The sequence below is a fragment of the Leiobunum rupestre genome, chromosome 8, assembly GCF_980474605.1.
Source record: "Leiobunum rupestre chromosome 8, qqLeiRupe1.1.hap1, whole genome shotgun sequence".
Taxonomy (NCBI): domain Eukaryota; kingdom Metazoa; phylum Arthropoda; class Arachnida; order Opiliones; family Sclerosomatidae; genus Leiobunum; species Leiobunum rupestre.
Genome location: NC_143391.1, coordinates 29,650,176 through 29,794,354, shown reverse-complemented (window position 1 = coordinate 29,794,354; position 144,179 = coordinate 29,650,176). Strand labels below are relative to the sequence as shown.

The window sequence follows — 144,179 nt, the reverse complement described above, 5'->3', positions numbered from 1 at the left end:
AAAAACGTTTTTACACGTTTTGACTAGTAAGAAGCACACCATTATATCCGCACCGGGTGCCACCCATATTTAGCTACGCCAATGCGTTCAATAGATGGTGCTCTAGACCTAAAACAACGTAACACGAGAGCTATAAGCTGCTTTCCTAGGTTCTTCATTGCGTAAATCTGTTCTTGGTTTCGCCATTAAAACACATTCCGCAATTAGCCTTTCACCCATGATTTAAAGCATCCACCGTTTGGACTACACCGAAGCATTCCCCACCATAAACGTTTCCAAACTAACAAGGAGACTACCCGAGGTGGTTATCACCGATTTTATTGAAACTCAGGGGTTAGGTAGACCTTATGGTAGTATGAAAATTGCCAAAGGGAAAAGTTGCAATGGGCTTTAGTTTTCCCTTGGCAAACGAAAATGTTTAAGATCTCACAAAACCAAAAAATCTCCATTTAAAAAAGCATGGGATTTTCTCGGTTTCACAGGGTACTTAATTACTTAAAAATTTTAAAAAATTAAATTTTAAAAAATTTCCCAAAAAGATGAATTTGACCTATTTTGGGTAAAATTGATCAAGGATTTTGGGTAAAATTGATAAATTTTGGTTAAATTTTAACAAAATTTGGGTAACCGAGAAAATCCCATGCTTTTTTAAATGGAGAGTTCAAAAACATTTTCGGTTGCCATGGGAAAACTAAAGCCCATTGCAACTTTTCCCTTTGGCAATTTTCATACTACCATAAGTTCTTCCTAACCCCTGAGTTTCAACAAAATCGGTGATAACCACCTCGGGTAGTCTCCTTGTAAATGCCATAGTTCACAACAGAATGCTCAAGTTAGCAAAATAAATTTGATGGCAAAAACGCGTTCAGGTCTCGAATTTGAAAATAACTACATTCAGAAATGAAACGAATGTCAATTTTATTTTCCCATTAATCATTATTTCACCCAAGTAAACGATGTTTTAACTTTTGAAAGCGTTTCAATTTTCTATAAGCCTTGGTTAATCTATCAAAATGTCTGGCTGCGGAGAGTTGTCGATCATTATATCAGGGTAGCGCTAACAAAATTTCGGGCCCTAGGTAAAACCCTACAAATAGGCCCTAAAAATCAATCAAGTTATACATTTCTCACACGCATTCTCTTAAAAAAAGGTAAACACAAACCCGATTCCGGGCCTTTTGACTATTTGGGCCCAAGGCAATTGACTATCTTGCAGAGTCAGTAACGCGGTCCAAGTTTTCAGCCTCGTAATGAATTCTATAGACTATCATCAAACAAGTAAGCGTTCTGAGGAAGGCTTACGTCTGTTACTTACGACGTTAGTGTACATAGGGAGCTGTTTCCTCACGTGGCTTGAAGGGATTGCCACCACCCTCCTACGCATTGCAACCCGGCCACCTGAATTATTGGTTTTAAAAGTCACTTGGGTATTAGCCTAGTTGATTATTTTTATTGTTATTTACTTATGTTTTAGGAATTTTTTTGCTTTTGCAGCTTGCAAGCAGCAAACCCTAGGCTGATTCATACAAAGACTAATAATTACTTTCGGTGAGTTTTCACTACTTAGCCATGTAATATAGGTCACTTGCGAAACAGACCCTTAGTAAAAAATCAGTTTACGTAGTTTTATGGACAGTGCCTAAATGGTGTGAACCAGATTTTTTTTCTAATGGTATCAATGAGATATCGTGCTGATTTTGTTTTTTAGTGGGAAGATAGCTTAATTTTCAACATAGTCATTCCTTCTACTAAAGGCGGGGATTTTTTGGCCTTAGCCTGAAATATAGTCCGCTAAATATAGTGATCTATGTAAAATATTATTAGATTAGAGTTAGATGAAATTTATTGTCCGCCACTAATATGAAGTAAGAGCTTGAAAGGTTTTGTAATTTTTTTTAATTTTCTTTATTAACACGATGATTTTTCCGCACTAGCTTGAGTGCAAAGTTGTAATTTTTAATGTTACATGCCAACCGCTTTAGATGTCTCAGGTAACATTGATTTCTAGTATAAGTATAAATAACTGCATTCTTTGTGCGAGCCATACTTTATTGAAAAATGTATTGTACATTTCTTTATTTAAATTGAGTTAATTTATCAATGAGCTTAATATATGTTATAGCCAAGGTTTAACACTTAACCGTAAGAGGGTTTTTCTAAGCTGCGTGGTGGCATTGACGGAACTACTAAATTAGCCTCTTTCTCTTTACCCTCTATAACGGCATCACGCGTCTGCATTTACTTCTGTGCACGTGTAGAGATCTTGAAGCGGTAAATTCGCTCGGCCAAGGATGGGCATTTTTTCAAAATCTATTCACAGCTCCCAAGCCGCTCTTGGGTTAATCGGACTTATTTGTGTCAATAGTGGTTCAGATTATTAAACGTTTCATAAAAAACTGATACTTCATGGAGTTAAAAATACTTTATTTACAAATATAGGAGCTTTCGGACCGCGGTCCTTTCTCAGCTGGTCAATATTACAATCTGAAATTGTATTACATTTTTTACAATGCTACCAGATTAAAACATTGTAATCTTGTAGCATTGTAAAAAAAAATAATAAAATTTCAGATTGTAAAGTCTTTTATAAAACTTTTAATCATTTCAAAATAACCAGGAAACGTGTTTACTTATAACTCCCCTCTTCAAATTGATTTCAGCTTTAGCTCTCTATCTCGCGCGCGCTGAGCTCAATAAAACAATAATAGAGTCCGCTCGTCTCATCAAACAACTCACCGAACATAGAAAACTAATGAGGGTCGTTTAAAATACTGTAAACATTAACTAATTTTATCGCACTACCTATTTCAGCAATAAAATAGGTTGGAGAACAACAAACTTACTAGGAAATGTGAAAAAATCTACGAAGAAACGAAGATTTTAGAGCCTAGAAAACTCTAATCTTCTTTTGCTCAATATAATGAAGCGCTCATCTCTAAGTTCCGCTCACCTTCAGACCTAAAGAGCCACTCTCACTTCCAATCTAATATTTGCATTCTCGATCATTTCGCTCATTAATAGCTAAATACAGAGATAGTTACGCGCTTAATCGACTTCCCTTGAAAATTTAGCGCTCATTCCGGCTCCAAATGCTCCGACCCGCGCCTAAATGAGCGGAGCGTGCCCATAGAGAGGGGGGGGGATAAAAGCTACAATTTCTAGGCTAGACACACGTACAAAAAGTATAAGCGCGCACACGACCTGTTCCCAAAGTTATTTTCATCGTTCTGTTTATAATTCGGAGCGCGCGTGTCTTCCATCTATAAGTCGCCGTCGCCGAGACCAAGAAAACCGAGAAAGGTCACTCGCTGTAGAAGGGCCGCTGTTTCTTTGCCGTGGGAAGTCGGCACATGACGCCTTTTTACACACACACACGTTTCCCGAAATAACACGGAGCACACTCGAGGGCATGTTTCCGAGCGCCGTAATGGCGTTATACGCCGCGCGCAAATAGACTCTCTCTCTCTCACTCTCTCTCTCTCACTCTCACTCTCTCTCTCTCTCTCTCTCTCTCTCTCTCTCTCTCTCTCTCTCTCTTCGATTCCTGGCCGCGTTCTTTCCCACAAGATGTGTACACACATACGACCAAGGATCGGAATAACCTCGACAGACCGGAGAGATTCGCCTTTCATACCTCGTTTTTTTCCACAACCTTACATCAAAGAGCGCTATATATACAATCTCCTCCGATCTCCGCTCAACAGTTGTAATATTCTAGCCCATTTTTCTAAGCGCTAGTTAAAAATTGAGGTAAATACGATTACAAAAAGGTTTTCTATTTCGTTTAAACAGTATAACTGAAAGTGGTTTATTCAGCCAGAGACGCATGTATATAACAATAATAATTAATAATTAGTTAGGTTAATACCCAAGACATCATCTTTGGCCCAAAAAGGTTTTATGGAACTTGAGGGAAGAACCTTGCAATGTTTCTACTCTACGCGGTAACTGGGCTTGATTGGTAATGATGACAAAGACACTTAATATAACTTGACTATGTTCTTGGCGCCGCAAATAACTCTGACCGACTTTAAGGTTACAGCTATAAGGAAATCGTCATCACTCCCGGTTTCTCGTTGTACCTCGTCGATTTTAGTTCTTGAACAGCTCGCGGTGAAATTATTTTTCCCTTTTCAGTTCCGACAGATCTTCCCATACGCTGGACATTGGCTTCGCTCACGTGACCTTGCACAGCGACTGCAGTCTTTAGTGTTGGATTGTTGACGAGAGTTGTTAACCAGCGGGCTGGACTAGCGCTGTCTCCTTCGGCCGGTTTTTCCCCTTTAGCGCTGTAGCCTTGACTCATAACGGCATCAATACTGTCTGTCTTCGTAGTGTAATCGGACGAGACAGATTCCGTTGCTTGACACAGTTGCCTGGCTCGTTTCAGAGTTATATTTTCTTCCGCTAGGAGAGTTCGTCGTACCTTTAGGTCCAATATCCCGTAGACAATCTGATCCCGGATACGCGAATCTTCCAGATCTCCAAAGCTGCCGGACTTAGCTTTAAGTCTCAAGTCAACGACATATTTCTCGGCACCTTCCCTTCGAAAAATGAACTCCTCGTTGATTTAATTCTTTTTTTGGCGTGCAATAGGCCTCAAATTTGGCCACCGTATTGTCATAAGACTTGGGATCCGTTTCCATGAAAGTGGAAGTATTGAACACGTCTATCGCCTCCTGCCCAGCAGCGTGAAGTAGCAATGAGAGTTTCTGGGCGTCTGCTCTACCTTCCCCCGGTGCAGATCTGCCGGGGCTTTAAGCCATCCATCGTTGGTAAAGATAAAATTGGGGAACAGGTTCACTATTCTGACACCATCTAATGTTTCTATTCTACGTGCTAACTGGGCTTGGTTTATAATGATGACAAAAACACTCGGTACCTGGGCTTTGTTTATAATTATGACAAAGACACTCGGTAACTGGGCTTGGTTTATAATGATGACAAAGGCACTCGGTAACTGGGCTTGGTTTATAATGATGAAAAAGGCACTCGGTAACTGGGCTTGGTTTATAATGTTGACAAAGACACTCGGTAACTGGGCTTGGTTTATAATGATGACAAAGGCACTCGGTAACTGGGCTTGGTTTATAATGATGACAAAGGCACTCGGTACCTGGGCTTTGTTTATAATGATGCCAAAGACACTCGGTAACTGGGCTTGGTTTATAATGTTGACAAAGACACTCAATAACTGGGCTTGGTTTATAATGTTGACAAAGACACTCGGTAACTGGGCTTGGTTTATAATGCTGAAAAAGGTACTCTGTAACTGGGCTTGGTTTATAATTTTGACAAAGGCACTCGGTACCTGGGCTTTGTTTATAATGATGACAAAGGCACTCGGTAACTGGGCTTGGTTTATAATGATGACAAAGGCACTCCTGGGCTCGGTTTATAATGATGACAAAGGCACTCGGTAACTGGGCTTGGTTTATAATGATGACAAAGGCACTCGGTAACTGGGCTTGGTTTATAATGATGACAAAGGCACTCGGTAACTGGGCTCGGTTTATAATGATGACAAAGGCACTCGGTAACTGGGCTTGGTTTATAATGATGACAAAGGCACTCGGTAACTGGGCTCGGTTTATAATGATGACAAAGGCACTCGGTAACTGGGCTTGGTTTATAATGATGACAAAGGCACTCCTGGGCTCGGTTTATAATGATGACAAAGGCACTCGGTAACTGGGCTTGGTTTATAATGATGACAAAGGCACTCGGTAACTGGGCTTGGATTATACACCGAGTTCGCAGAGTGTCTTACCCCTCGGCCACAAGCTGGGATCGAAACCAACTCCTCTTACTATCTTTTCCAATTTCTTACCCTTAAGGCTTGTTCACACGAGCAAACATCTTGCGAGCCATCCGCGTTGCTCAGTGTGAATAGAGGAGATATTTCGACAACTCGTTAGCCGTACAAACGCTTCCGTTGGTCAAATATTTAAATCTATTCATTTTCTTATACACCGTTTTAATTAAATGATAATTTAATAAATGTAGAATATATTTTCTTAGGATATCTCCCTAATCTGCTAATGTTATTGGCTGGAAACATGTACCTGGTGATTTTTCAAAATGGTTTTTGTAAGAAAACATGTAGTGAGGGGCGAAATTATAGAAAACTATTACGGAAGGGAAATGATTTATTAATTAGTATATATTCCTATGCAGTGTAGTTTCAAAATTTTACATGGTTGGGAAAATTAAGACGCGCGGTGAAATTTGAGCCGCGAGGCGTTGTTCACATCCGCGGTTTGACGGGAAATTCGCGTTTAATGGAATCTGTGCCGAACTTCCGAAGGTACGTGTTTCATTTTTATAACCAAAATGAAATATATTATAAACGTCTAATAATATTAACGTAAATTGACATTATTAATTAGCTGGTCCTAGCAAAGATATTTCTTTTAAGAATTACAATTACCAGTAATGAGGGATTTTTTAAGAGCATCCACCAATTAGATGGCGCCACTAACAAGGAGACGACCCGAGGTGATAATCACCGATTTTGTTCGAAGTCGGGTATAATGTACACATCTATGTAACTTGAAAAACCTGCAAGGGAAAAGTTGCGACGGGATTTCGTTTTGCCATGGCAAGCGAAAACGTTTTTGACAACATGATTTGGAATTATTTCCATTGAAAATAACATGGTAATCTGAAGGTATTTAAGGGTCCCCCAATTGATCAAATTGCATTTAAACTTGATTAAATTAAATTTTTAAAATCAATTTATTTTTTTATTAACGTTTTGGAAATTTTCTAAATTTTTCAATTTTTAAAAGGTTTCACAGGGGGGACCTTTAAAATCCTTCAGATTCCCATGTTATTTTCAATGGAAAAATCCCAAATCATGTTGTCAAAAACGTTTTCAGTTGCCATGGCAAAACGAAAGCCCGTCGCAACTTTTCCCTTGCAGGTTTTTTAAGGTACATGGAGGTGTGCACTATACCCGAGTTTGAACAAAATCGGTAAATTATCACCTCGGGTCGTCTCCTTGTAAGTACTGGGGGTTTAAGCTATTTCCATCAATGGGAAAGCGGATGGAAGATCACGCTTTTTCATTGCCCAATAGAAAAGAAACGGAAAGGGTAATAACCTTACACCCGCTTTCCCATTGGTGGAAATAGCTTAAACCCACCAGCACTTAGTGGCGCCATCTAATTGGTGGATGCTCTTAAAAAATCCCTCATTACTCGTAATTCTTACAATTGTTAGTAGCGCCATCTACTCGGTGGTTTCTCTTAAAATAATTATTCCGCGTTATATTAATCTGTTGTAAAATTGCGCTTCCTTATTATCAATTGACAACACTTTTGTATGTTGATTATGGCGTGGCCATACATACCAAAAAGTCCTTTTATTACTATAGTCAGTTGCAGGCTAAGAAAGACAAAATATATAGTACAGTCGGCTCAAGGATACCTCAGACCATTTCCGGCCAGTCGACCGCGCGAAATTTGAATTTGACCACTTTACGGTCAATTTAAAATTTCGTGATTTTCATCGTCTTTTCGCGCCATCTACGAACCGAAATTGGAATCAATTTTTAATATCATGTTGTCATGAGTTTAATTACTGAATACAGACGAATTATTTTGCTAAAGAAAGTTTGATATTGGAAGCTCCAAATATTTTAAATAGCCCAAGACGTTACTATAAAAAGCACGATAAAGGTTTATTGTTAACAAGTAAAGAATAAAACATAATTTTAAACGTTTTTAGCTCATTAAGACAACGTTAGCCCCAAGAAAGCGTGGTAACTATTTTAAAAGAAACTGCCAATTTAACTGGTAAGACGTAGAAATAAATTTACAAAACTATATAATTATACATACGGCATTCCTATCATTCTTAAATTTAAAATAGTATATTTTAAATTTGCTCGCCACCACAATTATGAAATTTAAAAATAAGGATTCCAATTTTGGTTTCTAGACGGCGCTAAAAGACGACGAAAAGAGCAAAATTCGAATTTGACGGTAAAATGGCCAAATTCAAATTTCGCGCGGTGGAAAGACCGGAAACGATCTGCGGTATCCTTGCGCCGATTGTACTATATATTTTTGTCTTTCTTAGCCTGCAACTCACTATATTAAAAAAATGATGATATCATTTCCTTCGCCGGTTAACGCTGAACTCTCGGCAACTTATAGTTGATCGTGTGAACGAAAAATGCAACGTCTTAAGGCTCAGCAAAAGATGAATTCTCGCGCGCGCGAATAGGGCTTTCGTTGTATGTGGGTCACTGAAGGCCTGGAATGAATATTCCGTTCTTCGGTCATCGGCAAGAAAATTGGCTAAAGGCGTTTGGACGTAGGCGGACAGCGACTTAAGCCTCTCTTTCTTTTATCTTCTAGAAAATTGAACAATATTTTGGAATGGAAAGGGAAAAAGAGAAGTGTTTCTTCTACTCTAGTTGTTTTTCTCTTTCTCGAAATCGTGGCGAATGGCGATAAAACAATGCGCAAAAACGCTTTTCTCCTTCTAAAGAGATTGAAGATCCCGAGTTCCGCGTCCAAGATAAACAATCAATTTTTCGCTACTTTTTTATTTTTTTCTCCGGATTGTTTTTAGGGGAACTTGTAATTTTAAAATATTTTATTCTTGTCGCCCTACCCTCGTACTTTTTCGTTTACGATCGATTCGACGGATATGTAGGTTTCATCTCATCATATCCCGTTTTATTTCGAACGTCCGTGTATGGTTTCAATTATAATTTTTCTTCTTATTCGCACTCCGGGGCTACAAATTTAAAAAAAAATCTTTCCAATATCTTGTTTGGATGAGGCAAATTTTAAAAATGAGGTGAAACTATAACTATAACTTTTCTTGTTAACTATAACAGCTTAGTTTCTTGGCTTAAACTTTATATTGAAGTTATGACGTCATGTGTCGTTAAAAGTAACAAAATTCCAGAAATAATTTCAAAATAGTTATTTTTAAAACCAAGAGATGGCGTTTCCAAAATCGAAATTCTACCTAGTCAACTTTGTTCTTCGTGATAATTTTTTTTAAAATAAATTAAGGGTACTATAAAATGAGTTATCTACTTCCATTTACACCCAGAAGCTAGTTTTCTATTTATAGATTTATCTAATGCTTGAAATAATAATTATAATTATATAATTATAATTATAATTATATACAATGTCAGGACAAACCTTTCACGCTAATTCAACTTCTTTATCTATTGTAATTTCCATTAATACGTTATAACTAATTAAATTTTGAATTGAAAGTGTAAACTATAAGTTAAAACAGACTTTTCGAATATATTTGTTTACGAGAGAAAACTTCATCTAGACCATTAAAATAAAGCACGAATTTTACATTCCGTAGAGATATTTACATAAATAAATCTAAAGTAAATTGCCGCTCCAATATGGCCTACTTCCAAAATCTCTTTTTGCGCTCGTGATCATTTTCAAAACTGAGTCACTGGCTTATAATTTTAAAAGATAAATTAGCTTCCTAAAGATTAGTCACTCTATTGAAAGAGGCGACAGTTAATCTTTAATTAAATAGCTAGACGAATCATCGAGCCTCTAAAGAGCCCTCGGAGTGTGTGTGAAATGAAATAAAACGCGGACGTGCCTGTGACGATCCTCAACCGAGATTAGTCAGACTTCGGCGCAGTTCCCGACAAGAGCCGATAATTATCTCGCGACTTCCTTTCCGTTTTTACGATGAAGCGATAATAAATAATACAAATTATAGGTAAAAACCGTTTAATAGTATTTCTTTCTCGGGAAAAAATTTCGATTCGCGGAAAACGGAAAATTCAGTCCTCGCAATTTTCTTTTTCTCGAAGCTGTCCCGTACTCTCTCTCCTCTCTCTATACCGGGTGTTGCTTTGCCCCTTGAACTAGCCTGCGCCTCTCCGTCACACGCCCGTCTTGTAAGTACGCACTAACAAGGAGACATCCCGAAGTGTAACCCACCGATTTTGTTCAAACTCGGGGAATTGGTAGACCTTCGTGTAACTTGAAAAATCCTAAAGGGAATTTATTCAATTGGCAACCCTTTTGCCATGGCAACGAAAAATGTTTTTGTCAACAAGAAATGGAAATTTTCCCATTGAAAATAACATTGGATTCTGACCGATTCCTAGGACCCCCCTGTGAAAAATTTTAACAAATTTCAAAATTTCAAAAATGCCAAAAATAGATAAAAATTTACAAAAAAAACATCAAAACTGATCAACTTTTGATCAAAATCCCATGCTATTTTCAACGGGAAAATTTAATATTTTGTGTTGTCAAAAACATTTTTCGTTGCCATGGCAAAACGGTTGCCCATTGAATAAATTCCCTTTAGGATTTTTCAAGTTACATGAAGGTCTACCAATTCCCCGGGTTTGAACAAACGAACGAAAAGGCGCCGAGAGGAAATACTGTATTCCCTCAAAAGTTAAGTAGGCGAAGACTAAATATTCAATATAAAGGCTCGATTTCCCCTTCGTTCGTCCGGAAATACTGCATTCTCTCAAAATTGCGATGGAAGGATTAAGCCCCTGCTAGAAAACGAGTAATGATAACTTGTAGGCTAAACAGTCTTAGCGCAATAAAGCTACGTCTACACTCCTACACGTTTCCTTTACGCGTTTTTATAGCGTGGGCTTAACCTGTTACCTAAAAACACGGGCTGATCCAAACTTGGAAAAATAAAGGAAATTGGAGTAGCAAACGGGTGGAAATTGGGGTTTCATCATTGGCAACCAGGTGGCTTGAGCCACACCCCCAAAAGAGGGGGTTTTAACGCCCACAGCGCCCTCTTTATGCTTATTTAGGCTTACAAGGAAACATCCCGAGGTGTTTCTCCCCATTTTTTTCAAACTCGGGGGTTCGGTAGACCTTCATGAAAATCACGGATTGTAAACCCTTACGATTTTACCAAAATGTTATTGATTTTACCCATTTTTATTGATTTTACCCAATTGTTTGGCCAAAATTTAAATTTTTTGGAAATTTAAAAGGGGGGGACCCTTACAATCGGTAATTTTCCCATGCTATTTTACGTAGATAATGTTTAAACTTGAGTTGTGGAAAACATTTTTGGTTGCCATGACAAAACGAATGGCCATAGAACATTTTCCCTTTTGGAGCTTTCAAGGTTGATGAAGGTCTATACGCAACCCTGAGTTTGGAAAAAAGGGGGGTAGAAACACCTCGGGATGTCTCCTTGTAAGTAGTCTGAACCGCGTAGGGAATAGCGCTAAGACAGTTTGACCTTCTCTTTGAGGACGAGGTTGCCACTGACGAAAGCGAACTCGCTGCCCCAGTTTGTGGGAATCAAGGGACCCCATGGCAAAGCAGCACCCTGTATGTAGCCCTGCATTTTAATAGTCTTCGGTTTGGTGGTGCTGGCTGCGTTGGAACGTGGCGGCCCGCGACTAAGGTGGATTAGTTTCGCTAGAAAACCCGAGACCGCGTTTCTTATCCGGTAAAGGACCACGCTCTCGACAAATTTCGCGTGCCATTTAGCGACGATTTTATTTTGTTTTTCCTAACACTCTTCTTTCGAATAAGAAAGCTTATGAAATCGCGCCGTAACCTTCACATTCTGTTGCTAACACATTTAAATAATTCCCGGATTTTGTTTTTCATATATTTATGGGATTCATGGATATTTATTAAAAATAGGGACCGAGAATCTGTTGTTAAATATTTTCTCAATATATTTAAATCTAAAATTAAAATCAAATTCTATTTAAATAATTCAATCATAAAATGTTAGAAATAAACAATCTTAAAAATTTTATATCCGTAAAATAACTCAAAATTAAAAATGCTCTTAAATTTATTAATTATGAACATCCTAGTAAACCCTTTTACTGTATGTTTTTTATTTCAATATAACCGCTTCTATGATAAACATTTAATAATAATCAGCTAGGCTAATATCCAAGGCACCACCTTAGGCCTAAGTCATCAAGCGACTTTTGAAGCCTTTAATTCGGGTGGCCGGGTTACATTGCGTAGGAGGGTGGTGGCAAGCCCTGCATGCCACGCGATCGAGCCAACAGCTCCCTACACTCACTATTACCGTTACCCTCAATACGTGTTTGAGGATTTGTGAGTTGGCAAGTGAAAGCGATGAACTCGGGGGAAAACTCCTTAAAATCCTGCATCGGATATCGAACACCATCCTTTCTTGTTAACCTAGCTTTCTTCGGAGGTTCAGGAGTAAAGATGCGAAGAGCAACCAAAATTTGCGACTATTATGTTCAAAAATACAAATTAAAAACTTCGTCTTCATTTTAGGACTGAAACTTAGAAACGTAATGGAGGCCTACACGAATTAATTACCTTGTTTAATACACTTATCTAAAATTAGATCTACCTTAAGAAATCCTCTTTCTCTTCAATCTGACTCTAAATCATTTCAACCCATTGAAAGAATTGTTCACAAATATCTCGAAAATATAAAAGCTATCAAGTTTCCAAAACATTTAATTTTTGGCTTTGCACGAAGAAACGACCCACAGTTACCAAGGATATTTTCCCAGGGGTCTTACCAGATGGCGCCATCATTCTGAAACGTAGAAATATTTTAACAATCCAAACCACGAAAAGGTTTATTTATAGTTGTTACACAAATATCCTGGGTAAGTATGCTTCCCATCAAAAAGTTGGAAATTGGCGCCATCTAGTATATATAAATACATAAAAATCTAACCTATAATGGCTTCGCTATAAATGTTTGTTTCCGTGTAAGCATTTTTTCAATCGGTCTATCTTGTAAATAAGCTTAAGCTATCCAAGAAATAGTTTAAAATAACATATTTTTATTGTGATTTGTGATGAGATTGTTAACTTTAAATTCTTTAGTCCGTCTTTTTGTTTTAAGGGCATTTATCTTTAAAACATTCAATTTTAAATATAATAAAACGGCATGAAAAAACGCATCTACAATAACCCATTTCGGTTAATTGCAAAAAAAGAGTAATAACAGAATTCCACCTTAGAGGACGAGAACTGATTTCTTAAGCACTGTAACCTTACGCGACGGTCAATTCGTACTCTTTGGTCGATTGAAAATCGCGGGTTCAATTCACGGATCAGCCTTAGCCGCAAATTTATTATTTTCATTTTTAAAAGTTTTATTAAAATTAATATAAAAACCTGATTATAATTATATTTGATTAAAACTAACGAACGACTGAAGAAGAGCCTCGGCTCGAAACGTCTTGTATAAAATAAGTTTTATCTTCTAATACCATGCCGTTTTCTCTGAATTAAACATAATTTCTACTATATTTGATTAATTTTCACTCGGGTGAAGCGAAACCGCGGTAGTGTAGGCGTGTGCCATCTTGTTTCTTTCCTTTGGCGTTTGAGCCGGGGATTTCTCTGGAATTGAGCTGGAAAATAGGCTACTGGGCTGTATACTGGAGGAGGCGAAAGTAACGACCCGGGACGAGTTTGATTATTAATGCTTGTCGATTCTCTGTAAGGGATTTCTCTCGCTTTCTCTGGCTGGCATCCTCCTTTGCTTCGATTGTTTTTCTTCGGCGGATGAGCGGTGTGGGATGGGGCTTCGGACCTATTTTACAAATTGCCCGTGGCCGAGTACCGATGGCAGCCTCTTTTCCCTAAAGTCTCTAAGCCCGATTTAGTCGAAACCCAAACCCATTCCAAACGCGCGGTGTTTTATTACCGGGATTTTTCTAGGAATTTACTTCTCCCCGCCGAGCCCTGCCCTGCCCTGCCTCGCGTCTTCTCCTTACACGGCGTAACAACGAGTGACCATCTTTGGTGTAAAGGATTGAGTTTCCTTTTATTGAAATTGAAACATTTGATTCGTCCGTTCAGTCGCGACGAAGGAGATACTCTAGTCTACTAGCTGGAAAACGAGAGTTGGAAAAGTAATCGACTGATAAGTTGCGCTTTTTGATACTGTCCACTTTTCGCGGTAAGTGCTCCCCTACTCTCCGACGGAAGTTATTTGATTCTCGTTTATAATAACTCCATGACCAGACTTTTAACATAATTGTTTATTCATTATCCACAAATTTTCCGATTTATTTAATAAACGTTGGTAAAAGGAATATAACTTATTTAACTATGTTTTTTACACAACCAAGCATTTATTTGAATAAAAGGGTTGTATACTATTGGACCGAATTCCGTTTGACCGAATCCCATTGAACCGAAAAGTATTTTCGTTTATAGCAAAACATGGCGGGATTCAGTTGAATGGGAAATTTAAATCTGGTTCGTTTTCACTTCGGGTAGGTTAGTTCAGGTTGGGTTAGGTCAGGTTGGGTTGGGTTAAGTTAGGTTAGGTTAGGTTAGGTTAGGTTAGGTTGGGTTAGGTTAGATATGGTAGGCAACTATTTCACGTCGGGTCTTATCAAGGTTATTTTCCAAAATTAAACCCGGAAAATATCAAATTTCGAAAAAAAGGAAAATATAGGAACATTTTCAAATTATAGGACGTTATAGAGGGTAAGCCAATTGAAATATAGGAAAATTTATAAAATATAGAAGTGTGGTCACCCTGTTGATTTTTCAAAATGATTTTTGGAAGAAAACATAGTGCCGGTAGAAATTCACCATGTTTCTAAAATTATTAAATCGGGAAAATTATTTATTATTTGGTACTATGCAGTTTAATTTGAACATTTGACATGTTTAGGCAAAGGACAAAGCCGTGATGAGAAATTCGCGCATTATACACGTTTGTTAATACGTATTTAGATTTTATTTACTATTAATTTTAATAACGATTTCGTCACGTTTAATTTTTCTAGTTAAGCCCTTAATGTAACGTATACTTACATCAGTTCTTATTCTTAGAACTACTCAGATGTAACGTTAATTAGGTAATAAATGAGTTTGAATAACTACACCACCGTCTATCGGCTTTAAAAATAACTAGTGTTGTTAATTTTCCGAAAAAAGAAAATGCGGAAAATTTTCCGAATTGCGGAAAAAAAAATTCTAACATATACTACTTTTTAAGGGTTTTTAATGTTTTTAACATTTTATCGACATAAAATGTCTAATATCAGTAAACATACTACAAAACATTAATAGCGTTACATAATTAATCAGTTTAAACTTGTCTAGAAGTTTAGTTTTACTTTCAGATTCGATAAAATGAGGCGAAAATGCCGCTTTATTTAAATTTGCAAACAATATATTAGACTAATCATGGAATGACAACTTTTTTTTATTTTTTTCGGAAAAATACGGAAAATGTTCCGGAAAAAAAGTCTCGGTCATTTTCCGGAAAATTTTCCGAGCTTAAAATTTTCCGACTTACAACATTAAAAACTATTATGATGTTACTTGTCACAACAAAGGGAAGCCTAAACTGAAGTCATAGGTCATGGAGATCACGGTGATATGTCAGATATTATGATGTCACTTTTACAAAAGTTTTGTTGTCAAAATTCATTTCACCATTACCCAAAATGACTTCCGGATTGAACATTTTTGGGTAGTACTCAATTTTAGAGCGGAACTACCGACTAAAATACTTTCTTTTATACAGTCTAACAAAAAACTAATTATTTTTTACATTTCCCTTTGTCGGTATTCGAAACAGCCAAGACTTTGAATAAAGTAACCGATGTCTCGTATCAATTTCGAATCAATTAAAGCGAGCCGGTGATCTAAGTCTCTTTAGTCATCGCTCAATCGGGGTCGTTCCATTTCGTATAATCGGCCATCACGAACATCCGCGATTCCCTTCGAGGGAACTTCTCATTTGGGTTGACCCCCCCCCCCCCCCCCGCAATTTGTTTCTGACCAAGTTTACGGGCATTTCTTTTGTTTCCCCCTCACTTTGTCGGACGTCTTAATTTGGTTTTTTTCGATCAAGAGTTATCTCCGAGGTTGGCCGATCGGGATGGGACGAGAGACAAACATTCTTCTTTTGGGAGCTCGTCGATAATTCGCCGTCAACTCGTGGAATAGAGTGAGAGAGAGACTGCGGGGTGGCGTGGGGGGAGGAAGTGCTTGACCAGGCGGCGAACGCCCGCTAACCTTTGACCCCAGGACCGAAAGGCGCCGAATTGCGGAAGCTGGCTGGCGAAGAGCAAAGGGACGCTGTACAGAGTGTGTGCCTGCCTGCGGGGGCGGCGAGAGAGATGAGCCTCCAGGATGAAAACGGGCGAGAGAGAAAGTTTACGAGGATGGGGGAGGGTGACGTTGTCTCCCTCCCCCCAGTGCTAACCCAGTTTGTATCGATTGAAGACGCTCCGACTCGAAACAGGGCCAGAAATTAGACTTTTCTCTCCGTCTCGATTTTTCGAACAGTCCGGGAAAGCGACACTAGGTCTATATACGAGATGCACCGCGGTTACAGGCCCGTAACCAGCCGACAAAACTCGGGGGCATTAAAATTTTTTTGGGGGGTGACAATGCCTTGATACCAAAAATCTTAATTTTTAACTCCCACTCCTGAAATTAGTAAATATACCGAAATTGGCTTTATTTCGTTATGTATTAAATTATGAAGTGCGATTTCGTTGTAAACAGAATATTTTATTAAAAATACAGTTAACCGCTGTCATATGATATTAGTTGGTAGTTGAGCAATCGAGTTTGTTTTGGGGGGTCGGTCGGGTTGGGGATGCTCCAGTATTCATTTGGGGGCGCTTAGCAGTGGCGTATCTAGGGGGGGGGGGGGGTCCGCTCCGGGTGCCACCCGTTTTTTGCGTGATTTGGGGGTGACAAAATCAAAACTTACACAAACTAGAGACTAGTAAGTAGCACACCATGATATCCGCCCCGGGTGTCACCCACGCTAGCTACGCCACTGGCGCTGAGCATCCCCAGCCCCCCCCCCCCCTCCCCCCATATACGGGCCTGCGCGATTATCTCTAGAATAATTTAAAATTTCAAAGCCCGCTTCGCACGGACAACCTTTGCGTGTTTTACTGTTTTATATGAAAACTGGAAATCAACAAAAAAATAAAAAATTCCGCTGGAATGAAATGTTTAAATTTTTGGTCGTCGACAAGAGGTACGATTGTATAACTTTCACCATCTACAAAAAAATTCCGAGGCTTGTTGTTTAAAAGGTCTTAATTCATTCGGATGAGATTGAAGCACTGGCCGGTGTACATTTTTCATTCGGTTTTCAGCGGCATCTATACTTCGCTGTGGGCCTGGAGGCTGGATCCCCGTTACTATAGTCACAAAAATCATCTCGTGGCGTTGCGCGGCGGGACGAGAAAGGCCCAAAACAAAGGAGATCAAAGAAAACCAACCGCTTTCCAAAAATAGCGCTATTGTTCCCCGTTTGAAAAGGGTGACATTTTTGGCACACTCCCCTGGCTATTAGCCGTAATTGTCCACCTTCTCGCCTCCACGGCCCACTTGCAAAAATTTGCCCAATCTAATTTGTCCCATGTAAATGGCGAACCCTAAATAGTCGCTTTCCGAGTATGCATTCCTTTTATAACATTGCTATTTATACTTCCTGGGAAGCCAACGAGAGTATCAGATTTGACTATATTTAGCTTCAATTAGTAGTTACTGTTTTTGGGCCGACGGAAGAGAATTGGCGCTTTGGAGAGTAGGAGCGCGGTCTTATTAGAAGAATTTATTTTTAAAGAAAATCTTTATAAAAGGACCGCCCACTCGCAGCGTGCTAATTTAGCTCGAAACGAAGTTAAATTTTACCCCGCATACTGAGAGGAAACCTAAATTAGCCCAAAGTAATAATTAAAGTCCCTAATAAGTCATTATGTAATTAAGAGCCCTCGCTTTTTCCCGCGAATAGACTAGCGGGAATACTGGCTAAAAAATTGCTTTTTTTCAGGAGATATACATTTTAGTATTGAATTATTTTCCAAAACGTTTTGGGAATTAAACGAAACTGAATTAATTTAGTAGGAAATAACGTCGCTGGCTTCATTACCAAGATAATGTATCTTTTTAACTTTAATTACTAAATTATATTCTTTGCGATATCAAAAAGGTAACCTTTCGTTAATTAAATAATATTCTTTTTTGAAACGACCAAATGACGTAAATTTTAAATAAAATTGTGCAAGAAGTTTTTCTAGATTCTTTAAAACGTAAGGTAGATTTGTTTATAAATTATATTGAACGTAACGGGCCCTATCCGCGGGGGTTTCCAGAAGCACTCGAAGAAAGTGATACCGAATCCATCGTTGAAATTTGAATTTAATATTTAACTAATACACGTCATTACTTTCGAATGACGATATGGAAACGTGCAGTTATTAGGAAAGCGAACGTAATGGGTTTCACGATGAAATCTAAATGGAAGATTCGAGAGCTATCTGAGCGAAGAGTCTCAACCCGCTTTCCCGAACTCTCCGAGAGGATCCAATTTCTGTCCCCTATATTCTTGAAGCGTAAAGAACACGTTGACAACCCCGACGACCCGGAGGTCATAGGCGCGTAAAATTTGGCGTGGGTGCCTCAAAATTCGGAATGATCGCGATGACGTGTCCCGAAACTTTCCATCCTCTTTACCGGGTATAAACAAACAAACACTCTATCCCCGAAATAGCGCGGCGTCCCCCTCTCAAGAACTCCCCTCCCTTCGTTCTATTATTTATAAAAAACCGGAAGATTGGGAACGAGGTGGACTGCCTCGTCGACGAAATAGAATTTTCAGTCCGAGATGGCCGCTTCCGAAGATGAGGCGCTTCTTCGCCGGCGGGCGGCCTCAATCTCGGACTCATCCTAGGATATACCAAATGGATAAAATGTAAAATATGAAAAATGCGAAGGCTAGATGGTGAAATGGGTGGAAGACACGGGGGGGGGGTCGCCTAGCTATTTGGAGTCGCAAGGGGGGCTAGAGATACGCTTTTATCCGGTGGATGACATCACGATCCCATTCATCATCTGGATCTCGAGCCGACTCTCGGTCTGCCCTTTTACAATACTCGTGCCACCCCCGATGCCAGCCTCCCGTCGTTAACGAGACAACGAGGCCGACGTCGCCATGAAAATTGTTTTTGGTCTCCGCGTTTTTGAATGGGACGTCGTTGGAGGGAAATTTAGCGAGCGCCCGTACTCACTCACTCCCGATATACTTTTCATATCGACGCCCTTCGTCCTACGCTTCTTTCAACTTCTTTTACAACTCTTTCGCGTTACCACTTTCTCCCGTTTTAAGCGATGTCGTCGGATGTGGGGGGATGCGCGAGCAGTTTCGAAATGTACGGGGAGGCCCGGGAGGGGGTTCGAACGGGGAGACGACTCTTCGTCCGTGTCCACCAAGAATTCGTTATTTCCGTTGTGTTTTATAAGCGTGCATTCGCGTTGGCGGGATTATGTTACGCCAGTTTTTACCCTCGCTCCATCTCCCTCCATTTCTCTTTGTCAAAACCGCGACAGACTCACTCGGCGCATCCCGTCTGCTCGCGCGCTGAGGATTCGTCATTTCGAACGAATTGAATATTTATGTTAATGCGATAATTCTTCCGAGGAATTGGAAGCCGGGATTAACTGTGCCGCTTATGATTATGACAAGTCACTCCAAATGTTGCCCTTATTTGGATGGATGGATGAACTATAATTTAACCTGATTTTATTTCCATAGTTGATCTCGTTTTATAAAAACAATTTATAAAATTGGGCGGATTTTAAAATTGTATTACATTTTATTACGCGCATTTCACCAGACTTATATAAGTATTTATCGTCCTGTATTGATAATATTATCCTCTCGTAACACGGGTAATTCTGATTTTTCAAAATACATTTGGGAAGATAAAAATATTTTAAAAAGAAGTTCGTTATCACGGTGATTTTTCTAAAAATATTTCATTGGTAAAATATGGTTTATATTATAAATTAATATCCTTACACAGTTTAATTTTTACGTTTTACATCGTTAAGCGGAGTAATAAGAACGAAAATTCGCTCGTTTTGAAATGCGCCTCGAGCCTGCGAATGTACGCGTTTCATTTTTTACATCCTAAATGGATATACTTCTCTCGCGAGAGAAGTATTATCTACTTCTGATTTCACCTAAAATATAAAATTAATCGCTAATTACGTATTATTTTTTATAGACTACGAAAGCAACCTAGTTGAAAGGAATTAAAATACCTATACTCGAAGTCATTGTTACCTTCGACCACTACCAAAGGCGGGGATCTATGTGAAATATTATTAGATTAGAGTTGGATGAAATTTATTGTCCGCCACGAGCTTGAAGTTAGTATTTTCATAAAAATATTTTTCCACTTAAAATTTAATTTAAAGTGTACCTCAACCACCGTTATTCGTAATAACTTCCGCTTCTACATTTAAAATATAATGGCAACTTTGTTATAAAAGATTTTTCAAGGACTAGTGAACGGTACGTCAATTATAAGATCGTTGTTAATGCAAAAAATTGCAATTAGCAGAAACTAACGGGGATTTTATTTGTGATAAAAAAGCCTTCGCAAAAAAAAAGAAACAACAAAAAAGCGATAAGTCATTTTTTGCTGTTTCTTTTAAGGAGATAACTCAAAAATCTATTTAGAGAAAAGGATTCACGTCTAGAGATCAAGATTATCAGTCTGATAATCACCAGATTATATTTGGTTCCCCATTTGTTTCCTCCATTCCCCAGAATTTTCTGGCTTTCGCCATCTACCCAAACTCCATAATTTGTTATCGCCATATTTTCCAAACCCCATAATTTCTAATCGCTATAATATTTTCCCCTCTGCTTTCTTAATTCTCCAGAATTTATTTTCCCCTCGCAACTTTTTGGAGGATGGATTTTTCCCCCTACTTTCCTCATTCTCCCAAGCCCCATAATTTGAAAGAATCATGTTCCTCATTCGAGTAAAACAAGTCTTTCAGGGATTCTCAATGGAGATTTAACATTACGTGGAAGCTGTTTGGTCCTGCATTTGGGTGCTATGGTTTAAAATAGGTTAATCTGTGTTAAAATAATAATACTGATATTTTGGTTTTGGGAGAGCTTTATAATATTTTTCTAGCCTACTGAACAGACTAGGCTCAACACCGGTTTTTTAAACGTTACGAATACCCTTTTTTATTAAAACGAGAATTTTAACAAACCGAACGAGATCAAATTCAAATCTCCAAATAATTCGCTTGTTTTTATTTACGCGCTCAAACAGCAAAAAAAATAATAATTTCGCGCGAGAAATCAAATTCGTTTTAAAACAATGCGCATACGGTTACGTAAATAACAAACCTTCATATAATACAATATAAAACATTAACGCAATTTTCTATTTATACATTTTAACCAATATAATATTTTAACAATCTGGTTCAAAATACACCCTTAAAAAAAGGGTGTATTTTCAAACCTTTAAGGGTGTTTTCTTGTCCCATATTTAACACCTTAACAGGTTTATAAAGGATGTTATTCTACACCTTAAGAAGCAGTTTACCTGCTAGGGTGTTTATTTACACTGTTTGGGGTGCTTATGTCCTCCGTTTTGGTTCTTTTGTTAACAGATTGTGGTATAAAACTCTTCCCTTCAGGGTTATTATCTACTCCCTCTAGGGTACAAGACCACTCCTTTTAGGGTACCAAACGACTCCCTTCAGGGTGTTACACTACCCCCTTCAGGGTTCTACAATACTCCCTTAAGGGTTCTATAATACTCCCTTTAAAGTTTTATAACTACTCCCTTTAAGGTACTAAACTACTGCCTTAAGGGTGCTACAATACTCCCTTTAAAGTGTTAAAATACTCCTTTTAGGGTACTAAACTACTGCCTTAAGGGAGCTACACCCTTACCAGGTGTTAAATCACTCAATTTACGGGGTAATATAACACCCTTTATACACCTTTTCAGGTTTTTAATTTGGGACAGTAAAAATCCCTTTAGGGCGTTTAAATTAACATTAAAGAGTGTTTTTTTACAGATATTACACCCTTAATATACCATTAAAACACCCTTTTTTAAGAGTGTAGGGTAATTTGGTCAGAAACGTGGTACATAGGGTACAAAGGTGGGTACACCAGAAATCAGGTGGATTCCAGCCATTCCCCAAAATTTGTATTCCCACAAACTCCATAATTTCTAATCTCTAGAATATGAGCAATAAGAACAATTTATTTAAATTTAATTTCTTTATTTATGAACTTTGTTTACATGATTACGTAAAATTGGTTCTACGACTAGTCCGACATTACAATCTGCTTTATCAGTATAATAGTAATTAATTCGATCTTCGTAAGGGATATAAACAATTTCATTTAAAGGATTGAAACTATCTTCGGTATTTGTAGCGTCTAACGGCAGTATCGTCTGACAGGAGAGATGCAGTCACAATCGTTCTTAGGTACAGGTGCGATGCAGTCGCAGTCGTCCTCGGCTGCAGGTGAGATGCAATCGTTAACGACGACAACAGTTGCCCTTGGCGTAGGTGGAATGTCACATTCTTGTGACGGGTATTTTTCCGTGTGTGTACTATCCCTCGAAATAATCAATTTCTGGTACGTCTCCTGATTCCCAATCTCCTAGTATCCCGTGGCACTTGTAACATCGAACATCATCACCACGTTGAATATAGTAAAATTGGTGACGTGTGCGTTTTTCCAATGACCAAAGGTTTCTAGTCGATATGCTCCAATATTCATGGTAGCTGTAGACAAAATTTTTCTATAGTTTCAAGTGATACATTCTCTACCAAGTTTCCCAAAATGTTTTAACTGGTTAGGTCTATTTTTCTCAATATTGCTTCAATAATTTAGGCATAAATTTCAATACGTTTTTAAATCTCTCGATATAATGTTCAATACGCTAAAATTTCTCAATATACGCTTTTGCAATATGCAAATTGTTTGAAAATGTCTACAATAGCGTAAAATAATAGAAACAAAATCCAAGAACGAATAGTAACTTATTTTTATGGTCGGATTCTTAAGCCTTTAAAATTAATTTATTCCGAATGATAAGATTTATCTGTTATCTCTGAGACAACAGCCAAAGAAGATGCGCGTAAGTTATTGTTTGGATTTTAATCTCGAGAGGCTAGGAACTGATTAATAACCCCCGTAGACGTGCTGTTGCTTTGCTCTTGTCTTCGACTTTATTTACCGGCAAATGCTTAAGTTCTTAAATAAAGAAATTAAATGTAAAAAACTTGTTTTTATTACTCATATTCTAGAGATTAAAAATTATGGGGTTTGTGGGAAAAAATTCTGGAGAATGACTGAAATCCAACTGATTTATGGTGTACCCACTTTTGTACCCTCAGTACCCCGTTTCTGACCAAATTACCCTATTTTGGACCAGATTACCCTATTTTGGACCAGATTACCCTATTTTAAACCAAAGTACAGGACCAACTATAGCTTCGACGTAATATTAAATCCCCATTGAGAATCCCTGAAAGACTTGTTCTACTCGAATGGGGAACATGATTCTTTCAAATTATGGGGCTTGGGAGAATGAGGAAAGTAGGGGGAAAAAGCGTATTCTGGCAATTAGGGAAAGCCTTGGGGAAAACAAATTAGGGAGTTTGGAAGAAACCAAATTCTGGGAATCGAATTCTGGAGAATGGGGAAAGCATGGGGAGGGAAATCCATCGTCCAAAAAGATTCGAGTTAAAAGCCAATTCTGGAGAATGGGGTAAACAATATAGCGATTAGAAATTATGGGGTTTGGAAAATATGGCGATAACAAATTATGGAGTTTGGGGAGGGGGAGAAAGCCAGAAAATTCTGGGGAATGGGGTAAATAAGAGGGGAGAAATTATAATCTGGTGATTACCGTCCGGAGGACGAGATAACAGATAGATAATCTCGTCCTCCAGATGGTAATCCTTAGCTGAAAACTATTCGTGAGTTCTGAACTGTTCAACCAGTCCCCATGCGCACTATTCGGCAAAATAAATTCTAGAACTACCCAAATCCAAACTATTCGCAGACAAGAACCTCTTGTTGAACCGTTCTAAATGGTACCTGCTCAAGAGCAAGTACTGGTCGGAACTCAAGGTTGAAATCTCTAAAATTCGCCTGCACATCGGGCTGCGTACGTCAAATCGTACGAATCACAACTATTCGTACAAAAGTTCTGAACTATCCAGAACTTTTGCGTGACGTTACAGCTCAGTCCTAGGCCGTTCTCTTAACGGTTCAGAACTCACGAATAGTTTTCAGCTATTCTCTCTCTATTCTTATATATTCTTCTTATTTTAAATAAACTTAGACTTCCTCGAGGGAATGGTCGGCTCGATACTTTTGTCTCTTTCGAAACGAACGAGTTCTTTCTGGAATACTTCAATAGAATCGTAAACCAACGGAAATGACGAAAGTAGAAACGAGATTCCGGAGTCCGATAAGAAAGCGAGCGAAATGGTTTTGTTCGACGTTCGATACTGTAAAAACAAAAGGGTAAAAACGCCCCCGAAGTTAGTGTATCGAGGATTCGCTCTAATGACCTCTTAGTCAAGATCATTAGAGATCCGACCTTCTTAGAAATGGAGCGAAAAACAATGGCAGTAAAAAACCAGCGTAAAAAGAGAGCTTTTTCGGAGCTTTCGTAAAAACGCGTTTTCCCGCCGCCGAAGCATTTTGGACTCGGACTTTCCGTTCTTACGGAGCGTGCGCGTCGTCGCCCGAAACGGAAACGGACTTTCGCGATCAGCTGACAATCGCGTGGAAGCCAGGAGCCGCTTTTAAAGGAACAGTATCTCTCAGCGCGTCTCCTCGACTTTGATTCGACTGTCCGATAACTAACGTACGATTGTCGGTTCTTCCGGAGATCGCGGTAGATCCGCATTTTTCCTCTCTTTTTCTGTCGCTTTCTCGCAGCGGAGAAACGAAATCGCGAGAGCGTGGCTGGAAGAGGGGATTTCTCTCTGGCGTGGCAGTCTCCGCCAGGGCGAACGGGGCTAGAGCGGGGGGGCAAAAGGGGGGCGCTGGCCGGAGCGAGCCCTTTACTCAGCCGCATCGGCAGTGGCTGGCGACGCCGAGTGTGTGGGCGGAAATGTAATAAATCGAAGCGTATTGCACGGCGAGGCGCACGGTGTCGGGCCACAGGTGAGAGCGAGCTCGCGGTGAGAGAAGCCCGCAAAAGTAGTCCCGCACCGAAACTAACTCTGGCAGCGGCATACAGCAGCGGCGGACGATATAAAAAGCGCTCGTCTTTCCAGCCAGCCTTCGAGTCAGCGCGCGAAAACAGTGGCTAGCCTTTCTCGACATTCCGCCACTAATATACTCGAGCTCTTCGATTACGTTGCCGTATTAGCGGCGCGTGGACACCCTAAAGAGCATATTACTTTCCCCCCAGCGAAGAACCTTTTTCGGACTCTCGTACAATTATCTATCTCTCTCTGTTCATTCAGTCTTTCGAATCCATCGCGCGGAGTCGGTGTCTCTCTCTCTCTCTCTCGCTCTTCTCTCAAACTCCGCTCTCCCGTTACTACTAGTAGCTCTCCGCCAAAGGAAAAGTGTTAGTCGTTTAAATCGCGTCCACTTTTTAAATCGGTTCTTTTCGATTTGTTATTCGGAAATTTGCGTGGAAGTTTTCTAACTCGTAATATCCCTCTATCTCTCGCGGATTTGGATTTTTGAAGATTTTTTGGAAAACAATTTCGAACTAGACTGTTTTTCTGGTTGAGGACATTGACATTCGTTCCGCTCTCGCGGAAACTACAGCGTGTTTAAAAGAAGGCGTACCTTCGCTACATCCGGCGACCTATTCCGGGTGAGAGCAGTTCGCGTCGTCTCTAGTCGAAGTCGAATCGAGCCAGTCGTTCTCTCGGATTGATCTTCGTTCTAGTTTTCCGAGTCACGATGCTCTACGCCAGGGTCTTGGCCACCTTGGCCTTCTTTCTCTGCACCCTCTTGACCTTGGTGGCGTCCGGCTTGGCCGTCGAGACGCCCCGCACCAGGGCGTTCCTGGCCCTGTTGGCCGCTTCGGCTCCGCAACGCGCCGAGCGACCAGCGGGCAATCCCTTCCGATCCTCGGCACGCTCTCCATCTTCTCGAGTCCTCGGCGCTTCCTCCGTCGGCCTGCCGCCGTCGCCGCTGATGGGGCACTCGCCCTCCGTCGGCCTCGCTCTCCAGGGAAGCCCGCCCGCTCTGATGCAGCGTCGAGCCCTCCGAGCAGGCACCAGTTCCGACGCCGGCCAAAGGACGAGGCAGAGCCCCGCTGGTAACGAGACGCCATCCCCGCCGAGTCTGCCCGCTGGCAACCCCGCGGGAGTCCGCGAACCCAGGAGAAGACGGAATTACGATGTCCCTCTTATCGGTGAGTCACGATCTCTTCACCATTCGCTCCTCGTTTATTCTCCTCCCAACACCACGATCCCTATTGAGAATTTTTTCTCCGCGGTTTTCCAAATTGAAACTAGTACCTTTCTCGCGAAGTTTATTTTAAACTTTCTAAATTGAGAAGAATTTCCAACTTTTTTACACTCGTATGACGAAAGTATCAGTATTATATCAAAATATAAGATAAAGTAATAAAACGAAATCTATCCGATTCGCGAAGCGCTCCTTCGTCACAAAGGACAAAATCGGCTCTCACAATCTATTTTTCGGAGCACGCAACCGATCTATTTTTAAATCCGCGTAATTCTTTTGTTTACGTATTTAGAATCGTCCCGCCAACAGCCCCCGCCCGCGCCACGCTATTCGCTTGCCCCATTGCCTTTTTTTTTGTTTCTTAAGTAAGTCCGATGGCTACTTGTCGCGCGGCTACAGGTTGGTTGGTGTCCATTTCGGACGGTTCATTTTTCCCGATTCTAACCTCGTGCGATTTTTTAGATCGTAGTGAATGTCTACTTAACCGCGTACCGAAGGGCCTATCGTCTTTAGAAAAAATACCCCGTACACTTACTCGGAAGCTAAAATCATTATTGGAACCCGGAAACTGCCAACTTCTCCGAGGAAGGCGTCTGTCGCGATAATGGCGACGGAGTTGGCCCATTTTGCAATTTTTCCACTTTCCGTTTCTTTTTCGTGTAACTGTGCCCGGTTCTCGTCTATGTGGAAATCTTCGTAAAAAAAGATTCTTTTGGGAATAATCCTTACGCCATTTAATTATACCGAAAAATGTTCCCGCTCATTAGGTAACTCCATCTCGCGGATAACTTAATCCTAATTTTATCTCAACATACCCGTAGATTTAAGTTTTAACTTATTTACTAGTTACATTTTCATATAAATAGGCAAATTTGTTACGCTTCAGTCGCTTACGTTTACTTTTTAACACCAAATACACGGTTACAAATATAAATATTAAAATTTGACTTATGGGAAAAAAAACATTAGAATCAAATTTTATTTGAAGAAACCGGTGCCTCCGATATTTTTAAAAATATCGGAGGCACCGAAGAAACACGTGTAAAATTAGATAAAATTTATTTTAAAAATATAGTGAGCTTTCGACCCGTAGGTCTATGTCAAACAAGGTTACCTTTTTACTACCAACTAGAGGTCGGTGTTTGAATAAGAAATTATACGATTGTTTATATTTATCCATAACCGAGAATTATTCAGAAATATTCGAAAAAAATGATCAATTTTGCATGTTAAATCGTTGTTTAATCGTATAATTTATTCGTATAAAACAAATAATACTAATTTTAATGATTAATTGAAATTTTTGCGGTTAATTTATTTGTTCCGCCGACCTCTACACGGTACCAACAAATGAAATTATATATAAAAAATTTATATTATTTTTTTTAAAACATTACTAAAAAAAGTTTAATTTTAAGAAGTTATAATTTTAAGTTATGCAATATAAATCAATTATCATATATATTAAAATTCGTTACCGTGGTCAAAATCTAATAATTAAATGAAGTCTTGAAATCACGACTTTATTTAATTATTAAATACATTAATGTTAATAGAAATGAAATAAATAAATTCCATGAAATTATTATTTCAACGAACGCGATCGAGAAACGCGGTCAAGATAGGGGCGGGGCAAAAGAGATAGCGACGTTGCTCTTCCAGTACGCCAATGATGACGTCAACCGTATTTATTAATCGTATTTATATTTCATTAATGATAACTCCAAAAAGACGAAACTGTATAAATAAATGTATATTAATGAAATGAAAAAGATCGGCGGGTTCGTGTTCCGTCGACTCTTGGCTGTCGTTCTGGGAGGTTTGGGTGGCTTCAGTTGACGTCATAGCTGGCCTTGTTTACGTAAGAGGAGCGTTTTAAAGTCGGCGTGACGACGGCCGAACAGAGTGCGTGCTTCTCCGTCATTGCGTTGAGGAGGCCTTGAACTACAATACACTCTCCTCAACTTGATCTATAGTTGGGGCGCGGATCAGTCGCCGACGCTTAACGAAGCCTCCTCCTGGGCCGCCCAAACGCTCAACGCGTAAACAACGTCACCAACAACGAGCCGAATTATTCGTTAATTGATCTCCTAGCTGGACACTGAACACGTCAGCTAAGAGATATACTTTCCTCCCGTCGTAAATAGCTCTATAGATAGCTTTCACGTGACGTCATCAGTCATTTAGTGGAAGGCTAGCGGCTCGGCACTGTCCCCCGCTTTCGGACCCTGGTCGCCATCTCGACTGAATTTCTCTCGTCGCTGGAGCGCGAAATATTTCGTAAAACGTTTTAAACTTCCCCAACACTCCCCCTCTCTAGCTAAACTCGCTCGCCTTAAGGCTAAAATCAAGTAACTTTCGTTAAGTTTTAGTTACGCTAAGAGCTTTAACCTTTATCTCATGTTGATAATTTAAATAAAATAGCCAAAAACGCCGCGAGAGACGATAAATAACGAGGGCAATGAAATTAAAAGGTAGTGAACCACAGCGCTAGTGTAACGGGTTTTCACGAAAGCACCCGCAGTAAATGTAAATCGAGTCTAAACCTTCTATACGCGTTCAAAAACCCAGTAACTTTATTCGGTATATGAGATTACGTCATAACGTTGTTCAGAAGCCTTGATTCGCGAAGTTACGTCGTTTTTGCAATAAACGGTATCTCTGTTTCCCTCGCGGAGGGGTTATCGTATTAGAGATACGAGAGAGGTTAAGCGTAGTGCTCTTGAAGGTCGAACGACAACGCCGAGAGTCACGTCACCTTTCGCGTTTAAACTTCGAATTTTTGAGAACACGGAAGACAACGTGATATTTCTGTGTATAAGTGTTTAAATAAAAATTCTAAATATACTTCAAATCGATAGATAATTATTCAAAATTCTTCTTTTCCTAGCGCTGTTCGTGTTGAAAAGCGAACATTGTGGTTTAAATTGAATTACACCTTCGACTCGTATTATTAAAGCATTTTTGGTAAAATAAGATACACCAAGATAAAATGCGTGTTTAGACAATACTCGCGGTATTAATATTATTATTATTACAGGGTTCTTACGAAATTTTCGGATTTCAAATCCCTGACTTATCCAGGTTATCCCTGATCGTTTTTTTTGGCAATATCCCTGACCGTTTTGGTAATATTCCTGGTAATTTTCATGATTTCATAGGTAAAAGTACAAAGTGAAATTTTTTAAATATTATACATAGGAACTTATTTCTTACTTATATCACAAACTTAATTATATTTTTAATAATTCCTCTCTCGGGAAAAGGTGCCAGACATGAGCGCCCAAGATAAGTTACCCAATTTTTCTCCGCGATTCAGAGTTTGTTGATTAATAAAATCCCTTATTTATCAATGACTTTTTACGATATTATTTAAATCCCTGACTTATCCCTGACTTTTTCCCCAATTTGAAAATCCCTGACATCTCCAGGTTATCCAGGATATCCAGGTTCCGTACGAACCCTGTGTTAGGATCGTTTGAACGCGAAACGACGAAATAATGACGATGAAATCATTGTAGAAGTAAAAGTGGTCACGCACGCGAACGCGGCTTAATCTCGCTGTTATCCAATCTACAAGAGTGAGTGTATTCGGGCGACCAAATTATATATAGCCAGCGTATCGTGTTAGAGCAACATTAAGCGATACGGATCGTATAAAAATAGCATTCCAACTCTACGCGATTGTACGGGGAGCCGCTGCCGGGGGAACGTATCTTGAGCCCTTCCTTTCGCAATCAGCCTGACTCCCTCCCGCTTATTTAGTTTGGCATGCCACGCGAACCTCTTGGTCTTTGAGCGATTACCTCGGACGGGTTTCGCGGTGACGTCATTTCGAGCCTATGACCGAGTTAAGGAACGTAATAAATTTGGTCCGTTTGCGTCGCTTTCAGAAGGAAAAAATTACGATCGCCCGGTGACACTTCCTACTCGACCGTGCTCGATGGTCATTCACTTGGAAGGCAAACTCGAGTTTACCCGTTTGCGGCGTCAAGTACAGCGGTAATGATTGAAAAGGAGTTTAAATATCTATTTAAAAGTACGAAACAAATACGCTAAATCTATACCCCCTGGTTTATTTTTAGAACTGATTATGAATAAATTATTATCCTATTAATTTTCGATTTTTTGTATGTCTAAAAAATTGGAATGTTTTATTAATACGTAACCGAAATTGAGTTTCTTTTGTTATTCATTTTCAATCGATTTCTACTCTTTTCTAAATATATCTCATTTTGCCCCCACGTGACACATTTTGTCGTTTTAAATAAATATAGAAGAAGCCAAAAGGTTTATAACTTTTCTATTTGACATTCGTAAAATTCAGAATTAGTCGCAACGTGATTACAAAACAAAAATAAGAACTTTCAACTTGCTCCAGCATTTTATCCCCAGGGTGACTGCTGCACGTTTTAATGGAATAAATTATGGCAATCGTTCTTTTATCCAATCCCCGCTAGATTTGCTATCTTTGTATTACCAAATCGAGTTCTATTACAAGCGGGTTTTTTAATTTAATTCCCTTAAGATTGATTGCGTGTTTCCAGATGTGACGTAATAGAAGTTCAATTTCCTTACTGTCGATATAAATCTTTTAAACTTTAACTTTTAATATTATGCAATATTACGCAAAATATGAAATATTAATCAAAACATTGTTGTTTATAATCATACTTTGTTCTTCGAAATATATTTAATAGGAAACATAATATCAATAAGGTATTTATTTATTTATATTGTCGGGATCTGAACCGATGTAATTGACCCATAGAAAATAAACGCCAGGTCATAAATCAAAATGTCTAAGAGATCATGCTCGGGTGTTAATAATTTATAAAGTACTTGCGCTACGGCATCGAAATTTTCAGGGCCAATTTACTCTGGTAAGATATCTTAGGCTATTAAAATTCGGTTGACCTTGAACCATGGCTTTATGGTCATTCGAAATGTATCTCGAGAACCGTTAGATTTGGCAGGTCGATTCCAATTCGTAAGTGTGCGCCATCACATTTTAGATTCCTCTTGCGATGGCACACATCTTTCTATTTGGAACCGAATCACTAATCCCAACGGTTTTAAATAACCTTGAGGACATGGCTCAAGGTCATTGAGTCTGGTATAATCTAATTCCCCCCGCGCGTGCTATGCGATTGGAAGATACGAAATATCTATCAAAAATAGCTTTTCAATTATTAGCACTGTATCATTTTTATTGGACACCCTGTGTAAATAAATACGTTCTTACAAAGTAAATGATAATTATGGACTGAGTTTCGAGCCAGGAAATAAAATAGGTAGCTAGCTAGCTATCTCTTATAATTAGGTGTCGCTATCTATCGGCATTCTCTCGAAATTGCCATGTTTATAGAGGTTATTATATTTTTTATAGTAACATTTGGAAAATCAAAATCATCATTTCAGTGATGGGTAATTAGGTTAAAGAACCGCTCAGCTCGTGCACCGCTCCTCTCATTTCCGATTTGCGCTCTTTTAAAAAATATATTTTACCCCTCAATTTTGCTTTAAATAAGATTCATTCTGAGCTTTCCACGCATAGTTTGATAGATTTCGTTTATAAAACTGGTACGCCACAATGATATTCGTGTCTGCACACTAGTCAACAGAATGGCCGAATAATTTACGCATGATGTAATGAATAAATGTATGGCATCAGACTCTAGAGGTTCTTAAATCATTTCACCCCACGCGAGTTACTAGTCTAGTAAGCGAGGCTTTATGTGCTGAATGGTCCTACCGTAGCTAACCACTAGCAGCCCTACACCGGGGCCGTGCCTTCTCACTTCCGCTAGTTTTTATGGAAAGGGGTTCCGAAGTACTCTGTGAAAAAGCATTTTAGCGGAAGGGAAAACTATTCCGTCCAACTGGTAATACCCTTCTTCACAGATGGCGCCATGTACATTTGTGAGGCCCACTTCGATCCTGCCAGGCTGCATTGATGAAGTTGAGCTCCCTTCCCACTCCATTGCTCTATTATTCATACAGCTTTAGTCGTGATACGAATCTTGGGAAACTACCCCGATCTACAACCTACCATAAGTAACATAATTCCCTTAAGTATGACGCTGAACGATTTCGGTTTGTTGGTAAACTTTCTGCCTTGCTAGTTTGATGGCGATAAATAAGAGAGAAAACGTGTTTAAGTCTCAAACTCAAAAACACTTGCAGAAATAATAGTAAATTTTATATTTTGATTCAATAATTCTTAATAAGTAAGCGGACTTATTTTACTTTTGAAATTGTTTCAATTTTCAATAAGCCTTGGTGGCAGTTCCAAAAACTAGAAATGACTAGCGGATAGTTGACAGTCCTTATTAACGCAATTAATTTTATTATCATTGTCGAAACAGACTACCTTTAAACAAGTTAGCTTTGTGAGAATAGGAATTGTAATGCTTATGTTTGTTACGTTACTTCTGGTGTTATTAATAATTGTCAATTCTTGTTTCGTTATTTTCAAAATTTTAGAATATTAAAAAAAGTCAACACTTCTGACTATTAGAAAACATACTTTTAAATACGTAAACCAATAAGAATATTTCCAGTATTCAAAAAGACGTTAAAATCATCAATGTCTGACTACAGTGCCAATTATGGTGATAAATTAGCCACTTAAGTTTGTATAGAGCCACGTAGCGGTCAACGTGGGAAATTCATAAACTTTATTATTTTTGTCTGCAAGGCAGCTGATAAATCTCAAAGCGTCTGCTTAGCAGACGAAAATCTAGCAGTTAATAAGCTTCTCTCGTTGGCCGCTACGTCGCTCTATGCAAATCTGAAGCGGCTAATTTCACGCCCTTCCCAACTCAATCCTCGTGAGCTCCCGCGTTCGGCGCCACTGATGTTACGTATGAGTTTAAACTAGGATGAATCCGTCACTAATATTTCGGTGATAATTACAATTTTTAAAATTTGCTAGGGCGATTTAATATTTAATGAACTCTTATTTTGTGAAATCTCAAAAATATCTTCCGGAGATTATAATAAATTCAACGCTTTGAATTTTCTTCTAAATGAATAAAGTAATAAAAATTCTTTAAAACCTGGAAAGCGTCTTTCTTAAGTACGTATTAATTGGGTACATCTTCCCCGTTTCGAAAGCTACCTTGTTAACAAACCCTCTCAAATTTCTTTCCGCGCAATATTTGCCCCGCGGAAGTTAACCGCAGCCAAGCGCTTCTAAATCAAATTCGCTAGTAACCTTAGGAAAATATTCTCATTAAAAGGGAAAACACGTATTAAAAGGTAATACGGCGTAGTAAATCCCTATCAACTCCTTTTCGAAGTTTTCTCGAAATTAAACTGCACCGATTTTGTTGGTCTACCGCGTATTACGCCTGTAGAAGTGTTGGACACGCGTTACATTCAAGCTCGGGGAAAAGTTAATTTACAGGGTTCAGCTTATTAGCGCCATCTCCCGGGAGCTCGTTGACGCGAAACACCGGTTTTTCGAAACGAATTCTCTAGAGATGTAAGGACGTAGGGCGTAACTTTTCGGCTGTCCCATGGCAAAACCTTTTAACCAACACGATCGTAATTTTGAGATATTTGACTTTTTCAAAACCTAAGTTATAAAATTTTAACGTGGTTTTTAATGCGAAAATTATGAAATCCAAAACCATTTTTTAATTCATAAATAGTTAAATATATATGACTTTTACCTGAAACCTCTACAGTACTTTTGTACATGCCTTAGTAAAACTGATGCGTAAAAATCTAATTTTTCAAAAATTTGTTGGTTATAAGGTTTTGCCATGGGACAGCCGTTTTATTCGATGCAGTGTCCGCGAAATATATTCGCTTAGATATTAAAATCGTCGCGAATGTCCTTCTTATCGCGGGCAAGGTCAAGATTGCAATGAGACCCCATTATGAAGAGAAGTATGCGTGGGAGAAATGTAGTGTAAGTCTTCTAATCGCGGGTGTTAATCGCCGGCTTAGCCCCTCTTAAGGGGGGGGTGCGGAGGGGGACAAGAAGGAAACGGATTATAGCCGCGGTTGCTCCCATCGGGGCGTGGCTCGTAGCTCCTTTACCATTTCGAGGAGCGAGCCGATCTGATGCTACGTCTAGAACGTAGCTGACTGGGTAAAGTTTTCGCCCCTCACTGCCGTTGTTAAGCGGTCAATCAGACGCGCCCGGTTGAAAACGGTAATGGGAAATGGGTGGACATTTAAATGACGTAATTGGCGATGCCACCACTCCCCGGCCGGCGGCGCGCTCTTCCTTTATACGTGTATTAAAGGGCTTGTTAGCGGCCAAGATGGATGACGGTTGAACGTTTTAAACGATCGTCTATTAGCAAACCAGCCCATCATTGAAGACTCATTTTATCCTTTTTTTCGGACCGAATCTCGCCCGCGAATCTTAGCCGTCCTTTTTGAAGAAACCTTAATCGCTGACTTGTAAATTAAATTTCACGGTCATGACACCTCTTTTTTTTTCACTCTCATCGTCAATTTTTTTTCAATTTTGCTTTTTACGCGGGGTGTCTCTTCTTCCGTCCGCGGACGGATCTTGATGACCTTTTTCGTTTTTTCTCTTCTCAATCGTCGCCGTTTTTTCACTCCCAAATTTTTAGCCTTTTTTTTTAAAGCTGTCAGTCGTTAAGTGGCCGAATCCAGTGATATATTCTAACCACTGGATGCTTTAATGGGAATATACAGGGTGATTCCGTCTACGTACTCGCTGACGAGGTCTTAGTGGAGTGGATAGCGCTTTCACCTCGCAGCAAGAGGAGCCGGGTTTGATCCCAGCTTGTGGCACGTGGTGAAATCTCGGAACAATGCCTTCCGCGTAGAGTTTGCAAGTTCTCTTCCCACTGGTTAAAGGGGTTTTCCTCCTAGTTCTTCGGTTTCGCCTTTCTATAAAAACTCGTAGAGGTGAACGGTAATAGCGAGTGTAGGGATCAGTGGGCTTGCAATTAAAAAGTTTAATTGACTTTGGTATTAGACTAGCTGATTATTATTATTAAGATTTAAATAATAAATTAATAATTTTTTGCGAATATAATTTAAATTATTTAATGTAATTATAATAATAATAATAATAATAATAATCAGCTAGGATAATACCCACGGCACCACCTTAGGCCTAAGTCATCAAGCGACTTTTGAAGCCATTAATTCAGGTGGCCGGGTTACAATGCGTAGGAGGGTGGTGGCAACGAGACGATCGTTCTAAAAAATTTCTGTATCAAATCAAATACTTTATCTTTATATTTTAGATTTCTACATTTATTAACTTGAATAATTTATTATGTATTTGTTTCTTTACCATAAAATCTAATTTAAAATGCAAAATTTTCAATTCTCAGAAAAAACGTTTTTAGAATTGATAAAGTCTAAATAAATATTCCTGGAAAATACAGTCTTCTTATAATGACATCTTTTATTCTATTTAAATTATTATTGAAATGCTATTAAATAGTTGCAAATTGTTCTAGCTAACGATGTGATTTCGAACTTATATTGCCGTGATTAACTTTGAGAATTAATTTTCAAATTGCGTTCGAGTCTTTCGTAGGAGAATAGCGAGCCGGGGGGCCTTTATCGAAAGCTGAATGCATAGGGATACGCGACCATCGCCTAAAACAAATACAGAATAATTTCGTTAAAATCTATAAGAGTTTTATTTGTTGATTAAGCTCGTAAAAAACGCGATACTCGACCGTAATTGCGAATTGATCCGAGCTTATCAGTTTTGACGCAATAAACGGCAGGTTTCGAATGGCCACCGCGAAAGAGCAAACGGTAAACCGGTAATTAATTCGAGCCCAAAAATACTCGAATTGCCTTTGTTTGGTGGGGAGCCCAAAACAAGGAGAGAGAGAGCGAAACTTTTATCTGCTGGAAGAGGCTCTTTCGGACTTTTAATGGCAATGGCGACTCGCAATGTTTGCCCGCCCTTTGCCTTTTATTTCCTTTTCCTTACCTTTCCAGAGAATTACAAAGTTAGCGCCCTAACGGTTAATTAAAGCAAGTGCTAACCATTAGTTTATCTCCACTCTCGTGCCGTCTTTATTCGAGGCTTCGGTAGGGTGGCGGAGTGGTTACCATTTTCGCCTCGCAGCAAGAGGAGCCGGGTTCGATCCCAGCTTGTAGCAGTGGGTGGAAACTAGGAACAACTCCCTCCGCGTAGAGTTTGCAAGTTCTCTCCCACAAAACAGTTTATTACGTAAAGTGTATATGGTATTACCGTAAGTAACATAATTACTCTAAGTATGACGCAATTATTTATCTAAAAAGTGCCCCTCAGTAACGGCGACATAAACTAATCTAACCAAACTTCCATGATATTCAATTTGGCGCGATTTTGAATACCGCTATTTTTAGGCTTAATGCGTATTTATCCGCACTATGGTTACGCAACAGACGAATTTTTTTGGAGTACTATATGATTGGCTGAATTTGAACTCTGACTTCTTATGGATGACCAATAGAAAAATCCAAATCACAAAGAGTTGCTAGTCGTTTTACTGATTTATCTTTGTTGAAGAAAGAATGAAGTAAGAAAAAATTAGTGAGCAGTCTACAAGTGTCATACTTAAAGTTAATATGTTACTTATGGTATTACGTGTGTTTTATATCGGGTTTAACGGGTTTTCCATCGAGTTCTTCGATTTCCCCTTCCATAAAAACTTGTAGAGGTTAACGGTATTAGTTAGTGTAGGGAGCTGTTGGCCCGCGTGGCGTGAAAGGCTTGCCACCACCGTCCTACGCATTGTAACCCGGCCACCTGAATTAATGGCTTTAAAAGTCGCTTGATGACTTAGGCCTAAGGTGGTGCCTTGGGTATTAGCCTAGCTGATTATTATTATTATTATTCTTTACTTTTATGATTCGATCCTTTTCCATTAACAAATATTCAAAGTAGTATTTATACAGGGTATTTCAAAAGGTTATGCAACATTTTTAAGGAGTTGTTAGGGGGTGAGTTGAGAAGTATGCCTGTTTTTAAGTCCCATTTTCCTACGATGAGTGAAAAGAGCGCCAGAGAGCTTTAAAGTGTGGCTTACTAGGCCCTGGAAGTAGGCTGCAACAAGCGCAAAACCAAGCAGCAGAGAAACGCGAACATTAAAGTTTCGGTACGTGTGATAGGTAAAAAAAGACTTTGTAAACAAATCGAGGTAACCAGCGTAAAAAAGTAAACTTAAACCGCTTCTTGGTAAAATTAAAGACGGTGTCGTATAGAACTAGAGGAAATAAATAAATTTTGGGTTTAAGGAATTCCCTTTTGTAAGTATTTAAACCCTCCGATGGCTCTGCCAATGCGGGAGGAGTTTCGCTTGGCGTTATCATTTGGATAGTGAAAGTCTACGCTGTCATTTGCCCCTTTTCAAGACTGATCTTCGAATCAAAGCGTCCTCAATCTTCAATGAATGAGGCTCTCTCGAAACCTTACGAAGGACCCGATTTGAAATTGGAACAAAGCTGAAGAGCCCAAAGACTCGTTTATTATCTAATAACTCCGCTTTTAATTACCGTTAAAATGAATAATTATTAATTTGCCAATATCCCCGCTCTTCTGAAGTGATTGTCCTTTGTCTAGGCACGGCCAACTTTGATCACGCGCTGTTCGCGCTACTACGGCCAACACATTCGTCGAAATTCCGCGAGCAATGATTTTACCCCTATAAACTGTACTATAATGTGTAGGAGTTCAGCGCCACGCTCGGTGGTTATATTGTCCCCAAAGTAAAAACTATACTAAAAATAATAATCCGCTAGGGGCGCTGACGTCATACACATCTTTTGCTCATAGGTTAACACAGGAACGTCAACGAATGAGATGGCCGCTGTAGCGCGAGAGATGCGCGAGAAATCAAAGTTGGCCGTGGTCTAGGTCAACCAACGGATTGGTTACGTTTTTAAATTTTGGATGATTGTATAGAAGGGTTTCTCTGATTCAACAATAGTAACAATGAAACTGTGATAAGTGAGTTTGAGTAATAATAAGGCCATTTATCAGTTTTGAAAAAAACTATTCGGATGATTCCCTTAACGACGAGCCGGAAGCGTACGATGACGTCATCGGTGACGATAGCGACGAAGTTTATTCGCCTTAAGTACGGGCGCGTCAAACATTATTTAAACTAGTTTTTTGAAAGACAAACCGCGGACTCTGTTTAGAGTTCTAACGTTATTTCATTGAATGAATTAAAATCTAGCGAAGCGAATCGATTGCCGTAATCTACTTTTCTAAAGGGAAAAATCGTTTTCGGGTGGGGACTGGTAGGCGCTCGTTTACGACTCGTTAAGCCTAAGGTCCACGAGAAGGCACCCGGCGCATCCGAGAGGAAACGGCCCAACTCGACGATTCCTCTATACTCTATATTCCCCAAATCTTGGCGTCTCCCTTATTATAAAGGCGGCTTCTATAGCTTTTGGCGAACTCCCGGAAGAAAGGCCAAGAGCCATTTCCGGTTCTCCCTCCGATCCACTCGAAGAAGATTATTTTGTTCGCTTTCTCACGCGCTTCAATTTTGGTAGATTTCCCTCTTCCAGGCGAGAATCTCCATCAGCCTTCGGGGCTTCATCCGCCCCCCCCCTCTCTATCTCTGCACTGTGGCTCTCCCGTATCGCGGCTCGCGTGACTCACTATCCCCCATTTAAAAAAAGGGAGAAGAGAAAAGCAGAGATAGGGGTCTGATAAAAGCCCCGGGCAGACTGATAGCCGTCTCCCCGCGGTTCGCGCAATCAGCCGACACTCGCTTATCGTGTCGGAAGACCGTCACTTTACCCTCCGTTTCAGTCGCCACGCGGTGCCAGTCGAGGTCGTTTTTGAGCCGTGGCAGAAATCGGGGAATGCCCCTCCTCGACGGTTTTTGTTTTTGTAGGCTTCGGGTCCGGGGAGCTTTCTTCCGCTTTGCTCGATTAGGCTTTCCGAAGGCGTTAGATCGTTACCGAAAATAGGAGACAATTACCGCGGGTGGTTCTTAAATGTTTTCTTTTGTATCGCTATTTCGGGCAAGGATCGGAGTCAACTAAAATTTCTACCGTTCTATGGCCTTTGACATTTATTTAAGCCGAACCAACTTGGCAATTTTTTTCCCGCGTTTGCTTACTTTCCTTAGTTTAGGTTGCTCTCTATTAAGACTTATATAAAATCTTCCGATTGAAACTTGATAAATAAACCATGAACTCGTACGAAGTCTTACTGACTTTTCATTTTGTTATATGAGACTTACCCAAAATTTCTATTTCACACGATGAACTCTTTCTGGGAAATAGAAATATACTTTTATTTTAGGAAAGTTGCGGGATATAAACGTCCCTAAGCCAGTTCTTTCTCTCAGTAGTTCCCGAAAGGAATACACTTCCCCCTTAATCCTCTCTCGGAACCTATTTTCTCCATTTTCATTTCTCTTTGACGTCGTCACGTGTTTTAAATTTTTTGTCATCCGGTCACAATACGCGTGTCCCGCATTAGCGCCGCGTTCTCGATAAACCATCCTTATATAAGTATCTCAATAAAACCATCAGTTCATATTGTTCCATAATTATGTCATTTCATAGAGGTCGGTAACGGTTAATCATTATGAATGATTAAATTGATTTTTTTTGGGAAAAAATGTAAACAAAGAAATTTACCGGTTAATATTTCGGAAAATGATTAAAAAATATGTATTATTCGTAAAATTTGAGCTTTTTATCGAAAAAAACGTCGTTTTCCGATTAATTTTACAAATTTATCAAAAAATTAATCGGATAAAACAGAAATATAAATTACTTGATCAAAACGTTTTACGAATAATTTTGAGAGCTTTATCTATTGAATAAAAGTTAACAATCCCCGACCTCTATCATTTCATTATTTACCGTGGTAAATGTGTGGCCCTTTAATCCCTTTGCCACACATCAATGACTCCCTCCCAACATTTTCCTTAGATGATTTTCTTTGGAATCTACTGATGAATATAAATAAACGATTTAAAATCCGTTTTAATTAATGAAAAAAGTGTTTTTGGTTCTCAAATTTTCCACCCCCTAGGAAAAACCGACTCAAATGTTTCACGAAAACGTTTGCCAACATGGCCCAAAATATATATTTAGAAAATGTACCAAAATCTTATACTAAAAATAACAACTATAATTAGGGTGATATTTACGTTCTTTTAGATTATAAACTTGCGGTGCATCAAATGGAAAAAAAAACATTTTCTTATTTGAATAATAAGGTCTTGTAAGAAAAAATCTTAAAGCCAGAACACCTAATTTAAAAAAGAACTTATGTTTAATAGAAATTTCGTTAATATTCCCATAAACGTTTATAAGGTGCAATTTTCATTACTTTTAAATAGTAATTTTTAACTTGAATGTTCTAAGGGAGCTGCCATCTTGAATTCTTGTTGTAAACTACCTCCAAAGAAATCTTACGAATCTCGAGGGAACGATGACGTCAATAGTTGTTACTTCCGGTTTGAATAACTGTCAAGTTGACGAGATACCAAGAAATCTTACAAATCTTCCAAGATTTCCTATTTACTTGACCGAAACTTCCGCTTTAGAGAAGATGAGGTCACGTGAAAGCTAAGGGCCCTTCGTAACGAAAGTTTACTCTTAATTAATTTCCTAAAATTAATTAATCGGTAAATAAAGGATCTATAATAAAAAAAACGTTCGTGGAATTGTGCTTTGACAAAACAGTTTATTACGTGAAGTATATATGGTATTACCATAAATAACATAATTACTCTAAGTATGACACAATGTTGTTTTTTTTCAAATAGCGCCCCACGGTAGCAGCGCCATGAACTAATCTAACCCAACTTCCGTTAACGTGATATTCCGGGAATTTGGCGTGATTTTGAATACCGCCATTTTTAGGTGTAATGCGTATTTATCCGCACTATGGTTACTCAATATTTGGAGAACTATATGATTGGCTGAATTTGAACTCTGACTCTTTTTGGATGCCCAATAGAAAAATCCAAATCACAAAGGGTTGCTAGTCGTTTTACTGATTTATCTTTGTTGAAGAAAGGATGAAGTAAGAAAAAATGAGTGAGTAATCTACAAGTGTCATACTTAGAGTTATTATGTTACTTATGGTAGTACGTGTGTTTTATATCGGGTTTGGTCTTCTTACGTGGAAGGGTCCCGCGCTTTGTAGACGCTCTTTTAGCGACGCTGGAGAAGCTCGGTAATAACTTGTTTCGTATGAAAGTTATTACGTAAAAAAAAGCAGTTTCTCATTATATTAATGCAAGATGTAGAGACTCTGGTAGAAGGTAACGCCCTAAATAGACGATATTAAAGTCACGACGAGTCCCAGCCGATGTTTCCCTCAATGCCGCGCGGAGGGGTACGTGTTGCTCCTTGATCCGTTGACCGCTTCCTCGGGGTTACTCGAGAATAAATCTCGCGTACACGCTGGGGGGACACATATCCGGCTTTACGCAACTTCTCTCCACTAGGACCACCCTAAGTTTGCTCATTTTTTTAATATTCCTGTCACTGTGTTATAGTTTAACATTTCTCCGCGATTTTAAATATATAAAAAGCATAGCTAAATATATAATATAGTAATTTTCTAAGATTATTAATTATAAATAAATAAACACAAATTTGTATATTTTACAAATGTAGTGGGAGTAGTACACGTGGAATGAGTGAAGTTTGTTTGTATCATTAGTATGCCTAGATAGATGCTTCCGAGATATATTAAGTACTTCAGCTTGAAATATAGAAAGTGCGTGAATCTGAAATAGTGTTGTCAGTCGGAAAAAGTTTCCGCGGAAAATGACCGAGGCCTTTTTCCGGAAAATTTTCCGTATTTTTCCGAAAAAAATAAAAAAAAGTTTTCATTCCATGATTAGTCTAATATATTATTTGCAAATTTAAATAAAGCGGAATTTCCGCCTCATTTTTTCGAATCTAAAAGTAAAACTAAACCTCTAGACTTGTTTAAACTGATTAACAATTTAACACTATTAATGTTTTGTAGTATGTTTACTGTAAGTAATTTATGTTTTTTTTTCGATTTGCGGAAAATTTTCTCGAACTTTTTCCGCATTTAATTTTTCCGGAAAATTAACAACTCTAATCTCAAATAATTCTTGTCTATTTCTCACCTATTTACGCCTGTAGAAGTGTTCCAACAACGATACAATTACGTATTGCGGGCTAGCCCACATCTCTTCCTTCCTTTTACGATTACGTCCGTAACTCTCGCTTCTCGACGACAATATTTTAAATTAGTTACCTAATTATGATTGCGGATATAACGTTGGCCAGGCGATATTTTTGAGCAATGGCTTCGTAGGAAACGCTCGTAAAAATATATTTTTTTATTTTCTTCGTCGTAAAAAATACGCTTTTTAGAGTTTCCACTTTTACGAGCTGCAGCGATAATCCGGGCATATATGGGAGCTTTCTTCCACCGAAAGAATAATTTCCGTAAGCTAAGTTCCACCTCTCAGAAATATTATGGCTGAAATGTAATTCGCGTAAAAGGCTTTAGCTGAATTTAAAATAAATAAAATTTATTTTGTTAAGGATTCGAGGGAAGAATCCAAAATTACCTTTTCTAATAACACGTTTTTAACATAATTGCAAGCCAGCTCCTTCTTTAGCGAAACTGTTTATCATAGACTGTCAGGCCAAATGTAATACTTTACATATATACCAAACTTACAAGCCTAGAGCTGTGTCCTGATTTGCGAAATGTCACCTGAAATATTTGAGGTCCAAAATCATTATATCATTAAATCTACGAGACTGTACCTCTAAGTGTATTAACAAAAGCTTAACAAGCTTTTGGGTAAGGTCAAAGTGTAGTATCTGCTAGTAGGTAAAGATACAGGATAATACGGTTGGAATGCACGCGGACGAAATTAGAATTTGGCCATTTTCAAAAATAGACCGTCTTCGATGACCTATAATGTATGTTTAGGTAAAATATTAAATAAATTAGACACACAACGTTATACTTTTAATTTAATTTAATTTAATTAACTATTTATGTCGAATTATATTTATCAAAACGATAATATTTTCTTACTATGAATACATTCTTTCCGTTAACCAGAATCTTCTTGGTATTTATTCTATAAAGATATTTCAACTACATTCCTTCAGTGTGTAATCCTTAATGTAGCAACATTATTTTTTCTCCGGTTCTATTTTAGAGAACGGTATTTAGTTTTAGTTCACTTTTCTCCTTCAAAATTATTCGCTTTGTCAAAACTAGTCACGTCGTTTTTCCAGAAGATACCCGGAAATAAAGAGAGCTCCATTTATATATATTTTTGTATATTTCGTTCGTTTTGAAGTTTATTTTTAATATATTTTGAAATGTGATGCTCAAAATCCTACTTTTCCCCGCATCTTTATAAATAAATTATCGATAAAATTCTTATAGATTGTACGAAAGTGTTTGGCAATTTAACCGACACTTAATTATTATTAAATATTAAAATTTACGTTAATTACGGGCAATACTTCGCGCGGAGGTTCGCGTTTAAGTAAGTACTGCCCTTAATTCAAAGTTTCTCATTTACGAATCTTCATTTTGCCCTGATTAATCTATCTTGCCCGCGCCGAGCGCCTACCGCAGCCCCGACCAGCTGGCCAAATGGTCTAAATGACTGCAGCCAGCTCTAATGGAAGGGCCTAATAGGCTTCGACAAGTCAGTCTGGTCGGGACGACTCGGGAGAGGGATCGAAGCTGCTCGTCGTTCATTTATTTGCCCTCTGTCGAATTAAAAGCTTTTCGATTACGCTCGCCCGAGATGTATGCCGCCGTGCTCGCGCTGATCACTATTTTCTCTTCTATATTTAATGAAGCTAACGACACGTTTACGTGTGGGACGTGCTCTCATTCATTGGATTTCATTCGATTTGTATCGCTGAAATTGTATTCAGATAAAACGCCTAAATTATAGGTTCGATCTAATTGGAAGTTCGTATTCGTATTTTTCTTAAAATTGATACAAAATGCTTTTGTAGATATTATGTCGTGATAGTTTTGTAAAATAATTTACATATTACTAAAAAATATTTGTTATTAACCGATACTAAATATTAATTATGATCATACCCACGAACTAAGGAAAACGTTTTTAAAAATATGGCCACTTTCTAAGAATATATTATATGTTTCTGATGTCATCACTTAATACATCTAATGGTATTATCTGGTAACACGCGCTTTCACGGGTCCTCTCAAATTTGCGAAATACATTGAATTCCATCGGGAAAATTGTATTTATAAAAAAAAATGTTTCAACGCGGGTTATATTACAATTTAAATTCATTCGTTTATTTGTGGGAATTGGAACCCATTAGAATTTGCCTGGAGGTACATATTTATTTTTTATTGTTTTTGATCCCTTATGAAAAAGCTATATAGAATCTATAGAGCTGTAAAGGGGCTGAAGGTGGTCCTATATAGTCTATATATTTCTAAAGATATTACGCATCTACGTAAACATCAATATTATGATAAATAAATTGAAATTGATATATTTCTAGGTCTCCTTACCTAGATTTTTCTAAAGAACGAATTTTGCGTTATAATACGTAGAATTTTGTAGAATTCTAAAGAATATTCTAGGTTATAGAATATCATAGAAATCAACATAAGATGATTGGGCCAATACATTTTTATTATGTGTATCTATAGACATTTTGAAGAAATAACTGCCTTTTGGTTTATAGAATGTTCTGACTTTTTTACACACTTCTCGAGTAATTTAACTTTCGCGAAGTTTTGTCAAAAGACGTACCGAATTAAGATCCAATATTTTAGCGAGTCTCTATAAGGGTCGCCCTTGAGTTTCCAGAAATTAGTTTATATCTGCGGGCTTAAGATTGAGAAGATTCCCATCGGAGAGAAAACGACTTTCAAGAAGGGCCAATTCAGCCCCTTTATTCATTAGTCGAGACGATTTGTTTCGTGAAACGCGAAGGGCCTAATTATCGGGAAGGCGGCGCTTCAACTTACGAAACTCGGAAATGACGCGATTTCTCCGTTTTCATTGAACGAACTCCGGACTTTTATTCTCGCGCGTTTTCATTCTAAAAGGTTGACAAAATTCTAAATTTCGTCGTCGTCCCGATGGCGCGCGTTAATTTGTTCCCCAAATTCCCGCGACGAAACCATTTCCTCCACACCCACCGAAAGGTCTTTGATTTAATTTGTCCTATCTCAAGCAGCTGTCCTTTTCCAATACCACAGTTGACCGCGCTTCGCGGGGTACGTTTATTTACCCATTCCGCCTATAGAGGGAGCGTAACAAATTAAAGCCGCTTATGTATACATCAAATCAAGTATAATCCTCTTTTAACCGTTTTCTCTCGGTCCATTTTTGCACTATAAATGTACTCTTTAGTCCTTCCGACGAATCAAAATGGCGGCCGCCTTAGATTATTCCGGAGGGGTAGTGAGGGGGATTGTTTCCCTGCCAATTATCACGGTTTGGCCGCCCATTACGACAGCGAGGTGGCCGTCACGGAGAAGGGGCGGGGGAGGTAATGAGGGAAAATGGCCAGCGACTCGAGTGGGATTTATTTTACAGCTGTCAAGTTCCGGACGAATTTCGTGAACTAGGTGCCCCTTTTAGGAGCGTAACCCGACACTAAGTGGGAAGGCGGCTGACTGGGGAAGGTATCCTGCCGAGATTGAGCGAAGAAAGCTAATCTCTCGATGCGAACTTTTAACGCTTCCGATTGCGGAAAATCCTAAATTGGCTGATGCCTGCCGCGAGTAGGTAACGCCTTCCTAATTGAAGAGCGCCATTTTCAGTCTCCATGGTAACCATTATCCGCAGTCTATATCGGAAGTTTGCTCACGTGTAAGACGCGGTCAGCTGCTTCGGGTCAAATCCGGAACCATCTCTCGTCTTTGGTTTCCACCGTGTGCCACCTATTTTGGCTCCTGTACGCCCCTTACTCTGCTGCGCTATACTCTTACGTTTATACGTTATCCCTCTATATATATATATATATATACGTTAGTGGAAGTTGAAAGTGGTCGTGGGTCGGAGGCTTCTCTGGGGACTCGCTAAGCAACAAAACGGGAGCCCAGGCCCGCTGTTTTACGACAAAACGTCGACGCAGTCCACGCGCCTTAGTCGTGTAGATCGTTCGAGGTAATTTCATTCGGGACTCCTTCGAAGGCGGAAAAGGCGAGTACTCGGATGGAGTCGTGCCCCGCGTCGCTACTGCCACGAACGAGCACCGATGAAATTCACTTTGCCCATTTCGAAACGTACCTCGCCCTCCATCAAATAAGGCGCCCGTTCGCGTTTAGACCGGAATGACTCTCCCTTTTCCCCCAACTTCGGCTATTCCCAGCGAAAGGCGAAACCTTGGCCGTGACGTTGTCTTAAAGCGATTGAGATATATGTAAAATAACGGCCCTTTTCGAGAAAGTACCCTTTGATTTCGGACTTAATTGAAACTTAATTGGAGCGGATCTAGCGAAACTCTCCCTCGCGAGGGACTCAAATGGCAATTATAGTCCAACGCTGTTTGTCAAAATCTACCCAACCAAATGTAATGAAATTTGGAAAACAAAATCAGCCATCCTCCGAAAGAAGACCGAATTTCAATTTAGTAAACCCTGACCTGAATGAACAATCGTTTTTATAACCCCAAAATTCAACTTTATTTAGAATTACATTTCTTAAAGTTAGTATATATTAGGGATGCACCGATATGGGTACAGCCGATATATCGGCCGATTTTATCGGCCTAGGATAGCCGATATATCGGCCGATATTAACAAAGTTACCTATCACAATATTATGCTTTTTTGTTTACTCTCGTAACCACCTGTTAAAAAATGATATGATCTATGGCTTTTGGAGTCTAAAAACCACTTATGATTCCTGGCCGTTTTGGACGCGAATAATTATTTCCTACAACAGCGATCAACTGGCCTTTTTAAAAGGAAATGTAAGGTTGTGGCAATAAATGTTTTCCATTAATTAGTTAGTTGAGTATCGCCTTTTTTTAAAGTTTTTCCTGAAAATATTTTTCTAATACCAGAAGTATCGGCTAATATCGGCCTCGCTTAAGCCGATATTGGCCGATACCGATATTTGAAAAATTAGCCGATATATCGGTGCATCCCTAGTATATATTGAGTTTTGCTTAAAATACATTTCAATAACAAAGCTAAGTTATACGCGTTGTTACTATTTTGTTAAGCGTTCGGTATTTCTTCTAAAGTAATTTTAACTAGATTTCTTAAGTGAATTAATAAGGAAAAAATGTAGAGTATTGATCAATCTCCGATCTAATTTAGGGGACGTTGTTCCGACGTAGTGAAACATAAATACTCGATCTAAAGGTTTTCGTTAATTCGCGTACATCGTTGGTAAATTACTGCAGCTATAATTCCCACGCAGTCAACAACCGCTAGATACCTTACACTCTTAAAAAAAGGTTTTTTTAATGGTATATTAAGGGTCTAAAATATATTAATATATACACCCTTAAAGGTTTTATCTTGTCCCAAATTTAAAACCGAAAAGGTGTATAATCGGTGTTATATTACACCATAAACCGAGTGATTTAACACCCGGTATTGTGTTGTTCTCTTAAGGCAGTAGTTTAACACTTTATAGGGATAAGTTTAACACTTTAAAGGGAGTATTGTAGAACCCTTAAGGGAGTAGTGTAACACTTTAAAGGGAGTATTGTAGAACCCTTAAGGGAGTAGTGTAACACTTGAAACGGAGTATTGTAGAACCCTTAAGGCAGTAGTTTAACACTTTAAAGGGAGTATTGTAGAACACTTAAGAGAGTAGTGTAACACTTTAATAGGAGTATTGTAGAACCCTTAAGTAACACCCTGAAGGGAGTCGTTTAGTACCTTAAAAGAATTAGTCTTGTATACCTTAAAGGGAGTAGCTAAGAACCCTGAGGGGAGTAGTTTTATACCAGAAACGGTGTAGTAAAGGAAGCAAAAACGAAGGACAAAACTACCCCAGACAGTGTAAATAAACACCCTTAAAGAAAAAATGCTGTTTAAGGTGTAGAATAACATCCTTTTTAAACCTGTGAAGGTGTTAAATATGAGACAAGAAAAAACACTTAAAGGTTTGAAAATAAACCTTTGTTTTAAGAGTGTATAAGTATCACTCCGGAACGCAAACTAATGAACTATAATCGGAAGAGAAGGTTGATAGACAATCGTTCCTTTTATCTTTTGGGAAATTCAAAGTTTGAAAAGCAATTTTAAATTTGTAGCGATATCGCGAATGTTATCGAATTATCGGGTCCCATCGTCGGATTTCCCCCGTGAATGGGCACCTCAGCCCTCCCTCGATGTTTACGGCGCCTCGCTCTTCCCGTCCCTCTCACCCTCTCTTCGCGTTTCCCAGCAGCGCTCCGGCAGAAACTGCCTTTTTCTCTACGGCCATCTGGCCACTCTTATATACCCGCCGTAATTTCGGTAATGCGAAGCCAGCTCCGACGAGGGGAGATATTCTCTAGTAGACCCTGGGCGATAGTTTAGATCCGAGACCTCCTGAAAAAGTTATTTGCCGAGATGAGCCCCCTAATATAAGATCCACCTCTATACCCCGCGAATCGAATTTATTTATCAGGTGTTCTTATAATACAATGCTAGGAACCCAGCTTCGTAATCGAATCAAATTTACGTTCCAAAAAATCATCATTCATTAATAAACGAAAATGTATTTATTGGGGATCAAATCAAATCAGAACGGTATCTAATTGGTTCCTTTAAACTTAAGTTTTCCGAGGTGATCAAAGCGCACGCCGCTGACTAGCATACGTGATCATTCTCCCTAAGTATTAAAAATACCTTTTTGAATTAACATTATTTTCTTATAGTTGTTATAATTTTAAGGCTTCTTTGCTCTCGGTTAGGTTAATAGTATTTTGACTACGTTTATTTTGTAATTCGAGCAATTTTATTCAACTTGTTTCGTTATTCTGCAATAGTACGAGCGTATAGGAGAAGTAAGGGGATAGGGGGGAAAGGGGGGTCGAAGCGTGCGAAACATTGTAGTATTCGAAATTCATTCAAGTCAACTAAGGCTATTTTTATCATGGGTGGTCTCAGCGCGCCCTCCCTCCTCTCTTACTCTCTTCTGATGTAGAAAATTTATTTTTGCTTCCTCTTTATCGCCGATGGAGCCGAAACGTATTGTCTTTCGGACCGCGTACGACAGAACTGGCTCGCCATTTCTTTTGGCTGGCCCCATTCGGAAGAAAAGCGCGCCCCCCCCCCTCCCCCGAAACGGCGAAAAGTGAACGTTGCGAGACGCTGGAAATAGGCGGCCCTCCGCAGAAACGTATCCCCGGCACACTCTGTGGAAGGCGGCCTCGTCGGGATGTTTGCCCAAAATATCGAAGCGGGGGCTGGCGCCGACGCGGACCGCCGAGAAGCCGAAAGGCAACGATTGGGGAGGGCAGAAACGACGGGGGTTTCGGGAGGGGGAAGGCTCGAAACCCCAACTTCGTAGTATTACGTTAATGGCGGATCGCCGTCGACGCGATCCCCAAAAATAGCCGTCCGAAATTTTGGCAACGCCACGACCATAGTGAGCGCGGAGGTCTAAAAGGGGTCGCTTTGACGGGACCTTGAGACGAGCGAACGGTCACGTGACAGCGGGGCGGAGGCGGACGAAGATGGAAGACGCGGGCCGCGCGCTGTCAGCTCGGCGGAGGAGCGCGGAGAGGGGCCGGAGAACTCCCAAAAGTACGGGGATGGCGCGTGATTAGGCGCTCGCCGGGCGCATGCGCTTACGAGAGACGTTAGGCCACACCCCGTCATCTTTCGACTTTCATCCGCAGTGAAAAGTGCGGGGGGGGGCGAAATACGCGTTATTCCGAAGGGGAACTCCGGGACCAGATGGGAGGGTTTAGTGAGCCAAATGTTCTGGGAGTACGGAGCCAGGACCTATATTTAGATCTAAAAGAGGGAACATAAATGGGGGGAGTTTGAGTTAGACGAATCCTATGTCTAGGGACCCCATGAATGAACCAAATTATCGATTGTCCGATTGACGTAGGTTCTCTCTCTCTTTTTCTTCGTCGGGACCCTTTTGGCGCCCTGCCTGCCCCCCCCCCCCCCCCTACGCGTCACCCCCTTCTCGGCTCCCGTCCCGCGGCGCCGTTGCCTATTTTAGCTCCATCCTCGTAGACGCGTAGATTTTATATCTCATTGACGGTGCTGGCGGATTTGGGGAGCGCTCAACCGGGTGCGAATGGACCTTATTTTTTTCTACATTTGCCTACGCGGTAGGCTTTAAGAAAAAGAAATCTGGACGGAGGATGCGGAATCGATCCGCTACGGGTAAAGTTATTACTTTTTTCGGACGCGCTGACGGATTGTACGTTGCGATTTCAACTGGTTTTATGGATTAGAATCGGGACTCCGTGGCGCCTCCCCCCCCCCCTTATCTTTTTTTAATATAATTTATTTACGAATATTTCCCCTCCCAATTTTAATCAGGTTTTGAAAACGTATCATATATTTCCGATTTGATTTAATTATCTCGAAGCTTTGGTCGTTTGCTATATTAATTAATTCCGTAAATATTTTGAACGCGCTATATTTCGTGAAACCAAAAGTAAATAAACCGACGATATCAGACCGCTTTATTGGCCATGTTGGAGACGTTTTCCTTATGGAACCCTAGGAGCAACAAACACAAGGAGAACGCAGCTAGCCTTTAAACACGCTAACGAAGGGTTGTGTACGAATTTCATTGGACGAGCGTCACGAGCCTTTACACTGAACGTTTTACGGGCGGGGGGGGGGGAGAAAATTTCCGAATTTTCCCCTTCCGACGGCAGCACGCGCTAAAGCGTCTAGCCAATGAAAAACGTACACAAGAAATTCCACGACTTTTGACGGGTTGCGTTCTCCTTGTGTGGGGTGTTGTGTTTGTTGTTCCTAGATGGAACCATAGTTTAAAGCGTCCGTTAAGATTTCACGCGCTAAGTGGCCTACTTCCAGTGAACGACAGAGTAAACCGAAAATTTATGTAGTCGGCCTTTAACTAGATTTCAATAGGGAAAATGCCTCCCAGTTTACAGGTCAATTCCAATAACTTCGGTTCATTTACTTCTGGTGAAACTTAGTTATAGGGCACTCTGGATGTTTATTATATATCCAAATTGGCATACCACTTTGAGGGTACCAGGGCACGAAGATTCGTATCAGTTTCGCCGTCCAAGATGCACTTTAGTCTTCATCCACGTCAGAGGACATATCGCTCCATCTGGCGGCGATGTTTGTTTCTCTCCCCATCCCTGACTCGATAAAGTTTTCATCTCGCTGGCGACGCAACATTCTTATATATTTACTCAAAAGCCAATTCCGCCGAGTCAGGACTCGCCCGGCCCCCAATGACGCCAACGAATAAATATATCTCATATATTTAGAATGCAAAAGAGTGTCTCATCAATCTTAGGGCAAAGTGGCGTTTCCCCATCTCCATCCACATCCCGCGACTCTTCCTTTGACTCGACGTCGCCATCCTGACTTCCACGAGACTTTGGGGCTTTGTCGCCTACGAGGTCGAACTCGAGGCCAGTTACGACTGACTGGCGAGTCAACCCCGTCCAAAATCTTCGTCGGATGTCCTTCGTCACAATATACAAGAGCGAAATTCTGAAATTGTCTGTTTCAATTTGAGATATTTGAGGTTTTCTATATTATTAGATAATTTATCAAAATAATTCAAGTAAATACTTTCTAAGTAATATCTGGCGCTATTAACAAATAATACGATAATTAAGTAATTAACGTCTTTCTGAAATCTGTTTACCATGGGGAACGCGCAGATTAAATCCCGTATTTTTCTGGTAAAAGCTATTACGTGGGAATTTTGTTTTGTCAGTCCCATAGCATTGAGATTTCCATCGGTTTTCCGTTTCAATATTCCCGTGGCAAAACCAATTAAGTGGAAAAAACATTGTTTTAACAAAATTAAAAAAAAATACTTTTATTTTGGTAAAACCATGTATGTTAATTAAATTTGATTCGGTATTTTGATTAGTTAGCAAACGAAAGTTTGGTGAACTAAATAATTATTTAACTGAGCCATTAAACTTTTTAAATAATTTAACCACGTATTAAAAACATTTGATAATATTCGAAATATATGGATCTTCCCTTCGGTAGGCGCCTCGGTGAAACTCGCAATGAGCTATTGTCATTGACCCATAAGACTTTTATTGCCTTTATTATAATTATATTATTTTGACTACAAATACAGCCGTGGTCCAGCCTCGGTACTTCTCCTAGTACACCAGAGTGCTGCGGGTCGAACACTTCTACAGGCGCTGGTATTACCAAAATAGACCAATGGGATAATTAGAAGCGCATCTTTATCCAATCACCCGAAAAAGCATTTGGAAGATTATCCCATTGGTCTATTTTTAGACTAGGAAAAGTACCGAGGCTGGACCACGGCTGAGGCTTCCAATTCTCCCATTGGTCTATTTTTGACCTACCAACGCCTGTAGAAGTGTTCCACCCGCAGCACTCTGGTGTACTAGGAGAAGTACCGAGGCTGGACCACGGCTGAGGCTTCCACCCTGTATGAGGTCACAGATCTGCTTTAATATTTTTCAAAAGGGCAAAATTTTATTTTCGGTATGTTTAAAACGATTTGACTACGGCGTGCCGACTGCGTCATTTCATCAAAACAGATATTACACTTTGAGAGGCTATTGCTAGTTCACCTAGAGGTATATTCCCGTAAACCTAACATTTTGGACCTTCCGCTCTAAAGTTCAAAGATGGTAGATAGCGTGTAAAGTACGATAGATAGGAAGGGGAAATTATTGAGTAGACTGAAAGAAAAACTTTATTCGGTTTTGGCGTGTCATTCCGCTTCATCTTTTTTCTAATTTATTGCCATCTTTGAAAGATAAAGTGGATTTGGGAGACATTCGTGAGGCTGTTTCGAGAAAGGGAAGATCGCATTCATCTTGGACGTTTTGATATTCCAAGCCCAAACATCAACCTTGTAAATTTGTTACGATGGTGCCAATTGGAACTGTGTTGCTATATTTTAAGGGCCTTAGAATAGTTTGAATTCCGGAATAGGGCTGGAAATATTCCAAATTTTGATTGGTCTTATCTGTTCTAAATATCGAGGTATGGAATGGGAGAATGAATTTTTCAAACGATTCCGTGTCTCTTTACAAACGAAATAAAGTGGAGCTTATAAGCACCGCCGATCCAACGCCGCCTTCGCCGATATTTTCTCTCTGGCGGTGAACCACCGCCACCGAGCCATTTACTTTTCAGCGCGCCACCGATGCCGCCGCCGATACATTTTGATCAAGCCACCGACGTTTTTTTGAGTTACTTTATTTTTTTTCCTTCAAAATCATTCTGAAATTTCATTTCTAAATTTTCCAAAAAGGGAAGTTGTAAGGGCCACTAAATTCATAGGGGCCACAAAATAATTAGCCCACCTGTGAAAAAACCTTAGCACCGCTACTGGTCTCAGGCTGCTTACCTTTGATCCATGACCCCTCTCACGATTGGAGCCTTCTTATGTAATGAATATTTGATTGGTTGTCCCCCCATAAGTGGTCTTCCCTGGTCGTGGTGAGGAGCTGAGGATGTTCTTGATCTCACTTTCTTATTTCCTGCATACGTAATTTAGGTCATTGTACAGAGAGTTCTGGTGACGCAGTTGCTGACCATTACTGATCCAACATTTTCGTAGGTAAAACCGAGAAAATCCCATGCTTTTTTAAAATGGAGATTTTTTTTGTTTTAAGTGGTCAAAATTATTTTCGGTTGCCATGGCAACGTCTCTTTTTGGGAAATTTCATATCTCATTTAGGTCTACATTACGCCCGACTTTGAACAAAATCGGCAATAAACACCTCGGGTACTCTCCTTGAGTAGTATATACTATCTTCCTTGGTATTAGTGTATTTCTATTTCGTCATATTATTGCGTCATAACTCTGAAAATTACGTTACGAATGGTATAAAATATAGCAATAACAGTGACTTGCGACTTGTTTTCCATGTTTTAACGCGACTGACAACTAGCAACTACGACTAATCTTTGAATTGCCATTATTTTAAAATCTTCCGTAGAGTGGAGGCTGAATTACGTTCAACACTCTCTTTCTAAACGCCGTGAAAACTCGATAATAGGTCAACACGGGGGGGGGGTATTCTATTTCTTAGAAACGTGGCCAAAAATAACTCATAATAACGTCGGTATTTCATTAGGACGTATCGGTTGTTCGTTTTTTCAACAAAGAAAGGAAAAAAAGTTGGGAGCAGAGTAAACTCTGTAGGAAGGAAGAACGGACAGCGAGAACTATACGTAAATACTGAGAAGGAAAGGCTTCGACTGTCGGCTCGGAGCGCGACTTAGAGGAGGCGAAAAGGCACGCTTCCCGCGAGCTGACTTCGAAGGCGCGAAGGAGCGGGAACGGGCGGTGGTCGTTATAGCGTGCGGCCCTAAGTAAACGATCTCAATGTAGCCGACAATATACGCGGAGGCGATAAAAAGACGAACGTCATCGTGACGTCATTAGACGAGAAGTGAACGGGGGCGAGGAGAAGGGGAAGAGCTCCGTTAAATATATCTCGTTAAATATAATAGCCGTACCGAAGAAAATAATGTTTACCAGCGGCGGCGCTCTAATCTTATCGCCGGATCTAAAAATAGAGCATCATTTGTTTGTTGAAATGAATAAAAAGCGTATCGACTTCGGGGAGTCGCGGCGGACGACAATACGCCGATAGCCGCGGTCGCGGGTGAAGTCGAGATGGCTACTCTTCGGCCCCAGATGTCCGGTGGTCGAGGCCAATAAAGAATGGACGGGGGGAAAGGCCGTACACCATTTCAAAAAATTAACGACCTTTTTCTTTCGGCGCGCCTCTTAGCGTCGCGGGGACGCGCTACTGTCCGCAGCCAGGGTTAATCTTTTTTTCGCTTCTATCTTCATCGATTCTTTTTTGCTTACAGCGAAGTATCCAAAAATAGACTATTAATGGAAAACTCCGCGGCAGGTTGTAACTTTCGGTGGCCTCCCCACCTCCACCACGCGACAAAAAACTACGCGGTAATCGAAAATATTCGAATTGCGCACGCGGAGTTCCGATCATTTTGAAAACATGCCAAGGTTTATAATTTGGCGGAAGCCACCGTTACAGCCAAGTATCGAATTTTGAAACAACGACTTAGACGCAACCCGGGCCGATATATTACGTTAATTAAATAGTAATAGCTATTGTTTTCCGCTTTCGCGCGATGCTGGGAAGCTACTCCCCCGTTCTATTTTTATATTTTAGACGAAATTTTGCTTTCAAGTATTTTCCGTTCAGCTAGAAGTTTTTTTTCGGAGCGCTCCAATCGAAGATTGCCCTTATCGAGGTATATAAGGCGCAACCCTGTCGGACTTCATCCTGGAACTGAAACGAACCGAATCAAAGCGGCTTCCGCTTTCCGCTCGCCTATTGACTTTTTGCTCCCGCGTTCGCGATAGTAACGTATAGAAAAATACGTTTCTAAAAATAGAACGCGGGCTACAGGCAACGCCTATTGTAGCGGGTAAGGCCCTCTCTCCGGGGTGAGCGCGAGGCTTATACGTATATTCTTAGTGGTCATCTTCAATCGAGCACTCCAGCTCGGAAATCGGACGTGAGTTTCCGCGGAATACGAAGGGCGGAGCGGACAAGGGGCCGGACGGCAATGCGACGCGAAAATGGGACCGCGTCCAGCCACCTGTTGCAGCAGCGGACGCGTTTTGACGAGCCTAAGGACCTATTTATAGTCGGCCGCTGTTATACGTCGCTCGAACGTCCAAGGAGAATTCACTTCTTTCGTGCCGTTGTCGTCGTACTTTTCACGCGCGTCTCGGATAAGATTGTATCAGCGGATTTTTCGCCTAGGGCACCGTGTCTTGTCTTATTTACGTCAAACGGATGTTATACTATATATGATAGATACGATGTTCGATATGTGCGATATATAATAGATTTATGATATAGATAATATATCATTTATTGCATATATGATGTAAAATTTATGGCATGTATGATTTATGATAAATGATATATATTATATATAATATGTTATATATGATTTTTGACTTATTGCATATATGATGTAAAATTTATGGCATATATGATGTAAAATTTATGGCATATATGATGTAAAATTTATGGCATGTATGATTTATGATACATGATATATATTATATATGATTTATGGCATATATGATATATGATTTCTGATAAATGATATATGATTTCTGATAAATGATATACATGATATATAATAATTATATATGATTTATGATATATTATTTATTATTTATGACATATATAATATATGATTTATGGTATATATGATATATGATATATATGATATATTATTTATGATTTATGGGATATATGATATATATGATATATTATTTATGATTTATGGGATATATATTATATCTGATATTTGATTTATGGTATATGATATTTATGATTTATGATGTATATGTGATATATTTCTTATATAATACATAACAAATATGATATATGTATGATATATATTTATTATATAATACATAACAAATATGATATATGTATGATATATATTTATTATATAAAACAAAACAAATATGATATATATTTATTATATAATACATAACAAATATGATATATATTTATGATATAATACATAACAAATATGATATATATTTATGATATAATACATAACAAATATGATATATATTTATGATATAATACATAACAAATATGATATATATTTATGATATAATACATAACAAATATGATATAATACATAAAGAATATGATATAATACATAACAAATATGATATGTATTTATGATATAATACATAACAAATATGATATATATTTATGATATAATACATAACAAATATGATATATATTTAATATATAATACACAACAAATATGATATATATTTATTATATAATACATAACAAATATGATATATATTTATGATATAATACATAACAAATATGATATATATTTATGATATAATACATAACAAATATGATATATATTTATTATATAATACACAACAAATATGATATATATATATATTATATAATACATAACAAATATGATGTATACCATTAATATATGATATATATTTATTATATAATACATAACAAATATGATGTATACCATTAATATATGAAATATATTTATTATATAATACATAACAAATATGATGTATACCATTAATATATGATATATATTTATTATATAATACATAACAAATATTATATATACCATTATGATATATATTTCTTATATAATTCATAACAAATATGATATATACCATTAATATATGATATATTTCTTACATATAACAGAACAAATATGATATATACCATTAATATATGAAATATATTACTTATATATAACATAACAAATATGATATATACCATTAATATATGATATATTTCTTACATATAACAGAACAAATATGATATATACCATTAATATATGAAATATATTACTTATATATAACATAACAAATATGATATATGTATGATATATATTTATTATATAATACATAACATATATGATATATATTTATGATCTAATACATAACAAATATGATATATATTTATGATAAAATACATAACAAATATGATATATATTTATTATATAATACATAACAAATATGATATATATATGATATAATACATAACAAATATGATATATATTTACGATATATTACATAACAAATATGATATATATTTATGATATAATACATAACAAATATGATATATATTTATTATATAATATACAACAAATATGATATATATTTATTATATAATACATAACAAATATGATGTATACCATTAATATATGATATATATTTATTATATAATACATAACAAAAATGATATATACCATTAATATATGATATATATGTCTTATATAATACATAGCAAATATGATATATACCATTAATATATGATATATATTTCTTATATAAAACAGAACAAATGTGATATATACCATTAATATATGATATAAATTTCTTATATAAAACAGAACAAATATGATATATACCATTAATATATGATATAAATTTCTTATATAAAACAGAACAAATATGATATATACCATTAATATATGATATATATTTCTTATATAAAACAGAACAAATATGATATATACCATTAAGATATGATATATATTTCTTATATAAAACAGAACAAATATGATATATACCATTAATATATGATATATATTTCTTATATAAAACAGAACAAATATGATATATACCATTAATATATGATATATATTTCTTATATAAAACAGAACAAATATGATATATATCATTAATATATGATATATATTTCTTATATAATACATAACAAATATGATATATACCATTAAGATATGATATATATTTCTTATATAAAACAGAACAAATATGATATATACCATTAATATATGATATATATTTCTTATATAAAACAGAACAAATATGATATATACCATTAATATATAACATATATATCATATGATATATGGGATATATATACGAGATATTTTTTCTTCATTTACCTTTTTGTGATACATTTATATACAAGCAGACACGCCGGATCGATAATATTCCCGCGCCGTTTTCTCCGTGAAGAACTGCTCCGTGTGTGTGTGTAGTGGGCAAGCGCTATTAGGCAAATTGCCGAAAATGGCGGGAAAAAACCCTCCGCGTGTCTTCTATTCTTCCACGAGCCCGTTGTTCATTTAGAAGGTTGTCGTTCTAGGCCGTATCCTTCGCGAATTCTAAACAGTTTTTATACCCGTACCCGTGACGCGATTTCTTTGAAGTTGGAGTTTTATTTCGAGCGACTGACCGACTACAGTCCAAACGTGCTATTCGTACTTCCCCTTGCAATGGGGGGCCGTGTTAACGCGCCGGTATCCAATTTCCAAAATCAATCTCCTAATAAAGTTATATATCAGCTAGGCTAATACCCAAGGCACCACCATAGGCCTAAGTCATAAAGCGACTTTTAAAGCCAATAATTCAGGTGGCCGGGTTACAACGCGTAGGATGGTGGTGGCAAGCCCTTCATGCCACGCGAGCCAACAGCTCCCTACACTAACTATTACCGTTAACCTAAACAAATATTTATGGAAGGGGAAACTGAAGAGCTCGGGGGAAAACCCCTTAAACCAGTGGGGAGAGAACTTGCAAAGGAAGGAGTTGTTCCGAGTTTTCACCAGTGCCACAAGCAGGGATCAAACCCGGATCCTCTTGCTGCGAGGCGAAAGTGCTATCCTCTCCGCCACCCCACCTTTATTATATTAAAGTTGTATTCGGATAAATAATGATTACCTATTTAGTGTTGCACAAATTTACTAGTTTAACAAGGAATAAAGACAACAATGTTTAAAAGTGAACCAGAAATGGTTTTATTTCAAAATTGAAATATTAAAACTCGACTAGTTTCGGCCGCATCATCGCGCCGTTATCTAGTCGGGTTTTAATATTTTAATTTTGATATAAAACCATTTCTGGTGCACTTTTAAAACTCGTTGTCTCTATTAATAATGATTACCGTCCTAATTGTCGTAGCGTTTACGGCAGAACCAGACCGCCCGTAATATGGAAATGACAATCCGCTGCCTGAGTATGCGGAAAGGCGCCATCTATGTACGGGAAAAAATATGATTTAGGAGCGTGGCCGTATTTTATCTGATTCCCGCTCTCTCTTAGCGCGTGTCTGGATGATCCGGGATGTCTTTGGAGGCCAGGGAGTCCGAGCAAAGAGTCCATAAAACCCTCTAATGAATACAGATGAGGTACGCTCTCCTCTATCCGCCTCTCCGCCGTATTACAAAGTTTCTCCAGAGTGCTCTCCCCCGCCTCTTATATATCGACACTATCCCCTTATATACGGGCAAACCGTTAGTCCTAGGGCCCCTCGCCGGCCGCGTTACCACCGGATAGTTCACGTTGGCGGTGGAAGCTATCGCTACCTCGATGACCAAATATAGTAACTCGAAAAACTTAAATTGGCACGATATTGAAAGGTTTTTATCACTTTGAAAAAAACGTATTTAAAGCCTGACATCTGGTAGAGTAAGTTAATTTGATTTATCGGAGAGTAAACTAAATTGCAATTTTAAAATATTTTTAGTTATAAATTGTCGTATATTTTCTTAACTTCAGATTCTTTACGTAAAATTATTTCAAATTTCTAATTTGAAATTTACGCTACATTTCCAATGTTATTAGATTTATTACTAGTAGTTAATTTTAACGAAATATCCGAAGAAAAAGTAAATCTCTGTTTATTTCAAAATATTTTAGTCAACGTGTGACTTAGCATATTTTTGCAGTAGCGCCAACTGTCAGCTGAGCGACTGCGCGTGATGGGAAGCCGTCTGCTTATTCTCTATTTCTCCGCGAATAATATTACCCAACAAAAAAGTCGATCTATAATAATAGTTCCCCGCTCCGAGGGAGGACAGTCGACATAAATATATTCTCTCCGGATTCCCCGCTCCACTAGATTTAAATAAGTCTCAACCGGAAGGTCGCGTGCCGTGGATCCGCCGCTGACAAAGAGCGCCACTGTCCAATGTGTGTGTGTGTACATAATAGTAATAGTTGATTTGCATAAGCTCATACCCGTATTCGTTTCCAAACACTCTTCCAATAATACACTAAATTAAGTAGGGGGAGAATGGGTATTCTTTAGAAGTCTTCCACGTGCAAATAATAGAGCCTGAGCTTGAGCTTGAACTCTTTTGATCCACGAGGGAAAAAGCACCGGAGAAACCTACACGAACTTTCGCGTTTAGACGCTCGCTATTGGATAAACGTGGTCCCGATGGCCGTCATGGCTCAAAGGGAGGGCTTTGCGGGAAAAAGTGAGATGATGATGTCACGATAATGAGATTCTTATTTAGAACCTCAAATTAAACTTGATATATTTTTGGTCTACTAACGCCTGTAGAAGTGTTCAAACCGCGGCACATTGATGTTCAGGGAGAAGCGACCCACCAGATTTAATTTTTCCCCACATTTTCTCGCGTTACTTTTCGATTGGAGTTATTTCTAGAAAACGGGCAAATGTATATAATCCGTAACTAGGACTTAATTTCGCGATGGTACATAAGATAAGACAAAGTTTCCATATACGGATTAGGAAATGTCCATTCTTTAGTCGAGTGAATAAATGGGAAATCTTTTTCCATCTTCTCATTTTATCTTCGCGAGCGGAAACCCCTAGATCCTTTTATGTACTTTATGAATAATTGCTATTTAATTTAATGGAAATAATCCCTTCTCTATCTATCATACATTGGCGCTGCGAGAAATAATGGACGACTTACATTAAATTCGCGTCGGGAAGAGTGAGAAAGATCCGAATAAAATCCATTTTCTTCTTAGGAATGCAAATTACAGCCACGCCACCTGACTAGCTCCATTAGCGATGACGCTTTTCGAACCTTTATATATATATATAAAGGTATATATATATATATATATATATATATATATATATATATATATATATATATATATATATATATATATAGGGTGTAATCCTCGACGCCCGTGTTTCCTACAATGGATTATAAGCTTTAGCGGACCATTTCTAAAATAAATCTTAATAATCCAACTATACAATTTCGAATGAGAATCCATTAACGCGTACCTAAAAACTACCCGAATCATACCATCGACATTTTTGGAAACAGAACGGAAGAAGATCTTTAAAATTATTTTTTCTGGATTGCGTGATCTACCTATTGTAAGAAATATTAAACTTTATTCGTCGATTTTTTCCTCTCAAAAATGCAAAATTTTGTTCCGCTCATTTTTCTCTCATTCGCGGAGTCTCGTTGTTTGATATCTTTGTCTCCTCCGCCGGTAACTGCTAGCATCGATTATCAGGAAATGACGCTGGGAGGCGCCCAGGTGTTCCGATCCTTCTGAAAGGCCGTTTCCTTTCGCCGCAGTCTCTATAAATCTTCTCCATCCTACCCGCCCCCTCTCACGCGCGCTTATTTGTCGATTTTGAATATAAAAAATAAGACCACGGTGTAATAGACCCTTTTCCTGGAACTTCTCTGGTAACCTATAAGAGGCATTCGACCCGAGTCTTCATCTCTGTTTACATGTAAATAGAACGTTCTTGAAACACTACACGCTCACTTAGAAGGCCTTTGGTTTTGGGCCTCTACTAACCCCTTAGTTATCTGACTTTGCCTAGTGACCCGACATTGAAGCGAAGCGAGCTGACTGGCTAGTTTTCGTCAATTGTTTTCTAGGAACTAACAATTTAGTGAACCAAAGTGATATCAAGAGGTTTGGAAACTCTCCAGCCCGATTTGAGTGCCCATGGACATCGACTCAAATGTCAATCATATAATAGGATAAAACCTTTTGTTACTATCTATAATCAAATTGACGTCGGACGCTAGTACTCCGTAAGTCTTTTTGTGGTTGAGGTGAAACCAGTGTTATTGACTGGTCTGGCTTGTTTGATCATTTGGAAAGGAAATGAAAAGGACTGTTCATTTGGTTTCCATTGGCGAATCTTGGGATTCATTTATCCATCTTATTTCATACATCTTTTTCAATCTTCCAATACTATTAGTTTTTCGGTTGCCAAGGTAATTTGTATTACGAATTGGGGTGCTATTTTTAGAAAACGTTTTATTCTAAAGCGATGTCTATTTTTTGATTTATGCTAAATTGAGAACGGCTCATTTAGATTTCCAAAAATAGCCTTTGTCGAATGGCGAAAAGACAAATCGAAAAATCGATTTTTAAAAGCTGGTAAATCGTTCGAAATAAAGCGAAAACCCTCTTTTTGTTATATATTTCTTATGCAAATACGGAGATCGTTTTTGCGTGTGTTTTAAGTGACCTTAGTGACGCTAATGCGTGTGCGTACTGAAGGGTGGGCGATTCGATGCCAGAATCCTTAATTTTACCAACTCTAACCTGAAAGGTTTATTTCTCCCGCCTGAAAATCATTTTTCCGACACTGACCAAAATTAATCTCCTCCTTTCCCTAAATAGTCGTCCTCGGTTTAATGACGTATGAATGTCAAAAAATTAAATTAAAGAAGTGATTTGAAGAGCGAGTGCAAACTCATATTGTTGGTAGAGATAAAATCGTGTAAATGGTATAAGGCTTTATATATAAAAATAATCTAGTAATAAAATAAGGGTCATATTTGAGGAACCTCAAGTTATCTGACCCCAAACACCTTTTCACCTTACTAAAAGGAAAGAATTTGGTAAGGGTAAATTCAGATAATTTAATAATCAGATGTGTTAATACCCGAGGCCCCTCCCTTGGGGAAAACCCATCTAATCAGTGGGGAGAAAGCTTGCACATTCTACACTGTTAAAAAAAAAGGTTTTTTAAGGGTGTAATATCTGTAAAAAAACACTCTTTAATGTTAATTTAAACGCCCTAAAGGGATTTTTATTGTCCCAAATTAAAAACCTGAAAAGGTGTATACAGGGTGATATATTACCCCGTAAATTGAGTGATTTTACACCTGGTAAGGGTGTAGCTCCCTTTAGGCAGTAGTTTAGTACCCTAAAAGGAGTATTTTAACACTTTAAAGGGATTATTGTAGCACCCTTACGGCAGTAGTTTAGAACCTTAAAGGGAGTAGCTAAAAACTTTAAAGGGAGTATATATAACCCTTAAGGGAGTATTGTAGAACCCTGAAGGGGGTTGTGTAACACCCTAAAGGGAGTCGTTTGGTACCCTAAAAGGAGTGGTCTTGTACCCTAGAGGGAGTAGATAATAACCCTGAAGGGAAGAGTTTTATACCACAATCTGTTAACAAAAGAACCAAAACGGAGGACATAAGCACCCCAAACAGTGTAAATAAACACCCTAGCAGGAAAACTGCTTTTTAAGGTGTAGAATAACATCCTTTATAAACCTGTTAAGATGTTAAATATGGGACAAGAAAAAACCCTTAAAGGTTTGAAAATACACACTTTTTTAAGAGTGTACGCCGAAGGAGTAGTTGTGAGGTTTCACCCAGTGCCACAAGCTGGTATCGAACCAGTCTCCTCTCGCTGCGAGGCGGAAGTGCTAACCACTCCGCCATCCCACTACAATAACCACGCGGTCTTAAAATATCCACGTAGTTTAAATTTGATCAGACCTATCGCCGCCTGGGGGCCAAGTTTTAAATCAAATACGGGAAAGCTGTCTGCTCAATCAAGTTATCTCTTTCAAACCGCTGGAATAGTCAGCGTGAAACGTGAAAATCCAAAAATCTTCTACTATTTCACAATTTAAGTATTTAAGCAGGTGGCTTAAAGCTCAATTCGGGCCCAGTTCGTTAAAAGTAAGTTTTAATTTAACTAAATACAATGGTAAAGATTAATCGTCTACGGGAACTTAATTATAATTTGAAAGTGTCTGTACAATAACCTTCTTTTCGAATTGAATAATGAAGCTGGTAAAAAGACATTTTCTTTTCGGCTTGATGGGCTACTAATTTAAGCTTTTTGTTAATAGAACCGCGAGCGTCTTTTAATTAATAATCCCCATTAATATCCTTGTTAGCAAACTTTTGCTTTTTAAAAACTTTTTTGGCACACAGGTCTCTTTTATTTTTCCTGAAGATCCAAACTTAAAAAGCTTAATAAAACGAGTTTTTTACTACTAATGGACTTGACATTTAAGTATCTCGTTCTAGTGCTAGAACGTGAAAAAACCTATTTTTATTTAGTTTGGAAGCTATATAGATTGGGAAAGGCTTAGATTTGGTCGCATGAACTGTTTTCTAACGGAACTGGGCATCAAAACGTCACCCCAACTCGATAAGTTAGGTTTAAACATCAACCAATAATAATTATAATCCCCTACCTAAACAATTTCCCCACTCGCAGTCAAGCGTGACTGATAACAAGATATCGTCGGTTTGTTCGTCTGCTAAATCATTGCTTTATACGAGCGTAACCAGACGACAATTACGGAAGTACTAGCGCGAAAGCAAGGTGTCTTACCCGACCCTCCGCGGTGCGGCTGGCGTTGAGACGGGGCTTTGGGCGAATGGAGCGAAGAATCGGATCAGGCTTGGAGTCTTCGGACTTCCCCTTTAAGGGGGCTTCTCCACCGAATCCCTTCTTCGTATTATGCAGAAGAGAGAGGGAGAGAGAGAGAGAGAGAGAGAGAGAGAGAGAGAGAGGTCAGCAACCTTCCGCGTCCAGGCTTACTTCGGCCGCGGGCGGATAATCAGGAATCGTCGGCCTTTACTCTTCCTTCCCGGGGCTGAACATCTATTTCTTTTACTCCGTTCTCTTCGGTTGAGCATTTAAGCGTGGCTCGCACTTGCTACCAAAGCGGGGAAGAGTGGTACGGTCTGCGGAGGGCCAACTCGGACACGGTTCGATAGTGGCGCTCATAAATATTTGGCGCGCACCGTCGCTCTTTATTTCGGGGCTCTTTTTGCAGCCGCGAATCCCTGATTTATTTCTGCCGAGAACGGATTCGCTGGATCTTAACGGGCGCTTTGTTAGAGAGTTCGGGCCAGACGACCAAATTACCGCATTTCGCTGCCCGGTCAACAAACGAAAGAAGCGAACTTAACAGAAAATACTAACCTCCTTTAATAACCTCGTACGGATAATACATTCTTAATAAATTATTTCTCACTTCAATATCACGTTATTTCTTATTTACGCTTCTGTTTCTTTTGATTTATATTCGTATTTTTACGAAGTTCGGTAGTTGGCTTTAAGTGTATAAGGAATCCTATGGGTGAAGGAGTATCTGATAGGGGTGTGCAAAATATTTGGTCAGACCAAATAATTCGATCGAATACCAAATCGAATATTCGATTCGTCGAATCGAATAGCGCTTGGAAAAGTTCGCGAATAGTCGAATTTTTTGATCAAATAGTCGAATATTCGAAAAGATAGGGAAAACGTAATTGGTATTTTCAAATAGTTTGCAAACTGGTCGAATAACCGCGAGTCTTTTTCTAATTTGTTGAAGTTCAAGGCCATCCCAGGAGAGCGTAGTGAAATTTCCGAACTAGTCCTTATTTCTGGCACCTCTCTTTAGGCCGCAGCGCCAAGGACCATATAAAGAGTATAGCTTGCACGTCCATTATCCATACCGTTTGTATTAAAACTTCTTAGCGAAAGGCAGAAGCTGTTTATTCTAGCGCCTATTGGCCAGATTACTCGCGCGTTCTCTTTTGTTATGGAATTTTCTAGAATAGCAATGTAAAACTAAAATTGAGTCTAATATGTAAACAAAACTAAAAACCGGGAGGAAAGTTGAAGTAAGTAACTTTAGGGATTTATCTGTTTAGAATTTTTGAGTTAACTAAATTAATAATTATTGATTTAAAACTTTTTAATTTGTAACAAAAGATCTGCTCCCTCTCATTTTACATAAATTTAAAAACTTGAAATTTTAATTAAGTGTTTGCAAACTATGAAGTATGTAGCATGTCCTTTGATTTTAATTGTAGTTAGTAGTTACTAAAAGTTAAAAGTCGCTAGAAGACTTGGTCCTGGAGTGGTACCTAGGGTATTGGCCTAGTTAATTATTATTATTATTATTTTGCCATGGTACCCAATTAAAATATGTATGATAATTGATAACTGCTATGCACTTTATTTTTGTGGGTTACGATAACTCATTTTGATAAAATCGAAAAAATTGTTCGAAGGAAGGTTGAAAATTAAGACATTTTGTACAACAATTAGAATTAATTTGAATGGTAAGTTAGAGTTTACCACAGTGGCGTATTATAAAATTATGGGCCCGCCTGCAGCCTGAGACAATGGACCCCCTTCAGTGTTTTTTATTAGCATTAGAGAAGGCTAAGTAAAATTAAAAATTTAAAAGACCATCTTTTAGGACGGGCCGGTCAATATACCACTGATTTACCAAGTTCGCACAGGGAACTTTGTTCTAGGCTATACTGTATTTGGTTTAATATTTTACTATTTTCAAGTAAAACGAACAGTGATTTCAATTACTTTTTTGGCAAATATGCAAACTATTTGGCTATTTGAAAAACAAATACGTCGAATAATTTGATATTCGAAATACTATTTGGTATTTGATCAGTTAACTGGTCTAAATTTTTGCCCTAAAATTATTCGACCAAATTATTTGACGTTATAAATATTCGATTTGGTATTTGCCGTGCTTTGAAAAAAATATTTGATATTCGATTCGATCCCCAAAAAATGGTATTTGCACACCTCTAGTATCTGATAGTCGTTACGCTTATAGAGATGTGGAACTCTGACCAAAACATGACCCGAATATTACGCGAAATACTTTGCAATGAGCGACGCTTTTCGACGATATGAAACCTTTAAAGGGTGTTTGGACATTTTATTCATGTTTATTAATGAACCACAAAAGGCAAATAAGTCGTTAGATTTTGGCAATTTCGTTAAGGCATTATAGTTTATAACTATATTTTTTGCCCACCCATTTCCAAAATGACCTCCCATTTTTGGTGATTTAACGTACTTAAACTAAAAGTATTGTTTTATGAATTTTTTCGCCTTGAAGGCCTATCGGCCGAAGTACCACACATTTTTCCCTATTAAAGCTTAGTTTTTCTCCCCTCTTCTTTGCTCTCATTACTTGTTCACGTTTTTACTGTAAACTCCTTGACCATTGGTGGTTCTCGTGTTTTGCTCTAGTTGTTTATTAATGAACCACCAAAGGTAAATAAGTAGTTAGGTTTCAATTAAGACCAATTTTTGGTAAAGCGTTATATTTTACAATAATATTTTTCCTTCACCAATTTCCATATTTTTCGTATACAAAGTTTTTTAAATTTCTGAATAATTAATAATTTACAAACAAATGCTTGTTTCTAACCATTGCGCCAATCCATGTAGTAGCTAGTGAGGAGTACGTTGTATAGATATTACATTACGTTGGGTAATATATAACGACTAGATCAAATTTCTTTCATTTACGGTTGTAGAATTATTTATATTAAGTGTTGAGTAGTATTTTAAATACATATTCGATATTTAGTAATTTATTTTAAATACTTTTTTGGAAAAGTATTTAAAATCAGTTTAGCCCGCTTTCACTTTGACTGCCAAAGAAAACATATTACAGTTACAATGAAATTTTAACACATATTAGAAATATTTGCTAAGTCGGGTTACATATAACGAAAATAAAAAAGTGTTTAACCAATACTAAAACGCGCCTTGTGTAAGTATTGTCTAAAGACAAACATTAGTTTTCGTGTACCCTGCTTTACTTTAAACGCGTCTCCGTAGTCCGATTTCGCCTATACAAGGCCTAGGAGTATTTAATTTTGAACCAGTATTTACGAGTGCTAAAACGCTTAACCTCTCTAAGCGGGTAAATCCGTAGAGTTGTTTAACGTTACCGCGCCGATATAATCATTTCGAACAATTATTGTTATTTAAAGCAAATGTTCCTAAATAGAGTAATTTGTATTTAAAAAAACTAAAATAAAGTATTTTACTTTAAATACTTTTTCCAAAAAGTATTTCGTATTTTACTTTAAATACTTATTCTATTAAGTATTTAATATTTTATTTTAAATATCGAGAATGAAGTATTTTACCCAACACTGTTTATATTTTGCCATATGGGTGCGAGTGTTAGGCGTAATAGAATATCTGATTTACGAAATAAAATTAGTGAAACTATCCTATATACACAGATTTGGGGTAGGTACATTTGTTCGAATTTCAATCGTCCGAACGGTGGAACAAATGTTCGAATTTCATTCGTCCGAACCGCCGAAATAACAAATGTTTCAATTGTTCGAATTGGACAACTTGTTTGTTTCATTCGTCCGAATCGGTAGCATCACTTGTCCGAATTCTGTCGCTAAATTAGTATTTCTTGTTGCTGTTTTTTTGGTCCGGTTTTGTTTTTTCTTAATTGTTGCTTTATAATTGTTGTGGATATTTTAGGTTAGGCTAGGTTAGGTTAGGTTAGTTTAGGTTCACGTTAATGTTACTATTTTCTTATATTAACAATATTTAAAAAAAAAACACCAATTCGTAATGCTCGAAAAAACGGACAAACGATTATTCGAACTAATGAAATTCGCCAGTAAAGTTAACATAAATTGAACGACTAAATCACCAACAAAAGTTGTGATAAATATTTCGGGCGAATGAAATACGTTTTCGGACATACGATCTTGTTTTCCGGCATTCGGACAAATGATCATTCGGACATTTGTACCACCGTTCGGACGAATGAAATTCGAACAAATGTACCCAAATCACAGATTTATGGAATGAACCATCTGTATAAGAACGACCATCAATGCGCTACCTCACTTTATGACGTTTGAATTACTTCGGAATCAGTGGCGTAATTGGGGGGGGGGGAGATCCATGGTATCATTGACCCCTTCTTAATCTGCCTCTGAAATATGATTTTTTTTTAATTTGTTATTTAATGAGGTTTCTCGTTCCGTTTTTCACTAATTGTGGGTCGTGGCATTTATATCGCGTACAATTTATAGGTAAACCTCGGGTTATTAAGGTATAGAATAATTGGTCTTTAGAAATTGGGTTTCCCTTAGAGCGAGTATAGAGCCGGTAGTATTATTAGCGAGTCAATGCTTCGTTGAATGGTTTAATTTGTAAGCTTTCGCGGTTAGAGGTCCACTCGAATAGCGACGTCGGTATCTATTTCTCGAAATACAGTTTCGTCGAATTGAACGGGGCCTATTGGCCCGTATTAGACGGAGCCCTTTAATCTCTTTGTTGTGAAATGGACGATAAAATTATCCCTAATTGATAGCGTTATTTCGATCCTCGCCGTGAATAATTTAACTCCATTGGCAGCGCTCATTCGGAAGACGCGCAATCTCCTTCTCGTTTGGCAAAACTGGTCGCACTAATTCGCTATTCTAACTACCAGCTCACTCCGCCATTATTCTTAAAGGGAATTGAACCTCTCGTGGAAGATGAGGGAAATAATTGCCTTTCAACCGGGCCTTGAAATATACTAGAACCGAAATAGCGCCATAAGATTATAATTACATTTCACCTAAGTGTACCAGTTCCCTATCTGGCGCGTGTGAGCACGTGGAGGCAGAGATTTACCAAATATATCGCTATAGACGTCTATAGAATTAAATAGAAATGACGAAGCGGCTTTTCCGGACTCTACAATCCTCCTATTGGCCGAAAAATGGAGTGTTGGTGTTCTTCACCAACTAGGAGCAACAGCACCCCACGCAAGGAGAACGCAACCCTTCAAAAGTCCTGCATTTTATAGTGTACAGTTTTCATTGGTTAGACGCTTTAGCGCCTGCTGCCGTTGGAAGGGGAAAATTCGGAAATTTTATTCCTCCTTTCCGTAAAACGTGCCGCGTAATGGTTCGTCCAATGAAAGTTGTACGCAACACGGCGTTAGCGTGTTTAAAGGCTAGCTGCGCTCTCCTTGTGTTTGTTGCTCCTAGTTCACCAAATACCACAGGATATTCCCTGTAAAGGCAGGGAAATAAAATGGTAATAAAGATAATAGGCTTCGAGCTTAGAAAAGATAGCGCCATCTACTTTAATACCTGTCAACTAAATGTGTGAAGAAACGGCGGACGACTTTTGAATATGAATGTTCTTTAACTGAAACGTTTAGCTTTTATATCGAGATAATTTTGAATGAGCAGACAGCTTTCAAATATTAGATTTAAAATTCAGTCGGTAGGCGGTGATACTTCTGAGTAAAGTTTAAACTACGCACGAAGCCTATAGAGTATAGAGGTATTTGCCGCTTTAAAAGTAGTAAAATAAATATTACGTTGCGAGATCTGTTGTGAGATTTACGAGTTACGTCATTGTAAGACAGTACGCAAAGACGCGAAATCAAAGGATTATGCTTTGCCCGAAAGTTATTAATTTAATTCAAATTCAAATTAATATCGAATGTACGGCGAGGGTAGATTTAAATCCTTAAAAATATCATCGCAAGATGAACCGAAAATAAGTCGTTTTGCAGGAAATTTCAGGTTAGCTTTTGCTTCGCGAAGACGAAAAATGCCGAGTTAATCCTCTTAAACGCGTCCGCCGTTTGGTCTTTTGTATCCGATGAACTCTCTCGACGGAGACGTTGAATCGCCAGGGATCAAAAGCTTGTCTTTTACAATTATACTAGCTGTACCTTTGTTTCCAAGAAGTTAGAAGGTATCAAAACGATCCCTTTTTAACCCCTCGGAAACTGAACACCGACTCGTTTCAAAAAAGATGAAAACATTCTGGGGAAAAAACTCGTCGGTTTCCCGCGCATTTTCTTCCCTTCTCGTCGATGCGAAAGTTCGATTTGCGTCAACATTGTCGGGACAAAGTATACCGTTATCGCGAGCCCCTGAAGTGGATTTCGGATCGAGGAGGATCGGAGTGAGACTAAGAGGGGAAAGACGAATGGTATGCTCGGAGAAGGGGCGAGGGTGCGGAGTGACCTGGAGTGGGTGCGAAGGAAGGCGCGCTGGTAGGGACGTAGTAACTAGAAAACCCCTCGAGTTTCCCGCAAGAGCGGAGGGCCCGAATTGAGATATCATAACGAGTAAAGCTCCGTTCAGCCCGTCTCCCTCGAGACATACAAATTCTTCTCTCCATCCACCGCGGTTTTAGCCCGCGGGGTTAGCGTATAGTCCTCGCCCGTCGCCGTCTCTGAGAGCCTTCACGATCACCCGGCCCGACGTTTCGATAACTGGGTGCCCCTTCACCGTTCGCTTCTACAAATTTCGATGGCGAGTAAAGAATGGACGTACTCCTCCACCTTTTCCGATACCCGCGAATTTCCTGGAAATTAAGTTTCCCTTTACCTCCCGATTTGGATGTAAAAACCTATTAAAAACGCGGTTCTTAAGTGAGCGTAATGTCGGAGTTTGTATCGGGGATAATGACTACTTACGTAGGAGCGACTTCTTCGATACGGGAAATTTTTAACGAGTCAAATATCCGTTTTCTCGTGATTGATTATTGTTAAGCCGCGTCCCCGAAATATCGCTCGCTGACTTAAGTCCCGCGGCTTTCGCCAAAAGTATCGCTAACTTAGCTCCTCTCAACCCTCGGAGTACAAGTTTGGACGTACGCTTTTCAATTGACAAAATAAGCTTCTTTCCCGTAAGATTCGCCTTCGGAAAGTCCAATTAGGACTGCGCTATCGGCGAAAGTTTTGGCCTCCCCGGTACGTCTCGCGTCTTAAGGAAACTTTGTCAACTCTCTCTTTCTCTCCCTCGGTCTCCATCTGGTTGGCACTCAACTCCGGCGTCGGTCGCCAACAGGCAAAAGCCCGGAGAGAAGTGGGCTAGATTCCGATTTCCCCGAACAAAGAAGGATACGACGCTTTTCTTATAAAGCGGACGATATATTCCGGGCCGGGAGAAGGGACGAAACGTGTCACCCGCACATGATCGGATGGCTTCCCACTCTTTTCACCTGAGGTTACCATGACTACCTCCTCGTATAGCGCTCGCGGGATTAAACCCCGAGGTACAATCTCGGGGTGCCCCGCAGACTTTACCTCTACCGTCGGCCTCGTTTTAATCCCAATTCGAGTGATAAGCGCGCTGCCTGCCACGATCCGGGGAATTAAATGTCGAAACCCCCCTTGATAGATTTTCCCTTTCGCAACCCCCGATTTTCGGAGAGAAGTTCCTCTAAAGGAGTATAAAGATTGCTACATTTGCGAATTTTGTGGTTTTTCGTCGATAGGAGCGCTGTTTCTTGAGGTTTACGATGCAACGTCTTTAGCTAGACTGCCAATTCCGTGAACGAATATTTTATTAAATAATACTCCACGTAAATTTTAAGAAAATGACACCAGAGTGCAGATTTGGTTACCAATACTGCTCCCATGATCAAAAGTCGCTTCCTGTTCCGAGTTGAGCTGAATTTTTTTTTGAATCACCGTAATCTTTGGTCGGGAATGTTGATCAAGAATGTACTCAAGTATAATATGTGTAATGATTATTCACTGAAGAAATGTAGAAATATATATGGATATATATGCTTTAGGGTTTGTCAAACAGGAACTCTGTGGTTTAAAATGAGGATTTTATATTTCATTTCGAGTGATCTGAAAAACCACTAAAACATTCAGTTTATGAATTAATGAACATCTGATTCCATTTATGAATTAATGAACATCTGATTTCATTTATGAATTAATGAACATCTGATTCCGTTTATGAATTAATGAACATCTGATTCCGATTATAATTTAATGAACATCTGATTCCGATTATAATTTAATGAACATCTGATTCCGATTATAATTTAATGAACATCTGATTCCGATTATGAATTAATTAACATCTGATTCCATTTACGAATTAATGAACATCTGATCCCGATTATGAATTAATGAACATCTGATTCCGATTACGAATTAATGAACATCTGATTCCGTTTTCGAATTAATGAACATCTGGTTCCGTTTATTAATTAATTAAATATGGCTGTGCAGCAAATTTATCCTGTTCATAAAATTTACCAATTTATAGCGGTTGTTATCTTTGATATTAATTAGAAACTATAAATGGAAACTACTAGCTACTTCACAGTTGCGCAACTTGTCGGCTCAACTAGTTGTACCGTGTGTTTGCGTTTTAAATGTAGGTCAGACCTGACAATATTTTCCCGGACTTTCTTTTATTTTGGCTTTCGTGAAAAATTTAAATTTAAAATTTCGAATATAACTCGACTCTGGAAGTATACAAAAATGAATCCGATTTAAATGTCACGTCGTAATATTTCAGTCGAGGAAGGGAATGGAACAAACATAATTTTAATCTTTAAGGAGGTTCGAACACGGAGAAATTAACAGCCGGGTTAAGCCCACGCCAGAAAACGCGTATGGAGGACGAATAAGGTAAACAGTCTGCGGGCATAACAGCTAGCCCTCACGCGTTTTTTAGCGCAGGCTTAACTTGTCATATTTCTAATTCCATGCCCCTCTTTACTTCCCGTTGGAGTTCACTGCAATTTTAGTGTCTTAATTCATTTAAATTAAAAAAGATGTATAATAATGTATAATATAATATTACTATGCCAAAACTTCTTTTACCGGCCTTATTATTGAATGGTGACTTCTATAATATAACTCGTTTTTGGCACATCAGTGTGATGTTTAAAGAGGACTGTAGTTTGGTAGGGTACTCTCGACACCCTTTATTCTTCATTAGATCAATCAGTGGGTGAGAGAGGGTGGGGCACATCTACAACAAGCACGTACGTGTCAATTGTATTAGTTTCGCTAGAGCGGATAACTCGGGCGCCAAGTTTAAGAACTAAAAAAATCTGTCGAAAAACTAGACTTTTCTTTTAGCCTAACCCCTTCTACATAGAATAGAGGAGAAAAACTTCTATTTTCGATGTTGTCGTTGGCGGGGTTAATGATGCGCGGATAGTTTCAATTGGGGTTTCTTCAACTGCGTTCGATAAATCGAAATTTCTTGGTATTAGTCTCGCCTATCAAACTATATCAGTGTCGCTCTACTGTCATTAATGAAAGGGGGAGTTTCGTCTCCCCAAATTAAAAAACCGAGGGGTTCGAATGGAAATGAAATTTATCTGACGTACTTCAACCAATTTCCAGTAAAAAGAGGTTTACCTATTTATCTTAATATAATGACCGAAAAAAGTTAGTTTCTGAGGTTATTTAGTTTAACAATGAAAATAAGGCTTGGGTACATTGAAACTTGATTAATATCGATTACCAAATATGTTTCGGATATATTAAGTAACTATTCCCAATCGATCCTAGGTTTAGCGTCTTTGTTTTTGTGGTTTTTTAGTTGTCCGTTGAGAGATATAACAGAAATTTGATTGAAAAATACGTTTCTAAAGTTACAGCCTCCTACGCGATATAACCATGTTATAAAAGTCGCTAGCTAACCTGGACCTACGATGGTGCCTCGGGTTTGGTGGTATCCTATCTGATCATTATTATAAAACGAAAACTTACTGGACAAGCGGGGCTTATCGACAGAGGGCCCGACTGTCCAGGTGAATAGGTAGGAACGAATTTGGCTCTGAAGCCGGTGGCTTGGGACGCGAGGGTTATATACCCATCTGACTAAAACGTTGCCAGTCCGCCCCTGCTTATAGAATTTAGCGGTGAAGCGCGTGTGAGGTCAAAAGGGATTGGGCCGGGAATGAGGTTGTTATTATGGTCCGTGCCATCTTGTTTTCGCGAACCTATAAGCCCCCGTTCTTGGCTACTTTGCAGATGGAAAGTACAAGATCAGGGAGAGACCGGAAGGGCTAGATACTCTAAATTTAGCTCTTTTGGAAGGCAAGTTTTTCTTCGCTCTTCGGAACGGGGGGATGGAAGGAGTCTCAAAGGCTATAACGTTTTCTTCTCTCGCTCTCCGCATCTTTTTTCTCCATCTTCGGATCGACGTAGCTAACAGAATGCGAGAAGCTTCGATCCGGCGAACGTCCGGTCTCCTAGAGCCAAAATTACACCCTCATCCCACTAAGCCTCCTCCCCTCTGTAGCGCTCTGTTTTTCCTTCTTTTTGGGGCGGACGCTGTTCTCCATTGATCGGAGATGGAGCGTAGAGCTAACTATAGCATCGCGCACTACCGTTCTCGCCCCCCCCCCCCGTAGCGCCAACCCCCCCCCCCCCTTGAACTGTTTCCTTTTCTCATTTAGAATGGCGGGGTTTGGCGCGCCCATTATCATCCCCTCATACACTAGAGTCGCGTTTTCTGACGTATACGTTTTATTCTACTTAATATCTTCTCACGGTTCCCCGGTACCCTTTACAGCGCCCTCTTAAAGAACTCTACAAAGTCTAAATCGAAAAGCTTCCGAAACCAGCGGCTGATTGAGCGCGAAACACCAACCTCAGTTACTCTTTCGTACGTAACGTTTGTACCTTTTATTTGGGGTTTTGTATGGATCTTACGATACTGATCAGTGGATAATGGATTTTTTTCTTTATTTACTACTATCAGATAATAGATAAATTTCGTATATACTATTCTCCACCACTCTCCCCCATTTCGGCTTTCCGTTGCTACGCAACGCGTTTCAAATTTTTTATTGTTTAGGCTCAGTTTATCTTTTCGGTGTAACAGTCGCGAGCCAGATTTATCGCACGGTACTGACGAGTCCCAAATAGGAAGAAACCGGCCTACCGTTGGAATTTTAATTTATATATTTTAATTTATTTTTTCAATCGAAGTTCTATTTGGTCCGAGTTTCGCGTCTTTATGTTTGCTCGAAGACCTATTGGTACGAGGCTACGAGCTATTTGTAAGTTTTTAATTGCTTCAAATTTGTTTAGGATTTGCCTTTTTTATCCCTTTTAATTATGGACTAATATACTTATTCGCGCATTTTATCAGATAATAGATATCGAATAACCGTCTTGGAAATAAAAATGAAACAAACACAAGCAAGCTCCAATGGTCGCCAATTTTCCCATCAAATCGCGGAAGCATAAGCCACATCGCGGTTGAAAATTTGTCTCCGGTTTTACTAAGCCTATCAACCAATTTTAACAGCCATATAATAGTTTTAAAAAGCGCCAAAGGTTCTTCTTCCGAACCTTAAGAAACAGCTGAGTCCTGTCTGTAGTGAATAACGTTAAAGGGGAACGGCCAAGCTTTTCCAAATATGGCCTTATTTCCGTATCAAAAGATTAACAAAACGTTCAATATACTAACACGTACCTTTTTTTTGTCTTGAAAAAATAGCTTTTGGCCCAAAAAGTTGAAACGAAAAATAACGCCAGGTGTTTGGGTTTGAATTTTCGCCGCCATCTTAGGGGCTGCCGCCAGCGCCCCTAGCCCCGTATGAGCGATTTGCGAACTATCCTAACTTTTGAAATCGCTCAATTTAGGCTTAGGTCTCTTATAACTGGAACGCGCGTCGCTTGCAAAACAATTTTTTTGCGTCTCAGGCAGCGCGCGTTTTTACGTTGTTTTTCTGTCTCACCGACTTTTCACCAGGTGTCGCGTCGGACGCGCGCTTTTCGATTTCCCGAAATTTCTTCATTAACCACTCAATATTTTTGACGCGGTTTTCGCCCTAAATTTTAGTTTTTAATGGGCTATAGGGCTATCTAACTGGTTAAAGCTTGACCGTACCCCTTTAACGGTACAGACAAATCGATACTTATCTCTAACATATATATATATTATATACTTCTGGTAATATCGGAAAAGATTGTAGCCATATATAGTCCTTATAATTGTAACTACCGTATCCTTAATATAAATAGCAGCTGACGTGAAATTGTGAGAAATGCAAATTTACGCCCGATACGAGTAACACTGGGATAAATCAAAACAAATAATCCGGGATCGTACATCTCATTTATTGTTGGGTGGCGAGTGAAGCGGAGACCGATCATTTATCACTCGTTTTATACTCTGGAACTATTTTTAAAGCTTTATATACGTGGTTTAGGAGGCGATGTCGGATATACGTTTATATATCAAATCCTTTTAAAGTTATCTTTAAAACGTTTTCGCATTAGGGCGCTCCAGCGATAGATGTCCCGCGACACCTGTTATCTGGCTAATTGACGTGTTCAGCTAAAAATAGAGGCTTTTTTCGGTGTCGGAAGCGGAGATGTCGTCACTCGTTTGGCCTTTGACGTTGAGCTAAGATGTCTTAGAACGGGGAAGGAAGGTCTTCTCTTCGATAACGGTATGAGTTGTTAATGGAGAATTGAACGAGACTTTATTCCACTCCGTTTAGCGCCATCTTCAGCGCCTTCCCAAAACTCTCTCGCCGACTTTTCCCGAAAAACTTTTGTCGCGAAAAAAGCTTATTTTCCTTCGAAGTGTTTTATTTATCAGTCTGATCGGGCGACCGTGACTCGACCCGCAGCTTCGAATCAAAGAGTCGGTTGTGACTTTCCAATGAAGGAACTCTTTTATTTTTTTACATCACCGTATTCCCGCGAAACGTCGAGCGCAGTTTAATTGGTTTCGGTTTTTGCCGGCTACAGATAAGGCTTCGTCTTCTAGAATTGAGACGATGGATCCTGTACTCGAGCTTCTTTAAGCGGGCTTAGGCTTATCTGGCCGCTTCGGTGTCCCCAATTTCCACTTCTATCCCTTCTTCCTTTCCCTTTTTACTTAGAAATGACGCCTTTTTGGTCTTTCCTTTTTGCTATGGTCAAAGAGTTGAATTACTGTAGTTTGGAGAGAATAAGTCGTTGAAGATGAGAGTTTAGTATTGTTTTACTGTTCGAGTTATTTTCTTTTATGTTGTCCGTCTCTCTCTCTCTCTCTCTCTCTCTCTCTTACGTTTTATTTTTGCTCGTTTTATCTTTCAGTTTAATTAGAATTGGTTTTCGGAATCGACGAACTAGTCTTTGCTGACGCTCTTGACATTTTCGTAACGTGAACCTTCCCGCTTTCCAGGATTGAATCGAGCCCTGCAGCAATCGTTAAACGCGACTCCTTTACTTCTGCAGCGTACATTTTTCCCATTAGTTTTACGTATATACTTTACTATATTTCATTATTTTTTACTACCAAGAACTGTCGAAATATATACAGACAAACCCTAGAACAGAACTAGATAATAGATATCTGAAGAGACTTCATTGGGAAAGAGGGATCACAGACTTCATTGGGGGATCACAAACTTCATTGGGGGATCACGGACTTCATTGGGGGGATCACGGACTTCATTGGGGGGATCACAGACTTAATTGCGGATGATCTCAGATTTCATTGGGGGATCACATACTTCATTGGGGGGATCACGGACTTCATTGGGGGGATCACGGACTTCATTGGGGGGATCACGGACTTCATTGGGGGGATCACGGACTTCATTGGGGGGATCACAGACTTAATTGCGGATGATCTCAGATTTCATTGGGGGATCACATACTTCATTGGGGGGATCACGGACTTCATTGGGGGGATCACAGACTTAATTGCGGATGATCTCAGATTTCATTGGGGGATCACATACTTCATTGGGGGGATCACGGACTTCATTGGGGGGATCACGGACTTCATTGGGGGGATCACGGACTTCATTGGGGGGATCACAGACTTAATTGCGGATGATCTCAGATTTCATTGGGGGATCACATACTTCATTGGGGGGATCACGGACTTCATTGGGGGGATCACAGACTTAATTGCGGATGATCTCAGATTTCATTGGGGGATCACATACTTCATTGGGGGGATCACAGACTTCATTGCGGATGATCTCAGATTTCATTGGGGGATCACATACTTCATTGGGGATCACAGACTTCATTAATTGGGGGGATCACAGACTTCATTGGGGATGATCTCAGATTTCATTGGGGGATCTCAGACTTCATTTGGGGATCACAGACTTCATTGGGGATGATCTCAGATTTCATTGGGGGATCTCACACTTCATTGGGGGGTTCTCAGACTTCATTTGGGGATCACAGACTTCATTGGGGATGATCTCAGATTTCATTGGGGGATCTCACACTTCATTGGGGGATCTCAGACTTCATTGGGGGGATCTCACACTTCATTGGGGGGATATCACACTTCATTAGGGGGATCACAGACTTCATTAATTTTGGGATCACAGAATTCATTGGGAATGATCTCAGACTTCATTGGGGGATCTCACACTTCATTGGGGGGATCACAGACTTCATTGGGGATGATCTCAGATTTCATGGGGGGATCTCAGACTTCATTGGGGGATCTCACACTTCATTGGGGGATCACAGACTTCATTAATTGGGGGTATCACAGACTTCATTGGGGATGATCTCAGATTTCATGGGGGGATCTCAGACTTCATTGGGGGATCTCACACTTCATTGGGGGGATCACAGACTTCATTAATTGGGCGGATCACAGACTTCATTAATTGGGGGGATCACAGACTTCATTGGGGATGATCTCAGATTTCATGGGGGGATCTCAGACTTCATTGGGGGATCTCACACTTCATTGGGGGATCACAGACTTCATTAATTGGGGGTATCACAGACTTCATTGGGGATGATCTCAGATTTCATTGGGGGGATCTCACACTTCATTGGGGGGATCACAGACTTCATTAATTGGGGGGATCACAGACTTCATTGGGGATGATCTCAGATTTCATTGGGGGGATCTCACACTTCATTGGGGGGATCACAGACTTCATTAATTGGGGGGATCACAGACTTCATTGGGGATGATCTCAGATTTCATTGGGGGATCTCAGACTTCATTTGGGGGATCTCGCACTTCATTTGGGGATCACAAACTTCATTAATTTGGGGGATCTCAGATTTCATTGGGGATCTCAGACTTCATTGGGGGATCTCACACTTCATTGGGGGATCTCAGACTTCATTAATTGGGGGATCACAGACTTCATTGGTCGGATCTCAGATTTTATTGGGGGATCTCAGATTTCATTGGGGATCACAGACTTCATTGGGGATCACAGACTTCATTGGGGGGATATCACACTTCATTGGGGGGATCTCAGACTTCATTGGGGCGGATCTCAGACTTCATTGGGGGGATATCACACTTCATGGGCGAGATCTCATACTTTATTGGGGGAGGATCTCCGATTTAATTGAGGGGATATCACACTCCATTGGGGGATCTCAGACTCAATTGGGGAGGATCTCAGATTTCATCGGGGGGATCTCAGACTTCATTTGGGGGGATCTCAGACTTCATTTGGGGGGATCTCAGACTTCATGGGGGTGATATTCTCGACAAAAGAGCAGTGGTTACCAAATAACAAGTCTAATTCGGTATTTAATTAAATAACTTTCTTAATTTATATAATTATAAGAATATATTATTATATTATGAGGATTTTGAAAAATTATAGACCAAAATTTTATTTATGGATTTTTTGGAACTAGGCAATTTTTGAGGGTACAATGTACCCCTGTATCCTTCTATTCCGCCGCTACTGTGAAGTTGTGAACAACATATTCTGCATTGGTAAAAATAGAGAGAATACGAGCGACGTATCGCGCGATTCGTTACATACGCTTAGAACTTCTATTAGCGGAAACCTATTAAATCCTAGGGTTGAATCGATCGCGGCTGCTATTCCGATATCGTATCAAAAACCTACAAATAATTGTACGTATAGACAAAAGCGAGAGGAAACAATATTTTGAGAAAGATAAGCGCGGCCTTCGTTCGATTGAGGCAGTCCGTTTTCCGAGATTGGTATCGGCTTTCAAAACCCATTTGTCAAAAAAAAGAAATACGTGATACAGGCCTCTAAAAAACATAACCAGCCGCCTTCCAAACATCTCTCGAGGGGAGGAAGGGGAGGGGGGCTAGGGAATAGAAAATTCTGATTGCTAGAAAAAAGTAGAGGAGCGCAATCGTTATCTTTAGAGTGCTTCTTCCGAGACAGGTGGAATAATGAAATCTTTCGCTCCTTCGAGAATGCGGCGTGGCGTCTTTCGCCTCCGTCCCGTCGCGTATTAATCCGTCGAGGAGCGGCGGCCGGGGGCGACTGTAAACGCCTTTAGCTTTTATCAGGCGCCTCGTAGCGGTGTAGGTCGATTTTCCCATCCTTAAATTCTTTCTCTTATAAAGGGAGAATATTCGCAACCCCATTGTTCCAGAGCGTCGCTGATCCGTGTTCCGACACGTAACGGCTGGGGACTCCGACAACCGTGACGTCGTAGGTCACTCGACGACGTCAACCCCGCTCGCGACCCCCGAGCTTGATAATCGAGACTAGCCTACTTGAAAATTGGTATAGTCTTTACCTCCCTGCGTAGATTTTAAAGCGATATCTTTGGAGTTCCGTATACGCGTGTACGGAGACTGGTTCAGATATGACGGTTGGGCTACTTTGGTAAAATAATTAGGCGTTAATAATAAGTCAAATGTAGTGGCTGCTTTACCACGACTGGACATACAACCACTTCGTTTATCGTTTCTTTTTAAGCCGCGAATGTAGAGAGATTTTCTCATCAAATTTCTGGTAGCATGCTCGCGATGCAGTCGAGGTTGATTTTATTGAATCACATATTTATTTTTTTTATTTATTTATTTATTTATTTTTGGATGTCTTAAGTATATTTTGTTTTATACGTTACTCTGTGTATTTTACATCTGTCCCCATCCACATAAACAGATTGCTCGTGCGTGGAGGGGATCGTCTTAAATTAATACAATTTTACCTTTTAAAACGGCAGTATAAATATAAAAAAAACTCAAGCCAAAAAAAGTCAACAAAGTCAACGGTGAGAATGTCAGTCCAAATAACACGGAAAACGATAAATAACATTATTTAGGAGGATCATACTATAAATGCTTGTTGAGCTAAAAATATCCCTTTTAGTGTTTATAAATTTATTTAATTCAAAAAATTAAATTTTAGAGGTTATTTAAAAATTTGAGTTCATTGTTTTGTTTGACTTTTGTCATCTTTAATAATGTATGAAACATCACAGTTTAGTTACTCCATCCTCCTCGTAAAAAGAAACAGAATAGCAACTTTCCTAATGTAGACAATTGTTTTATACCGAAGTTGGAGAGAAAATAAGTATTCCAATATTTTGCCATAAAAAAAATCTATATTTGGTTCTTCGGCAACTTAGTTGGGCAAAATTCGGATTAAATAAAATCTAATAAGTGTTTACTAATAGTTTGCAACTGTATTTTCGCATCTTTACTCAAAATATCTTTATATTCTTGGAAATTAAATAGGACTGTTTTCTGTATTGAAATGGAAAAGGAGTTTAAAAATTTAGTTCTTTTAACTTTGAAACATTCCTTCTTCTTCAGTGAAATATCGACTTTTCGAATATACCGACTAGGGTAACCAGATGTTTTTACTATGTATCTTACGAGAGAAGTATCATTTTGAATACTATTTTTCTTTTGAAACGTTATTTGAAAAACTCAATGGGAACCTGCAAAGGTACGTTTTTCGTACGAATAACATTAGCAGAATACGGAGACGAATACTTTCCACGTAAGAGATATATCACTTCCTTCTGGCGTAACTCGATCGCGTGTTGTGAATGTAATAAAGACCGTAAACTGTCTACGGCACATCCTCGTTCCAAAATTCCAGAAATTCCCGACCGAGGTTCGTGTCTGCATTATAAATCTCACTCTTTTTAAATCATTCCTTAAATGCCTGTCGCTGGCGGCCATGAATGCAAGGAGGAAATTCCGCAGACGTTCTTTTTTTGCGGTTTCATAAAATCTATTTCTTTATTTTAAATTAAAGGGCTGCCATAAAGGTCGTCACCATTAAGTCGAATGATAACCCCTTTTGCGATATCTTTAGATATGTATTTTTGAGAATAATTATTCAGCTTATAGAATAAAGTATAATATTATATTATATAATAATAACAACAATAATAAGAATAACAATAACCGTAAGTATAACACTTTTTTTTAACAATATTTTTGCTACATCCTTTCTTCACAATGACGGCAAAAAAAGTCAAGGAGCACCACCTGGTAGCGACTTCCTAAACTATATATCCGGGAATTGAATCGCTTCCGCTCGTCTGTTTACGATTTGAAGCTAAGGCGTAACGAAATTTAAAACGCATGCATGAAAATGAAATTTAACCCATACTTTGGCAAAATTAATGAATTATTTTTTCCAAAATATGGCTTAGTTTTAATTTTCAAAGGGTATTAAATTTCCCAAAGCTTTAGTCAGTCAATGCCAGCGACGTTATTCTTACGGTTACTATAATACTTACGTCGAGAGTAATTCCGATTCAACGAGAAATATCCACTTTGGTCAGAGTACACTATTATTTTATCGAGGCTTTTTTGAGGATGGCCGATATTACGCGGGTCAAGTATTTGAGCCAGCCGGACGCGACAGGTAAAAGGAGACCGCCAATCGAGGCACCGCCCTTTATCCCAACAAATTTGTAGCCAAAATAATCCTCTCTAATGGCTTTCAACTCGACCGCTCTCTCTCTCTCTCCCATCTATCGACCAAAATTGCGGGCGGGAAATGGCTTACCCACTACCAAAGCCACTTCTTGTTTATTTTCGACTGACGTAAGGCCAGTGATGGCCTATACCGGGGAAAGCGTTGGGGGATGGGAGTACGTCACGGAGTGGCAGTGATCGAGTTTGGTACGTCTCTCGGATACGGTTGAGACGTCCGTCCGTTTTATTAAAGGGAGTCTTAGCCGAGGTTATTTTAAGCGGTTAAACAGTTGTTTTTTTATATAGGGAGTTCTCAGTCCGCGTAGGCTATGATCCGCGTTATAGTGGTTTTTTTTGTTTTGTTACGAAACTGCTCGTCAGTTTATCTATTTTTAGCGGGGTTGACCATATTATTTTTTCTTTGTCGCTTATACGCGATAGTGCCAGGGAGAGTTGGCCCGAGTTATATTTGGATTGAAGCGCGCAAATGGTTTCCGGCCACTCCTTCCCAGATCGGGCCTTGGACGGTGACGCCCCGCGTTTCCAACTTCTCCCACTACTTGAAACGCGAAATCCACTATGTAAAAAAAAATAAAGAGAGCGTTGGTATTAACGCGAATCGTCAACCAATTATTGACGGAGTATTTTATTCTTTTTTTATTCGAATTTTTTTTGAATATGTAGGATTATAAAACTTATAGAATGTTTTTTCCCATTTTCCTGCGATGAGTGAAAAGAGTGCCAGAGAGCTTCAAAGTGTAGCCTACTAGCCCCTGGAAGTAGGCTGCAACAAGCGCAAAACCAAGCAGCAGGGAAAGGCGAACATTAAGGTTCGGGTTCGTGTGATAGGTGAAAAAGGACTTTGTAAATAAATCGAGGTAACCAGCGCAAAAAAGTAAACTTAAACAGTATTTAAAGTCCCTGCTGCTTGGTTTCGCGCTTGTTGCAGCCTACTTCCAGGAGCTAGTAGGCCACCCTTTGAAGCTCTCTGGCGTTCTTTTCACTCATCGTAGGAAAATGGGACAAAAACAGGCATACTTCTCAACTCACCCCCTACAACTCCTTCAAATTTTTGCATAACCTTTTGAAACACCCTGTATTGATTGTTTTACACTTGAGTAAAAACATCCGATGAGCCTAATACAATTTTTTTTTACTACACTGAAAATCAGCCCTTAGGATAATTGAGGATTTTAGTAAAGGTAGCCCTTTAATCGAAAAAGTGCCGCTTGCTATTCATATACTGAGACTTCTATTATAGCTTCATTTTTAAATAAAATATGTCGATAGATTTTAATCTGCTATTTTCTTGTTAATTCTGAAGGAAAATCGCGATAAATGAAGTATAATTTCATGGTTTGTCTGTAAGCTGTAAGCTGTACACATATTTTGACCAGTTTTTGGATTTTCTTTTACTCGTTAACCTCGTTTTATCTTCCCATCTTCCTCAAATTTGGGTTTCTTATTTCATTTAATCACAAAGATCAATATAAGGTTCTTAAAGTTTAAAATTAAAAACTCGGTTTAAAAAAAGATCCCAAAGGAGTAACGAGCTTTTCTCTCCCTTTTTCCCAATAGAAATCGCCTTTTCCACCAGAGGAAACAATAACTACCGTTACTACTTATTAAATATACGCCTTCCGAATGAGCCGAGATTATGGAATATCGTTAGTCGTCGTTGTTGTCAGAAAGCGTCAACGAGTACACGAACCGACCGAGGTGAAACTCTCTCGTTGTACTCCCGTAACCCACTTGTTTTCTAGTGGGAAGGTGCGAATTTTAATCTTTTTATTGGAAATCGACGCCGTGGGTTCGAGAAAGATGAGATCGGGCTTAAAAAATATAGCGCGTGTATGTGGGCGATTCACCGCGGCTGAAAGGGAACCCGTCACCTTTCATAATCGCATTCAGGTTTTTAATGAAAAATAATATATAAGCTTAACAATCTATCCAAAAATTAACGTAATGAAAAAGTGGAAGAAGCTCGAACGAAAGTATTTTAAGAGCGAAAAAAATACCTTATTTAGGCTAAGTCGAATCGCGGGTTTTCGGGTGGGAGTTTCACCGCGAAGCCGTCTTGAACTAGATGAGGATAAGGGGAATTAAAAAGAAGTTTTTGCTCGATCGAATGTGGATGGTTTCGGGTTTAGGGAGCTAATCTGATTAAAGTATTCCTTTCAATCGCGCTTTAGCAAACGCTCTTCGCTACACCAAATGGATACTCCGCCTAATATCTCGTTGGAAAAAATTGTGATATGAAATTGAAGTGGATTTCTAAATCTCTTTCATTTTCGTCACGACCTAAGTAGCTTTCATTTGATAAAAGCTATAGTATTAACTTAACCTTAGAAATGAGAAAGTATAAGGTTAAGCTGATGTAAAAACTTGTATGAGGTTAACGGTGAAAGAGTAGGGATCTGTTGGCTCGCAAAGCATGAAGGGCTAGCCACCACCTTCCCACGCAATTTAACCCTGCCACCCCAAAAGTCGCTAGATTACTTAGGCCTAGGGTGGTGCCTTGGGTATTAGCCTATCTGATTATTATTATTATAATACGTGTATAGGATAGATTGAAGTACAAATACACACACTATATGTTTTATTTTAACGTGTTCCTTTCCTTTGTGAAATATTTTTCATTTTAATTGTCCGTCTTTCAAAAGGGCAAAACGTAATTTAATTGTTTTCTAAAATTATTTCTCCCTCTCGCTCTGACAAGGAGAGTAACCGAGGTGTTTATTGCCGATTTTGTTCAAAGTCGGCCGTAATGCAGATCTATATGAGATATGAAATTTCCCAAAAGGAGACGTTGCAACTTCCCATTCGATTTGCTATGTCAACCAAAAATGATTTTGATTACTTAAAATAAAAAAATCTTCTTTAAAAAAGCATGAGATTTTCTCGGTTTTAAAAAATTAGAAAATCACGAAATGGGTAAATTTCATCAAGTTTGGGTGAATTGGAACATTTTAGGGTTAAAATTGTATCCATATTTGGGTAAAATAAGGAAAAAATCTAATTTTTGTTCTAAGTGGTCAAAAATATTTTCGGTTGCCATGGCAAAACGAATGGGTAGTGCAACGTCTCCTTTTGGGAAATTTCATATCTCATATAGGTCTACATTACCCCCGACTTTGAACAAAATCGGAAATAAACACCTCGTGTACTCCCCTTGTGAGTGAAGTGTTTTATTATTGGGGTGATTCTTTCATTTCTGCTCTGTCTCCATGTGTTCGGACGGTACGAAACCGTCTGGTTTTATCGCGTTTCCTTGTTCACGCGATGGAACTTTTACAGCTATTGAACTAATCCAGGGACGAAGGTTAGCCACGTTGGAGATCCGTACGACATTGATATAACCATCTTCCCGTATTTACTAACGTAGACAGGGCACTCTGGCGCGCGATTGTTGAATTGTTTCGAGGAGCGCTAGGCGGCGAGGAGGCTCGAAGGGTTTTGGTCGTACGCGGCCACGACCGGGTCACGTGACCACTTCGAAACGCGGCGGATCGTCTGTTGGTTTAAGACTCGAAATATTTCTATATTTGCGTAGCGTTTATGCAACGGCCGTTTCAGCCTCCTTCATTGGGCCGGATCACTCAATCCTCGGCTTATCATTAATCAAGCTAGCCGTTTCTTCCTTTCAAAGTGCTGCCGACGTAGACGCCACTGTTTGCCGAAAGATAAAGTAATGCCGGGTTTTTTTCCCGATTGAATCCGCAGCCTATTTATCCGTAAATGGAAAGCTATTTTTAAGCCTTTATACTTCCGAAACACTCGCTCTTGTAAATCCATCGCGGGGTAAACACGCGATATTATTCGATACGTTTCGAGACATTTTAACCGCGTTACATAATATATATTTCGGAGAGAAGTAGCTATTTCGTCTACCGCTAATATGGCGTAAGAAGTATGCTAAGAAAGTTTCCGGCCCTCAGGACAAATAACGTAACCTCGGGCCCTTCTGATGGAAGTTCCGAGAGGGTGCGTTCCTGTCGTTGCAGGGCCCTATTGAGCGTGCTTATGTGTAGAGAATAGCGCCGATTTTATTTCGGTCGGCGAAAAAAAACCAGCGGCGGCGAGGTGCGCCATTTTTTCAAAAATTCTCGGCAGCGTTGATTTTTGCGGCGGCGGCGGCGGCGGCGGCGGTGCGAAGGGAAAAAAATGTCTCTCCCTATTGAAAATTCCAAAAAGAAATCCAAAATGTTTTTGAAGGAAAAAAAAATAAAGTTACGTCGAAAACTCAAAATAATATAGGGGGCGGCATCGGCATCGCGCCAAAAAGTAAATGACTCGGCGGCGGCGGTTCGGCGTCAGAGAAAATATCAGCGACGGCGGCGTTGGATCGGCGACGCTAGGCTCTACTTACGGGTCCCAGTCGTGAGGATTTTGGTCCTTAGCATGACCCTGTTCATAAATAAGTAATTATTCCCATTCAGTGTCATCTGAAAATTTTCCAGGGATAGGCGGTACATTTCCAGCATTTGCCAAACTAAGCCCTCGCTCATACGGTACTCTACCAGCGAGTCTGTCCAGGCTAGAGCCTATGCCTACGACAATAGCGGTTGTTACTAAAGGTTCCCCCTTTTTTGGTGGTTCCTCGCTCGGTTGGCTGACGCGGCCTTAGTTGGATGTGGAATTGAGAGCTGAAGAGAGGAGAGCGGCCCGGCTGGTTTTTTATCCCCTCGAAGCGCTTCATTAACTTGGCGAACGATTTCGGCGGGTGAACTCTGTTTTTCGCGTCGAGTGTGTCTCGGCGGAGGGAGGCGAATGCCTCCTTACTTTCATTGGCTTTAGTTTCGCTTGTCAAGCGTACAAAATGGAGGGTTGTCTCTCCGTTATATAAGTTCAGGGGCGTGTTATCGCGACATTGCTACGTAAGACCGCGATATTTCGAGACCATTAGCACGATCGTCTCGCTCTTCAGTTTTCCACGTGACAAGACGTTTTAACGACGTTTTAACGCTAATATAAAATTAAAAATGACCCGCCTTTTATTATTTCAAGTAAAATATTTTAGTAAATCGAGTATCTCGAAATCTGAATTACCATATTTTTGCTCCGAAGCGCCGAATTCTAAAATCCGCGTATACCTCGCGTTATTTCTGTTATTTTTAATGATTTAATTCGAATATTGCAAACAAATTAAATATTTATGATCTTACTAAATCAATTTCGTACTCGCTTTTCTCGAAGATATGTAAATGAATCTTCGTCTCAAATAAAAATTCTAAACTAAATAGTATCAAATTATCATATTATTCGAATGAGCGCTTAATCCCGAGGGTACCTCGAAAACATCTGTTCCGTAGTTTCGATGGGAGGATACGGATGGTGACGTCACGCGAAAATATAAGCGGTCAGCAGCGCCACCCCACCCGGTCTTTTTCGCGAAGTAACGCCTTCTTTTAGGTCTAATTAAAATTTGCGCTCCGGCGTCGCTGGAGTGCCAATCCGTGTCGTCTTATGAAAGAGAAAAAGCGGCTCCTACGGCGCTCTACGTTCTCCGTTTCATTCGTCCTTCGGGGATTCTCTCTCCGCGATACAGACTTCCTACTTCCAGTCACTCCTCTCATTTCCCGCGCCCTAATTAATTAAAATGTTCCTCTAAGCTTTTGTTTTTCAATTTCCCTCGCGTGTACTCTCCTCCCTTTTACTAGCGCGTATCATATTTCATTATATTACGTAATATCTTCGTTATTATTTATTTATTTAAGTTATTAATATACCCTAGTAAGTTCTTTTGTAAAAAGTTATTAATTTTTTTCGGTAATAATCTTCAAGATGCATTTTAATCCTCTTAATTAATTTTAACAGGAACGGATAAAAATTCATTACTTTATATTAATTTATTTCAGTAATAATGTACATTTTAATCCTCTTAAACTGTGGGATTAATTGTAGTAGGTACGGATAATTAATCACTTAATTTTTTTTATTTCAGTAATAATCCTTACGGTATGTTTTACTCGACTTAAACTCGATAATTAATCTAAATAGAAACGGATATTTAATTACTTAATTTTAATTTTAAAATTCTAATCAATAATCAATTAACTCTGGAATCAATTTTAATAAATACGCGCAATTAATTTATTTTTACGTTTTATTACTTTCTTATAATTGATTTTTTAGCGTAATTTCTAGTCATTGTGGTTTTAAAAAATCTGGGTTAAAATTTAGTAGTTTCCACCGGTTCATACCTCATAATATGGTAGGGAAGCAAACTATGCGCAAGTTTTGATATTTTCAGAAATAGCCAATAATTTGCAAATCAGATACTAATTTGCGCAAGATTTTTCAAAATTTTATCAGAAATTGATAATTCCAATTCTATTTACCTCAGATATCATAGTTTGCAAAAATATACTATTTTGCGCAAGGTTTTGGCAAACTTTTCATCGATATTGATATTTTCAATTCTAATTACCACAGATATCATAGTTTGCAAAAACCTTGCGCAAAATAGTATATTTTTGCAAACTATGATATCTGAGGTATATATAATTGAAAATACCAATAATAGGAAAAGTTTGCAAAAACCTTGCGCAAAATAGTATATTTTTGCAAACTATGATATCTGAGGTTAATAGAATTGATATTATCAATATCTGATAAAATTTTGCAAAAATCTTGCGCAAATTAGTATTTGATTTGCAAACTAAATGTTGGCTCTTTCTGAAAATATCAAAACTTGCTTAAAGTTTGAAAAAAGAGTTTGCATGCGAAAATTAGTATCGGCCTATGGTAGCGTTTTTTTGTTAGGGTTGAAAACCAGTGATATTTAAACGCCGTCAATTAGCGAGAACAAACGAAAACTTTTATTACTTTTTATTTAATTAACGGTGTTGATAAAGTTTTTCTGGAGTTGTTCGGTCGGGCGTTAAATTTAATGATTAATAATTAATAAAGAAAGTAGACGCAAAAACCCGTTTTAGAAACGAAATAGCTTCATTATTATGGCGTCCATATAACACTCTTGACCCTGTTGAAACAACGCGATGGAAAGCTATTACCAACCAATGCGAATTCGACCTCGGCTCTCTTAAATCTCACGGGTGAGCTCCTGATTATCAGGATTAATGAAATAACGCTCCCTTAAGAATCGAAGAAGTATGTGTGGGGAGGGGGTACGTCGATTCCGCCCTCTACCGACGACGAAAGAAAGGAGATAATGGTGCTAAATTTGTCTCTATAATTACGATTCGTTAGACAACCCAAGTTTCAACTAATAATACATTTATACGAATGTTTTTCTTACCAACCCGAATTCGAGCTATTTATATTCGCAATTCAAAGGACGATGAATACGCGTGTTGTAATAACCGAACCACCATCTATCGCCTTTAAAATTAACTATAAGGACGGTACTTGTCACAACAAAGGGAAGCCAGTAGCGGCCAGGGTTGGACATAAGGATATATTTTTTAGTAGTCAGACTGACTAGTGAGCCTCCCATCTTAATTTATTTTAGTAGTCACTGACTAGTGTAGTTAAAAAGGGGGGGTTCTATAAAAACAAGAAGGACAGCCAACATTTGGCTTTACCCGTCAGAGTTAAAATAGGAGATTATTATCACTTGAGTTACGTGACTTTGGCCGATCACATTTTTTTTAAATAAAATGGAATTGATGAATGATGAATTTATGATACGCCATATTCGCCTTTATTTATTAATATTTAGGTAAAATTTTCACTAGTCAAATTGACTAGTGAGCCCCCAGATTTCGATTAATTTTAGTAGTCAGAGCCTTTATTTTAGTAGTCAAATGCAAATGCCGTGACTAGTCCCACCCTGGTAGCGACCATAGCAAGTTTTTCAGGTGGTTCGAGATCTTATTGTAAAGAATTGGATATTATTGTCATACGATTATACCTGGTATAATCTACTTTGCTGGAACCAACGCAATGTTTACGAAACGAAGCTAATATTGGGCAGTCATTCGATCTCAGGGCTCAATTTATTATATAATTAGTGACTTCTATCTCAGCGGTTTAATAGAAAATCTCTAGCTCTTCGGACACGGAAGGCCCTGTTTTGATTCGTCGCACTCGGGTACCGTATTAACTAGAATGTATTTATATTTCGGAGAGCAACTATGTCTGCCATTAAGTCAGTGACGTCACCAGGATTTCAAAATTGGTGGCGCTTAAGCCATAAGCACTAGTCAGGGGCGTCCTAGTGAGTAATATGGGGGAGGGGAGGGGCTCCCAAAAAGGTTTGTAAAGTTGAAACATTGAGGCCGACTAGGAAAAATGAAATTTTTATGCCCAGTTTTAAGTTCGAAGAAACTTTTCGACGAGTGAATTGGAAATATTGAGAATTTTAGGAGGCGCTTTTCGGAAATTTTAGGTGGCGCTTTAGAAATTTTATAGGTGGCTCAAGCGCCACCTAAAACACCCTAGTGACGCCACTGCTAAGCTCATCCCCTTCATCGACAACCTTCTCAAAACTGGCATTCTGCCTCGGAATAATAAATACATATCGTTACCTTCGATTTCTCATCCGAATAGAGAACGACGGAGGTCGGAAATTTTACTTTATAAAACTTTAAACGTCGCGTCATGTGAGATATGTTGGTAATATACGTTGAATATTTTCTGGGCACCGGATAGAAAGCTTTCTCGAGCACAGTCTTCCGATTATCGGATTTGAGTATTTGTTATTCCCTTACAGGAGCGTAGGATGAAGTGAAACTTTTATCATATCTTCGGGGAAAATCTATTTGAACTTTGGAATTAGCTTCGCGTTATTTCTTTTTCTTCATCTTGAGAGCGGAATATACCTCACATTTCCGATTTGTTAAATTTAATATTTAAACTCGATACGTTTTAGCTTTTTTGAATATATACATATATATACCTACATTTGGAGTATCAAAAATTTAGTATCAAAGAAATGAACTTCTGAGCAAAACTGCAAAGGGGTAAACCTAACCATCTATAGCTATAAAAAAAAACATGTTTGCCGGCTTCTTTAAATCGGCGTTGTTGTTTTTGTAACGAACTCCCAGGAGATACTTTGGTGGCTCAAGTATGGTGTCCGAGAGAGTTTGAGATTATACGGGGATTTTTAAGACGATTTCGCGGACAAACTCGGGCGCGGGAAGTCAAATAAAGGGTTACAGACACGGCGGTAATGCGATGAAAGAACGGCTCGCGGCTACTAGCTATAGTATTTATACGAGTGTATGTAAAAGAGTGACGAACACGGCGGGGTTTGTGGCGCGCATTATTCCGCCATAGACGCGTCAAGTTTCGCCGGAGCGCTGGGGATTTGAGGACGGGAAAATCTTCATTTCCATATAAAGCCCGCTACCTAGCAGCGCCATCTCTCGCTCTCTTTATATAACGGCTCTCTGGCTCGCTAAAGAGGCCCCGCATGAATAATTCAAAAGCGTACATCTTATTCTTACGAGGGGAGCTAAGTTTAGCGGGCCTGGAGGAAACCCCTGGCGACCCTCGCTGGTGCAGTTCGCTCACGGCCAGAGCCAACCCCGTCGCCTTAGCCCTCAGAGGCTCCGAGCGCGCGTCCTCTAGCGGCCACTGAGAGTAATAGAGAGTGAGAGAGAGAGAGTGAAGACGCGGTAAAAGAAAAAGATGAAAAAACCTTACGCCAACGATCTTTATCAACTGCTTAAGGTCCGTACCTCGCTGCTGAAAGAGACGAGAGAGAATAGCGGGTTGAAAATAGCTTATATAGCCATCAATATATTGCTAGGGGCCCCACTGTCGTTCGAAAGAAATAATCGGAATTTCGATATTCGGATCACGCGCGCCATCTCTGGGCGGATTTCCGCGCACTTTGTGTTTATAGGCGAGTTTTTTTCCCCCCGACGACCAACCCGAGGTGAGTAGCCTCTCGTAGCCTACAGAGAACTGTCCTAATAGTAATGGCGATAAATAAGACAATTTTGGGGGTTGTTTAGGCCGAGGCTTAAGGCGAAGGTTGAATCCGACGGAGAACGGTCTCTGTTTACGGAATTCATTACGTAAATTGGAAAGACCTCGCTCTCTCGTCTTCCCGGAGCTAATTGCGTTGATGGCGCACCAAATACGTGGTTGTGTTGTGTTCGCGATAGTGCGCGTTTGATAAGACTCGATCCCTGGGTTAGCGGGCAGTTTAAGCGACGCTTTTCCGAGCGAGAACGTGTACGCTTTCGAGATCGTTTCTACGCCTTTTGGTTAGCCTGAACGTTCAGTCTCAGTCGTAAACTGTTTAAACTCTTTAATAATCAGATATTGTTTGTTTTTCCCCGCTCCAAAAACCGAGTTTATTTAGTTCTAGGATAGGATTTTATTGGTCTGCCAGATTATTAAGTTTTCTATTCTACTTTTGACCTACACGCCCCTGTAGAAATGTTCCAACCGCCAAACACCGGTGTTCAGGGAGAAGACCTCCACCCGTATTTACGACTACAACGTAACAAACTTCCCATAACCACAAATGAATTGTATCAGAAGTATATAATATACTCTTAGATAGCGTATTCCTATACCGCTAATACGTACACATTTAATTTTTAATAGCCTATATAGATAAAAAAAATAACGATTTAAACTATACGTTAAAATTACAAATAATATAACTTTCTCTCAAGGCGTTGTCTTTACGTCAAAATACAAGATAAAAATTTCCTATTTGATTAAGAAAGAGTAACGTTTTTCTTTATGTTTATGATATTACGTAAAGAATGAGAAGAGTTTCTGATAGTTCCGTGTCTTTCGGAATGGTGGTCACGTATTCGCTCGGCTGAGATTGAATGAGCATTTCTAATCCAAACTTGGATCTCCCAAACTGAGCGGCAGCCCTACAGCCGGAAGGAAGTTGGCGATCCACCTTAGAGGGTGACTGTCCGGGGTTACGCCTAATCCTCCATTCGAACGGTGTACTTATTTACGGGCCACTTTTAAGGGCCTATATTTCCTCCAACGCCTTTTACAGCGATCAGTTTTGGCAACGGGAGAATCCGAATTTAATCGATCGACGTAAGGATCCCTCCAATTTCGTCACTCCGCTTTCCGAATTTAGAATGAGTCTAAAGATAAAACTAAGGAAATTCTCAACCCACTCTGAAACTCTCCCCTCTCTCAATTTTTGACGTCATAACGGACTTACGTCATTTTACTCCGATTCTGCGGTGGCGAATAGTTTGAGTCGGCGTAAAATTGTTTTCCCGAAATGGCTGCCCGTGGCCATTTTAAGCAGACAATTTTATCAGTTTACCCTCTTTACACCTCCTTTTCAGAAGGAGTAATAAGAGTAGCCTTAAATCCTGGAACAGACGAATAGTTTATGGTGTAAAGTAATTATCAGCCACGGAACCGGCGAATAGTTCGTTTTAGGGTAAAAAGAGTACACTGTTAAAAAAATTCGTTCAGAAGACGTTCAACTTAGAACAGTCTGTTCAAAAATGAACGATAGCGTTCTAAAGGTATGTAATAGAGAACGGTGTGTTCAAGATATTTTATTTCGTTCAAATAAGAACGAATGCTCTTTCGCCCTCTGGAGGAAGGCTTGTAAACTACACAATAGAATAGATTCGTTCCCCTTAGAACAGGTTTTACACACAATCCTATATGGATTTATTTGTATTAGTTTCATGTACATGTACTAACATATTAGCATGACACTTTCAACGTATGACCAAAAGTAACAAATAAGTGTGACACTATTTTGCGGAAAACTTCGTATGGCCAAAAGTAAAGTTTAGAGTACGCTTTGTTATAGGTAGTTTTTTCGTACATTATTATGTTGTTTTAAGTTAGTGTACTGGTTGATTAAACTATTACTCGTAGTAATTTATTTACAGGGTGAGTTATAGTGAGTTGCAGGCTAAGAAAGACAAAATATATAGTACAATCGGCGCAAGGATGCCTCAGATCGTTTCCGGTCATTCCACCGCGCGAAATTTGAATTTGGCCATTTTACGGTCAAATTTGAATTTTGCTCTTTTTGTCGTCTTTTAGCGCCATCTAGAGACCGAAATTGGAATCTTTATTTTTTAATTTCATAATTGTGGTGGCGAGCAAATTTAAAAGATAAGGCATTCCTATCATTCTTAAATTTAAAATAGTATGTATAATTATTTAATTTTGTAAATTTATTTCTACGTCTTACCAGTTAAATCGGCAGTTTCTTTTAAAATAGTTACCACGCTTTCTTGGGGGTAACGTTGTCTTAATGAGCTATAGACGTTTAAAATTATATTTTTATCTTTACCTGTTAACAATAAACCTTTATCATGCTTTTTATAGAAACCTCTTGGGCTATTTAAAATATTTGGAGCTTCAATTATCGAACCTTCTTTAGCTGCATTCAGTAATGAAACTCATGACAACATGAAATTAAAAAATAGATTCCTATTTCGGTTCCTAGATGGCGCGAAAAAACGATGAAACTCACGAAATTTGAAATTGACCGTAAAGTGGTCAAATTTAAATTACGCGCGGTCGACTGGCCGGAAATGGTCTGAGGTATCCTTGCGCCGACTGTACTATATATTTTGTCTTTCTTAGCCTGCAACTGACTATAGAACATGTTGTAATGAAGTTGTTTTTGTAGTTGTATGTACAGTGTGTTTGGAAATTTACCGAAGATTCAATTTCATTGTTGGAGCGTATAGCTCCTTCACTAGCGACTCAAATGGCGTTAGGTCTGTAACGCTGTTTCTCAGAAACTACCCCTCCTATTGAAAATAATCTTTACACAAATAACGATATAAATAACCTCCGTGTCCTAACGAAGTGGAAAACGAAAAAGGGATGTGAAAGGTCCGAATTTATAGGACACGCACCGTTTTTTTTAAGGATATTTTTATTTGATTGGCAAGGTAAGCGAAATTCGTTCGGAAATGTAATTGCCCCAGTTCTAGAATTAAAATTTACAGAAAATATTTCGTAATATACTGCAATTTGGTTTGACGTTTTCAGCATAAAAATAAATTCTAAAATCGTTTGTTAGCAGTTCTCGGCCTGTAGGCTGAGAATAGAATGAAATCTTTAGCGCTATGAAAAGGTTTTATGTATTTTACGCATATCGCTTTCGTGGTAGATATTTTAAGTTTAATAAGATGGATGTAGTTGAGGTTGGAACTAAATTCAAATAATCTAGTTTTAGGCCTGGTTTTCCTTTTCGGTGGGCAATGGGTTAGGTTAGGTTACTTTTATTAATTTAGCATGGTGAACCGCCGGCAGGAGACATGAGCTATAGTTTTGAAGCAATAACTTTATGTACTCTTTGTATTGAATAACGATAAAGCATTCCGCGGCGAACGAGAAAATGATCCACGGCGAACGACAAAGCGTTCCACCGCGAACGACAAAACGTTCTAATTTGAACAAAGAAGGTTTGTTCAATATAGAACATCTAAGTTCAATATTGAACCATCAACCATCGTTCTTCATCGAACGAATATTTTTGGTTCATATTAGAACCAAATGGCGTTCTGTTACAGGGACAACCTTCTGAACGGCGATTTGTTCAAATTAGAACAATTTTTTTTAACAGTGTACACTTTTAGTCCGAGAACAGGCGAAAAGTGTAAAATCGTTGGGAGATATACCCTAGTCAGGCGCGTTTTGGATTAAGGGGGGTACAGCTTGGATTTTAAATTTGGCGCCCCCCTCATCGGCAGGTTTTTGCGCCTCTTCTAAAACAATTTGGCGCATTTTTCAAACCAATTTGGCAACCCTTTCCAATTTCAAAGGGGGTACATTGCCACTGACCCTAGTAACATAGTAGAGATTCCCCCTAACCGCGAATTCTCGTCATAGCGGGCAAAATTCCATAATGACATCTCTAGACGACCCTGTTCGAGAGTCTCTCTAGCTTCGCTAATTAGTAGTTCGGCAATGAACCTACGGATGGCGCTACGTTACAGCGTGGGATCGGCGCGTATCCATCTATTCTATAATCCACAAATTTTCGCCGCAGTGTCGTAATATACGTAAACAAACCGAATAATTAATTCGATGGTACGATGACGACGCCCTTTCATTGAAAATTCTCTTTCATGTTTGTTGGGAGATAGAAAGAGGCTATAGCTATGTACGGAATAGAGCTAGCCTGGCCAAATATTATCTTTCTCGTAATATAAATACTATAGCAGAGGGGAGAACACACGGCGTTGACAACTTTGATACCTTCACATCGGACATTTGTATATTTCTCCCTCTCGACCGTTTATTGAATCATCTATAACAAAGGCTTCGAGTTCCCCGTTTCAAAAAATTCGCTTTGAATATCCCGTTCTTTGCATTCCAATCTTCCGCTTATAGTCGAGTTGCCTCTTCGGAGGAGCGTATATCAGTCCCAGAAATAAGCTTTCTTAAAGGGGAACGGTCAAGGTTTAACCAGTTAGATAGCCCTATAGCCCATTAAAAACTAAAATTTATGGTGAAAGGTCAAGGTTTAACCAGTTAGATAGCCCTATAGCCCATTAAAAACTAAAATTTATGGTGAAAACCGCGTCAAAAAATATTGAGTTGTTAATTTTTAATAAAATAAAGAAATTTCGGGAAATCGAAAAGCGCGGGTCCGCCGCGACACCTGGTGAAAAGTCGGTGAGACGGAAAAACAACGTAAAAGCGCGCGCTGCTGAAGACGCAAAAAAAATGTTTTGCACGCGCCGCTCGTTCCAGTTATAAGAGACCTAAGCCTAAATTGCGCGATTTTAAAAGTTAAGATAGTTCGCAAATCGCTCATACGGGGTTAGGGGCGCTGGCGGCAGCCCCTAAGATGGCGGCGATAATTCAAACCCAAACACCTGGCGTTATTTTTCGTTTCAACTTTTTGGGCCGAAAGCTATTTTTTCAAGACAAAAAAAGGTACGTGTTAGTATATTGAACGTCTTGTTAATCTTTTGATACGGAAATAAGGCCATATTTGGAAAAGCTTGGCCGTTCCCCTTTAAGCGCAATTTTTCGCTTGCTAGTACCATATTTAACAAAATCACTCGTAAATATGCCATAAAAGCATTTTCTTTATTGAGACCTTGTTCAGGGCTATGACGTCAATTAGGTCACTTACAACTCCGTGACGAAAAACGCGTCATCAACTTTTCTGATGGGAAACGGATTTTGAAATCGCGTTTTTGGCTTAAGCAATCTATAGCTTAGCTCGTGCTTCGTTTCCATGGTAACGTTCTCAATAGCACAAAGAGTGTACGAATTTTCCATTCCGTGTGAAACCGAGTCTCATTTTTCTATGGAAATGTTGTACAGAGGCTCACTTACGATTTAGTATGTTACACATGGTAGTACTGCTAATAGTAGTGTATCGACTATTTATTTCTAAGATTGGTACAGACTTCAATGTTTTTAGTGATGGATTTCTGTAGCGCCATCTGTTAATGTAAACTTTTAGGGTGCCTTTTAAAAATAGTTATTTATAATAATTCGTAACATATTTATTATTTTAGCTAAATATTAATTTACGGAGCACCTTCAAAGCTTATAGAAACTGACAACAGATGTCGCGTCACCCCATTTTTAAAAAATTATCCTAATGACTACGAGGACTATATTCCTATAGTAGCGTAAAATTACGAATCCCGTTGACCATAAATGATCTTCGGTCAGACGCTAAATAAATCTAATTATTAATTATACCTCCAGATGTTCGTTTCTCTATTGAAATTACATTATGACTCTATGGATATTTAATAATGATTTCGTTCTATCGGGTCCAAAATTGGTCATTTTAAAACGAAATGTTTGAAAATATTAGGAATTTGTGACAAATATTCCGCCTGTTAAATGATTTCCCTCCTTTATAGTTCGCACTTCATTTACGCGAGTCTTCTAACAATCAATTGTACCCATCCTGGAATGAGAGTTCTTTGAAAATCTTGAAAGTGAGTTGCCCTCGCGAATCAAACGGTTTTCTTTTCTGTTTTTGGTTTTTTGGTTTTATTCTCGACTTTCGATCGCTTGACTTCAGAGAAAAGGATGTGATGAGTGAAATAAGTGGTGCTTTTGCAGTTTTCCTTACAAGCCGCGGGCCAATTTTTGCGTTTTTCAATTTTTTTGAAGTTTCCGAGCCTTTTCTTTATATGTATAAATAATGGTGGGTTGCTAAAAATAAGACCGAGGCTTTGGAAAATAAATTGTTAAGCGTTTCTTTTAGCGATTCCGGAAAAAACCAGCGTTATACCGAGTCCGAGTTTAGAAGAATGGGGAGTGGTACAAAATATTTCAAAGTATTCCCTCGTGAGAAAACTACGAACAAGAGTTGTTTACGAAAAGTCGCTGTTTAGTTGATTTTTTCCATATTTGGTACAAAATGTTTTCTATATATTTCTTCGTTAATATTTTAAGTCTCGCTTAAATGTATTCAAACTTTTTTTTTAATATTTATACCCGTAATACGCTTATAAATTTCTAAGACTTTTGTATCAGAAATACAAAATATTATGTCAGAACTTCTAAAGTGACATCAATGAGAATGAAGATTTTGTGCCCTAGATTCGAAATCACTGCCTCGCGCGTTATCAACAGCGTTTACCCACTTCCTGCCGTAACTCCGAAAAATTAAGCTCCATAGTTACCATGGTAACCAACTATAGCTAGTGTACTACAGTAACCCGATGGAGGTTGATTTTTCTCGTGCCGGAAATGGGTTCATCGCTTCGTTACAAATCAGTCTATCGGAAAGCTATCTGTTATCGAATCTAGGGTACGAGGTCTGTATTATCTTTAACAATTTTCCGCTTGACGTTTTACCGCCGAGATGCGTCATGTTTTTCGTTGGTCGACGTATTTCTGGATGAGCCCGGTATTCTTATAAGCATAAGTGCCACATTATTAATAAGTATACCCTTACGAAAAAAAGTCATACAATTCTAGAGACCAAAAGGCAAAAATATCTTCAGATTTCTATAGATACACATATAGAAATGAATTGAGAATTGACCCAATCCTCATGTTGATTTCGATGATATTCTATAAGAAATTTTCTATAGCCTCTATAGAGAAAACCTAGAATACCCTTTCAAATTCTACATATGAGGAGTTTCTATAGCTCTGGCACCTTCCACCCCTTAAGAGCTCTATATGATTCGCGAGCTTTTTCAAAAGGGGGAGAGTATAGTGTACATATTTACCAGTGCCGCAATTTGGTAAATTTCAAAATTAAAATTAACGCTTTTTCATTAAATAATATGAAATAACATAATATTGACAATTAAAAACACGCGCTCCGACTCCAGAGGGAATATTTTGCGCGGTTTGAGCAACATCAACCAATATTTCCCGATTATTATCGGATTGGATAAATTTGATTTTGGCTGACGAATAGAAAAAAAAGGTTCCATCAAAGATGACTAAATTTCCGGATTATGGAGTTGTTAATTCTTCTACTACTATATCAGTTAGGAAGACAAATAAACAAATTTGCATCCGAGGGCAAGATTTTGGTTATTATTATTATCAATAATAATTAATTAAGAGCACTTTCCTTTTAAAATTCCATATTGCCATCCCATAATTTTACACGTATTTAATTAGGCGTTGCTTGTTAAGCGCTAAAACTCTTCTTTTTAGAGTGACTGGGGTTTTCATTCGTTCCGCGAATGAATGGTACTTCGCGAATGTAGAATACGCGTGTGGCGCGGGTTTGTCCCCGAAAGGAAGGATGTGTTCAAATTAGTTTGAAATTCTTCCCCTCCTCCCCCCTCCCCGCTAAGTCCGAGGCCTAGTTGAAATCATCATTTTTGGAAAGTTCATTGTGTTTTTTAATCGAGCCAGAAAATTTGTTCGTCAGCCCGCGGGGCTCTCCCCAAAACAAAGAGACGGGAAAGAGGCGAGTTAATTTTAGACCACCGCTCGTCGGAATGGTTGAGGCGCCGCAGACTGCGCGCCATCTACTTCCTACGTCCACAAAACTCGTACCAATTCTCTCTCTTCGAGAGCTGATTGTCTCTCGGTGACGTTGTCTTTGTTATGCTAATTATAATTTTCTCCGAGTCCTCCTCAGGGTCCGCTTCTAGCCAAGCAGTTTCCCAATTTTAAAACCAGCTAGGGCCAAGTAAGGTGATTCAATTTGCTTTTAGATTCGTCAGTTTCGTGCTGCCAGATTTATTATTTTTTCGACGCTTCTTACAAATCGTACAGGATGACCGTGTATTCGCTCGTCCGCGTCGCCGTATCTCGCTAAGAATTTTCGCGCTTAAGGTAATGAACCGGACAACAAATTGAAATTGAAAAAACATCGTGCTGGAGTCGTCTAAATAGAATTTCCGCGTTTTCCACGACGCGCCTCGTCACCCTTTTCAAATCGTTGGCGTCGTCCCTCCGGATATCAGTCTCTAGAGAAAGAGGTCACCATTTTTAAATCTTTGGCGTCGTCCCTCCAGATATCAGTCTCTAGAGAAAGAGGTCACCCTTTTTAAATCTTGGCGTCGTCCCTCCGGATATCAGTCTCTAGAGAAAGAGGTCACCATTTTTAAATCTTTGGCGTCGTCCCTCCAGATATCAGTCTCTAGAGAAAGAGGTCACCCTTTTTAAATCTTGGCGTCGTCCCTCCGGATATCAGTCTCTAGAGAAAGAGGTCACCCTTTTTAAATCGTTGGTGTCGTCTCTCCAGTCTCTAGAGAAACAGTTGATATTTAATATAAAAAATATTTGAGAAAACCTTGTTGTACCTTTTTCTTTAAAACAAATTGACGTTCAATAATAGGGTAATCGTTTTAATTGTAGTTATTAGCCCTAAATTTTAGAGTGCTTAAACCCACCCTATAAAACGGGTGGAGAAATCCGCGTTAGGCTGATCAATGAATATTTTGCGGAGGATGTTCGTCCGTAATGAGTTTAATAAGCAAAGTGCGGGCCGTCGATGTACGAATGAAACTCGAATTTGTTTAGTGTTTTTTTCCCCGCTTATCAAACGCGAAAGGAGACGTATACGATCGGAGCTAGTCAAAGTTCGTATCTGTTTACCCAAAAATTACCTCCGCTAAACTAATTAGTTGATGAGAGAGAACTGGTTGACGCACTCGGAGAATTTCAAACGACTGTTTATTTTCACCGAGCGTGGATAAATGAGTTAAATTTCCACTAAAATCCTTTAGAAATTATTCGAGAAGGTGGACGTTGCTAGTCCTTTCCCAGCTCTCTCTGGCGGGCCGGTGCCCCTTAAAAGCCCCGGGGACTCATTTCGAATGTGACGATACCAACGAGTGAAAAAGGTTACACGAACCGACCGGGAATATGTACTAATTCACTTTAGTACGTCTGATGTTCCGCTTCTATGATTTCTTTCCTGTGTTTTTCCAATTTGCGTTTGCCATCCAGCTCATTACCTTAAGTAATCTATTCACTAGCGTTTTTAGCCGTCTAATGTTTGTCTATAGTATCCTTTCTGGCTAATACTCGTTTATCTCTGAATTTAGATTTCCTAATTTTCATTGAATGTTACAATTTCCCGGGGCCTGTGCAGCCTCGGGGCCCGATTCGGAACAAACCAGATATATTTCACCCTTAAAATGTATACTTATCTCCAATAGTGAGGGCTCTATGGGGGCCCGAAATTAACATTTTACCGGAGTTCTATAAATTTAGATAACCTTATAACTCCGCCTATAGTCGTAAAATTCAAAAATTTGCTTATTTATAAAGCATATTTTCGGATCTAATAGTATCCATTTTTTCTTCCGAAACGAACGAATTTTTAAAAATCAAGCGGGAACCTGTGAAATTACATGTTTCAAGAGCGTAACATTAGTAATAGAATAAGTCTATCCCTATAGATAAACTATAAAGTAAATGACGGTAGGCATCAGTTGCATTAGGATATTTAATGTTCAGAGCTACAATATATCGAATAGAGATGGCGCTAGTACGGAAAGCCTCGTAAATTAACTTATCCGCGAACATTAGTGTTGAGCGTGTAGAACACTTCTACAGGCGCTAGTAGGCCAAATTTTGAAATACCTTTTGTCGTATTTAGATGTGATAATTGTTTGTAAAATTTGTAACTTCGACAAACGCCTGCCAAATTTGACCACTACAATCGCTGTAATAATAATGTATTCCAGACGCGAGTGGAACAATTTTACGATTGCGTTTTGGGCAGCGAGAGGGAGCTAAGACAGACCGAAAGTCAGTGGAAAGACGGGCGGAAGCGAGGGTTAAGTCTGCTCCATCGGCATTTCGACTGATCACCGCGTATGGCATTGAAAGATTGTCGAGAGCGCGAGAACGATCTCCACGCATTGCCGAGGGGACGAGGGGCCTTAACCCCAAAATTGCACTTTTCCCTCCCCGGTCGGGGTCGCGAGGGGGGGGGCTAGTCTGACAGGCGCCGCCCTTTCAAGCGTAAAAGTTGCCTTGGCACCGCAAGTATCACAATGTCTCTTTCTCGGGGACTGTCCTTAAAGTATTTCCGTTTTTGCCATCATTTTGTCGGGTTACTAACCATACCAGAACCAAGAGTGTTGAAATAGTCGCCGTAAATTTATCTAATCATAACTTGGAGTACTGCCATTTTAGCCTAATTTTCCTAAAACATAAATAAATGTAATAATAATCAGCAAGGCTCATATCCAAGGCACCACCATAGACCTAAGTCATCAAGCCACTTTTAAAGCCATTAATTCGGGTGGCCGGGTTACAACGCGTAGGAGGGTGGTGGCAAACCCTTCAGCTCCCTACACTAACTGTTACCATTAACCTTAACAAGTTTTTATGGACGGGGAAACTGAAGAGCTCAGGGAAAAACCATTTTAATCAGTTGGGAGAGAGCTTGCAAACTCAACGCGGAAGGAGTTGTTCCGAGTTTTCAGCCAATGCCCCAAGCTGGGATCGAACCCGGCTCCTCTTGCTGCGAGGCCAAGCGAAAGTGCTAACCACTCCGCCACCCCACATTTAAGTATCTACTAGAAATATCATCTGATTTTCGAAAGAAAATGTGAATATTAATTTATACAATCAAACCGCAAAGATTCTTACCTGAAAATAAATTGATAATTTAATATTTGTAAGCTACATGTACTGTAAATTTCCTTCCCGCAATCTTCTAATACTTTAATATCCCAAAATAAAGTGAAAATTGAGATAATGAATGAACGAGCATTTTTCCACGGTTAAATACGAAACGTCGTGTTATTCGCGCACCTGACCTGTAGCCTCGTTAAGCAGTACGAATCGGCCTGGATCGAGGGGGAAGGCTTGTAAAAAGGGGGCTTCTCAATAATATCTTCCTCGGGCGTGATTCGAATTGAGAATCCAGCGTCCCCACACGGAGCAATTCCTGTCCGACTCGGAAGCGGCGTGACTGTTCTCGCTGCGAGTTGTTATTCTAATTTATTACGCTAATTCCCAACCAAGTCCGCCACTCAGCGTTGGCGTACGCTATTCCTTACTCTCTCACGTAACTCGTCGTACGAATCTATTTCGGGCCTCCCCGAAAAGGCCGCCTAATTTTCCGGCAAAGGACCCCAGTTTGCAGTTTGATTAATTAAAGCTCGGGTGAACGTAAAAATGTGGGCATTGTACTCTCCTCTCCGACGACATACCCCCGTTATTCCACTCTCACGTAGGGTGCGTTAAACCTCAACTAGATGGTGCCCCCTCCTATCCTATTCTCAGTACAGTGGCGTAAAACGTATGCCTAATATCGTATTAATATTACGCCTTTTCGAGTTGCGAAAGCTTTTAGGCTTAATTCCGATAACATTGGATATTTAAATTATTGGTCTATAGCCGTGTCTTCACTCGCAATGCTTCGAGCAATTTGATATGTATGCATGTATGTATGTATGTATTTAAAAAAATTAGCGAGCGGATGTAACATTTGCGAGAGAATAACATGTATGTCTCAAAGAGTTATATTTTATACTTCTAATAAAAATACGCGGATAAAATGACCAGTACACGAATTAAGGTGGTCAGCCACAGCCACAAGCTTGAGATCTCTTCCAGGGAAAAGACGAACGTATATGCTCTTATTTATTGTCTTTTGTTGATACTTTTTTGGGCTGTCCTAGCAAAAACTAGTAAACGCCATTTGTTTAAAGGGATATTTCAGTTTCAATATAATAATAATAATCAGCTGGGCTAATACCCAAGGCACCACCATAGACCTAAGTCATCAAGCGAATTTTTTTTAAAGCCAATAATTCAGGTGGCTGGGTTACAATGCGTAGGAGGGTAGTGGCAAGCCCTTCAAGCCAACAGCTCCCTACACTAACTATTACCGTTTTCCTCTACAAGTTTTTATGGAAATGGGAAACCGAAGAACTCGGGGGAAAACCGCTTTAATCAGTAGGGAGATAACTTGCAAACTCAACGCGGAAGGTGTGGTGCCCAGTTTTCACCCAATGCCACAGTCTGGGATCAAACCCGGCTCCTCTTGCTGTGAGGCGCAAGTGCTAACCACTCAGCCACCCCATTACTTTGATTAACATTAATTCTTACAATGATGTAAGTAGTATTAACTGGTATATTTCATCCACGAAGGTCTTAGGCAGGTTGAAAGTTTTACAGTAGGTAATTTATTCTCGAATTTACGTCTAAACTTTCAAAATTGCCGTTTATTAAGTTTCTCCTTTCAACAGCCGAGATATTCATAGGTCACAGTTTATTGAAACGATGGAGGAAATCTCGTATCTCCATAAGTAAATAATATTTTTACATAAGTGTGACACTTCCTATTCTTCACACGCAAAGGTCCGCTTGCTAATGCGTCACACGTAGCCTTTGACCAAGGTTCGTAAAAAAGGAACTATAAGGTTGCCTCGATCGCATGGTTTTTTATCAAAATATTACGACTTTTGCGTTGCTAGGTAAAATCGTGACGTCACCAAGATGAGATCGTATTGAAAATCAACGGAGGCTCATCTGGGTGACGTCATCAATTTTAACTCGTACAGAAATTTTTTCAAACATCTTCTTGATCGAGACCCCCTTGACCTTTGGCAGCGCCTCGCTAGGGGGAGATTTTTCTCTTGTGAGGACGTCACTCCGTTACTAGCTCTCAGTAAAATATTCCCCAAAGTGACAAAAATATGGAACAATTATAGATTTATGGTATTCCTTATTATTGTTAAACTATAGTAGATCCTGGGGGAAAGTACCACGTGAAGGTCGTGGATTGTCGCTAAATAAGTCGTATAAGCTTAAACCCAATGATTTTAAGAAAAGGAGCTGAAAATAATTTTGTTCCACGTTCTTTCTTGTCAGAATGTGCGCCCGGAGATGATGGCATGGATCGTTTCGCGTGTCCTTCGCCGGATCGTCAAGGTCGATACAGATGCATCGACGACCACGGACTCTGCGATGGATTCATTGATTGTCCCAACGCCGAGGACGAGGATCGGATGTCGTGCATGTTCTATAAAACGGTGAGTGAGAATCTATCGCGCGTGTTTGGATTGGTTTCCACTAGCCTCCCACAAAATATTTTTCTTTACGCGCTTAAACACCTTTGTACGTCTGAAAGTTGAGTGACGTGCCTTTACGCGTGCTGGTGGAAGCTAAGCGTGATACTTTATACCATAAGTGTATAATATTTTACATAAGTGGGCCACTTCCTATTCTTCACGTGCAAAAGTTTTACTGAGAGATATTCACGAGACAGACTGCATCCGCTAACGCTTCACAAGTAGCCTTTGACAGCGCCTCGCTAGGGGGAGATTTTCTTCTGGTGATGACGTCACTCCGTTACTAGCTCTCAGTAAAATATTCCCCAAAGTGACAAACTTACGGAACTATATTATAGACTTATGGTTATACGGTAAGCAATATTTTATTCCCAAACCTAACGGATGTAGTATACCACGGAAAAAGACGATTCACTGACTGATTTAAAAAATATTCCTTAGACTATAGCTCTACTTTTATCCTACCTGAGACTAAAACACTCTTTAGTTTCGCTATCTGACTGGTTCGTTCTACGCTTTTATCATTTTTCATCTTCGTCTTCCGCTTCTCTAGAAAGGCGAGCGGCGCCTTCAACCAGCCTCCGATAATCTTACATACAATACGGACGTTTAGCAACTGCCCTTACGAACGCGAACGTCTACGGACTTTAAAGTTTGGCCTTCCTAACCTCGCCGCGATATCGTAGTAGCCGTCGAAACTTCAACGCGTTTTTTTTCTCTAAAAGCAAAAAAATTAAGGCGAAGGTGGATGGATAGAGAAGGAAGGAAAAATCCGAAGAAAAGCCCTCGTAAAGAGATCGAAACAAGGGGAAGATGATTATAGACGTCACTTTTGGCGCGTTGATGAATCGATGGGTAACGCTTTTCCTCTCTTGGGCATCTTTTGGTAAGCCCTTCAACGCGAGACGATCGCCTTTAAAAACTTATCTTCTTTTCTCTCCGTGTCGTCGATTTTGCGGAGGTCGAAGGGCCGAAACATGACGCGGCCGCTCGGAAAGAGGCCTCGCGCGATACATCCTCCGCAGTCTTTTGGATTTCCGGGGGTCCAACCGCCCCGGCGCGACGTCAACGCGCTCATATTTTTATTTCTTGTCTAGTCTCCTGACCCCTCCCTCTCTCCATCCTGCCGACCTTTTTAGACTATAACCTCGGTCGCAATTCGTGGGAGATGTTGATGTTACCAACTTTGTCGTCATTGTAGTTTAGCTCGCTTTCAGGATGAGGATCCAGGTGGACTGAGAACTCTGTAGAGGGACTAGAAACTTTTGATCAAAATATCACAAACGATATAAGTTAATTTATCTCCTCGTGGAGATGTTAAGATCGTGCTAAATTGAGACTATATCAAATACCTGATAATACGAAAAACACCCTGACACCTAGGAGCAACAAACACAAGGAGAACGCAGCTATCCTTTAAACAAATTTCATTGGACGAGCCTTTACGCTGAGCGTTTTACGGACGGGGGGGAAGACAATTTCCGAATTTTCCCCTTCCACCGGCAGCAGGCGCTAAAGCGTCTAACCAATGAAAACAGTACGCAAGAAAATGCACGACTTTTGACGGGTTGCGTTCTCCTTGTGTGGGGTGCTGTGTTTGTTGCTCCTAGCTGACACCTAGTGTAATTTTTAAAAAAAAGTAACGTGTACTAACGTCACCCAATCCCGCTAAATCGAATCATATATAGAAAAATCTAAAATAACATTATCTAAGCGATTCGGATTAAAGATAACCAACGATTTAAAATTATCAATTTTCCTTGACTGAAAACAGCATCCACTCATTATCACCCCCAAATTTTAATGAAAACATTTTCACTTACCCATTTTGTCGAAAAAAAAAAGCGAATAGCAATTTCGGTTTTTTATTTAAATATAAAAATAAAATAACCTAGAAATACGAAGTATGTAAGAGTGGGTTTTAAAATCCCCGCAATCCCTTCTTCTTGGGCACTTGAAGGCATTCTTGCTGTAACTTTGTAAATATTTTCACCAAAAATGCAATAAAAATAAAAATAAATATTATTCTAAATCCAAGGCGTTTCACGATTTCAAAAAAACAAATTTTTGGAGCGCCGGCAGCAAATGTCCCAGAGCCAGGATAAAGCTCATCTTCGTGCGACTTTGCATCTCCCACCTCCCTCAAAAACATGTCACTCTGCCACCACTGGTTTAACGAGGCTATAAAAATCGAGATAAACAACAGTTATTTTTTTAAATTATTGTTGCTAACTATAAAAAAGGTACGAAAATATAAATATAACAAATATATGAGAAACTTTTTGGGTAAACAAAATTTTACTGTAGCCATCATTGTTATTTATTTTTATCGGCCTATTTTTATAATATCGGCTTAAACGAAGCCGATATTGGCAGAAAAATATTTTCAGGAAAAACTTTTCATAATAAGAAAATTATCGATTAACTAACTAATAATATTCTATTCGATTGGCCGCGTCACGTACGCCAGACTCCAGTAGCTAGATCATACCTTTTTTTAGACATTGGATTACGAGTGTAAACAAATAAAAAACAACGATATTCGATTTGTGATAGAAAATATGTATCAAGTAAAATGAAAAGAAACATATTCGGATATGCTCTCGCAAACTTTTTTCGTGAAAAATTTGAATAAAATGGTATGACATTGCGTGATTTTATCATATACACTACTATTATGATAGATAACTTTGTTAATATCGGCCGATATATCGGTTGTACCCATATCGGTGCGTCCCTATATAATTTATTTTATTAAAGTTACTGTTAGTTAGGGTGCCGAACCGAGAGGTGAAACGTTTTAAAAATATCTTCATCATCTTGTTTGTCTCTCGCGGAAGATCAAAAATCGAGGATGCGTATATCGCCGTATGTATACGTCAAGTAGAAAATATCTCATCTTCTCATTTGATTGGATCAAACTTTGAGCGGAAAGGAATATAAACTACGCGGGCCTAATGGATAAAACTAACGGGAAGGATCCAAATTCTCCTTCTTTCCCTTCTCGTTGTATCCTAAAAAAAATTGACGTTTAAAGTACTGGGAAGGATTTTGATTTTTCCCTCTCAGATTCTTACGTACAGATTTGGCCATCGAGTGTTTTATAGAAAACTCTCTTCGGCTAACGAGGCCCGAAACGAAATCGCTTCTCCTTTTTCACTCCATTCTTTCGGATTCATCTTTGTTTTCGAAAGATCCCTCTTCGATCTGATAGTTCGTTCGACGGCTACGTTAAATACGCTCTCTTACGTAGTTCCGCTATCAGATAAACTTAGAGAAATGGTTTCGTTGTAATAGGGTTCTATTGTTTTTCCGGCTAGACTCGCTCTTTCGCGGTTTTCCGTCTCGTTTGCGTAATAACTGGCGTCTCAAACAACTCGTTCAACAACGTCGCTTTAGGATACGGAAAATAAATTATTGCTATTGATTTTCTCTATAACATTTAAAAGAGATGTTTAGAATATATAATGCAGTGGTGGCGACAGTAGATAAATTCATTAATTTTCTTTAACCACTTAGAAGTATTTTGAGACTTTTTTATATTTTTTCTAATGCTAGCGCCATCTTGCGATAAATATTTGACGCATTGTAACCCGGCCACCTGAATTAAAGGCTTTAAAAGTCGCTCGATGACTTAGGCCTAGAGTGGTGCCTTGGGTATTAGACTAGCTGATGATGCAATCACTGAAGACTTTGATTCATTAATACAAGGTCGATAAGAGTTCCCGTACAAACGCTTATTAAGTTATTCTCACTCCTCTACAGGCCAAAAAAACGCGTAACTATATATCTTCGACGTTTCACATGGAGCGATCCTGTTAGCTAATTTCGGCATTAATACGCAACACCGTGGTTTTTGCGTCTGTTTTTTTAAATCTAAAAGTAATATCGATAAGAGCTGTGAGGTGTCGTAGCTTACGTCATTTGATTAAAAATCGCAAAAAGAAACAGATATTATTAGGTGAAAACTATTCGTAAGTCCGGAACGGTTCAAAGAACTGATTCGGATTGAGCTATGACGTCACCAAAACGTCCCAGACAGACCTGAACTGGGTCTATCCCGCCAACTTAATCCACCTTTCACAACTTGTTGTACGAATAGTCTGAAAATCCGAAAGGTCCGAGAACCGGTTCCCGCGAGCGAATAGTTTTCGTTAGAACGGTTCGAGAATTGTTTTCCGGCGAATAGTTGGCGCGAGGACTCATCGAACGGTTCGTTTTCACCTACACTCTTAAAAAAAAGGGTGTTTAAATGGTATATTAAGGGTGTAATATCTGTAAAAAAACACTCTTTAATGTTAATTTAAACGATCCAAAGGGATTTTTATTGTCCCAAATTAAAAACTTGAAAAGGTGTATAAAGGGTGTTATATTACCCCGTAAATTGAGTGATTTAACACCTCGTAAGGGTGTAGCTCCCTTAAGGCAGTCGTTTGGTACCCTAAAAGGAGTAGTCTTGTACCCTGAAGGGAATAGGTTTATACCACAAACTGTATAACAAAGTAACCAAAACGGAGGACCTAAGCATCCCAAACAGTGTAAATAAACACCCTAGCAGGAAAACTGCTTTTTAATGTGTAGAATAACATCCTTTATAAACCTGTTAAGGTGTTAAATATGGGACAAGAAAATACACCTTTTGTTTTAAGAGTGTAGTGTTTAGTTTTTTCAATATATAATAACGTGGCTTAAACATAAAACTTTTCGTGTAAAAGTAAGTAATAAGTTTGGCTGATATACATCGTAAGGTTAAGCCAGTGGCGTTACTAAGTTTTCTGGGGTCGTTTAGGGGCCTAATCTTATCAAGGGGAAAATCCTTATTCTTCAAAAGACGAATTCAATAATATTGGTTATTGCCCCACGTGAGTTGGAGAATATTAAAAAACCCAGCCGAATTGCTTTAACACGTTTTTGGGGACAATGAAGAAGTCATTTCGAGAAACGCTCAACGGTGTACCAATTCATGAGTTAAAGTTAATAAAAACCACCTATGGACTATAATGCAGTCAAAATACGCGAAAATGTCGAAACGTCCATAGTAAAAAGGGAGCAAAAAAAGCTAAACCCTAAAAAAATTAAAGTAATGAGCAGCGCCAAAGCTCAATTCATGAATTGGTACTAACAAATTTAAAGTAATGAGAAAACTTACGAAATACTCGGATCAATAGGTCTACGAGGATAAAATTATAACACGAAATACTCGAACCAATAGGTCTTCGAGTCAAAAACAAATTAAAATGGAATTAACATATCCAGAATTTCCAGCGGTAAAGATCTATTTGGTCCGAGTTTCGTGTTATAATTTTATCCTCGTAGACCTATTGATCCGAGTATTTCGTAAGTTTTCTCATTACTTTAAATTTGCTAGTATCAATTCATGAATTGAGCTTTGGCGCTGCTCCAAAGTATAGAGTGATTCAAAAGAAAACTCAATTCTGGAATCCATCTTGGCAAGTACAACTCTCTTCATAAGCACGTCGTACCAATCCGAAATATCTGGAAGGGACACAGAATCGTTTGATTTTTTTTAAGATGGGGCCTCGGATCGGGTCGGGTTGGTCGGGAAAGCTACCCTTTAGCGGATCCAAGACTCATCTCTAATTCCTACTCGTAAAAAGGCACGGATGTAAAAAGCCCGACCCGACCTGGTCAGTTATATGTAAAATGCCCGACCCGACCTGGTCAGTTATACGTAAAAAGCCCAACCCGACCTGGTCAGTTAAACGTAAAAATTCCGACCCAACCCCTTTAAAAAAAGGCCGACCCGGCCGGGCCCGAAAAAAAATTATGAAATTAAACCCGACCCGAACCGATTCGACCCGGCCAAAACTTCGATATCGAAACCCGAAAGCTACCCTTTAGCGGATCCAAAACTCATCTCTAATTCCTACTCGTAAAAAGGCACGGATGACTCAATGACAGAGATAAAATACAGACTAGTCTAACATCATTGACAGGCATTTTACGATCTAACGAAGTCCCTTTAAATCTTCAGTAGGAGCCGTAGCTATTTCCCTGAAGATAGAGTCAAAATTTTACTCTTGGAAAAGCGAAAGGAAAAAGCGTTTGTACGAATACTAAACGTACCATTCTAAAGATTAGTCCGAAAAGAACGATAAAGCTATCCCATTAAAGTTGAAAGGCAACGTAAACACTGACAATTTGTGAGAGCAAACAACGTGATTTACCCATTTTTAAAACAATTTGGTTTCGTTTTCTTCGCGGCGCGTGCAAATTTATGGAAGCGGCTATTCTACGTCGTTCCATTCTATCTACTTCCATAAACACGGCGATAACAAACCATCGCTTATGATCAGCGAAAACGCGCCTAAAAGCCTTAGATTATAACGAGATTCTTTCGTCGTCAGATTTCTCCGTAGTCCCCCCCCCCCTACGGTAACTTTTCGCCGCGAATAAAAATCATCAATTTAATACCTGTCGACCCTAACGAAACGGGGGGTAAGAAAAACCATGGCCGTAATATTTCCATCAACCCTAAAATACACTTTCCCGAAATAACCCGGTGATGACGACATCCGAGGGTTCACTTCCGGTTTTTGCGCAATTCTGTCTCCGGCGGAAGTGGTTGGTCCATTTTCCTCTTTAATCCCTCCCGCTTTGCCCGAGAGTGGACTCCATTGAAAGCGCGATTGGCGTTCGTGCCATTAAGCGAGTATCGGGTCAATCCGATAGAGGGAGCCAGAAAGCAGCCTGATTTCCTTCCTAACGATATCGTTCCATTAATACGCTCGCTAAGAAGCCGCTCGTTTTTGGCCAAAATAGCCTTTTCTCGCGGCCAATTTATCCCAGTCGAATACCGTTATTTGCCCCCCTTACCTCTCCCCTCCTTTTTGCTTTGACGCCCCCCCCCCCTCGATATTCAGAAGCTTTGTGGTACGTGAGAAATACGGAGGTCTGGTTTTATGGCCATAATAGCAATTTATTTCCCATTTTAGTCGGGTGGCACCCTAAAAATGGTTTTTCGTGGGCTTTCCTTTTTTCGCGAGAGGACCCTCGTGTACGCCGAATTGGGGGTTGGTGAGATTTGCCTGTTTCACCTGGCTCACCCCTCCGCTTTCACCCCCCTTCTCTTCGCCATTAAATTGATGTGCCGCCTTTTGAAAGGAATCGAAAATTGTGGTTCGGACTGAGGGAGAGAGAGAGAGCGAGCGGCTAATTTCATCCGGATAGTTTTACATTTCCGAGGAAAAGAAAGTTAATCAGATTCTCTTTTACCCCTTTATAGACCGATCGCGTATCGCCCGCTATTACAACGCCAAATCGTTACTTTAGACTACTCCATTTATACTGGCAAGCTACGGACGTTTTTTGCAAAGTTGGCCGCCGACTGACTGAAAGTCTCCTCGCCTGGACGAGGTTTAAAATAATATGGCAGCCTCCATTGTAAATCAAAGGCAACCGCTCTATATACGGGAATGAATAACCATTACATTCGTTTCCGCTAATTTTCAAAAGCGTTTTTTTTTTCATACTCCAGTTTTTTTTTTGGGCATAAAATGAGGGGTATAAATCGGTTCCTTCGTGCCATTATTTCTATCGTAATTATATTCCCGAAATAGACCTAATTGAGACTGCCGACCTGACTCGACGATTTTGACCACAAACGCGTACCTATTGTACTCCATTTCCCAAATATGCGCGGGTTAGGAATTCATATTTTGACTAGGACTATAAACCACTCTCTCATTCTCCCGCCCTAAACCGGATCACCGACTGAATTAATTAAAGGAATTTTGTACGACAAATCGGCGTTATGACCGGTTTTTAACGTCACTAGCGCCAATCAGCCCTAGCTGCTGTTAATCCTGATGCCAATAAGGCGAAATTCTTTAATCAACCGTAGACTCCCTTCATTTTTCATGAGGGCCAAAACTCCGCGACGGCGAAAACGATCTTCGTTAGGCGTTTTTCCCATTTTGAAACAGCGCTTATTTCCGGCACCACCTTTAGCCCAAGCGACAAGACAAGGACTAAATAAAAAGTAGCTCCCTCGTCCAGGTACAGTGTATTAAAACTCCCCGGTAAACTGCTGAATCGTTTTTATTGAAGCGCCTATTAGCGATCTCCTACATAGTACAAACGTAATCCTTTTTTGGGCGTGAGTAGGGTTTTTTTGAACTTTAATCAAGGTAAAAGAAGCATCTGAACCCTACTTATCGGAAAGCTCCCTTCAAAAACTTACTTTCTTCAAGTATAAAGGGGGGTCGGAATATATTAGGAGTCCTGAGTAAGCCTTAAGTGATCTCTCTCTCAGTGATGGGCACCGTTCCTCTCATTGTGAGTGCTTTTGTTATTATGAGCAAAATTGAGCGGCAAAATGTTTTTTAAAAGAGCGCGAAACGAAAATGAGAAGAGTGCCAATTTCAGCGCTCAAAAAAGAGCGAAAAGAGAGGAGCGCTTATTGTACCGCTCAAAAAAAGAGCAAAAGAGAAAGGAGCGCTTATTTTACCGCTCAAAAAAAGAGTGAAAAGAGAGGAGCGTTGATTTTACCGGTCAAAAATTCGTGAGCGTGAGTGAATATTAGGCTAGCGAGTGCGAGCTGTGAGTGAGCTGAGTGGCTATTTGACGAAAATGCCCACCCTCTCTCAGGCTCTATACAGTTTAGTCACAAGCAAGGATGGATTTACCCCGATTGAGGTGGGGCCCAAACCTTTCTCATCCAGCTTCCAGCTTTCGCGGGAGGGAGGGCTGCAATGATTTAAGGTATTTTCGAGCCGAGGTTTCAAACAAAAGTGGATCTACTTTAGTATCAAAGCGTTCTTTGGCCGCTTCACTTTCGGAGCTGAAGCCACTCGCCTAATCAGTTTGGAATATTCAAATTACAAGAAACTTCTCAAACTTAGTTTATTATTTAAACTCTTTACAGTTTCCTTTTCTACAACGTAAACCGGGTGTTTGTCTTCTTTCCTCCTTCTAGCTCCCACTTTTTAACTTTATTTTCTCGTCGGGTTAAAATGTCGGAAGATTTACCTTCTCGGCAGATCCGAACGCCTCGCCTTCCTTTGCTCCATCTATCTTTCTTATTTTGCGCTAAAAATAGCTCCCCGACTTACAACGTTGTACCCTTACACGGCAGCACTGGCAAGTTAACTTGACGTCGATGTTTTTTTTTTGCATTTCACTTTTCTTATCCTGTCATTTTAATATGTTAATTTTTTATTACCTTCAATGCCGATAAATTTAATATATTTTTAATGCCAGAAGTATATAATATAACCCTTAGTGAGAAGTATTCGCCTTTCTTATTTTGCTAAGTTAAATTTATTATTACTTTCAATGCCGATAAATTTAATTATGTTTTTAAAGCCAGAAGTATATAATATAACCCATAGAGATAAGTGTCCTCCTCTCTCTAGTTACTTGCAATATTTATTATCTTGAAACTCGGGGATGGTTAACTTTTATTCAATAGATAAAGCTCTCAAAATTATTCGTAAAACGTTTTGATCAAGTAATTTATATTTCTGTATTATCCGATTAATTTTTTGATAAATTTGTAAAATTAAACGAAAAAACGACTTTTTTTTCGATAAAAAGCTCAAATTTTACGTATAAGACATGTTTTTTTTAATAATTTTCCGAAATATTAACCGGTAAATTTCTTTGTTTACATTTTTTCCCGAAAAAAATCAATTTAATCATGGATAATGATTAACCGTCCCCGACCTCTACTCGTAAATGGTTCACAGTGCTTTTACAAAATACATTTTGGAATGAAAATTAAATTTTTATTATTTCGCCACGAACCCGCAAAGGTATATATTTCATTTTGGTCTTTTAGACGGATACTTTCGTCGTAAGAGTATAATCTACTTCTGTTAATTTTAATATTTTTCTTGAACTTTTTTTTTTAATTTCTAATTATTTCAAGTCGGAAACAAATGACTTTTTAACGGTAAACCAAAAAGACAAATAACATTGGGGCCCCATTCTTCGGCGATAATACAATTACGTTCTCTTAGCTATTCAAACTTAAGCCGTAATTTTATTTCCGATTGCGAGAGATGGTGATGGGGTGTACAAATAGAGAAGGAAGGGAAAAAACGCCATCTGACGGTGAGAGGGAGAGAGAACAGCAACGAAATCAATTTAGTTTGTCTCCGGGGAAATAAAAGGATCGGACGAGAAAGATATAAAAAAGGCAAAAAATCTAGGGATGGAAAAAGGCTAAACAAGACGGTCGCGCAAAATAAAGTTTCACTAAGAACGTATTGAGGTTACTGTGCGCGGACGAGACTGAAAATCTTCATGTAAATTGAAATTGTAGCGCCATCTGTCGGAAACTTGTTTAAAAATATTTTTCCTTGATGCAATAATTTCGAAACTACTTATGATTAATACTAATCGTTAAATTCAGCTATACGACTTTTCTCTTAAGATAACAATACAATTGGGAAAATTTAGGATTTCCGTTCTAGAACTTAGGTAGAATATCACGCTAGCGTGGCTGGAAAGTAACACTCTACGTTCTCAGTAACATAAATAGATTTTTGTTTACTAATTAGCTAGGCCATTTTTAACTCCATAAAAGTTGTTTCAAGATCGAAAAAAGGTGAATGTAGTTTCATTTTCGTATCTCGCAAATGTTTGAAATGTTTTATTTAATAATGGCTAAAATTTTAATTAGCTTTTAGACGGTCTTATCCGCTTTTCGGAAATAAAAATAAACATTAAAATTTGGTGAACTTGCAATTTAAAATTATTTGCGATGAATATTTAAAATATGAAAAATCTACTCAAATAGAATTCCCATACTTACTGAAACATTGATTAATTAAATATTAAATACTCGGTATTAAAAAAAAACATTTTCGAGGAAATGAGAAAATGAAACTAAAAATCTTTATCATTCAATCTTATATATTTTAAAAATAGCTCGTATTAAGATTTAAAATCCTAAAGGTTGAATCAACGACGTCGGCGACATCCGTGGCGGGGGTAGGGGCTTCCTCCGTCCTGAACTAAAGGCTAAGGTTAAATTCTCTCTTTTATGCCTTAGACTGACTATTCGCGGGGGCAGGAGCCAATAAATACTTTGAAATCCTAATTCGTCTAACAAAAGAGTACCCCTTACAAGCGGGCTGACTTCGCTACCTCCGTGGATTCTATCCTGGCCTCCGGTCACGAGCAGTTCTAGCGAGGGCCAACTTCGAATGGCTTTCTCGACTTTTATTTCGCCTATAGGGATGAGAATAGCCATTTAGGAGGAACCGAAAGAAAGGGACTTCTTTTTATTGCATTAGTAAATTCTTCTTATATAGGTATACGATTAAATAAAATTTATTTTTCCACCAAACTCCGCGAAACACACGCGCCTTGCGCTAAAAATAGCACCCTCGCGCCGAAATACAATCGATATCAAAGCAGCCTATTCAAATATTACCGAAGGAAAAAGCAAATACGAAGAATTTACGGATAGGCTTGCCAGAGCATCCTCCGCAATTCCGCTGCAGGGCCGAATTAAGCGATTTTTCGCCCGGGACCCAATATAATACGCGCCCCTAAAAAACCAAATTAGACTTAATTCTTTTGTTTATTTGTTATGTTATATTATGTTCCGAGAATAAAGTTTCGTTATTTTTGAACACTACAATTCCCAATTAAGTTTTCGCGCTTTCGTTTCAGCCCAAAACCAGTGAGTATAACTCTTCAATAGTTTCGGTAAAAATGGAAAACAACGCGTCAAAATACAGGGCATTATAGACTATAGATATCCCGAAACCAACATTGGTTATTGGGGCCCGCCCGTTAAGTTTTTACCCATTTAAGCCTTAAATCCGGCCCGGAATTTCCACTCACGAATTTCAATAAATGGTGATTAATCGAGATTCGAGAATACATAAATGTAAAAATATACTGATTAATCCAGTTGTGTAACCCAACAATATTTTTTAAGACTTTCCCTAAATCTTCCTTTAGCGTTCCCATTGTGATATATGTCATAAGTTATATAATTATCATAAGTATGACACTTGTAGCCCTGTCCGTACGTGTTTTTCTTACCACTCTAATATGACACCGAATTATTAGTAGAAGAATTAGCAAATCGTTATTCATTCAATTTAGTGGCTTTCCACAGACATTTCTACGTAGGCTGCTTGCGGATTATTCAAACGTTTTCGCATTTAAATGGTATTTTTCTCGTTTTCCACAAAACACATAAATACGCTGTCTCTAGCGACCTGCTACTGAAGCCAGGAAGCTATTCGAGTACTTATTTTGATCATTATGTTCATCGCGAGAATTAACAGGCCAATAAAGTTCCCTTTTTTGTTCCACATCGACATATATATATCAGAGTGGCACTATTGCTATGACTGAAATGTAGTTGTAGTAGTAATAGTAGTTGTCTAATGCCGCGACAGCATTAGAGATGGTGCATATAATTTTTTTAAACTGGACACAGAGGGTTTTTATCGCCGAGCTCTCGGCTCAAGGCCACAGAGATGTCATTATTTTAACTTTGGAACTGTGTCTGGTCGCTGCAGGTTTCGCTACCTAAAACCAAGTATCTCCAAAAATTTTATTTGAGTAAAAAATAATGACAATTCACGCGTTCGCAATCTTTTTTTCTAAAACCAGGGATGGAAAACAATTCAGTTTTTGGGTAATGAGCATTTAAATTTAAACATGTTTATCAGGATAACCATTGGGGCCCTCAGGGGCCCGTAACTTTGGGCCCTTGATTTTCCAGCGACCACTGAGGCGACCAATATAAATGATACCTCCATTTATGGGTGATTAAATTTTATCTCGATCGCGATACCCATTGGGGCCCTCAAGTGCCCTTAAATTTTGGGAAATTGGTTTCTTGGAAACCGCTGAGACCGCGTGTAAATGATACGTTGATTCATGAGGTATAAAATTTCTCGATAGCGATGCCCATTGGGGCCCTTGGGGGCCCATACATCTGGCCGATGTGGAACGTATATTACGGCTGGGCTGACTTGTTTCGTTAACAAACGTCCCCAGAGCGTGAAAGATTTTCCCACCATTGTATCGTCGAATTTTCACTTCGGTTTGCCCGAGTTTCGTGAAAATTTTAGTTTACCGATTTTTTGTTAGAGAGTTCGGAGTCTATCGTGCCTCTCAATTTGACAGTTCACGCTATAATATAATATAAAATTCATGAAAGCGGTGAAACCTCCAGATAAAAGCGGCATTTCTTTTTTGTTTATTAGTGTTAAGGGACTCGCGCGATTTCACCCGTTTTGTAAAGAGAAAAACGTTTTTTTAAATTTTTAAACCTTGTCGAGTTTTTATAACGCGCGTCAAGATTTTGAATATTTCGTGGTATTTTACTTAGCGAATGGTACTATAGCTATACCGATTACCACTACATAGAAGGCTACAAAAGACCCTCTTTCTTCAATATTTTTTATGTCAAGTAACAGCAGCTACGTAACCTATCACCTCAAATGACTGAGGTCGTAGATTAAATTTTAACATTCAGATTTCGGCCTGACATAGTACTTCGAAAAAATGAACCTAATAAAGTTTAAGCGATCCTAGGGCGCCTCTGAGCTCCGTTCAAAACACTTGAGCCTATTTGAATACTCGCAAAACTAATTTAAAAATTGAAAATAAATAGTAGGGTTTGAAAAAAATAACAATTTATATATAAACCAGTTTCTATTAAAGTTCATGAATTAGATTAGATTTTTGTAAATATTTGATTTATAATTTAGACTTTCTGATACCTCATATTATTATATACACGCGAGTTTGTAAAACTTTTTCAGTTATAACGCCTCATCTCGCGACTAAATTTGAATATATTTAGCTCCTTTTAACGTAAAATATCATTAAAAATATATCAACGCTAAAAGTTAATTAAATAATAAAATATTAACATTATCTTGGTTTAATAAAAAAAAATTTCAATTTGAATATCTTTTTTTTTGCATTCCGTCAATATCAAAAAAAGTGCGGAGACTCAGTGCTAAACGTCATCTAGCGGAAAAGTTGGCCTTCAGTTTTCTGGAACGAATTAAGGGATGGTTGTCAAACGCTAGTCGCCATGACAGAGTAGGATCGGCTTATTCTCGACCTAAATATTAAATGGCAATTTGTGGAAACGCGTCGTCTTTGCCCCGATATTTGGGGTTGTGTTTAGGAGTGAGAGAGCGAGCGCGCGTACCTTCATCCCGGGAAGGCGTCGGAAAGGTCAGAGTTCAAAATATAAACGCGCGCACTCCGTTGATATTGGAACGCCAACAAAAGAGGGAGCCACTCTACGACCGTTTTTACTCGCTCCAGACACGATATCGTGGCAAATAATAGCCACCAGGGGAGTAGCGAAGCACTTAGGTTTGCGTAGGGCTGGGAGAAGATCAATTTTTGTCAACTCAATGCCTAAAAATTGCCAACTTCATGGAATATATTTTTCACTATCAACTGTCTAAATAAATTCATAGTAAATGGCTTTGATTTAATAATTTCAATAAAAATTAAAAAAAATAATGGATTACGGGAAATATTCGGTGTAAACCCAGTTTTAACGCCTACGTTTTAAAAAGCTACGCGAAGAGTGTTGGGCGGCTCGGTTTGGCTAGTATAGTTACGAACGACTGATAAAGCATAGGGTACACGAAGAAATGAAAAGTGCTTAGACGAGGCTAAAACCATTATAATAAAAAACTCATAGGACTGCATTTCGTGGTCATGTACCCTCTTGTAGTAAAAATACAAGCCCTCCACCTAGGATAACATTAAGCTCGTGCGACTACTTTCAATTAAGAAATATTTATATTGTTTTAATAGCCAGTCTGAAACCTATTTCAAACCATTGAATTTAGACTCTCGTATGATCGTTGTCTTTTATGTAGTCGAAGTAGCCGTATGCGGTAGGCCTACATCTACTATCTAATGCGAGGGGTCGGACATTCCCAAAAAAACCGTACGGGATTTCGAAATCTCTGTGATTTCGCGATTTCGTCAAAGATTTCGCGATTTCATAAAATTTCGCGACTTCGTCAGAGATTTTGCGATTTCGTCTGAGATTTCGCGATTTCGTCAAAGATTTCACGATTTCGTCAGAGATTTCACGGTTTGGTCAGAGATTTCGCGATTTCATAAAATTTCGCGACTTCGTCAGAGATTGTGCGATTTCGTCTAAGATTTCGTCTGAGATTTCGCGATTTCGTCAAAGATTTCGCGATTTCGTCTAAGATTTCGTCTGAGATTTCGCGATTTCGTCAAAGATTTCGCGATTTCGTCAAAGATTTCACGGTTTGGTCAGAGATTTCACGGTTTGGTCAGAGATTTCACGATTTCGTCAAAGATTTCACGGTTTGGTCAGAGATTTCGCGATTTCGTCAAAGATTTCGGGATTTCATAAGATTTTGCGATTTCGTCAGAGATTTCGCGATTTCGTCAAAGATTTTGCGATTTCGTCAGAGATTTTGAAATTTGGTCAGAGATTTTGCGATTTCGTCAGTGATTTCGTGATTTCGTCGGAGATTTCTTGAGAAGTGCACGGGATTTTGTACAAATGTCCGACCCCTCGATCTAATGGGCTCAAATTTACTTGGCTTACAGATTGTAGATACGACCAAAAACTTTGTCTATGGAAATTAAATAAAAACCAGCGTTGGGAATGTAACACTTTTCAATATTATGGTAAAGAAATGGTGATTTTAAATTATGGTGAAGTTGTCTAGGGGTAATTAATTAGAATAATTGAGATTAGAATTAAGTGTTACATTAAATAAATAAAATAGGGAGTTAAATGGTTACTATAATAAAATAATGAATACACATAAGAAGCAAATCAAAAGTATGTACAACAAGAAATATATTTACACGAACACAGAAAGTATATTTACAAAAACATGTCCGTCTCGCGGAAGCTTGTCCGAGAGGGCCAAAGTCACGGCGCGCACACACATCTCAAAACCACATCGCGTCTTCTTAGTCGCGATCTCAATTCTGTCTTTTCTTCGCTCGGGTCGGAGGTTTAACCCCTACGATGGGTATTGCGAAATCGGAGGCAACCTCCTTCCCGGAGCGAGGAAAGTTTTTGGCGACACCATACGCCCGAGGTAGCGTTATATGTTCAGGGAGAGTAAAATACGTTACAGGAATTTAGTCAGAATAAAATAGAGTACTGTTGGAAAAATGCTAAATACATATTGGGATTTTGCGACCAATGTATCTGGAGGAGCGACACATCATTGAACAAAAATTTATATTATACCGTTTTAAATAGATTTGAACGAATTGAAGTTTCTTTAAATAACAAAGTAAATATCATATTACTTAAATAAAGAAATTCTAAGTTTTCCAACTTTAAGATTGAAATACCTAGTTTGCCAACAATAAAAAAATTTATTTTATTTTTAATTTAACCCCGCCGCGAAACTATTTTATTTAAGTTCTTTCAATCGTTTATTCCCATTCGACCGAAATCCCATTCGACCGAAAGAATTTTAAAATGTAGCCCAATTGGCGGGGTGATTTGGTATTTTATTTATAAGGTATGTACTATCGAAGATCCATGTTTAGGTTAGGTTAGGTTAGGTTAGGTTAGGTTAGGTTAGAGTTGGTTAAGTTTACTATTTCAGTTTTGGTTCAGTTACTTTTCTTGACTAGGTGAAGATAAAAATATAATCCATGCTCATTCCAAAAGCCAATTTATATAGCAGCGTTCGGTCGAATGGGACACATAAAAACGTTCGGTCGAATGGGACACATAAAAACCGCACGTTTCGGCGGAATTCGGTCGAATGGGACACCTCAAAAACCGCCTTCGGTCGAATGGGATTTCGGTCGAATGGGACTAAAGCCTTTCAATAGCGTTTTTGGGTTTTACATTACGCGATAGGCAACGATAACATGTGAACGGATCATTACACCCAGCTTAGACAAATCTCTCACAGTGCCATCTGGTTTAATTCTTGAGAACTAAACTTCGAGAAAAATACCAGACTTTGGCATTTTATTGTTTTCAATCTGAAAATTAAAGCTAATTTTGATTGAGCATTAAAAATCTAAAAAATTATTTATTTTATTTAAATCTGATTTTTATTTATTTTTATTTATTCGATTCTCTGTGTATGGTGGGCTTGGTGGCAACCAGTATATTCCCATTTTGCCTTAAGGCTTGTTTTCACAAGAGTTAAAATGACTCGACCTGTAGGTCGACGTGAAAATAATTGTATTTGGCCTAGGGTGTTTCAACTTCGTATATTATTGGAATATACTTTTTCCCGAAGAGTGTGTTTATTATAAATCTTGTTCCGGGTGTAGCGAGTAATTTACCCTTTTCAAATCCGGTAAATACATCTTCCAGTAACCTTTAACCTTTAATGAGTGAGCCCAAAGCGTTATACTTCAAATGTTCAATGACCCTGGCAACCTTCGTTGATCCGTACTACATCGTAACTTAATAAATCGAGTAGTGCATTTTAAATTTATTTCTAATAGCTAATTCACATATATGGGAGTGCGCTCTACGCATGAAATATTTACGTTTGCCTTTAATGCAACAACAGTCCGGGGAAAAATGAACGCGGCGTACGGCTTACTAAGTATGCCACTTTCGCTAATTTAGGAAATTTTGAAATGTTTCCAAACTTTCCTGGAAATTTACAGTTTTATATGTTGAATTCGCCGAAACCTTGATATTATTTTCAAATCAAATTATTTGATGGTACTAAACACGAAATAGATGTCCAGCGACTGTTAAACTGGTCGTTAAATTATTTAAAAAATTTAATAAAATATTACAATTTGAAATCATTTCAAAAAACATTTATTCGAAATAAATACAGAAACGTTTATTGAAGTAGCCACGAATGCGAGAGTAATCGGATTTAACCTAGAAATATTGATGGTTAGGTTGTCCTCTCCCTGAACACCAGTGTAGTGTACGCGGAGCACTTCTACAGGCGTAAATAGACCAAAAAGAGACGCGTTAGTGAATTTAGTACTCGGCGTTCGGATAAAACATTTTCCGTTCATTTCTTTTATATCCATATCCTAAAATTATCCGAATAAAAACTTATTTTTGGCATATTAAATCGTATAATAGTCGCGAATAATAGCCAGAAATAAACAGTTAATCGAATTTTTTTATGATTAATGGCAATTTTGGCGGTTAATTGATCCATTTCCCCGAGTTCTAAGTGAATTGTCTTTTTCATCGCGAATGTACGCGCGAATATATCAGTGTGTGGATTTAATCGAACGTGTTTTTGTCTTCCCTTTTGGCGGCTGTAGACGAAGGCGCACCTGGACGTCCTAGCGGACGCTCTTTTGCGGTGGGCCCGAGGTCGAATCTGATGAGGTCAAGCTACAACGGCGAGCGACGCGGGGTTGGAGTCCACCGGCAAAAGGTCAATAATAATCATCATCGGGAGGACAAACGTCACAAAGAAGCGCGAATCCGAAAAGCGGCCGACAACGCCATCTACCCCCGACCAGTAAAAATGTTAAAGAGGCTATGAACCTATTTCTTAAATAGACACGCGTTTACTTTAATAATCGTTGGAACGAAATCAGTTTTTTCGCAATCATATATAAAGTATATATAAAGTATATACGTCAACAACAGAATTATTATACCTGGACTACAAAAAAATTATTTTCCAAGGAGGATATAAATACAAGAAGAGAATAAAAAAATGAACAACAGCGAGAAAAGCAATCATCGTACGGCGGCGCCATCTCGCGACGTTGTTGTCTAAGAATTTATTGAAAAAAACGCCTTCCGTAAATAAATAGTAACTCTGGTCGTACAAACTCGTCTCTCCTCTTCGTCGGCTGCTCTCGGATCCCATGACGAGAGAGATACGAATCTTCGCGAACACAAATTATATATAGCTAAGTAAATACCAAGACATTCCGGGGGACTCGACTAATTACGCGAACTATGGTGGCTGTTTAGGTGGGATAATCATTCAAATGGGGTTTCGAAAATAATACAAAAGCGACGCTATGAAAGCTCTAAATGGTAATGCAACGTCCCCTTTTATTTACATCTTTTCAATTCATTCAAAACCTCTTCCGAAAATATTTGATTAATTTATTGAATTAACAAAATGATAAAATTTCAAAGAGAGATTAAAATAAACCGTCAATTTCCGACCCGTCCTCCCCATTCCAATTATAACAAATTAACGATAATAGAACAAACAGGGAATGAAGACGCGGATGGATATTTTTACGATCTTCTCAGTCGCTTTTTTGATGGAGAAAGCGACGTTAGTTTCTTGAAATATCATTTCGATTGGCGCTAATTACGTATATGCCCGTAAAATAATTGTTTTCCAGTTTTTGCATAGGCCAATGTATTTTGAGAAATTTCAAAATGATACATATTACGAAGCCATTTTCTCGCGAAGAAAAACCCCGCTAGATGGCAGCGTGAACTCTAAGTCGGACATCGGAAGGACTAACGTCACCCTATATAGTAGCTAGAGAGTCCTAAATTCGCCTATTGTTTCGAAGTGGACGAATTTGGGATTATCATGTATGAAAAAAAAACCCTCACTAAATCGGGAGGTCCGAATATCGCGGCGCCATCTAGTGGTTTTTCTCGGGGTCACGAAATAAAACGGAATAATTTTTTTGAATTGAAAAAGTGAAAAGTATAGAAATGAAATAAATTAAAATTGAAATTCCGCCGTACAACATTGACAATCGTTAAAAGTGGCTGTGGCTGTGTGTTTTAGGGTTTAAATATTTAGATGAATTCAATATTTAACCGTTAAACAAATATATATATATAAACAAATGAGATATCAAAATAAACAAAAAGAGAGAGAGAGAATAAAAATGCCTCCCATTTTTTGACCTCCTCCATTTTCTCATATTTTTGTACCGTGTTAGATATAGTTTTCCTTATCGGTATTTTTCGCAAAATATATTAAACAAAAAAATGTATAACCAAATAATAACCACACACCAAATCGTATATATTTTATCATTATTAATTCGATATTTTTTTGCAGTTTTGCTTAAAGAAAATTTCGGAGGCGCGCGAAAATCTTGTCTCAAAATTAAGAACGTTATAAGAAAATTTTCGTTTTAGTATTTGCGAAAAAGACAAGATTTTCGTATTGTTCGGAGTTAATTACCTCTAAAATGATACAATCAGGTTTTAAACCAATAATTTCCAAATTAAGTCGCGTAAACATTTTTTTACGAGATCGTAAATTGAAAAGAGGTTAAGTAGTTTTAACTAGGCTAACTAAATACTGTACATTCCGTCTAATGTTTAAATGAATAATATTGTCCTAAATGAAACAAAACACACAAAATAAACCGCTTGATAAGTGTATTACTCGTTAAACAAAACATTCCCGAATTTGTCTTTTCCTTGGTGCTATAACTTTTAACACGGAAAACGCATTTTTTCGAAGGATTTTTGCGAAATTTTCGAGGCAAAAATCGGGTGTAAAAGTTCCGTACACGTTACGCGAGTTGCTGTAATAAACTAAAATAAAAATAATAATAATAATAATAATAATAACGATACTTTAGGTTAATGTAAAAAATTGACTTTTAGGTTGGGCGGCGTAAACCAAATTATCCCATTACGATTTTCTTAGTGAATCCTTGGTCTAAATATTGGATAAAAAAACCCATTGTTGGTGGAATAGTTAAAAACGAACAGCTAAAAATCGCCGAGTTTAAAGAAATATAATAAAATAAAAAACCGTGTCAAATCATATATACCTCGTCAAAACAGGCCTAATACACATTTAAAAAATAAAAACCTAATGTTCAATTTGCAAAGTAGACTATATTATATTAGCGTTATTAAAAATTATCATATTTGGAAGGGGAAAGAAGAGAAACAAAGTATATTAAGCGTACATATAAAAAAAAGTCTTTACTTCCCGGATACGTGAATATTCCATTGTTTGTTTGTTTGTTTTTAAGAAAAAAAGCAAAACTGAATTAAATAACCATACTTCCATGGATTTTAAAAAAAAAATGTACGGTAATCCTTTTAGGCGCGACAGACACTGATATTTAGAAATATATTAATTATTTTCTTCGAATTATTATGACCGTATCCAAAGTAACTCTATAGGTATGTGATTTTTCTTAAGTTTAAATATACGTTTATTAGTAGGATAGAGCCTTCACGAATACCGTAGATTTTTTCAATTAATTTTAAACGAAGTAATTTAACGGGTCTTTTATAAATTAAAAAAAAAACGAAAAAGTATATATTATTGACTTTGTTTTGGGCGAGTGATTTCTAGGAAACGCCACGATTGGTTGGCTACGCGATGACGTCACACGGCGGGTTGAACCCATAAAAAAGTTATAGCTTATGATTTCCGTAACGTTGTCCACCTTTTTCGAAATCACTTTTTACGTACCATCTCGAATCCTGGCCGCTACGTACAATCCAAACAAATTTAATTCGAATCCTTCGCGGGGTTCATACTTTTAACGCCTCATATTTTGGTAAATGTATCGGTAAACTAAAATAACCGATTTGTTAAATACACGTTTTACATTTAAGCAAATCACCAATTGTTATTAAAATTAATGGCGCACTTTGAGAAAACAAAACACGAGTTTTTATTTGTCTCATCTATAATATGTCCCGTATTGAAAAAATTAATAATAATATTCTTGGCACTATCCACGTTGTATTAAATTCAATTTTTCTCAACTCGGATAAAAAAAACGCTGTACAAAATTAAATTTTATGAGTTAATCTAGTCAAAATGTGTATACAATCATATAACGTACCACCATTTAAAAGTCTAAAAACATATTGCGTAAAAAAGTCCATTTTCAAGAAAAAAAACTACAAACTTTTACGTATGACGTTGTCGGTATTTCATTTTTAGCAAAATTAATTTAAAACTAATATATCAGCGTGCAATTTTAATTTATCGTGAAAATTTTCTTTACTTACTTTCATTGGTAAAATAAAATAAAATAATGAAATGTAAACAAATACACACAAAGATTTATAAAAAAAATGAAGTGTCATCCATAAATGAACAGATTGCTAATGGTGAAGATGTTTTTAAAAAGAGAAAAAAATCTTCTAAAAGTCCCGTATGATAGCCCTAATTTAATTACACATTTAGTTTAAAAAATAGTCAGTTTTAATTAAAATAATTAGTTTTCTTTTATACCGTCGAATCGAGTCGCCAACGCGCTCAATGACTGTCTAACAACAACTTAGCCCATCGTTGTTCGCTTACGTGTTAAACAGACCCTCTAATATCGTACGGTCGCTAAAACAACGGATGGCGATAGCGTTTGAAGACGGCCATTATTCGCTTTGGCGAGATCAGGGTCTATTAACACTAAATTTGAATACTCTAAAACATAGGCGAGTGAAATGAGAAATAGCCAAAAAAAAACGAGAGAGCGAGAGAGACATGAAAAATAAAGTTCGCCATATTAAGGCCAGAGTACACAAATCAGTACAAATATGTTTATGTAGCTAACCCCTCCCCCTTCCTATTGAATAAGCATAATACAAAAAAAATTCTAACTTTTTAAAAGAAAAACCGAATACATATGGAAAATTATGAAGTATGTTTTTTTTAATTGAAGTATAAAAGAAACCTAACCAATATAAACAAATCTCGTCAATTTGAATGCGCGAGGTTTGATATTAAAAAAACAAAGTAAACTAAAAAGAATGATGAGAGAAAATAATTAATTTAATTTCGATATATTTTTAAACATTCCGACAAATATTTATTTTTCCACACCTAATTTTATTTATTCGCCATTGGTATCATGACTATAATGTAAACCAATAGTGAATAGCTTCGGAGGTGAAGAGAATGTATTTCAGAAACTAAACAAACACGGTGGGACAATATCAGGGAAAATACGGTTCCCCTATTTAAAAAGAGAAAAAGAAAATCAAAATATACTTTTGAAAAAAAAATGAATTTGTTGATGTTTAAGAAATAACAAATTGAGCTCTTCTGCGGTGTAAAAAAAGGCTAAAACTAAAACTAAAACGAAAACTTTAAAAGTTTCAAAAATTTGGCGAGGAAATAAAAAATATTGTTTCGACATTTTTTAGGCCAATTAATAGCTTTTTTAAATTAATATAAAACACCCTGTTCAGTGGGTTTAGTTTTGCTCAAAATAAATTTTTATTTTATTCTTGCGATATTTCGTTTTGAAAAACTAAAAACTAAGTCGAGAATGGTGGTGATATTGTGTTTTTAGTAAAAGGCACGCGGTATTAAAAAAAGTAAAACTTCAACAAAACTAAAAACAGTATTATTTACTATATATTTTATCTATAATTTTTGCACAACATGTATTTTAGCTAAAAAAAATATCTTTTTAATTTAGATAAATTTTAAATGTTTTGATGAATTTTTATGTATAGTTTTTTTCAGTTTTAATATTAAAAAATATAAAATGTTAAATTATGAGTTATACGTAGCTATAGTGAATACAAATGTATAAGTCTTCGTTATTTGCCGTGTTAATATCCGTCTTGAGCGGGTTTGAAGGTATTTTGACCATATAAAACTTTGAAGGTCCAATCAATATATATAATAAACCAAATCTTTCGTGTACATAGCGTTTGGGTTGAAATGCAAAAAAAAAATGGTCAATTAGTATTACGAATGAAAAGTAAAATAAAATAATTTAATAGTATAATTATTTCCTTGTTAAATCGTCGAAATGGGTTTATATAAAAATATATATTATAGACCATTACCTCTGTATTATTATCTGTTAGAACATTCACTGCTGTATAAAATAAAATTGAACTGTATTTTGAATTGACGAATTAAATATATATATTTTATCTGTCACGCAAAAGGATCTCGCTTGTTGCCTTCGGGAAATTCCAAAACGATAATTTAGCCCTTTATTTGGGGGGGATGCAAAATGGACCCCAAATTTACAGGTATAATAGTTTTTTTTTATAAAGGAACGTGGCCTTCTTGTTTAAAGGGAATATAACCTGCAAAGCCATCTTTATGGAAGACCCCTTCAATATTTCAAATTTCCCTGCACAGTGGCGCCAAACATTTCTAATGCCAAAGGCAAGAGCGACCAAATACCTGAGGTTATATTCCCTTTAAATGTGGCTCTGACGTCACAGTCTCTCACTTTTACAAGTCTACGAGCGCGCGCTACAGTCGCCAGAGGATTAGAGCTTTTTCTAGCGTGCGTGCGAAGAATATACTAATAGATCGATTTACAATTTTTAAGAAGCAAAGACGACTTTAAAGGGGTAATATTCATCCGAGGTAACGTGGTGATGGCGTTATTTGTTAGTAGATGGCGCTCTGATAGCAGCATGACGTCATAATTTTGATTTTCAACGATTGGTTGAAAGTTTTCAGTTTTTAGTGGAGAACGGTTTTGTCGAGATTTAAAATACAAAATTATCTTCCCTGATTGGATAGTTTAAAATCGTATTATAGTGCCATCTATGGCGGAGAGTGTTAACTTCTGTTAAAATTAATTGTTAATTTAAATTACAAAAATCATATATTTTAATAAGAATTTAAAGTAGGCCTACTATAATTTAGTAATAAATTAATAACTTTTCAAAAAAGTTTATTTTTCACAAACTTTATAGTGTCGCCATCTACCTAAAACATTATTAAATAGGAAGGTACCTCGCGTGGATTTCGCCCCTTTTTGCATATTTCCCTGTAGGCAATATGTGAATACGTCTATAAAGCTGCGTTTTGTAACGTAAAAGCAACATATTCTATTTTTCCTTTCTTTTCATTTTATTTTATAGAAATATCTATTGGTGCAATCGCAGTCATTGATGGTTAGATCTCGTGGGGTGGCGAAGTAGTTAGCACTTGCCCTTCCATAAAACATGTTGAGGTTAGCGGTATTAGTAGGTGTATGCAGCTGTTGGCTCGCGTGGCATGAAGAGCTGCCATCACACTCCTACGTATTAAATTAATAGCACTAAAAGTCGCTAGATGGTTTTGGCATAAGGGGGTTCTTAGCTTAGCTGATTATTATTTATTTATCGTTGTACGTGGGTCATAAACAAAAACCTTAAAAACAAAGGATATCATACAAATATTCATAACTCTGGTCACTAATCCATTTACAGATTTTTTTCTTGAATATATTTATATTTATACAGTTTTTAATTTCTTCTATTGTACTGATAACATGACATCTTTACTGAAAAAGTTGCTTTAAGTAAAGACTAAAAACGTTCAAGATAAAACAATAAACACTTATTAGAGGGGAATGATTAAATGATATATATTTGATTAAACGATTAAATTATATATATTTGATTAAATGATTAAATGATATATATTTGATTAAATGATATATATTTGATTAAATGATATATATTTGATTAAATTATATATATTTGTTAAAATGATTAAATGATATATATTTGATTAAATTATATATATTTGTTAAAATGATTAAATGATATATATTTGATTAAATGATTAAATGATATATATTTGATTAAATGATTAAATGATATATATTTGATTAAATGATTAAATTATATATATTTGTTTAAATGATTAAATTATATATATTTGATTAAATCACGATGAAATGATTAAATCATGATGAAATGATTAAATCGCGATGAAATTATTAAATAACGATTAAATGATGAAATCAGGATGAAATAACAAAATCACGATAAAATGATGAAATCAGGATGAAATAACAAAATCTCGATTAAATGATTAAACCACGATGAAATGATTAAATCACGATGAAATGATTAAATCACGATGAAATGATTAAATCATAATTAAATGATTAAATCACGATAAAATGATTAAATCATAATTAAATGATTAAATCACGATAACATGATTAAATCATAATTAAATGAATAAATCACGATAACGTGATTAAATCATAATTAAATGAATAAATCACGATAAAGTGATTAAATCATAATTAAATAAATAAATCATAATTAAATGAATAAATCATAATTAAATGAATAAATCATAATTAAATGAATAAATCATAATTAAATGAATAAATCATAATTAAATGAATAAATCATAATTAAATGAATAAATCATAATTAAATGAATAAATCATAATTAAATGAATAAATCATAATTAAATGAATAAATCATAATTAAATGAATAAATCATAATTAAATGAATAAATCATAATTAAATGAATAAATCATAATTAAATGGATAAATCATTATTAAATGAAAAAATCATAATTAAATTAATAAATCATAATTAAATGAATAAATCATAATTAAATGAATAAACCATAAATGATTAAATCGTGATTTGAATAACTAAATTGATATTTGAATAATTAAATCAAGATTTGAATAATTAAATCGAGATTTGAATATTTAAATCGAGATTTCAATAATTAAATATAGCTTGGAATAATTACATCGATATTTGAAGAATTAAATCAAGATTTGAATAATTACATCGATATTTGAAGAATTAAATAAAGATTTAAATAATTAAATCGAGATTTGAAAGACTAAATCGTGCGTATTTATTGCATTTAAAGCTCCACCCCAATCGTGATTTAAATATTTAAGTCATGTGATTAAAATGATTCAATCGTGGTTGAAATGATTTAATCACTATTGAAATTATTAAATAATGATTAAAGTTTAATCAATTAATCATGATTATTAGAATTTGATTAGAACATCCTAAAGCATAGTGACTTTCCCCTCACACTTCTTATTGAATTGTCGCATTTTATGTTATTGCGTAAATTTGCTCATTTTTGTCTCGGCTGACAGCTAAAATACCCAATATGTTATACTATTTGGAAAGCTGGATCACTGCCTCTAAAATAATATAAATATTTCGAAAGATGTTCGCGAAGGAATTTAAATATGAAAAGGAAGTCCCCAAATTCTTAATTAAGTACCGGGGGTTAGGTAGACCTTATGGTAGTATGAAAATTCCCAAAGGGAAAAGTTGCAATAGGCTTTAGTTTTCCCATGGAAACCAAAAATGTTTTTGACCTCTCAAAACAAAAAATTCTCCATTTAAAAAAGAATGGGATTTTTTCGGTTTCACACTTAAATTCTTCAAAAATTCGAAAAAAATAAAATTTAAAAAACTGAACCAAAATGATTAATTTGACCTATTTTGGGTAAAATTTACCAAATTTGGGTAAATTTGGTAAAGTTTCAATAAATTACATTAAATTATCTCAAACAAACAATTTTATTTGACTTTACCCAATTTAACATTAATAAAGTAATATTGAGATAATTTAATGTAGTTTATTGAAACTTTACCAAAATTTACCCGAATTTGGTAAAACGTTACCCAAAACTGTTAATTTTACCCAAAATAGATCAAATTTTCATTTTGGTTAAGTTTTGAAAATTTTAATGTTTTCGAAGTTTGAAGAATTTAAGAAAACTAAAGTCCATTGCAACTTTTCCCTTTGGAAATTTTCATACTACCATAAGGTCTACCTAACCCCCGAGTTTCAACAAAATCGGTGATAACCACCACGGGTAGTCTCCTTGTCGGTGAACGAATAGTTATGGGCTTCTACTACCATAATAGTGAGAGCGCATGGTTACAAAATATACCCGAATTGTTCGAAATTGGTATACAGCTCTGAAAATTGATATACACGTGCCTTGAACTATACTCTCGACTACTTAAATTTTATTTTTCAAAAAAACCGACTGGAAAAATTTTTATAAGCAAAAAATGCCTTTGTACCACCCCGAGATACACGCGATTTAAGATTTTCCCTATGGAGAAAACTGAAAAATGGTAAAAAACGTCAAGTAAGAAAAATACCTCGATGTGGTTCCATATCAGGTTTTAAGAAGCACTGTGACACGTATTACCATAAAAAAATTCATAACTTTACCACCTTTACCACGCGAACTACACGCGATTTACCATTTTTTAATCCTAAAGTTGTGGAGATGCGGTTTAACGTAGAACATATCATTTTAAAAACACTAATAAACTAAGATGCGCGCGTCCTCGGCATCAAGAGCGTTTTTTGCTTATTAAAGTTTTTCCAGTCGGTTTTTTTGAAAAATAAAATTTAGGTAGTCGAGAGTATAGTTCAAGGCACGTGTATATTAATTTTCAGAGCTGTATACCAATTTCGAACAATTTATCACCATGCGCTCTCACTATAAATATTCCCTTTTATAGCAGAGAACAAAATCAGCGCAATGCTGGACTCCCAAATCCCATTTAAAAATATTTTTCAAATAAAAATTCTTAAAAATAAAATGGAAAAGCTGAACTAATATACTTATTATTTTAAAATATTGTCTAGTTTATTCTTAAGTCATGGCGGAAAACTGGCAGGATGGATCTTCACCGAAGACATTCGCTAGCCTAGCTGCCGTTGGCGAGGCACCGGTACGCGGCAGAAACAAAAAATTACCTAATTTGAATAAGCTCTGTACCATTCCTAGCTTTGCTTTAAAGCGAGACGTTCCAATTCAATTGCTATACTGCCCTTTCTATGATTTTTGAGTATTCCGTTCAAAAACTAACACTTATAAAACCGTGAAACATTTCACAATTTTTCTGAAATTTACAAATAACAACGATCTCCCCCGAGAGAGTACATACTGAAAATTTCAAATTTCTAGAAAGTATAGTTTTTGAGAAAAATACCTGGGCCGATCAAAGGAAAACACCCTGTATATAAATTTCCTTCAACATCCACGTCTCCTCCAAAAGATAAGCTTATAGCTTCGCGCTCCTCGAATGTTGACCAGGATAATTCGCAATTCAGAGCGGCGTTTGCCGTAAAAACATTGCCACTGACCGCTGCCATTCTTTCATATACTGGTTTTTGGTCCACGGCGGGGTGGTGAAGTAGTTAGCACTTTCACCTCGCAGCAAGAGGATCCAGGTTCTATTCCAGCTTGTGACACTGGGTGAAATCTCGGAACAACTCCTTCCGCGTTGAGTTTCCGAGTTCTTTCCCCACTGGTTAAAAGGGTTTTCCCTTACCACACTGTTAAAAAAAGGTCTTATTTTAGAGCTCTAAAGTGCTTAAAACATTTTCCAATATTTAAGACCATTCAGGATTTTATCATAGAACATATTTAAACCTTCTGCTCCCCAAATTCAGTCCTTTTGTGGAGTGTTTAAGTACTTATTTTACACTCTTTTATCTATTTTACTTCATAAACAGTAAGAAGTTAATCCTTTTTAACTTTATTTTCAGTCCTTTATAGGCCCTTATTAATTTTTTTTATTATTATTCAATACGACTCAATAGATTAACCATTAACATGGCCAGATTAGGCTGGTTTTAGCTAGGGGGAAATAGTCGTTGAACGAAGGGAGTTGATCACGTGAAGTATCATATTATACTTTCAGTTTTTGATATACACATAGCAAGAATTCATTGGTGCCGATATTTGGGTTATAATAGTTAAATATTCCTGGTGATTGGAATTTCTTCGCATTATGTTATTTTAAAGAAAATATTAAAAAAGAAATAACGTAGTATTCAAATACTAGTCTCGAAATTGGTCTGTATCATTTTTTTCTTCGTTTAAGGGAATTAAATGGGTAGTCAAAAGGATTGAATGTTAGAACATAACTTTTTTATACCTTTACCACCAGGACTGGAAAAAGTTTACTCTTATGGCTCGTTCCCTTTCAATACCCCAAAAGGTATTGTATTCAACATGAAAGAGTAAAATTGGTCTAAAATAATTGATTAGACCATTTTCAGTAACCAAATGGTTTGAAATAAATTAAAAGTCCAATATTGGTCGTTTTATAAACCTTTATTTTTAACAGTGCATAAAAACTAGTCTAGGTTGGCTCGCGTTTCACGAAGGGACTGCTATCACCCTCCTACGTATTGTATCCCGGCCACCTGGCTTTAAATTTAGCTCGATAACTTAGGCCTATACCCTGAAGAATAACTTCTCGACTCACTTGGAGTCCACTAAATCGGTGAACTTTGCATTTTGCGGTGCTAAATTCGAGACCCGAAGTGCAAAAGCTGTTGGAGCTCTCCTAAAATTATATATATCGTCCGCGAGGAACTGTACCGGTGTAACGCTCTCCAGTTCAGAATAGGATGGATGGGTTTAGGGCCATCCAATTAAGATTGGATGAGTGTAGCGGCGGAAGGGGGTAAAACTTATCAAAGCCCCTCCGGTCTTTACGAAAGCCATTCTGTAAATATCCTAATAATTATTTCATCTACAAACGTCTGAAGACGGTTTTTCAAGATTTACAAGTACAACTTTGATAGCATCAAAATTTCCCGGAGGTAAGGTGAATCTCGGGGCGTTGGATCAACTAGAATGAGGGATTTCGTTGATAGCCAGTATTTTAAATATAGGACCAGGAAGATCGCGTATCATCTTATTTAATATTTAATCTTCACCCGCACTTTACGCGTAAGTAGAGACGTTATTGCTGTAGTAATTTCAGTTAGGCGTATTTCCTTCATAAATTGAACATTGGCGCTTTGAGGAGCTGAGCAAGGTCTACTTCACGTGTTTGTTTAAAAGACGCTTCAACAAAAAGGACACATTTCTCAATTCGTTGAACTTCAACCTAGCTCTATAAGGTTCTCCCATTGACAGAGCCGATGTAGAATCTCGGTCGCGGAAGAGTTTCCAGAACTTAATCACTGCGAGATTTCCAGCCGATTGGGTTTCATCTTCGGTGTTGGCATAAATCGTTTTAATTTTAGTGGCTATAATCATGAACCTATGATTTTAATTTTCTTCGCGCAATATTTATCTTCTATCAAGTTCAAACATATGGCCATTAATTAATCACGCTTGTGATAATGTAAAAAAGAATATATTCTTATCAATGTTGTTTTTTAGTGTAAATAATTTTAGTATAAATAGCTGTTGTAATAACTTTGATAATCAGTTATCTCATTGAAATCTTAATGTTATGTTAATAAACTCTGTTCTTGTTTTAATCTGAGTGTAGTTCTTATGCCCACCGCATAACATTACACCTTGGGCCGTTGCGGCTTAAGGCATTCCTATGAAAACCTTGTAGAAGTTCTGGATAATCATGGTCCCTAAGGAAGTGCGTCTCTGCCACGAAGAAAAAAGGAATACTATAGTCTGTAATTCGATCCACAGCTAACTGAGAAGGCTATATTCTATGTTTAAAAAACTGTTAAGTATGGTTAAATGAGAACGCGATGCTTTACGATTTAAAATAGAGATTTATTCACATGACTGTTCTAGCGTGCAGGCTTTTAAAAAGTACCTGCTCTAGGGGCCGTGTCTCACATCCACACCTCGGTGTATGTAACTACAGATATTTTACATAATGAAGTTAGCCCATATTATAAAAAAACCAACGTCCATAGAGTCATTACAAATACTTTATGCTGTTTAATCTTCTTCGAAATCTTCAGTGAACGTCAGCCCAATTCATTTGGATCTTCATCTTTGCATTCGTTATTTAAAATATATCATCGGAACTAATTGCATGTAACGTGATATTACTCGGCCCACGTTATAAATTATTTCGTTTTCAAGTCTGGAGGACGGTTTCAAATTCACCTGTGGCCATGGACCAAGAATCTAAGGGGTTGTTCAGGCTTTAAATAGCACGCTTTAATACTGGGAATAGGAAAATCACGGATAATTTTAGTTCATTGTGGACAAACTTGGCGTCGCGTCGTTGAAGTCGATTTCAGACGTAGTTTCGTAGAGAAGCTCGAGCGTTCACGTTCAATTTTGACAAAATGGCGCCGTTGTTGTAGGTTAAATGATTAGGCTTAGTAAGTTTTTTAAATTGGTAATTAACTATTGTGTTAAAGGGAATAGAACCTCCAACGCGTTTTTTATGGAAGACCCCATCAATTTCCATTTTTCCCTTCACAATCAGCGATTATCAGCGCCGCAGGTGTGGAAAGCCATGGGAGGCAGCGGACAATATTGGAACCCTCGGAGGGCGACAGAAATATCAGAGGTTATATTCCCTTTAAGTAAAAATTACCAGTAAGCCGCATATGGCTGAGGTTTTTCTATCAAATTTCCTGGAAACCATTTCATTTCTAAACTTAAAAAATTTAATGAGCTGAAGCCTAAATATATACTTTATTGACATATTAAGTGCTCAATGTTAACAGCAAGGTGCAAATATGGTGGCAAGCATAGTGATTAGCAACCAAATCGCAACAAAACTTCATTACAAATAGAGATTTGTTATTATTTTTATATTTTGGAAAATGAAGTTTAAAGACAGGGACGCCCCGATCATTGACAAATCTCTATCGCTTTTGTAAGAAGGCGCTTCCACCGATCGTGAAAAAGCCCGGCTTATATCGGTAATTACCAAAGAGTCTGGTGCATGGCTAAACGCCCTTCCATCGCCGTCCTTGGGCACCCATTTAGACGATGACTCTTTTCGTATTGCCATCGGCCTTCGGTTAGGCGCCCGCATCTGTGTTCCGCACTCTTGCAACTGCGGAATCATGGTTGATTCCTGGGGCACCCACGGACTGAGTTGAAAGAAAAGCTCCGGCCGGCTCTCCCGACACGGTGCCGTCAACGACATCCTGCGACGCGCCTTAGTATCTGCAGGTGTACCGTCTGTTCTCGAGCCACCTGGGTTGTCCCGCGATGACGGAAAACGCCCAGACGGAATGTCCCTTGTTCCATGGTCCGGCGGAAAATCGTTGGTGTGGGATTTCACCTGCACAGACCCTCTCGCGCCTTCGTATTTGTCCTCATCTTCATCAGCCCCTCTCTGGGCCGCTACCCAGGCTGAAAGGAAGAAGCGCGAAAAGTACTCGGGCCTAGAGAATCGTTTCGTGTTTAAGGCTGTGGCTATTGAGACTCTCGGGTCGTTCGGGCGCGAAGGTTTGTCCTTGGTCCATGCCATAGGCCGAAGGATTCGGGAAGTTACGGGAGAACCGCGTTCGCCAGAATATCTGCTGCAACGCATCGCGATCGCGGTCCAACGAGGGAATGCAGAACACTTTTCCGCCACGTTCTTCCTTAGAGGAATGCCTATTCTTCTTATAAATAGTTGTAAATATTTGTTCATAGTTGTATATTCTTATGTAAATAAAACACCCTGGTTTGGCACCTGAGATAGCTGAGTTGGCAAAATTGTTCTGCCTTGCAGAACAATACCGAGGGAGACAATACAATGGAATAAAAAGGGGAACATAAATATTAAACAGAAAAATATAATTACCCTGTTACAATTAAAAAAAGAAAAAAATAATTACACACAAATGTTAAAAAAAAGGTAGAGTTAAAAATAAAGAGCATCAAATCAATTCAGGTATATGATCAAAAGAAATTATTGAGCCAACTAATACCAACCAAAACAGCCCTCATGAATGATCCATACATATTTAAAGTTTGATCCATCATTATTTCAGTGAATTTTTTCTAAACCCGATGCCTAAATTCATCAAGTCCCTCAAAGCGATATATTTTTACAAAAAACTGTCCGTTCTTTAGAAATGACCAACAAATGCGTTTGCATGACCAACACGTGGAAATTTTTGTCTCCATTGAGTCCATTCACACGGAGCAACTCAACTCGACTTACGACCAGTGTTGACAAACAATGTTTTGGAAAAAGGTTTACTGTTGTCAATTGGCCTTAAAGGGACTTTCAAGAGATCTGTGGGGGGGTTGAAGTCCATTTAAAATACGTCATTCCGTCGCCATTAGTCGCATTTACAAAGTTACACTGTGATGACGTTTTTCGAATCGAATTTTCACCCTTCACACCTCCTTTGAAAGTCCATTTAATAGATTTAAGCCTTGTCTCAAGTGAATAGATAAGATCATACTAGAGCCCGACGCCGTTGTAGCTCAAGGTTAATGGAGAATGGAGATTGAGATTTTAACTGAGATGGTTCTAGCTCACGCCGGCGCGACGCCGATTTCTTATAAGATGTAAACAGGACTTCCACATTTTATATTGCTATCATTCTCTTAACAAAAAATTTGGTCCTTTCTTTATCTCTTTTGTGGCCTCGTGAGACTCGTATCCATAGAAATAGAAATGAGACTAGAACCACCGCGCTTTCCGCCAACCCCAAAGGAAGGCTGCCATTAGGGTGGAATCTGGCTATCCGCGCCATCTGACAAACGCGTTAAACATTGTCGCCATGGTTACGGCGGACATTTTGAAGGTAGCGAGCCACTACGTATCGCGTCGTGAGCAGTGATGGTACTTCCGCGTCTATAAGCATAACCGCGGATAATAACAAGTTGGCAAGCCAAAATATACCTCTCCTCGGAAGAGTTTTTAATTTTCAGTGAAGCGTAGCTGTATCCGTGGTTCTGCGGTAAAACGCTCACCTGTCGTTCAAGAGGGCTCGGGTTCGAATCCTGGCCGATTAAAAAATTATACTAAACCCAATGACAAAAAGAGGGCGCTTTTGTAAAAACCTTTTCTCTGATTCTAAGAAACTGCGTACGCAGTGATTACCCTTTGCCCCGAAAATGCGAACGCGTTCGCAGGCCTGACAGACAGACCCACAGACAGACAGACAGACACGGTGGTTGTATAACCCCTCCTAGGGTACAAAGTCCCCTCGGAGAGGTAAAAAGTGGTAAAAAATGCGTTTTTGGTTTGCTCTGTACTAACCGATATCGGAATGAAATAAAATGCTCATTTCATAAGTACGTTATATTATAGGAATTATTTTATACTAATCTCGGAGTATAAGGGTTTTTCATTTTCAGCGAAGTTCAAGACCATATGTTTGACGTTGAGTTGGGGGTGGACCCTCATCGCCATAGTTTAATTAGAAAACTAATTTTGGTATATGCCAAAGTTCGCCTGAACAAAATTTGCAGAGACCAAAACCTGGAAATGAAAGGGAAAGCAATTATACATAAGCTTTCTTAGCTTATTTTATTTCAAGGTCAGTAAATTTAAAACGTTTATAAAACTGTAAGGCATAATAAGTCGCTAGATGACTTGGGTCTAAGGTGGTGCCTTGGGTATTGGCCTAGCTGATTATTATTATTAATAATTTACGGTAATGTAGACTCTTGCGAACGTTATTATTTTCTTAGTTGTTAAAATAATTTATATAATGGCGTTGAAATAAAAAAATCTTGTTTTTTATACAACTCCAAAATGACGAAAACCGATCGAAGAACATAAAACAAGTTGGCAAGCCAAAAGTTACCTCTCCTCGGAAGAATTGTCAATAGTGGTATTAATTTCTCGAGATGACCCTTAAAGATATATCTCCGCAATTCAGAGTTATTTACTAAAAACGTAATCCCGGTTCAATCCCGCCAGGTATAAAATTTTAATTATAATTAAAATAATTGAGACGAAACAACCGAGTTTAATTTATTCAGAATATTATAAATTAAGTAGTTACAACACTGAGTTATACGTACTAAACAACAACAAAAATAACCAATAGAAAAATATAAAAGAATATTCAACCAAGGAACAAGTTAATCTAAATACTTCGAAATCAAGAATAAATGAACCCAAATACTGAAAGTTGAAAAATTATGTGAAAGGAAAAACGAAAAACACCTTACCATTAGCAATACACGGCTTACAACGTACAATAAATGACCGTAGACGAAATACTTAGGGCTCTTTATAAATAAAAACAAACAAACCCAATTGATGAACTGCATTAAAAATCTTACTCCGTCGAGAAAACATTTAAAATAAATTACGAAGTAATGACAACCCAGTTAAAAACCAGACCAACATAAATGTAAGAGCACGATGTATATAACTCGAAATTATCTTCATAAATGAACCATTACGCTTGAAAACTAAATACGCTAAACACACAATAGATAAAAATATACGACTGAAAAAACCAAATAAATTACAAAAAACTAATTAGGTGGTTGAGACGTTTATCGTAAACCTCAGCACTCGGTCCTTCCCAAAAGTCAAAAAGAAGAAGTTGGAGAGAAAACACCAATACATACAAAACGCATACACAACAAACTCATAACCACCGTAATACAAACTCAACATTCCCACACTACACATAAAAATTACAATAACAAACTTTCCAATAAAACTGAGTTGAAACCGTCGCGACGGTGAGTGTTAACAAAAACAAGTCAGCCCAGGCCGTAATATTAATTCCACATCAGTGTATTAGAGTGGACAAACATATACACCCTTAGTAGACATAGGTAGGCAAACTAATACAAAAGCTAATGAGGCTACGTGATTTATTATCGTTTGATAAATAAATTGCCACCCTAAATTAAAGAGTGGATGCCGCCCACTATCAGCTGACCCGGGTGGGCAAATTAATAAAAAATCTGTTGGGCCCATGTGATTTCCTATTGTTTGATATAAAATTCACCATCCTATGTTAAAGAGTGGCCACCACCCACCCTCATGAAATCAACTTTTTTTCCCGGTAACTCTCCCTTTAAGGGGGTTGGTCGGAGGGGGCGGAAATTAACGGCACTGCGTGCTCGTTAAAAAGAGTTCTATCGAATGAGACCAACTGTTTTTTTTCGGTCACTCTCCCTTTAATAAGAAAGTGCCACACTTATTTTGACTTCTGACCATACACGGTTTCGATAAGAAAGTGCCACACTTATTTATTACTTCTGACCATACACGGTTTCGATAAGAAAGTGCCACACTTATTTATTACTTCTGACCATACACGGTTTCGATAAGAAAGTGCCACACTTATTTATTTCTTCTGACCATACACGGTTTCGATAAGAAAGTGCCACACTTATTTATTACTTCTGACCATACACGGTTTCGATAAGAAAGT

At 38.3% G+C, this 144,179-nt stretch overlaps 1 protein-coding gene across 1 annotated transcript; it reads left to right on the top strand.

Annotated features, from left to right (window-relative positions):
- The first annotated feature begins 24,962 nt into the window (after window positions 1–24,962).
- On the top strand, window positions 24,963–127,479 carry jeb (low-density lipoprotein receptor domain-containing jelly belly protein). Its single transcript, XM_090155763.1, has 3 exons — window positions 24,963–26,188; window positions 107,279–107,439; window positions 125,722–127,479. The coding sequence occupies exons 1-3, from the start codon at window positions 25,732–25,734 to the stop codon at window positions 125,782–125,784; spliced, it is 681 nt and encodes a 226-aa protein (XP_090011889.1). The 5' UTR covers window positions 24,963–25,731; the 3' UTR covers window positions 125,785–127,479.
- The last annotated feature ends 16,700 nt before the right edge of the window (window positions 127,480–144,179 follow it).

Bases quoted from the DNA above. Each gene is read 5' to 3' on its own strand.
- jeb (XM_090155763.1), top strand. From the start codon at position 25,732: ATGCTCTACGCCAGGGTCTTGGCCACCTTGGCCTTCTTTCTCTGCACC. The intron at 26,189-107,278 runs GTGAGTCACGAT...CTTTCTTGTCAG, and splicing joins TTACGATGTCCCTCTTATCG to AATGTGCGCCCGGAGATGAT. The intron at 107,440-125,721 runs GTGAGTGAGAAT...TGGCGGCTGTAG, and splicing joins CGTGCATGTTCTATAAAACG to ACGAAGGCGCACCTGGACGT.